This window comes from Mus musculus, chromosome 11, assembly GCF_000001635.26.
Source record: "Mus musculus strain C57BL/6J chromosome 11, GRCm38.p6 C57BL/6J".
NCBI classification, from domain to species: domain Eukaryota; kingdom Metazoa; phylum Chordata; class Mammalia; order Rodentia; family Muridae; genus Mus; species Mus musculus.
Window position 1 is genome coordinate 118,374,248 of NC_000077.6, and position 138,716 is coordinate 118,512,963.

The 138,716-nt window shown below is 51.6% G+C and overlaps 5 protein-coding genes, 2 long non-coding RNA genes and 1 pseudogene across 60 annotated transcripts in view; 2 read left to right on the forward strand and 6 right to left on the reverse strand.

Moving 5' to 3' along the window:
* Positions 1 to 18,499: 18,499 nt before the first annotated feature.
* Positions 18,500 to 27,712, reverse strand: Lgals3bp (lectin, galactoside-binding, soluble, 3 binding protein). Its single transcript, NM_011150.3, has 6 exons — positions 27,539 to 27,712; positions 25,481 to 25,554; positions 24,133 to 24,324; positions 23,874 to 24,005; positions 22,344 to 22,596; positions 18,500 to 19,875 (listed from the first exon to the last, which is right to left on the reverse strand). Exons 2-6 carry the CDS (start codon positions 25,530 to 25,532, stop codon positions 18,771 to 18,773), a joined length of 1,734 nt encoding a protein of 577 aa, NP_035280.1. The 5' UTR covers positions 25,533 to 25,554; positions 27,539 to 27,712; the 3' UTR covers positions 18,500 to 18,770.
* Positions 27,713 to 32,041: 4,329 nt separating this feature from the next.
* On the reverse strand, positions 32,042 to 44,887 carry Cant1 (calcium activated nucleotidase 1). Of its 15 annotated transcripts, none has more exons than XM_006534409.1 (6): positions 44,725 to 44,887; positions 43,327 to 43,407; positions 36,606 to 37,264; positions 35,833 to 35,943; positions 34,434 to 34,637; positions 32,042 to 33,847 (listed from the first exon to the last, which is right to left on the reverse strand). In XM_006534409.1, exons 3-6 carry the CDS (start codon positions 37,240 to 37,242, stop codon positions 33,477 to 33,479), a joined length of 1,323 nt encoding a protein of 440 aa, XP_006534472.1. In that variant the 5' UTR covers positions 37,243 to 37,264; positions 43,327 to 43,407; positions 44,725 to 44,887; the 3' UTR covers positions 32,042 to 33,476. The 15 variants fall into 15 exon arrangements, with proteins under 15 accessions (XP_006534472.1, XP_006534473.1, XP_006534470.1 ...); XM_006534410.4 differs by adding an exon at positions 40,351 to 40,597 and having other exon boundaries at positions 43,327 to 44,878; XM_006534407.3 differs by having other exon boundaries at positions 43,327 to 43,532; positions 44,725 to 44,877.
* A 3,026-nt stretch (positions 44,888 to 47,913) lies between these two features.
* On the reverse strand, positions 47,914 to 54,114 carry Gm35598. Its single transcript, XR_880340.2, has 3 exons — positions 53,887 to 54,114; positions 48,446 to 48,566; positions 47,914 to 48,144 (listed from the first exon to the last, which is right to left on the reverse strand). It is a non-coding gene; the product is annotated as a predicted gene, 35598 (long non-coding RNA).
* A 95-nt stretch (positions 54,115 to 54,209) lies between these two features.
* Positions 54,210 to 77,535, forward strand: C1qtnf1 (C1q and tumor necrosis factor related protein 1). Of its 6 annotated transcripts, none has more exons than NM_001204129.1 (4): positions 54,210 to 54,321; positions 69,445 to 69,603; positions 72,254 to 72,393; positions 73,554 to 77,535. In NM_001204129.1, exons 2-4 carry the CDS (start codon positions 69,449 to 69,451, stop codon positions 74,102 to 74,104), a joined length of 846 nt encoding a protein of 281 aa, NP_001191058.1. In that variant the 5' UTR covers positions 54,210 to 54,321; positions 69,445 to 69,448; the 3' UTR covers positions 74,105 to 77,535. The 6 variants fall into 6 exon arrangements, with proteins under 6 accessions (NP_001191058.1, XP_006533884.1, XP_006533883.1 ...); XM_006533821.3 differs by lacking the exon at positions 54,210 to 54,321 and adding an exon at positions 56,650 to 57,274 and having other exon boundaries at positions 73,554 to 77,533; XM_006533820.4 differs by lacking the exon at positions 54,210 to 54,321 and adding an exon at positions 58,928 to 59,163 and having other exon boundaries at positions 73,554 to 77,533.
* Positions 69,953 to 80,748, reverse strand: Gm11747 (predicted gene 11747). The gene is made up of 3 exons (NR_045902.1): positions 80,620 to 80,748; positions 73,883 to 74,524; positions 69,953 to 70,829 (listed from the first exon to the last, which is right to left on the reverse strand). It is a non-coding gene; the product is annotated as a predicted gene 11747 (long non-coding RNA).
* Gm18156 (predicted gene, 18156) lies at positions 97,359 to 97,868 on the reverse strand (annotated as a pseudogene).
* Engase (endo-beta-N-acetylglucosaminidase) lies at positions 102,555 to 114,962 on the forward strand. 11 transcript variants are annotated; one of them, XM_030245912.1, is made up of 14 exons: positions 102,555 to 102,857; positions 104,636 to 104,706; positions 104,839 to 105,040; positions 107,029 to 107,177; positions 107,627 to 107,784; positions 108,285 to 108,433; positions 108,635 to 108,800; positions 110,171 to 110,274; positions 110,593 to 110,701; positions 110,877 to 111,067; positions 111,510 to 111,658; positions 112,198 to 112,306; positions 112,575 to 112,689; positions 112,844 to 114,962. In XM_030245912.1, the coding sequence occupies exons 1-14, from the start codon at positions 102,739 to 102,741 to the stop codon at positions 113,258 to 113,260; spliced, it is 2,208 nt and encodes a 735-aa protein (XP_030101772.1). In that variant the 5' UTR covers positions 102,555 to 102,738; the 3' UTR covers positions 113,261 to 114,962. The 11 variants fall into 11 exon arrangements, 8 of the variants coding, with proteins under 8 accessions (XP_030101772.1, NP_766161.1, NP_001346297.1 ...); XR_003949406.1 differs by having other exon boundaries at positions 102,562 to 102,857; positions 110,877 to 111,071; XR_003949407.1 differs by having other exon boundaries at positions 102,562 to 102,857; positions 110,877 to 111,071; positions 112,201 to 112,306.
* Positions 114,963 to 115,512: 550 nt separating this feature from the next.
* Rbfox3 (RNA binding protein, fox-1 homolog (C. elegans) 3) overlaps positions 115,513 to 138,716 on the reverse strand; it is a 421,838-nt gene continuing 398,634 nt past the window's right edge. For 6 of the 25 annotated variants that reach the window (XM_017314662.2, NM_001039167.1, XM_006533722.4 and 3 more), the window contains 10 exons: positions 131,376 to 131,513; positions 129,473 to 129,526; positions 128,595 to 128,687; positions 127,322 to 127,382; positions 122,940 to 122,993; positions 122,691 to 122,823; positions 122,104 to 122,284; positions 120,971 to 121,035; positions 119,903 to 119,981; positions 115,513 to 118,391 (listed from right to left, as the gene is read on the reverse strand). In XM_017314662.2, the coding sequence (XP_017170151.1) occupies positions 118,347 to 118,391; positions 119,903 to 119,981; positions 120,971 to 121,035; positions 122,104 to 122,284; positions 122,691 to 122,823; positions 122,940 to 122,993; positions 127,322 to 127,382; positions 128,595 to 128,687; positions 129,473 to 129,526; positions 131,376 to 131,513 (903 nt within the window). In that variant the 3' untranslated portion in view covers positions 115,513 to 118,346. The remainder of the gene's footprint in view (positions 118,392 to 119,902; positions 119,982 to 120,970; positions 121,036 to 122,103; positions 122,285 to 122,690; positions 122,824 to 122,939; positions 122,994 to 127,321; positions 127,383 to 128,594; positions 128,688 to 129,472; positions 129,527 to 131,375; positions 131,514 to 138,716) is intronic. The other 19 variants (XM_030246136.1, XM_006533727.4, XM_030246134.1 and 16 more) reach the window with 10 other exon arrangements.

Consider the following 138,716-nt stretch of genomic DNA (forward strand, 5'->3'; position numbering starts at 1 on the left):
GGAAAAGACAGTACCTGGCTAGTCGTTGGCCTCTCATATGGTGATCTAGGGAGGTTTCCACCCAAGCTAACCACAGCCTCCCCCACCAACCAGCAGGCTCCTGGGTGTTCAGCAAAGCCCTTCCCCATCCACACAGCTCAGATTCTTAAAGGACCAGGCCAGCCTCCTTCTTTGTTGACCTTAGGGGCTTTTCTCTCTGATCTTCCCAGGAAGCCGCAAGCCCTGCTGACTTCAGAAAAACCCATTTCAGGGGAGAGAAGGTGCCAGGGTCTCTACACAGCCAGAGCCAGCAGGCTGGGCATCAACCCTAGTATTCAGTTCTGAAAGCCTTGGGCTGGCAGGAGCCGGGAGAGATATTGAACCACTTCTTTTCTTCCTGGACTGAGAAGGCTTTTACTCCCCTCTCAGGAAGCTCAGGGTCGGTCCCCAGAGACTCATTTCTCAGGAACATGGTTCTGAGATCTGCCCAGTCAGGATTCCTTCCCGGTGCACCAGTCAACAGCCAGCATCCATCGTGCCAAAGACATCTTCACATGGTGCTTCATTCAGGACTCACAGCAACCTAGAGGGAAGTCCTCCATCCATAGCCGAGGCTAAGGCTCAGAAGGGAGCAGTCTCTCCTTTATGTCACATTGCTGAGGGGCAGGACTCTAGAGCTTGGACAGAAGGCACCATTCATGATGACGCATTGGAACTCAGTGGTCCTTTCACTGGCCAGGCAGCAGTTGCAAGGTGATCCACAGGTGTGGTCCATGGGGAAAGGTGGTCCAGGGTCCACTGAGGTTCAATATTGGCTATTGGGTGCAGATGGCCATTAGAATTCCTGAGAATTGCATCCTGTAGGTGGCAGCAAGGGCTGCCTCACTGCAGGCTTAGTATTGCCCCTCTACACACACCAAGAAAGAAGTGGGAATTGATGTAAGTACAGCTGAGGATGGTGGGTCAGGCCAGCTTAGTTACCATTGGCACCCCTCCCCAACTCTGTTGCCATGGCAACACTGCTCCTGTGGTATTCACTCTCAGAGGCATAGAGCTTCCTGTAATGATGCCCATCTGCCTTCAGGGGCTTCTTGCTGAGGAGGGAGTGGCTGCTCTAACAGGGATCCAGCACATTCCTGGCCTACAGGGGACCAAGGAACTAGCTACACCATGCTGGTTCTGGCTCTCCCAGTTTCCAGGTACCATCCTGGCTAGTTGGTGCTTTCTCTTCATGGAGCGGTCTCCACAGGAGATACCATCTCACCTGGGATGTGTTTTGTCTAGCTCACCCTAGTGTCAAGACCAAGGAGTCTCCAGGATAGAGCCAACTCATTTAGAACGGGAGCTGACTCAAAGACAACCTAGAGTTGTTTTCTGAGCTCCCAGACAACTTAGCACCAGGCCACACAGTCAGTCTCCAACATTGACTCTGGAAATCCTCCTGTCAGCCCTGCCTCCCACTCCTCCCAGGGGAGTTCCGCATCACCATCCAAACTCACATCGCCAACTTAGAGCCTGGCTGATGGCCACTGGTGACCAGGACCCTGCTCCCTCAAGACCATCTGCTTTAAGTTAACCCACGCGGTTCCTAATGTCACAGCCCGTTCGAGTTTCTCCCTTTGTATAGAAGCTGAAAGCCATGCTCCATCATAGTCATGGTAGAGATGAAGTCACACAGACTAAATAAATCCCAGGAAAACCCACTTGATCATTTCAACAGATGCAGGGTCCCTGCCGTGGGGCTGGGGAGAGAACCTTTGCTGGCTCAATTCCCAACATAACTGGGGCTGTGGAGGAGTAGATCAACAGCTGGCAAGAAGGCAAGGTCATGGATGAACGAAGAGGAAGCATGAGGGACCAGAGGAACTCTGGCTGAAGGCCACCCAGGGATGGGGGAGGCCAGCAAGCCAGCCAAACATCTAGAACATTGTTTCTTGCTAAGCCGGTGGAGTGGGCTTTCTTCGCTAAGACTGGAGTTTGCAAGGCTCTGTATGGCCTCGGAGAGCTTGAGATGGCTTGAGTTTAATTGATCACCTGCTCTTCCCAGACTGTGTCTGGAGGTGGGATGGCCGGGCAGTTGTCTCACTCAGATCCCAGGAACAGACATACTACAGACAGCTTGGCCTGGAGCCCAGAGTCTCTATGTGGCATCCCCTGTCAGACCTGTTAAACAATTTGCTGACTTTGACCACCTGGACATCTGAGGTAGCAAGGTGACTGTTTATCTCTTGGCCTGTCACTACATCACCACCACCACCACCTGGAGAGGCAGGTGACTTCCTGTCACTACACCTGGAAAGGCAGGTGTCACTACATCACCACCACCACCACCACCTGGAGAGGCAGGTGACTTCCTGTCACTACACCTGGAAAGGCAGGTGTCACTACATCACCACCACCACCACCACCTGGAAAGGCAGGTGTCACTACATCACCACCACCACCTGGAGAGGCAGGTGACTCTGCCTAAAGGGTGGGAACTTAGGAGCTGTCTTGTTTGAGGACCCATCTTGTAGAAGTGGAGCCTGATTGGTGGAGGGGACCTTGAAGCCCAGTCCCAGCCTGGCCATCCTCTAACTAGAGGAAGGTCTCCTCGATAGCCCCAGCAAACAGCACGTTTCTGTCACTGTCCCATGTAAGCTGTTGGGATCTTCTTCCTTCTCTTCATCTTTCTTGTCTTCCTCTTCTTCCTAGTGCCTCTTCAGTCTCCCTGCTTTGGCCCCTTAGACTCTTGGATGATGCTATGATCAAAACCCTCCCCCAGACCCACCCAGATAGCTCTAAATTAATTAAATCTAGGAGACAAGCTGCAAGCGTTGATTCCCTCCTTCAACCACATGCATTCTGAGGCTCCAATTTGGATTGTCAAGCTTGGCAGCAAGTGCCTTTACCTGTTGACCATACCAGGCCTTACTGTCAACTAATTTCTTCCTTTCTCTCTTTCTCTCTTTCTTTCTTTCTTTCTTTCTTTCTTTCTTTCTTTCTTTCTTTCTTTCTTTCTTTCTTTCTTTCTTCCTTCCTTCCTTCCTTCCTTCCTTCTCTCTCTCTCTCTCTCTCTCTCTCTCTCTCTCTCTCTTTCTTTCTTTTCATACATCAGATAGGAACAAAAGGAATAATTCTTTAATGGTTTACACGTTTTATCTTTTTTTCTTTTTTAAAAGATTTACTTATTTATATTACAAATGTGAGTGCACTCTAGCCATTTTCAGACACACAACAGCACAACAGAAGAGGGCACCAAAAACTACTACAGAAAGCTTTGATCCTTAATGCAGCTGCAGGAACTGAACCTGGTACGGGGGTCAGCACTTTTGTTGTTGTTGGTTTTTTTTTTGTTTTGTTTTGTTTTTTGTTTTTCGAGACAGGGTTTCTCTGTATAGCCCTGGCTGTCCTGGAACTCACTCTGTAGACCAGGCTGGCCTCGAACTCAGAAATTCGTTGCCTCTGCCTCCCAAGTGCTGGGATTAAAGGCGTGTGCCACCACCTCCCGGCTAGGGGGAGGGTCAGCACTCTTAACCACTGCTTACTGTCACTTTCTAAGCTGCCCAAGTAGCAGCTACTGGATGCCTCCCACAAAGATTGTCACAGAAGTGGTCAAGCACCTCTGCAAACACAAACTAGGTTCTGTCAAGTCTCCTGGGGCGCCATAGGAGCCCAGGGAAGATGGCAGCCTTCAGAATCCTGTCGTTATTCACAGTTAGCATACGGATGGGGATACAGCCCTGATGGAGAATGTGCTGCAGGTCCATCCTCTCTGATATTATAGCACGTGGGATGGTCCCCTGGAACAGGGCTCTACTCCCTTAGCATCAGCACCTACTGCATCAGGATCCAGGGCGCCAGCATCCAAGGGCTGTCAGCTAGCTTTGATCAGGAATGCCTATGATTTGAACGGTGCCCCCTTCATACACCAATGATACTACTCGGTCCTAACTCCCCGGGGACTTGTGAGTGTGGCTTCTGGACCCAGAGTCTTTACAGTTGTGACAAGATAAGGAAGAGTCTTGAGAGGAGATCACTTGTATTTTGGGAGGCCCCGGGCCTGACTGGTTTCCCTGCAGGAGAAAGGAGCACGGTCAGTGACACAGACAGGCAGAGACACAGCAGGTGCCATCAGAGCATAGCACCAGGGAGAGGCATGTCCACATACCAAGAGTGTCAGGAGACTCTGGAAGCACTTTCCCTCAGAGGCTGTTGATGGAACTGACCCCAGGAAAGTTGGCTCTCAGGCTTCTGGTCTCTGGAGCCATGGGGGGAAAAAGTATCCCTGTCATTTTTATGACCTACTTTATGGTCTTTGTTTTCCTAAGTGTTGGGGTCAAATTCACACCTGAATTCCCATTCCTCCAAGTCAGCTGGAGATACAGGTGGAGTAGGGGTGGCAAGCAGGTTGCCAGCTGTCACTGCACAGATGGAGCAGTGGGCAAGGTCTTCCCTCTTTCCCTCACCTGGACAGCTCGAGGATGCTCTAGGATCTTGGGACTGTGCCCTCTGGACTTTTCCAGCCCCCAGCCTGCACCTTGTCATGTTTGGTTTTACCCAGACCACCTTTGGACACTTCCCTCTTCTTGTCTTGGCGAGCACGCCCTGAGGTAGTCCTTGGCAGAACTGGGGCCATGTTCCTGCAGTTGAAACCAATGCTCTCCCTGTTTCAGGAATATTGTTCTTGGCATGCCAGCTGTGTATGCCACTGTCTGGTCCCTGTCAGGCTCCACGTGACGTCTGTCCACTACCCCACTTCCCAGGCTCCTCCGTGTCAGGTCATTCATCAGGTCCTCCTGACACCAGCTAGCCCCCCTATGATCCAACTACAGAGCCCACATAAAAAGCCTCCATCAGATGCCAGTCTCACATGGCGGGGACTCTGAATACACAGAGCTTCCCAAGGCCCCTTCCTCAAATGTAGGAACTGTCTGTCTACAATGCTTTCTTAGAAGTCAGGAAAGGATGTTAGTTACTATGGCTACTGGCATAAAGGAGACTGTGAAGGGTTACAGATAAACAGCCAGTGGGACAAGGACATGGGGAGAAGTCAGGAAGACTCCAGAGGACAGAGCTTCTGGCCTGTGCAGTTCGGAGTGTGCAGCCCTCGGGCACCAGGATGTGCTCCTGGGCCTGGAGGGCCTGTGAGCACTTTGGGTCTGTCCCGTGGGGACAACTGACTCATCTTGGTCTCTGGCTATACTGACTCATCCTGGAAGTCAGGGTCCAGCGGGGGTTCCCGCTCTCTGCCAGTAACCACAGCCCCATTCCAAAGCTACCTGGGGGCTACTGAGCCCCCCTCATTTGTATAGGCTCAGGAAAAGTCCAAAGGGCCTCAATATGAAAAACTAAATAGGCTCCTCCCATCCCTTCCACGCAGGGCATTCTGAAGGCCTTGAGAGGCTTCATGGAGAAAGATTTAACTGTGCCAGCCTTGTACCAGCTGAACCCCTGTAGACAGGTGTAGCCCTCCCTCAGGACTCCAGCTCTGTCCAGGGCAGCCCTGGGAAGGATTTTCCAGAGTGGCTGGAGGAGGTCGGGTATGATAAGAGAGAGGCTTCAGTGAAGACACAGGGCTTCCCCTGTGGTCAACTTGCTCAGTTCTGCTCTGGCGCCCTCCAGTGGCTTCCTTCCAGACCTGCGGTTGACACAGCAAACCTCCCTCCAGAATTCAGAGTTTGGCCTGTCCCTCCGCTTAGAGGAAGGAGCCAGCCAAAGCTGAGGGCATAGTGGTGTGAAGGACAAAGAGATGCAGGGGACTTTAAAAATGTTTATTTTCTTTCACGTGTAGGTATGCATGACTGTACTGGCTGGTTTTTGTGTGTGGACTTGATACAAGCTGGAGTTATCACAGAGAAAGGAGCCGCCATTGAAGAAATGAGATCCAGCTGTAAGGCATTTTCTCAATTAGTGATCAAGTGGGGAGGGCTTAGCCCATTGTGGGTGGTGCCATCTCTGGGCTGGTAGTCCTGAGTTCTATAAGAAAGCAGGCTGAGCAAGCCAGGGAAAGCAATCCAGAAAGCAGCGTCCCTCCGTGGCCTCTGTATCAGCTCCTGCCTCCAAGTTCCTGCCCTGTGTGAGTTCCAGTCCTGACTTCCTTTGGTGATGAACTGTGATGTGGAAGTGTAAGCTGAATAAACCCTTTTCTCCCCAACTTGCTTGTAGGTCATGGTATTTGTGCAGCAATAGAAACCCTGATTAAGACAATGACTGTTTGAGTTTCTGTGCACCACATGTGTTCAGAAACCTTTAGAGGCCAGAGGTGTTCAATCCTCCTGGAACTGGAGTTACAGAGTGTTGTGAGCCACCATGTAGCTGCTGGGATTTGAACCAGGATTCTTTAAGAGAGTAAAATGCACTCTTGATCACTGAGCTATCTCTTTAGGGCCAACCTAGAAGACAGGGGTGGGGGAGGGAGAGAGAGAGAGAGAGAGAGAGAGAGAGAGAGATTTCATACCAAGAGGTGCAAGTGCATGTTTAAGAAGGTTACCAGTGTGCCGGACATGGTGGCGCATGCCTTTAATCCCAGCACTTGGGAGGCAGAGGAAGGTGGATTTCTGAGTTCGAGGACAGCCTGGTCTACAAAGTGAGTTCCAGGACAGGCAGGGCTGGCTATACAGAGAAACCCTGTCTCGAAAAAACCAAAAAAAAAAAAAAAAAAAAAAAAAAGAAGAAGAAGAAGAAGAAGGTTACCCAGTGAGCCAGGCAGTGGTGGTGCCTTTAATCCCAGTACATGGGAAGCAGAGGCAGGAGGATCTCTGTGAGTATGAGGCCTGCCTAGTCTACAGAGTGAGTTCTGGCTATACAGAGAGACCTAAAGTGGGCATTTCTGGTTACTTTGAAGACTCAAGGTATAATGATGTTTTGGTGAGGCAGACAGGTGAAAGAATGTATGATGTTTAATATATATATATATATATATATACATATATATATATATATATATATATATATATATATATTATGACCCCACAGACAGTGGGACATTGGTTCACTTTGCTCTGCCTTGTTAGTCTTCTCTGATGACACACATGTATTGGCTCGCCTTACATTGCATGGCTGAGCTTCAATTGTAACTTTCATAGAGAGAAATTCACTAAAGAGCTTCTTGTGAGGTTCCTGCAGCTTCTTGCTAATTCCTCAGACTTGGGCTTTCTTTTGGGTGGAACTGCCCTTGCTGATTCGTGTGTGGTGTCTGCTGAGTGGACTGCAGCTGCTGATTCGTGTGAGGTGTTTGCTCATGGGCTGGGCTGGAAACAATTAAAACTGGAATTGCCCCAAAGAACTATTTCTAAACAGGTCCACTTCCACCGTGTCCTAATAAAGTTTTTTCCCACTACCTCTGGTGGGTGGCAGGCTAGAGGAGAGGTTGAACCCTTATTAAAATAGGCATGAAAAATATATGCCTACAGAAACCAAGCCTCAAAAATCTAAAGGACAAGGAGGAAGAGGAGAAGGAAGAGGAGGAGGGAGAAGAAGAGGAGGAAGAGGTCCCATTGAAACCTCTTCCTCAGGGAAGTCAGCACAGGTCCACCCCAGGCCGTCAAATGGCAAAGAAAAGGGATCTTCCATCCCTGTATTGCAGGGGCTCTGCCTGGGGAAGGAAGGGTGACGTGGGAGGGAACTGAGGTCACCTGTGCATGTGCAGGACAGAAGGGTCCCAGAGGTTACTTGTTTCCATTTTTGTCTTTTAAGATTTTTTTTATTACGCATTTTCCTCAATTATATTTCCAATGCTATCCCAAAAGTCCCCCATACCCTCCCTGCCACTTCCCTACCCACCCATTCCCTTTTTTTTTTTTTTTTTTTTTCCCCCTGGTGTTCCCCTGTACTGGGGCATATAAAGTTTGTGTGTCCAATGGGCCTCTCTTTCCAGTGATGGCCGACTAGGCCGTCTTTTGATACATATGCAGCTAGAGTCAAGAGCTCCAGGGTACTGGTTAGTTCATATTGTTGTTCCACCTATAGGGTTTCAGATCCCTTTAGCTCCTTGGGTACTTTCTCTAGCTCCTCGATTGGGGGCCCTGTGATCCATCCATTAGCTGACTGTGAGCATCCACTTCTGTGATTGCTAGGCCCCGGCATAGTCTCACAAGAGACAGGTATATCTGGGTCCTTTCAGCAAAATCTTGCTAGTGCATGCAATGGTGTCAGCGTTTGGAAGCTGATTATGGGGTGGATCCCTGGATATGGCAGTCTCTAGATGGTCCATCCTTTCGTCACAGCTCCAAATTTTGTCTCTGTAACTCCTTCCATGGGTGTTTTGTTCCCAATTCTAAGAAGGGGCACAGTGTCCACACTTTGGTCTTCATTCTTCTTGAGTTTCATGCGTTTAGTAAATTGTATCTTATATCTTGGGTATCCTAGGTTTTGGGCTAATATCCACTTATCAGTGAGTACATATTATGTGAGTTCCTTTGTGATTGTGTTACCTCACTCAGGATGATGCCCTCCAGGTCCATCCATTTGCCTAGGAATTTCATAAATTCATTCTTTTTAATAGCTGAGTAGTACTCCATTGTGTAAATGTACCACATTTTCTGTATCCATTCCTCTGTTGAGGGACATCTGGGTTCTTTCCAGCTTCTGACTATTATAAATAAGGCTGCTATGAACATAGTGGAGCATGTGTCCTTCTTACCGGTTGGGACATCTGGATATATGCCCAGGAGAGGTATTGCGGGATCCTCCGGTAGTACTATGTCCAATTTTCTAAGGAACTGCCAGACTGATTTCCAGAGTGGTTGTACAAGCTTGCAATCCCACCAACAATGGAGGTGTTCCTCTTTCTCCACATCCTCGCCAGCATCTGCTGTCACCTGAATTTTTGATCTTAGCCATTCTGACTGGTGTGAGTTAGAATCTTAGGGTTGTTTTGATTTGCATTTCCCTGATGATTAAGGATGTTGAACATTTTTTCAGGTGCTTCTCTGCCATTCGGTATTCCTCAGGTGAGAATTCTTTGTTCAGTTCTGAGCCCCATTTTTTAATGGGGTTATTTGATTTTCTGGAGTCCACCTTCTTGAGTTCTTTATTGGATATTAGTCCCCTATCTGAATTAGGATAGGTAAAGATCCTTTCCCAATCTGTTGGTGGTCTTTTTGTCTTATTGACAGTGTCTTTTGCCTTGCAGAAACTTTGCAGTTTCATGAGGTCCCATTTGTCAATTCTCGATCTTACAGCGCAAGCCATTGCTGTTCTATTCAGGAAGTTTTTCCCCTGTGCCCATATCTTCAAGGTTTTTCCCCACTTTCTCCTCTATAAGTTTCAGTGTCTCTGGTTTTATGTGAAGTTCCTTGATCCACTTAGATTTGACCTTAGTACAAGGAGATAGGAATGGATCGATTCGCATTCTTCTACATGATAACAACCAGTTGTGCCAGCACCATTTGTTGAAAATGCTGTCTTTCTTCCACTGGATGGTTTTAGCTCCCTTGTCGAAGATCAAGTGACCATAGGTGTTGGGTTCATTTCTGGGTCTTCAATTCTATTCCATTGGTCTACTTGTCTGTCACTATACCAGTACCATGCAGTTTTTATCACAATTGCTCTGTAGTAAAGCTTTAGGTCCGGCATGGTGATTCCACCAGAGGTTCTTTTATCCTTGAGAAGAGTTTTTGCTATCCTAGGTTTTTTGTTATTCCTGATGAATTTGCAGATTGCTCTTTCTAATTCGTTGAAGAATTGAGTTGGAATTTTGATGGGGATTGCATTGAATCTGTAGATTGCTTTTGGCAAGATAGCCATTTTTACAATGTTGATCCTGCCAATCCATGAGCATGGGAGATCTTTCCATCTTCTGAGATCTTCTTTAATTTCTTTCTTCAGAGACTTGAAGTTCATATCATACAGATCTTTTACTTCCTTAGTTAAAGTCATGCCAAGATATTTTATATTATTTGTGACTATCGAGAAGGGTGTTGTTTCCCTAATTTCTTTCTCAGCCTGTTTATTCTTTGTTTAGAGAAAGGCCATTGACTTGTTTGAGTTAATTTTATATCCAGCTACTTCACCGAAGCTGTTTATCAGGTTTAGGAGTTCTCTGGTGGAATTTTTAGGGTCACTTATATATACTATCATATCATCTGCAAAAAGTGATATTTGGACTTCATCTTTTCCAATTTGTATCCCCTTGATCTCCTTTTGTTGTCGAATTGCTCTGGCTAGGACTTCAAGTACTATGTTGAAGAGGTAGGGAGAAAGTGGGCAGCCTTGTCTAGTCCCTGATTTTAGTGGGATTGCTTCCAGCTTCTCACCATTTACTTTGATGTTGACTACTGATTTGATGTAGATTGCTTTTATCATGTTTAGGTATGGGCCTTGAATTCCTGATCTTTCCAAGACTTTTATCATGAATGGGTGTTGGAACTTGTCAAATGCTTTCTCAGCATCTAACGAGATGATCATGTGGTTTTTGTCTTTGAGTTTGTTTATATAATGGATTGCATTGATGGATTTCTGTATATTAAACCATCCCTGCATCTCTGGAATAAAACCTACTTGGTCAGGATGGATGATTGCTTTAATGTGTTCTTGGATTCAGTTATTGAGAATTTTTGCATTGATATTCATAAGGGAAATTGGTCTGAAGTTCTCTATCTTTGTTGGATCTTTCTGTGGTTTAGGTATCAGAGTAATTGTGGCTTCATAGAATGAGTTGGGTAGAGTTTCTTCTACTTCTATTTTGTGGAATAGTTTGTGCAGAACTGGAATTAGATCTTCTTTGAAGGTCTGGTAGAACTCTGCACTAAACCCATCTGGTCCTGGGGTTTTTTTTGGCAGGGAGACTATTAATGACTGCTTCTATTTCTTTAGGGGATATGGGACTGTTTAGATCATTAACTTGATCCTGATTTAACTTTGGTACCTGGTATCTGTCTAGAAATTTGTCCATTTCGTCCAGGTTTTCCAGTTTTGTTGAGTATAGCCTTTTGTAGAAAGATCTGATGGTGTTTGGATTTCTTCAGGATCTGTTGTTATGTCTCCCTTTTCATTTCTGATTTTGTTAATTAGGATGTTGTCCCTGTGCCCTCTAGTGAGTCTAGCTAAGGGTTTATCTATCTTTTTGATTTTCTCAAAGAACCAACTCCGCGTTTGGTTAATTCTTTGAATAGTTCTTCTTGTTTCCACTTGGTTGATTTCACCCCTGAGTTTGATTATTTCCTGCCATCTACTCCTCTTGGGTGAATTTTCTTCCTTTTTTTCTAGAGCTTTTAGATGTGTTGTCAAGCTGCTAGTGTGTGCTCTCTCCAGTTTCTTTTTGGAGGCACTCAGAGCTATGAGTTTCCCTCTTAGAAATGCTTTCATTGTGTCCCATAGGTTTGGGTATGTTGTGGCTTCATTTTCATTAAACTCTAAAAAGTCTTTAATTTCTTTCTTTATTCCTTCCTTGACCAAGGTATCATTGAGAAGAGTGTTGTTCAGTTTCCACATGAATGTTGGCTTTCCATTATTTATGTTGTTATTGAAGATCAGCCTTAGTCCATGGTGGTCTGATAGGATGCATGGGACAATTTCAATATTTTTGTATCTGTTGAGGCCTGTTTTGTGACCAATTATATGGTCAATTTTGGAGAAGGTCCCGTGAGGTGCTGAGAAGAAGGTATATCCTTTTGTTTTAGGATAAAATGTTCTGTAGATATCTGTTAAGTCCATTTGTTTCATCACTTCTGTTAGTTTCACTGTGTCCCTGTTTAGTTTCTGTTTCCATGATCTGTCCATTGATGAAAGTGGTGTGTTGAAGTCTCCCACTATTATTGTGTGAGGTGCAATGTGTGCTTTGAGCTTTAGTAAAGTGTATTTAATGAATGTGGCTGCCCTTGCATTTGGAGCATAGATATTCAGAATTGAGAGTTCCTCTTGGAGGATTTTACCTTTGATGAGTATGAAGTGTCCTTCCTTGTCTTTTTTGATAACTTTGGGTTGGAAGTCGATTTTATTCGATATTAGAATGGCTACTCCAGCTTGTTTCTTCAGACCATTTGCTTGGAAATTTGTTTTCCAGCCTTTCACTCTGAGGTAGTGTCTGTCTTTTTCCCTGAGATGGGTTTCCTGTAAGCAGCAGAATGTTGGGTCCTGTTTGTGTAGCCAGTCTGTTAGTCTATGTTTTTTTATTGGGGGAATTGAGTCCATTGATATTAAGAGATATTAAGGAAAAGTAATTGTTGCTTCCTTTTATTTTTGTTGTTAGAGTTGGCATTCTGTTCTTGTAGCTGTCTTCTTTTTGGTTTGTTGAGGGATTACTTTCTTGCTTTTTCTAGGGCGTGATTTCCGTCCTTGTATTGGTTTTTTTTTTTTTCTGTTATTATCATTTGAAGGGCTGGATTCGTGGAAAGATAATGTGTGAATTTGGTTTTGTCGTGGAATACTTTGGTTTCTCCATCTATGGTAATTGAGAGTTTGGCCGGGTATAGTAGCCTGGGCTGGCATTTGTGTTCTCTTAGTGTCTGTATAACATCTGTCCAGGCTCTTCTGGCTTTCATAGTCTCTGGTGAAAAGTCTGGTGTAATTCTGATAGGCCTGCCTTTATATGTTACTTGACCTTTCTCCCTTACTGCTTTTAATATTCTCTCTTTATTTAGTGCATTTGTTGTTCTGATTATTATGTGTCGGGAGGAATTTCTTTTCTGGTCCAGTCTATTTGGAGTTCTTTAGGCTTCTTGTATGTTCATGGGCATCTCTTTCTTTAGGTTTGGGAAGTTTTCTTCTATAATTTTGTTGAAGATATTTGCTGGCCCTTTAAGTTGAAAATCTTCATTCTCATCAACTCCTATTATCTGTAGGTTTGGTCTTCTCATTGTGTCCTGTATTTCCTGGATGTTTTGAGTTAAGATCCTTTTGTGTTTTGTATTTTCTTTGATTGTTGTGCCGATGTTCTCTATGGAATCTTCTGCACCTGAGATTCTCTCTTCCATCTCTTGTATTCTGTTGCTGATGCTCGCATCTATGGTTCCAGATTTCTTTCTTAGGGTTTCTATCTCCAGCGTTTCCTCACTTTGGGTTTTCTTTATTTTGTCTACTTCTCTTTTTAGGTCTAGTATGGTTTTATTCATTTCCATCACCTGTTTGTATGTGTTTTCCTGTTTTTCTTTAAGGACTTCTACCTGTTTGGTTGTGTTCTCCTGTATTTCTTTAAGTGAGTTATTAAAGTCCTTCTTGATGTCCTCTACCATCATCATGAGATATGCTTTTAAATCCGGGTCTAGCTTTTTGGTTGTGTTGGGGTGCCCAGGACTAGGTGGGGTGGGAGTGCTGCGTTCTGATGATGGTGAATGGTTTTGATTTCTGTTAGTAGGATTCTTACGTTTGCCTTTCCCCATCTGGTATTCTCTGGAGCTAGTTGTTATAGTTGTCTCTGGTTAGAGCTTGCTCCTCAGGTGATTCTGTTAGCTTCTATCAGCAGACCTGGGAGACTAGCTCTCTCCTCTGAGTTTCAGTGGTCAGAGCACTCTCTGCAGGCACGCTCTCCTCTTACAGGAAATGTGCACAGATATCTGGCCTTAGGACCTCCCTCCTGTCCGAAGACGAAGGCCCAAAATAGGACCTGTCCAAGCTGAGTAGCTTTGGCCTGTCCCAGAAGCTGTTAGTTTCTGTTTTCTATACTCTCACCTGTGCAGAATACTCTCGGAGGAGTCCTGGAACCAAGATGTCTGCTGCCGATGCTCAGGCAAAGCGCTCCCGCGCCGGGCGGACCCCCTTCCTCTGGCCGGGAAAGTGGCCGGATGTCTGGGGCCTGTGCAGAATACTCTCAGCTGGGTCCTAGAACCAAGATGTCTGCTGCCAATGCTCAGGCAAAGCACTCCCGCACCGGGCGGACCCCTATCCTCTGACTGGGAAAGTGGCCAGCTGTCTGGGGCCTGAAAAGGGGGCTGCCTTAGAAGCTCTGTGGCTCCCACCTGTCCCAGCAGTTTTTAGCTTCTGTATTCTGTACTCTCACCTGTGCAGAATACACTCAGCGGGGTCCTGGAACCAAGATGTCTGCTGTCTTTTAAGATTTGATTAAGAATTTTTAAAAATTCATTTGAACCAGTGGCTAGACATATCATAGGCTCCAGAGGAGAATCTTTTGCTATTATTCTACTAAACAGACATAAGTATTTTTTAAGAATTTGAGACAGGGTCTCCCTAGGTAGCCCTGGCTGTCCTGGTACTCATCAACTAGACTAGGTTGGCTTTGAACTCACAGAGAACCTCTTGTCTATGCCTTCTGAGTGCTGGGATTACAAGTGTGTGCTTAACTTTATACCCACAGATTAATACCTCTTGCAACCTTATCAGACAAGCTTCCTTTGCAGTACATGGTGTCTAACACAGAGATGCTGCACTCAGAGAGTAACAGCACTCTGGCAACTTATAGAAAAATTTGTTTGGGGCTGGTGAGATGGCTCAGTGGGTAAGAGCACCCGACTGTTCTTCCGAAGGTCCAGAGTTCAAATCCCAGCAACCACATGGTGGCTCACAACCATCTGTAACAAGATCTGACGCCCTCTTCTGGAGTGTCTGAAGACAGCTACAGTGTACTTACATATAATAAATAAATAAATCTTTAAAAAAATTTTGTTTGGAGCTTACAGTTTTAGAGGGCAGGACAGGTGGGCACGGAACTGGAGTGGTGGCTGAGAGCTTACATCTTGAGACACAAGGAGAAGGCAGAGGGAGAACATACTGACTGAGAATGGCATAAGCTTCTAAAACCTCAAAGCCTGCTCCTATGACAGGCCTCCTCCGACAAGACCATGCCTTCTAATCCTTCCCAAACAGTTCCACCAACTGGTGACCAAGTATTCCAATGTGTGTAGGGGGGGGGGGAGGGGGGAAGAGATGTTCTCACTAAAAGCACTGTTGAAGTTAGGTCTGGTTCTTCCTCCCAGACCCATGCTCCCAGAAATAAGATTCAGATTCAAAATATATTTTAAAGTATAGCTAGTTAGGCTTTTCTCTGACTAGCTCATAATTTAAAACAACACATTTATTTTTTTATGCTCTGCCATGTGGCTGGTTACCCATGCTCAGGAACTATGTTTCTGTCTCCTAGCATCTTCCCCTGTTGAACCTCTCATCTCACTATTTCCCAGAGTCCTCTCTCTTCCTGCCAGTGTCCCAACTCCTATTTCCTGCCTCAGTTCATTGGCTGTAAGCTTTTTTATTGACAGGTGTTGCTTATGAGCAGTGCTCTCTACAAACCACCACAGACTCGCTCTGTCCTAAGTGGAACGTCAACATTACATCTCTAGTACTCAGGGATCATGGAGGAAGAGGCAGCAGGAAGAATGTGAAAGACAGAGGCCATGACTACAGGGAACAGTGTTTTCCAGTCTTAGCAGGGTGTCTGCATCACAGTGCACAAGACCTAAGTGAGCTCAAGCCAGACAAAATCCCCGCTTAAGGAGGAGTGCATGATGTCCCACCCGTGGCTAAGGGACTGATGGGATCTGATAGCTGCTGGGACAGCCCATGTCAAGTCAGCTTTCTTTAATGATGTGACTCCTGATAGGCCAATCACAATCCAGGACAGGCTCCACAAGAGTATTTGGGAAACACAAATTGGACTTAATGGGAGAGGGAGGGAACAATGTGTGTGTAGATGGGTAGGAATAGATTTGGGAGGGGTCAGGCAGGGGGAATACATATGATCAATATATACTATATGAAATAATCATACTAAGTGAAAATGTTTTTTGTTAAATTTCATTTGTTTATTTAGTGTATTGCGTGCCTGCCCTCTATCATTTGGGTCCAGGGGAGGGAACTGAACTTAGGTCCGCAGGCTTAGCAGCAAGCCCCATTTACCCACTGAGCCATCTCTCAAGTCTTGCTTGTTTTCTTTTAACTTCTTATTGCCTTTATTTTATGTCATTGTCCTAATCAAGGTTTCTATTGCTGTGATAAAAACCCAAAACAAAGTCACTTGGGAAGGAAAAGCTTTATTTGGCTTATACTTCCACATTGCAGTTCATCACTGAGTGAAGTCAGGCCAGGACCTCAAGCAGGGCAGGGACCCGGAGGCAGGAGCTGATGCAGAGGCCATAGAGGGGCTGCAGTAAGCCTGCTTCCTCTCCGAGGCTTGTTCAATTTGCTTTCTTATTGAACCCTGGACCACCATCCCAGGGTCGGGGGTGGGGTGAATGGCCCCACCCACAATGGGCTAGACCCTCCCACATCAATCTCTAATTAGGAAAATGCTCTACCAGGTTGCTTACAACCCAATCTCATGCAGACATTTTGTCAATTGAGGCTCCCTTCTCTCCAATGAGTCTAGCTTGTGTCAAGCTGACATAAAACTAGCCAGCACACAAAGTCGTGAACACATGTGTTCAAAAAAGGTCTGACAATCACTGTTTGTCCTGGTAACTTCAATAAATGTCCTGGGCAGACCTAAAAACTTGTGATCCTCCTGCCTCAGCCTTCAGAGTGCTAAGATGCCAGGCAAGCACACAGGGATGACAAGACCTTTCTGAGTGGCAGAATAACACTCCACCTTTGCAGCTGCCTGATGAATTTAACTTTTCCTTCCACTCGTGAGCCTCTCCCTGCAGCAGGAGCCTGCCAAGAGCCTGTGAACTGAAAGATTGTCTGCAACATCCCAGGTCAGTGCACCTGTGTGTGGCAGAGAGTAGGTGGGCTCAAGTCTAAACTAACCATCTATAGTGTGTAAAGATCCTCAGCTTTCTGGTGTCAAAGGGAAACATTGTAACAATTTAATAGGCTTTCATTTGGAATCCTGGAACCAGAAATGTTTCATTGTATAAAACCCATGGGATATTAGCATGGGTTGCGTGAGGTGGGTTATAGAGTAGGAAGGATGAGGAAAGGGTGACTGGTCACTACGAAGTTACTGTTAACAGAGAGAATCTAGAACTGCCCCTCCCCCAAAGCCCTGTGTTGAGGCTTGCTCTCCAGCTGCTGAGTTCTCATGAGGTGGTTGCATCCCGAGGGTGCCAATTCTGGGATGAGTTTGTAATGAGGCTTTGAGGTCAAGTGGGGTCAAGTGAGGGTGGACTGAAGCCTCTGAGCGTGTGGGCTCAATCTACCTTCCCTCCTCTCAGTGTTCTGCCCAAGGCGCTCTGTCACAGTGTTGAAGGGATGCCTGAAGTGAACGTCCCCCGCCCCCAAGAATGGCTGAAGTTTAAAAATGCTGACAACATGAAGTGCTGGTGGAGACATGGTTGATGGCTCTCATGGAGGGGAACGTCCATTAGACGATGCTGAGGGAGTACCCTGTGAGCTCTGCAGAAGCTGATCCAGCTCCACTTCTGTTGCTGTGATAAAATACCTTGACAAAAAGACAATTCAGAGGAGAAAGGGCATATTTTAGTTCCTAGTTCTACGTTATAGTTCATCATCATGGGGGCATCCAGGCAGGAGCATGCAGCCGGTCACATCAGAGAGGAGTAGACGTGCAGATGCTCGCTTGCTCACTCTCAGATCCCTTTCTTCATTTCTATTAACTGGCAAGGATTTCTTGCCTAGGGAATGGTGCTGCCCACAGTGGGTGGGGTCTTCCCACAATAATTAACTCATGGATATGCACTTGAGACAACCTAATGCAGGCAGTCCATCATTGAGACTCTTCTTTCCTCATGATTCTAGATTGTGTAAAGCTGACCAATGTGGATAATCTCTTGATCTTGAGAAATTAGTCCTGGGGGTAACCTCTGGCCTTCATGAGTGGGAACACACACACACACACACGCACACACACACACGGGGGGGGGGGGATGGGCCAGGGGAGCAACTTGGTGACTATGGGAGTCATTGGATTGTGCGGCTGCTTAGTTTGCCTGGCATATACATTACCCTTAGGACTCCTTAGCCCAAAGGGTGGGTACTATTGAGCCAGGTAGGGGGAGCATATATAGTTATGTGGTTCTATCCCCTGAAGGCTCTCCTGCACTGGGCAAACTCAGGTATGCGTGCAACACACACACACACACACACACACACACTCCTTATTGGCCATAAGAGAGGTGGAGAGGGACATCCGCTGCTTGGGACTGAAAGGTGACACTCTCACGGGATATCCTCCAGAGCCTTTAAGCCTGCTCCCAGGCCCCAAGGGTCACCCAGCATCCCTCTTCTGCCTAATTCCCATGCTCGCTATCTTCTGCTATGAGTGAATATCTACTGATCTATCTAGAGTCTCTCCGCTATCCATTCTTACAGATGCTGGGCTAGGTCTTTGTCCCTCTGCCCTGGCATGCACTGGTTCAAGGGCTTCTGGAGGAACAGCTGGTCACCATGCCTCCTCCTTCTCCCTACACATGCCCTCCACTCTCTCCTGCTGCTCTTTAGCCTCTGAGCCCAAGCCCAGCAGCCCCTTCTCAGTCAGATCAGCCCTGTGCTCACCAGCTCAATATCCACAGTTGCATCCCACTCTGTTCCCTCCATGGTGGTCCTGGGTCAGGGCTGGGATATTTTCTTATTATTGTCGGTCTCCCCGATGGGCTCACAATCTCACTCCCTGTCCCCTGGAACCCAGATCACCTCTCCTCCAAACACCGGAGGGAGCCAACGACACCCCATGTATGGATGAACAAACTTCGTGAGAAGCACGTGAGACTTTAATGATTTTTGATGAGTGACTGTGACAGATGGGGCTACTGCAGTAGGCACAGGAAATCCCACAGGACCTCATGGAACCTGCTTGTACCTGCAGTGAGGGCCCTGGGACTCTCAGTCCTGGAGTGAGTGCTGGCTGAAACCTTCTAGTAAATTTTCATTTGAATACAATCAGTTTATGCTTACAAAGCAGCTGGAGGCGAAGGAGGGGACACAGGAATGTCTGCGTCCCCACCACTGAGATGTACCATTTACACCATGTCAGTGGAGTTAGTGAGGTAGAAGGGGCGTATGACCACACGGAAGCTGCTAAAGGCCCCTGAGGCACAGGGAAAGAGGGAGGGAGTCTTGGAACTATTGGTGTCCAGGGCAGTGGGAATAGGGGCCTTGGAGCCTTCAAAGCTGGTGACATCCACCACACTGTAGCCTCCGCAGAGGATCAGTACTCTGTTCTCATAGCCAATTGTCGGATTGGAGTAGCTGGATGTGGTGAGGCCCAGTACAGGGAGCTCGTTAGAGGTACACGAGAAGCCATAGTTCCAGCAGCTCTGCATGGTGGGGAGGTAGGTGGCTGACCAGGAGATCTGCTTGTCCTTGAAGAGGAAGCTGGGGTGTTGTGGGGTTTGGAAGGACTGGTAGCTATTGTACCGGGCTACTGAGCCATAGCCATATGTATAGAGCTGATTGTATCGATTGTATTCATATCTTTGTGCCCTCCAGGTGGAGGCCATCACCAAGCTACTCCAGGTGGAAGAGGTGTAAAGGCGGGGCTTGTAGGTGTCCTCCGTGAGGTTCAGGCCTTTGTACTTGGCCAGCACTTCGACAGGCACTGTGTGGAACTCCAAGGCCTGCATGGTCTTCCTCTGGAACAGTGCCTGGTGATCTTGGTACAAGGACAGGTTGAACTGCAGCTCGAACAGCTCCTGGGGCAGCATCATGGGGAAGCGGACCTGTTCCACCAGGCGCTCTATATCCTCGTGTGAGGCAATGGTTTCTGTGCTCCACTGGTCCACTGCCTTCAGCAGATCCAGCTCACTAGACACAGCCAGCTCACTCTTGGGGAGGAGAGCCTGGATCAAGGTGGTGGGAACAGCCGACCAGGACTCAGACTGTGTCAGAGGCTCGAAGTTCCAGGCCAGAAACTGTACACACAGATCTTCCAGCATAGAGTCCCCGGTGGCCCGTGCGTACGCATAAAGGTCCAAGGGAGTATGGAAAGTGGGGTCTTGGGGGAGGAGGGTGGCAAAAAGCCGTCCACAGTAGTCCTGAAGCTCTGTGGCCCCATAGGCAGAGGCTAGCTTGTGCAAGCACTTAACAGAAGACATGCTGACCTCGATTCTTCGGGAGTAAAAGTACCTGAGGGAGGGAGGGAGGGAAGCCAGGTGTCTGGAGTCAGCCCTGCCACACAGCGGGTGTGCCTGGCCTACTGCCACCCTGGGCATTGATCATCTCAGTCTCACACCAACTGGCAAAAACCTAGGGATGTCAAGCAAATAACTGTTGACAAAGACACCCACAGCCACTTTCTTCCTCGTGTGTGAACACCCTCACCTGAGGGGTTCCACCATCTCCTGGTCTCCCTGCTGTCACTGTGAGCCTTGGTCAGCAGAGATCTGGGCATGGCTCCCCTGCTGGGTTCCTGTGGTAACCTCTCTCCCCAAGTATCTACCCCCAGTTAGGTGACAACGGTTCCTCGGTCACCTTATTTCTGCTTCCCTGTGGCTATGAGCCACGTGAGGGTCAGAGGCCACAGTGACATCCTCTCTCTTTGTGCACAAATGTTCAGACCGGTCTGAGGTTCCTGTCACTGACTTCACGGCACTCTGAAGGCTGGGATGGCAACTCTCTCCTCTGACCTGACCCACCCTACACAAGTGGCAATAGATCCTTTGTGAAATCACCTCATAGGGAAGGCACAGGATAATAGGATGCAGCCACCGACCTCCCACTGCTGCTGAAGGAGGAGCACCGGGAAGAAGGATTGGCACTAGCTTCTGATCCTCATCCCACTCTAAAGCGGTCCCTTGGATTCTGCTGGCAGCTCTGAGAGCCAAGGGAGGCTGAAATGAGCCACTCACAGCAAGTGCCTCTCTGTCCCCATGCCTCCCCATGCCTCGCTCATCCAAGTCTTAAGGTTCAGACATCAGGGTGGGTACTCAGTCCTGCTCATCCTCTACAAGTAAAAAACACTTGTCCAGAGTGGGAAAAGGCCCAAAGCTAGCAGCGAGAAGTGGCTTGAGGGACAGCTAGAGGGTGCATGCATTGACTGCAGAGGGAAGCTGAAGGGGTCTGGGGTAGGGGAAAGGGAGAGAGAGAAAGGGAGGGAAGGAGAGAGCACAGAGCCCAGACCTCAGGCCACAGCTAGGGACAGGGCACAGAGGTGTAGGAAGCTGGGGATGGCATCTGCCTCCCTCTCACTGTGTCTTAGACATCACCAGCAGGACACAGGATCCCTGCCTGCTTTGCACACTCGACTGCAAGTGAATGGTTTTAATCTGGGTTTAATTGCCAGTACTGTTCTCATAAATGTCACGTTCCATTATATAAAGCTCCAGGTCATAAGAGTGAAAGAGAATACTTTTAATAAATGTTCTGCTTTTAAATCATTGCTTTCAAAATGCAAGCCTGAGAAGTTCTGGGTTGGGGAATCTAAAACTTCTTACAACAGTGTGCGGTGATTTGGAGAAGATATTTAGAGTTGTATAGTGAAAAATGCATGCATTTGCATGCACTGAATGTGGGTGAGGGTGCGTGTGTGCAGTGATTTGGAGAGGATATTTAGAGTTGTATAGTGAAAAATGCATGCATTTGCATGCACTGAATGTGGGTGAGGGTGCGTGTGTGCACATCACTGTGCATGGGATGTGTGTGTGCACATCACTTCAGTGTGCATGGGATGTATGTGTGCACATCACTTCAGTGTGCATGGGATGCATGTGTGCACATCACTTCAGTGTACATGGGATACGTGTGAGAATAGAGCAGTGGTTTGATTAAGTATGGTCCTTACAGGCTCAAATATCTGAATGCTTAGTTACCAGGGAGTGGAACTGTTTGAGAGGATTAGAAGGATTAGGAGGTGTGGCCTTGTTGGAGGGTGTGTCACTGGGGGGTAGGCTTTGGGGCTTCCAAAGTTCCAGTCTCTCTCTGCCTGTGGATCAGGATGTAAAGCTCTCAGCTACTGCTCCAGGGCCTGCCTGCGTGCTGCATGCTCCCTGCCATGATGATAATGGACTAAACCTCTGAAGCTTAAGCAAACCCTCAACTAAATGCTTTCATTTGAAGAGTTGCCTTGGTCACGGTGTCACTTCATAGCTACAGAACAGTAACTAAGACAAGTAGACCCATAGGCACACGCAAATGTAAGGTTCAGATGGGTGAGCATGTGTTCATACAAGTGCAAGAAGTGTTTGGATGCATGTGTGTGTGTGTGTGTGTGTGTGCACATGAGTGTGCATGTGTGCATGCAAAGGTAGTGAGTGAGTATCCAGATGTCTGAGTGTTCGATGCTTCCATGCAAGTGCAGAGAACATTTAGATGTGAATGTGTGTTCACACCAGTGCAGCAAGCATTCAGATGTGTGTCCATGTGATTCTGTAGATGGATGTGAGCATTTGTGACCATTTGTCTGCAAGGGCAGATGTGTGCCGTGTGAAGAAGCATGCACGTGGCTGTGTGATATGTGAGTGAGTGCATATGTGTGGGTGTTGCACTGCACGTGTGTGTGTGCCTGAGTGTGGGGGACATCCCTGGCATGGTGGATGCTCTGGAAGTAAGGAGGAGTGTGCACCCCAGGCAGACCCAGAGCTGAAGGTTTGGCTTACCTGAGGAAGTCTCTGACGACAGGCATGCACTCAGCATCCACTCTCATGATGACGCTGCTGCCCACCACTTGCCACAGGGCCTGGGCCTCGGGGTTGGTGCGCAGGATCAGCGTGTGGGCACAGAGGCTCAGGTCCTCATACCCCTGCCCTGTCACCTGGATGAATAGGTCGCAGCCCTGCTGGCTGTCAAAGATCTGGCCCAGTGCATCTGAGAGCTCTCCAGAGAGGTCCAGGATGTGAAGCCCCGTGGTATCTGGGATGGACAGAGGCGGTTGCTGTGTGAGGCATGGGCTTTGTGGATCATTTTCTCTGTGAGTTTGAGTCCCATTTGATACCCCCACACACCCCCACCAGGAGTCAGGATCCTCATCTGAACCAGACATCCTGGTACCTGGCTCTGCCCAGAGGCCTTGTGGAAAGATGCAGAATGGGAGAGGCCTGAAGGGAGGCTGCAGCTGCCTTCTGAACCCCACAAGACAGCAGCTGGCTCTCTGTACCCCACACTCAGGCACTTCCTCTAGAGGAGACACCAACCCTAAGGCTGTGCCTACTCTTCACAAACCTCCAGTAACTGCAGAGGCCACCCTCCTATGCCCAATGAACAGCCTTTCAAGTTAGGGTCCCATTGCAACTTTACATTAAAACTTGAGGGTTCCCAGTCCCAAGGGGACAAGTCCTGAAGGGGTATGGCATGTCTCGGTGCATCCCCATCTTTCCCTGCCTCCCAAAGCCTAATCCAAAACCACATACCACACCATGCATTGCTCTGTAAAGGTTTGGCTTGATTTTTACATTTGGAGTGGGTGGACTGGCTCCTGTGTCTTCTCACACCACAGCCCCAGTCCCTCCTAGCTTCCCCTTGGGTCTCGTTTCACACTGTTCCCCAGCCAGTGGGGCCTCCCAGATGCCTGCACAGCTTGGTCATACTCACGAGGCTCCTCCGGTCTGAGACCCTCCAACTCAGATCAACTTATACCCAAGCCTGTCTGACATTGTGGGATTCGACACCCTCAGGCCTCAGTTCTCCAACTCAGGACAGAAGGGCATGTCCCAGGACCACCCCCACCTCCCAGGAGGAAGTCACAGATGGCAGCCAGGAAGGAAAGCTCCCACGGGCCTCAGGCACTGGAGATGAAGAGTTGTGGCAGAGTCGGGGTTTGGCAGGTTAGGGCTTCGGGCACCAGTGTCCTTGAACATAGCCAGCGAGAATCACTACGTCATCACGCACAGCCTGTGGGGGGGCGGTGCTATGCAATATGCCTGAGCATAATAACCATAAGACACCGGTCCTTAGAGAGCCACCCCTCCAGCACACAGTGCTGTTTGTACATGGGATACAGTCCCTTACCCATAACCCACTGCCCTGATCGAGGAGCTTCTCTGACGTGTGTAACACGGGGGCTCTCTTGGAGGATGTGGGCTCCCAGCCACATCCAGGGTGCCACTTTTGACTATTTACACAGGGGTGTTGGTATAGGCAGGGGCACGGCTGCCACTTCCCCTAGGTGCTGGGAGGGCAGGGCAGCTCACCGTTGGAGCAGACCACGCCTGCGTCCTTCTCGTGCCCACAGCGGCTCACCATCCAACCCAGGGATCTGCAACTGGCCAGTGAGGACTCGGTCCCTGTACATTCCACCTCATCCAGCATGATCGGTCCCTTTCCTGTGGGCACAAAAGGAAAGCCAGGGGCCACACTGGAGGAGGAACCGGACCTTCAGCGGGGACCGGGGCTGATCACCAGCTCAGGATGGGATGCTTAAAGAACATTACTCAGGGACCTCAGCCACACCTGGCCCGAAGGCAGCTCTGCCCAGTGCTTGGGTGGCGTTCTCATAGCCCAGGGCCCGGCAGACGACGTGGGCATCCAAAAGGTTCCAGAGGTTGTCACACACTGTCCCCCACCGGCCTCTGTAGAAGATCTCCACGCGGCCCTCATTGGCTGAGGCCCCGTTAACCAAGCGCATGTCTCCATCTTCTGTACCTGTCGGGAGAGGGGAGGTCAGCTGGGAAGAGGGCTAGCCTGGTTTGATGTTCACTCCCCATGAATTCAATGCTCTGTGCTCACTAACATTCTGGAGTTGCTCTTGAACCACTTCAAAACGCCCTCCCCGTGTGCCGTGTGTGTGTGTGTGTGTGTGTGTGTGTGTGTGCCCACTAAGAAGGGGTGAAAGCTCTGATGACCTCACAGAGGCCATCCATGGTCTTTCTATCTCTCAGCTCTGGGTCTTTTGCTCCAAGAGGGCACCCTGGCTCTCAGCCTACAGAGTGAACTCGAAGAGGTTCCTTGCTGGCTCTCTGGAACACTGGCCTGAGGGGGAAGGTGGGTCCTGGGTTCCTAGACACAGGCAGAAAGCAGATTCACCTCGGCTTATGATGGGTGATGTCCTGACAACTCAATGCCAACTGTCTCATCCTTGGAGTCTCTGGACTGTCCCCACTTAGCAACGGGACATTGCAATGTTCCTTGTTCCCTCCAAAGTGTGGGGCCGAGGGAGCTGTGGTGTGGGGTCCCATTGTAAGAGGAGTGGGGTACACAGCGCTGGTCCCAACTCGCACATACAGTTCCCACCTCACCCCTACAGTGGTTGCCTAAAGCGGACAATCCTGGACTGGAGACAGTCTGCACTGTGGCACAGGCAGCCAGGACAGTCCTGCTCTCCTTTCTCTGGAACTCCCGTCTCTGCCCATGCTCACAGGGCCAGCTGGGCGCTTGAATTGGGGTCACCCATACTAGAGAGGGATACTCAGCTGACGGTCCAGGATGGACAAGGCTCTCAGACCCACAGTGCAGTGTGTGAACTGCCCCCCCCCCCCAGGGACTCTCTGCCACCCTAACCTGTGCCCTGAGACACCCCCCCACACACACTCCAGGACAGCACGGGCTGTGCTCTCCCTCCTTGGCCCACTGATGAGATGAGAAAAAATTTCTTGGCCTCTTCTTCAATACCTGCATTTCACTTGGGTGCGGGGGAGCACCAGGGGCCATACGCCACCACCATTTAGAATGACAGAGGAGCCACATGGGAGAGAATCCTGAGACATGGCTCCTTGCAGGTTGCCATGCAGCTTTTCTGCAAGGCAGAGGGGGACAACCCACAGAACAAGGCGTTTGGGACCTTTCGTGGGGCAGGACTCACCTTGAGTCCCTGGAACCAGCAAGAACACAGAGAGGAGCCACAGGAGAGCCATTGCCTGGCCTAGAAGCCCAACCCTGCAGCAGAAAGAACAACAAAGTTAGACTGGCAACAGCTCTCCAAAGGAGACTGGCAGTTCCATGGCTCCCTGTCCTATTTGTAGAGGATGGGATGGTGTTGTGGGTGGTACTCTTGTGTAAGGCCCAGATGGCTATGTGATGGCTCTCATGCAGGCCTCTCTCACATGCTCTGCAGGACAACCTTCAGGTCAGCAAGAGTCCCCAGATGAGGCAAGTGGCTTGAGGGCTCCTGGCAACGAGAACCCAGGAAGCAAACAAGAGCTCTTTATCTTTAGCTGGCCTTATCTGTAAGTAGTAGCTAGCTGCCTTTGGGGTGTGCAGGGGACAAGATTTGCCAGTCTGTGAGGACATTGTAGATGAGGTTGGAACTCTCAAGGGGAAGTGACAGAGGCAGTGTAGAAGGGTCTGGGACTTCATGATGTGACCTGGGGATGTGGGTCAGGGTCAACCACCACGGTGCTGACACACAGGACTCAATACTTAGACTCTTGCCTGTATGTAGGATGTGCCCCACCCAGGCATTGTCCCTCAGGCCCTGCAAGGAGCGGGGCAACCCACAGAACAAAATGCAGCAGCCTCAATGGACTCTGGACTCGTTCTAGGCCCAGCAGGCAGCTTGGGACTGGTAGTGGATGGTGCTACAGAGCTCTGTCTCCTGGGCAGGAACTGGAAGCCACAAATTGTTACTCCGACCAGGGGCCCAGAGACAAGCAGTAGAGATATTTCAGGTCCAGTAGAAGCACCAGGATTGGCCCCTCCCCAGCCCTCTCCCACCGACCAACCCCCACCCCAGACATTCTGCACCAGAGCAGCACGAGCAAGCCCTCAGGGGGCCAGGGCACTTGTAGCCATCTTGGCAGGGGTGAAGAGATCCTAGGATAGGCTTTGGCTATCCGACTGCGGAAGCAACAGCAGAACTGGAACTCCCCGGGAGTCTCACGCTGAAAGGAGAAGGCTGTTGCCTGGTGATAGCCAGAGAGGAAGCCTGTCTCCAGGAAATAACAGCTCACTCTGGGATTTACAGCCCAGGCAAGCCAGTTAGCTATGTATACCTCTATGTAAACCTCATGTTAATATCCCCTAATAGACTCTGGGCCATTAATGGGGGAGGCCACTGGATTCCTCTTAGTGTGGCCACATTAAATAAATCTCCTTTTTCGGCTTTTCACTGTTATGTTTTTAATTGGACCATGGAGGATGGGTGGCTGAGTCTGGCTATCAGGGGAGCTTTCTGGGCATAAGCTCTGACCGTTGAGTCCTATAACACACTGATGGGTGGGACTTGGCCCTTAGTTCTGTGCACCCCACCCCCACCCCCCAACTGGTTCCCACCAGACTTCTGCATCTAGTCAAGCACAGACCCAGAACAATATACAACTCACAAAGTTCCCACATCCCTAATGAGAGCCGAAGCTAGAGAGCCAACTGACTCCAGATGACACAGCCAGTGAGCACAGGTTAGGGTCTGCCCAGGGGTGGCCTCCTTCTACCACAAGGACCCTGGTGGAGGTGGAGGGAGCCAGAGAGTCCCACATCCGTGTGGCAAGGCATTACCCCAGTTTTATCCCAAGAAGGCCTGGGCTCTGGGAAACCTGAGTCCCAGGCAAACTGCACTGGGTGCCCACTCCCTGCATTTACTATAAACTGTGGTCGTAGGTTTGTCCATGCTGGGTCAGGCGCTCTAGGCCTTGGGAACATTGCAGTGTATGTGGATGTTGCTGTCCACTGGATGACAGAGGCTGTTTCTGCCCTACTCCTTTGTGTGGGAAGATGGGACAAGCCTGCCTATGCTGGCTCATTCAGTACCACTGAGTAGGTAGGTTTAGTCCTGGGAGAGAATCTACAGACCCAGGAGGGGGCCGGGGATAAACTCTAACCCACTCACCCCTTCAGCTGTTCATTCAGTGGACATCCTGCCCAACTGTATTGGCTCCTGTGCTCTGGCCTGCCAGAAATCATGCTGTGTAGAGTGGAGACTCACCTGGGAGCAAGAGAGGGACTCAACTGTCCCTCAGGCAGCGAGGCAGTGGCTGAAGGCAGTCCTGGAGCCTCCTTCCTGGCTGCAACTGGAAGCCTTCTGTAGACTGTTCAGCAGAGAAAAGCTCCACCATGTGGCTTTCCTCAGCCTCGTCCCAGGAAATGCTTTGTAAACCTCACCTAGTTTCGATTTTCAGAAAACACATGACAGAGGCTGCTTCTGGGGTTGGCTGTCAGCAAGGCTAATAGCCTTCTGCTTGCTGCTCTGTGGGGCAGAGGGCAGGCACCCAAGCGCCCTGTGCTGAGCTGATATACTGAGCTGATGAAACAAATATAAGTCCAGGCTAGCCAGGCAGGCACCCTGTGGGGCAGCTTGGGGGATGGTTGGAGCAAATACATCTCCAGGCTGGCCAGGCAGGCATCCTGGCGAAGGAGAGTGGAAAGATACAGAAAGAGGGCCTAGGAGCAGCAGCTCGGGTCAGACCGTGTCTGTGAATGTGGATGTGGGCTGGACTATCCTTTCCTGGACCTGGGAATGCTGGCTGCCCTTAGCTTATGCACAAACCTACCATGCGCAGAGCGAAGGTATGTGGGCCACAGAGTGGTCCTGAGAGACAAGAATAGCGATATAAAGGCTAAAAGCAGAAAGCAGGGCTGGGGGCTAGAGTGGCTTGGTGGTTAAGAGCACCACCTGCTCTTATGGGAGGCCTGAGTTCAACTCCCAGCACCCATGTTGGTTGGCTCAGAATAGCCTGTAACTGGCTTCAGGGGCTCAGACTCTGTAGGCACCCACACCCAAGTGTGCTCATGCATGCACACATATAATTTTAAAAATTAAATCTTAAAAGGTTTCTACAATACCTTTTTTTTTAAAGTAGGGCTAATTGGGCATGGTGGAACACACCTTTAGCTGGAAGGCAGAGGCAGGTGGATCTTTGTGAGTTAGAAACTAGTCTGGTTTACATAGTGAGTCCTAGGTTAGTCAGGGCTACACAGAGAAAGCCTGCCTCAAAGGAAAAAAACAAAAACAGAAACAAAACCGAAACAAAATCCTAAAACAACAACAACAACAACAAAACTACCACCACCAAAACTGCTTCAGCGGGTAAAGGGACTTGCAGTAACCAATCCTGATGCTATGAATTTGACCCCTGGGACTCACTGTAAGAGAAAACTGACTCCTGTACGCTGTCTTGATCTACACAAGTGTACCGTGGCATGTATGTACATGCATGTAGACACACACAGTAAATAAATGTAAAAATATATATATATAATTCAAAGAGGCCTAGGGAGATGGCTCAGTAGTTATGAACACGTGCTGCTCTTGCAAAGGACCCAGGTTCCATTTGAAACACCCACATGGCTGTTCACAGTCACCCATAATGCCATTTCTAAAGGATATAATGCCCTCTCCTGATTTCCATGGTCACCAGGCACACACGTGGTACACATACATGCATGCAGACAAAAGTTCCAAACATGTAAGATACACTAAAATTACAAAGGCAAATTTCCCCAGACTTATGATGTTTAGACAGTGGCCTAATTCCCAGCAGCTCCCTGCAGCTCCCCTGGCACCAGCACTGTAAGGTTTCCTACCTCAAGACACCCAACTGTCCTCTTGAACACTATTCAAAAGGTCTGACACAAATGGCCCAGGAGGCAAAGCCAGGTGACTCAGAATTGGTATAAAATCACCCTGTTCCTTTTCAGGTGTATGGTTCAGGAATTCACCGGCTGGGTTTCTGTCCTTGGTGTCTACTTTTTTTTTTTTTTTTTACACCAGTTCTGGTCTGGCAAATCCTTTTATCCTGTGCCTTGAGTTCTTTGTCCTAGGTATGACAACAGAGAGGAAGGCTCCAAGGCCCTGGAGACCAAACCCAGGCAATAGCTGGTAAGCAGATACACTGGCTCCCATACACGCCTGACTTGGTAATGCAATCTCCCAACGGCCACAGTGACCGACTCTCTAGGATTCAGACCAGGCTCTGCCTGGCTTATACCTATTCCCCTTTCTCCACAAGAAACCCAGGTCTTGGTTTCTACTTGGGGAGTCCTCAGTCAGTGCAGCTCAACCTGGGCTGGCCATGAGAATTACCTGTGAAGACACCAATGCCCACATCAGCCTGTGGGAGGAGGGGCACTGGTATTTGAAAGCCCAAGGGAGTTCTGGGGTACAGTTCCTTTGGGATCAGCAAAAAGCTTGGAGCCCCAGAGCTCAGGGTTGGACACTCAAGGACTGCTTCCCTTGGACATGAAGTTTCCATTGGCTAAGGGGTCATGCAGTCCTAGGAAACCCTTGCTGAGAGCTACAGGCAGGGCTAGGACTGACTCTGCAGACATGCCCAAGCTTGTTGAACTGTGGCTTCTGTCACCGTTGGCTGAGAATGTGAAAGGGGGGATGGAGGTGTCCCCTGGAGACAAGAGCTGGGAGAAGAGTCAGTACCTGGACTGGCCGGTGGCTCCAGGAAACAGCAAGTCTCTGGTGCCTCCATCCTGGGTCAGCCCCTTTGTCAACCAGGGCCTGGGATCTGGCTTCCACTGGAGGACAGGAAGCCAGGTCACAGAGACAGGGCTATCACAGGGTGTGTAGTACACAGCAGGCCCATTGTCTATGGTTCTTATCATTCTTAATGCTGAGACCCTTTAATACAATTCTTCATGTGGTGGTGACTCTGGACCATAAAATTATTTCATTGCTACTTTTTAGCTATAATTCTGCTACTGTTATGAAGTACAATGCAAAAGTATCTGATCTGTAACCTCAAAGGATTAGAAACTGAGAACCACTGTTCTATGTCTACTCCAAAGCCAACAGATGGGTGGTTAATGGGCCCAGACATTGTGACACAGGGGGACTTCCCAAGAGGTCAGGCCCAGGGAACATTCAGATCCCTCGAGCTGCTCGGTGATGCATGTGACACATCTGAGACTTCTGAGGGGATGAAGGCGGGTGACCCTGCTTCCACTTCAGTCACACAGGACATGCATGACAGCCTGGCCATCCTGGTCCCCCCCCCCAAACTGCGCTTATCTTTAACCACAGGGGTCTGAGGGTCACAAGACCTCTTCAGGGTAATGTCCTGAAGATGTCAGGGCCACAGTGACCTATAGCAGACGCCAAGTCCCATCCTACCACTGTGTGCTCAGCAAGTCACAGACCCTCAGTGCCAAGGCAGTTGTTAACTGCAAAGACCCCAGTAGAATAGCAGCATTGGAAAGAAGTGTCCAGCTTGGTGGTAGCCACGCCTTTAATCACAGTACTTGGGAACCAAAAGCACACAGATCTCTGTGGTTTTGAGGCCAGCCTGGTCTACAGAGTGAGTCCTAAGACAGCCAGGGCTACACAGGGAAACCTTGTCTCAAAAAACCTAAATGAACGAGTAAGTGTCTAACCCTGGAAGGCATGGGGCTCCCCTCCCGTCACCTCATCTCTTCTGCTCTGCACCTGTGGCTTCCTATGCCCAGCCTTGGAAACCAGGCCCAGTCTCCATTTCTCTGGCCACAGAAGACATCCCCCACTGCAACCCTGAACAGCGGCTTTGGGATGACCTATCTTCTACATAGAAAATGGAGGACAGGGAAGACAGAGAGAGACGCCTGCATTCCTCCCCTTGCCTACAGACAACTAAGGTCTCAAACTGGAATTTTCCCAGGGATTCTCACACCTGAGAAGGGAGCTTGTGCCAGCCAGAGGAGACATTCGTCTCCTGGAAGGATTCCACATGGTCTGACTTGTCAGGCTACCTGCCCAACCCAGGAGTCAGGACCAGGCACAGTGCTGGGTCAGTGATGGGCAGACCCCAAAGGTGGGCGTGGGAGTCACTGTACCTCTATGTGTACACACACACACACGCGCGTGTGTGTGTGTGTGTGTGTGTGTATGTGCGTGCATGTGGTATATGTATGTATGTATGTATGTATGTATGTATGTATGTATGCGTGTGCACGCATGCACGTGTTAAGAGCACAGATGCCACAGGGATCATGTGAAGGTTAAGAGACCAGCTTCTGGGTCATCAGTTCCCTCCTTCACCATGGGTTCTGAGGATCACTCTGTCTGTCAGGCTTGTGTGGCAGGCACTGTTCACACTGAGCCTCCTTGTTAGCCCAGTCTGGACCTTTTCCTTGTCCCACTGCCTGATGTGGCCACAAATCTTTCTCTACTCATCACTATTCCTTGTCGTGGCCTGTGGAGGTTGGGATTCCAAGCCTGGCCTATTGTGTCTGCTGTAGTTCAGGATCCAGCACTTCGGGCTCTGTCCTGACTCTAGTAATTGCCAGAGTGGGAAAATGGAGTAGGACAGAGCCTGAAGGGCTGGAGCCAGTCTCTCCGTACAGCTCTTCCCATCAGACCCAAGCCTGGGAAGCCTAGACGGGGCTTCACTTCCTGGGCCTCATTTGGAGAGGTGAGGGGCCATTTCATGACCCCAAGGCTTGCATCCCACCTCTTTAGACTTCCTGGGGCAGAGCCCTTGGCAACAGCCAACATAGACAAGAGAACCACATTCCCCTGACACTTTATTGTTTATAAAACAATGGAAAGACACAATCATTGCTCAGGGAAAGGAAGGTATGTGGAAGGCTCCTCAGCGAGGGGCCCAGGTCTCTCTCAACCTCTCTCATTTCATCTTTCAGCTCAGAATCACACAACCGAACACAGTTGACACACATCAAGGAGGTTTGGCTGAGCTCCCAGCACAACAGTACACGAAGACCTCAGCACCACAAGTCAGCAGCAGCCTGCTGTACTGAGGGTAGTCAGGCCCCAGTGGCAGTGGCTTCCTGTGGAAGGGGTTTGTGACGGTCATCAGGGCCCTGTGCCTACAGCAGTACCGGTGTCCTGTTCTAAGGGTGCCGGAGGCAGGTGAGGTGCTGCTGCCTGCAGAATGACCTCTGAGCCTGACTCTGCTGCCTTGGCTCTTTTGAACATGGACAGAACAGGACAGCAGAAAACAGTGAGGCCTCCCTAGAGAGAAGGCTGCTAAACACCCACCAGGAGCCAATGAGGGCAGGTCTCCAGTCAGGTGCAGCCCCTCCCTCAACCACTGCTGAGGGGTGAAAGCATGGCAGCCCTTGGAAGTTGCAGAGGCCAGGGATGCTGAGACTCTTTCTGTAAAAGCTCACGTCGCCACTGTGGGTGTGGGGACAAGTCCCTCGCTCCTGGAAGTGCATGTGGGAACTCCACTGTCACTGTGTGATGAAGTCTGGTGACTCTGTTATTCAGGAAAAGAAACTGCTCTAGTAAAAATAAGTTAATAATTTGGACTTTAAAAGGCTGTACAGCACAAAAATCCTCCTGAGGGGAGAAATGAAGTTATCAACAGCTCGCAAGCAATCCTGTGCTAGAGAGGCTCCAGAGTGTGGGCAGGTGCCTCCCAAGGGGTGGCCCTCACCCTGCCATGTAAACATTCACTTTCCAGGGGTCTGCAGCATATGGAATGCCAGAGTCACATGGGAGAAAGAGGGCCCCCCCCCCCCCCCCCCAGTGCCTGGCTGGCAGGCCTACCTCAGACTATTGTGTGCTCCCAGGGTTAAGCTAGGGTTTAACACGGGGCTGCTTCAAAGACACATACTGGACAGAGAAGTGGTGGAAAGGCCAGAGACCAGGGAAAGGCATGGCTGGATTCTGAAGGCCAGAGGCTCAGAAGATAGCTGCAGCAGTGATCAATCCCTACCACCAAGTGGCAGTGCAGAGTGAGCGCGGGTGGGCGGAGCACCTGGGGTTCCTTGTATAGGACCCCTTGCTCCCAGTCTCCGAGCAGTACACCCATATGGGCCGGGGCTCAGCTCCCTATAATGAAATTCTCTAGCCAGGAACACAGCTCTTAGTTAAAAAAAGAAAAAAAGCAAACGAGTGGAGGCGCTCCCGGTTTTTATGAGTCCTGGTGTAACACAGCCGCTGGCCCTCGCCCCTCTGGGCGTGCGAGCTTACTCATCTAGATGAACTCTATTCCTTCGTACTTCACAGTGCCGATCTTGGTCTCTGGAAGCAGGAAGCGGCCGTCCAGCGTGAAGGCCATGACATAGGTGGCGATTCTGCCATTGTCCTCTTCCGACTTGAGAGCCACGATGATCTGGTCATCCGTGTTGGGGATGAATTTGAAGGATGAGAAGCCGTGGGTGGGGATCAGAGTCCCCACTTGCCTCACAGAGATGTCCCTGAAGTCCTGGGCTGCGCTCAGCAGGAGGTTGCTGCCCTTGCGTTCATCGTCCTTCTCGCTGTAGCGTTCGTGGCTAGCCCGACGAGGCAGGAAGAACCAGCGCTGCAGTGTGTCGCTCCAGCAGGCGGACTCGTGAATGAGGTAGCCTGAGGTAGCAGTACAGACCCGCAGTCAGCACACGCCCTGCTGACCGGCACAGCCTTCCTCTCAAGGGCCTTGCCACCCGAGGCTACACTTTGGGGGCTTCACTCCATCTTCCCTCTAACCTCAAGCTCTGCACCTACTCTCCACGACCTGGGACAACCATGCAGCCACTACAGCCCAGCCAGAAAGCTACACTGAGTCTGCAGAGCATCCCTCACTGGCTGCCCTATGTCCCTGCAGGGCCCGCAGCCTTCACCAGCAGTGTTTGAGGCCGAGGGAAGCACCAGCTCACCATTGCAGCATGGGAGAGCTCTCTGGGTCTGGCTCCCTGCTGCCCTTTGTCTCACACCTCAGCTTCATTCAAAGGTCACACTCCTCAGAGCCCAGGGGATGGCAGCTCAGGCCTACTTATCTTGTGTTTATGAGGGCCCCAAGCTAGGCAGGCTTTTTGTGGATGAGGGGTCACCTGTTAGGGCTAGCAAGGGACAGAGACAAATGGCTCACTGGATACGGTGAATCAGCATCTTCAGCAAAGCTGAGCAAGCTGTGAGAGCATGATACTGGGGCACGTAGAGAGAATCGTCTTACCTGGTGGTCGGATCCCGGCGGCTGCTCTCAGGGCGTTGTAGCTGGACACCCAGTTCTCGTGGTCCACACTGCCCCTGTGGCCTACCACCTTCACCCACTCAGGGTTCTCGTTCATCACCTCCCCTGTCGTGGTGGTCCACTCCTTGCCCAGGCCGCCCACATACAGGTGTTCGTCCTTCACAGCAAGCCATTCAGCTTTGAAACCTGGGGCAACAGGAGGCAAGTCTGAGACCCTGGGCCTACTTCCCACACCCTGCCAATCTCCTGCCTGTGTTGCTGTCAGCTGTGTTCAGAAGTTACCACCCTTGAGCTTCACTGGAGGCTGAGACAGGAAGCCCTGTGCTGGGTCCTGGAGTCCATGTCCTCCTTTTCCTTACCCCTTCTCTTCCAAGAGCCCTGTCACGTGTGACCACTGTAGAGCCACACTAGACGGTTCCCAGACCTCCCGTGCTACTTCTCCAGCCAGCCTTCAGCTTCCGAGGACTGGCAGCCCCATCCCACTTCTTGTGACGCCAGCAGCCCCAGGAGCTGCGTGTGCTACAGGTGGTCAAGCAGGCTGTGTGCAGCCATTGTCTGCCACCAAGGGCCACAGCTTACACCTAACCACAGGGCTACCCATTTCCTGCCTCTCACTGGCCAGGGTTTTAGACTATCATCATGTGAGGAAGAAGAATGACAGGGTCTTCAGGACAAGGCAGTGATCATTTCCACCCTTGTCTTTACGTCAGAGCATCTACTCCAAAGCTGCCTTCAACTAATTGACCTTATACAAGCCTCCTGATACAGGCTGGCAATGAAGCCTACATAGTTTCAATACATTCTCCTTCCTAACATTTCCAAACATGCTATCTCCAACGTCCCTGCAAGCTCCTTAGCCCCTAGGAAGCTCTGGCTGCAGGAGGATGGCAGCTTCTGACACCCTAGAGTGGCTCTAAGGGCCTGGTTTGGTTCCTGGTAGCCCCAGAGACCTCTCAAGTCCCCTGAGCTGCCTCCATGAGCAGCTGCCCCATCGGCTAGTCTTTTGACCTTTCTGGATAAACAGCCACAGCTCAGCCTTAGCATCCTTAGCATCCGATTACTTGCATTCTTCCTACTCAAGGGGAAGAACTGCCCCACACAACAGAAGTTTACAATGCTGCCGGTTATGGTTGCGGGCAGGAAATGGGTGAGCAACAGAACCGCTGTACCTAAGTGGAGACTGCCACTCCCCAGAGCCCAACCTTGGACAAACACAAAAGACTTTTATCACCCAGGCAGGGCTGGGCAGACAGTACAGGGGGTGATTGCTGTGGCCCTCCTTCCACTGCAGGAAGTCTGTAGTGGTCTTCAGCTTGCTGTGAGGCACAGATTAGAGCTGCCAAAGGCTCAGATAGCTCTGTCCCCCCATCCTGAGTCCTACCTGCTACACATGAAGCTAATATCAGATTCTGTTCCCAGGAGTCATTGCTGCTCAGCATACAGACCCTTGTACTGGGTGGGCTCAGAGCAAGGCTGAGTAGCAGCAGTTGACCTGTGGTCCCAATAAACTGAGATTAGAGCCTGGGACGGCAGTAAATCACTGGGTATCCAGCCCTGAAGGTGAGCCACCTGCTGGGGATCATACTGTGTGATCCTAAGACACCTCTGAAGACATGACAAGGACCAGGGTCCCAGAAGGGGTGAGGGTGGCAATGGACATAGCCTTGGCTCATTCTGAAAAGGGCTTCCCATTCAGCAGCAGGTTCCCAGTGCTCAGCTCAGAGTTCTAGAAACAGCTTCATGTAAGCCCCCTAAGGCTCTGCTGTGGGCCGAGCTGAATCAAGGGTCACCTGGGTATGCAGGGTCTTTGACAGGCACTTGGGTCACTGTCTGAGCTAGATCTTGAGTGTCACTTTCACTTTGATGGGATTCATTATCGCCATGGAAACAAACTTCTAGGCATGCAGGTGAGGGAGTTTCTGTATTGTGTTAACAAGGGCAGGAAGGCCCGCCCTGACATAGGTGGCCCCACGGCATGGGCTCATCTCTCTTCCTGTGGACGCCTCCCACACCTGCTGCTGTGACTCCCCACCGACCATGATGGGCCACACCCGCAGACTGTGCCAAAGGAAACCCTTGTTCCCTTAGGCCACTTTTGCCAGACGCCAAAGTGGCAGCTGAGAAGAGCTCGGCCCACGGCAGGGGCTCACTTACCCTTCTCCACAGTTCCATCGCCATCAGAAAGGATCACCCAGGGCACTGCTTTGGTGCCTTCGATCTGGTAGATGACCCCTGTGCGGTCATCCACGGAGTAGAGTTTCCCATTGAAGACAATCAGGTCTGAGAGCTCCATGCCCCGCCCCTTTTCTGCCAGGTGGGACTCTAGGACCCCGTGGTCTTTATCCCACTCCACGCTGACCCTGTCCCCGCTGTCCGACAGGGTCAGGTAGCCTTTCTTAAGGTAGCTAAACCAAGTGTTTTCTTCCTGGGCCCTGGACCCCGTGTCCAAGTCAGCAATGACTGCGATTCGGTACCGAATCCCACCTGGAGTCCTCTGTGGGGGGGAGAGGGGGTAGGTGTCGTTGTAATGAGAGATGCGCTGCTGGCTGAGCCTCCAATTGTGCGCATTGTGGGTGGGGGGCCTGCCTGGCACTGGGCCCTGATGGTGGGAGTACAGCAGCCAGAGGAGGGCAGCACCCACAAAGGACGTGAGGATCACCCGCCAGCGGGGGCGGAAGCGAGGGTCCGTGGCCTTGGTCATGGATGCCAGCACAGGAAGGCCCCCTACACTGATCCGGAGGGAGTGCATAGGCTCATTCCATTCCCGCTGGTCAAAGGGCTGGATGGGCATCAGACTGCACTCTGGACAGGACCTAAGTCAGGAAAAGGAGAGCAGTGAGTGGGCTGTGGAAGACATTACTTCTCCAGTCCTGGGTTACACAAGGTCTCTCAAGCAAGACAGCTCCTCCTGGCAGTGCAGTCCTGGCTGAACCTGACCCCAGCAGGTAGTCAGATGAAGCATTAGTGAGGTGGCTGCCCGCTGGGAGACTCACCTCACTTCCCCAGCCACCCCATGCCCAGGTCTCCCAGCACTCACTGCTGCCCAGCCCCAGCACCTCAGTGCCTCTCACGCTGCAGCCTGGGGCCACTGAGTCTTTACTTCCTGGGCAGGCTCTGCACTGTTTCAATACAAAGCAAACTCAAGGTAGTGCGGGCGAATACACTGCTGCTGGTTTTGATGCAGTCCGTGGCACTTTTCTATTAACACAAGCAGGTACAGGAACTGAGTCTTGCATGTTGCTCACTTTACGAACTTGGTGCATGGTTTTGGCTCCAGGCCCAAGCTGGGCTCTACACTATGGCACAGCTACAGGTCCAGAGCACTGGAGGAAGCTGGGAATTCTACCTCCACAACCCTCACTGCATGCCCTGCCTCTCCTACCATACCTCAAAAGCCCAGTGCCACAAAGCCTCCAAGCCAGTGCTGGCTGTAGTGAAGGTGTCTAGCTCCAGCGTGGCCAGGGCTGCTCTCAGCCCCTCCATCCTTTATCTGGATGCAGCACGGCATTTCCCTTATGGGTTGCAAGCATACCAGCCACAGCCACTGTCACTGCCTCAACAGATCCGAGAACAGCACCTCAGGGGACTTGATGGGTACATGCTGCCAGGCAGCACCTGGAAAGGGCTTGGGGTTCCAGTAGCTTTAGATTGTGGGGTGCCCATGAACTCCAACTACAAGGTTCGGGTGTCTGGGAGCTACAGAGGTGCTCTGTGCCCATGCCGTAGGTCACCGGTCCTGGCCGCGCTCAGGTTTTAGTGCCCAGGGTCAGGTCCAAGGAGAACAGTGGGTGCAGAGCCTGCTGCTCACAGCAGAGGCAGGAGGAGAAGGCTCTGAGCACTTTGGGGCTCCTGTGCTAAGACCAGTTGGCAAGGTAGCCATTTTTTAGCAATGGCTGCAGAACTGGTCACCCCAAAGTGTCCCCAGCCCATGCTGGTGGGACCTCCTTGGGAGGAGGCTCTGCCTCACACACTCCTCTCTATGGCTATGGCATCAGAGGCTGGACCCAGGATTGTAGTGCTGTATCCTCATCCCGGACATGGTGCTGAGCCCTGCCAAGAGTCAAATACTGCCACGCTCCAATTCCAACTTGCACCTTAGACACTATTTCAAAATATAAGTCTGAGTTCTCCAACCTCAAGGTGACTATCCCAATCCTCCTCAGGAATAGCTGAGGCTACCACAAACATTGCCAGCAAGTCAGAATCCCCATGGAAACCAGGAACAAAAGTCACAGTTTGGGTGTAAATGTTATACTTCAAACTGTCACACAGTGCCAAGAAGTGGCCTCAATCCTTTCCTTCCTGTAGTGGTCCCTCATCTGCAGGAGCGCCGCTCACCCAAACATGCCAGCAGTCCCCAGTTCCTCTACAGCTATTCTTCCGAGAGCCCTTTGCCGCCACCCCAGCCTGCACTACTTGCTATGTAACCATCCACGGCTCAATGGTCCTCCCTCTTAGTCTTCACTTCCAGAGCAAGCCTCACACCATTCCACTGGCCCAGACACCTGCCCCTCTCTGCATGGCTGCTTCACTCACACCCAAGGAGTCCTGGGAGACTCCCCCATCTGCTCTCCTTCTGTTGGGAGCCTCACCAAGTCAGGGCTTCCTGCTCCAGCTCTGGCACGCAGCTCAGAGCTAGGAGCCAAGAGACAATCAGCATGCACCAGCTGAGGGGCTGACTGATCAACACCATGGTGAGGTTCCTTTAGTCATCTGAAAGGGCACAGCTCTAGATCAAGGCCCTGAGGAACTAGCCACTCAGCTGCCCAACATGAGCCACAGGCCCAAAACACATGACTGTTGTGTAGAGTGGTAAACACCATGACACGCCATTGTCCTTAGTCTCTAGAACCCTCAAACTTGTCCCTGATCAATAACTCTGCATTCCTGTGAGCCACAGCCTATATCCCCACATCTTTGTTCAGGAAGAGCTCTATGGGCTACCCCAATGGGCTGACACTGGTGTCCCAGCCCCTCCCTTGGTTTGCAGGCATCCTGTTCACCTGGCTGGCTCATGTGTGCTCCTGGACTGCCCTCTCAGGGACACTGAGCACTCAGCTTGTTTTGTGAACAGAAGATCTGGGAGTCCATGCAGGAGCAGTCTCCTGCCCCGCTCCAGCGCCCTGCCGACCACCTCAAGAATATCACATTCCCGCCCTTTCCTCCTCCTTCTTACAGCCCTATGCCCAGGTCTGCATACCTGGGCTATCTGTGCCTCTCCAAACACTGTCCTAGAGACAGGGAGATGTCTCTGCTGGCCCAGGGGCTAGCAAGTCCCACGTTCTTTATTCTAGGTATCTCTGTAGCCTAGGCACCTCCCCTAGGCAGGCCAATTGGTATCAAATCAGCTTCTTGGCAGAACTCTCTACACTAAGGGCTGCCCAGCCCCGAGGACCAACCTAGGGGCATCTGCACTCTTCTTTCCCCTTACCTAGGCATCAGTTCAGCTTGGTCCCATTCCCCCAGCCATGTTTCTGTCTCACTTGGACTTCAGACCTCTAGAGTCCAAGCTGTGGTTCTGCCACTTAGCAGTCACGAGCTGTCACACAATGACTTCCCTTACAAGGGTCTCACTCAGCATCCTTCCCAGACCTGCTGACAATAAAGCCAGATGCGGAGGAGGGGTCTGCCTGTCTGCCCTTCTCACCTACAAGCTCTCCTTACCAGTCACAGCCTGCAGAGCACCTCACTTTGTTTTTCAGCCCAGCCTCCCACAAACCATGACTTCAGACGAGAACAGCTCTGCAGTGCAGAGTCCATGTGCCCAGACCCCGGCACGTGTGCTCCCTCCACCTGGATGCACATGTCCTCTGACCACACAGAGCCATCTGGAACCTCCTGAAAGTGCATGACAACTATTGCTTCACTGTGCAGTCTCCCTCTGGCCATGTGTCCTCACCCAGTAAGTCTTCCCTCCTGGGGGAGGCTGCTACTGTCCCCTGTCCAGGAGTCTTCCAGGCCAGCGCAGACTTTGAAGGAGCAATTGAAGGCCTCAGAGAAGAGGCTAACCAGTGCAATGGACGGCTAACCAGTGCAATGGACGGTGTCTGTTTTCATTCTCAAGACAGTCTAGTCTTGAACTCAAGACAATCCTCCTGCTTCAGCCTCCTGAGTGCTGAGCTCTCACATGTGTTTTCTACAAAAGGCTGGGAGGAGCAAGTGAAAGAGAAGGTGAATGACCACACAAGCAGAGGCTGAGTGTTGATATGACCCCAAGCCAAGGAAAGCCGCGTAGCTGGGAGGACAAAGACTGAGTTCTCCCCAGAGCCTTTAGGAACAGCTCTGGGACATCCTAACTTTGGCCCTGTGGCAAGACAATGGAACCAAGAATTCTGAGTCTGTGACTCTCTAGACCTGTGCATGAGGATGTGGGCCACCTCAGGCTACAGTATATGCCATTTTCTATACCCTATCCCTGGCCTTCCTCTTTTCTTTGCTAGGAAAAGAGCACCAAGTCAGCTGCCTTTCCGCTGATGTCCTCAGACCCTGGCTGCTTTGTGGCTAAGACTTACTATGTCTTGTGGCTGTAGATGTTGCCAAGGCCACAAGACAGGAGCCTTGTGGTAGCGAGGGGCAAATGGACAACAGCCCCATAGAAGGACCCTGAGGTCATTCAGGAGTCTGCATGGTTGTGACAGAAGTAGGCCCACCTGGTCTGAGCTGGGTCAGGGTCCTTCCAAGCCGGCTAAGGGTGCTGGTCCCGAGCCCGCAGACAGGCTCTCCCCCACGCCCAAGCTCAGAGGCACCCTGCAGCCGCTTTGTTCCTGAGCCAACCTTGCTCCAGTGTTACATGGCACCAGGTCCCCTTTCTTCCCCGCCCCTCTTACACAGTGGGTGTTGAAAAGCTAACTACCCTCAGGCATAAAACATCAAGGCCATACCTCACTTTCTCATGAGACACACTAATCCATCTGTCCTCACCAAAGGACATTTCTAGATGACCAGAGGAATAAGCAACACAGAGGAAGTGTTTTTCTCTGCCAGAGCTGCCGGCCTAACTGTTAGGAAGAGCATGGGCAGAGGGCACCTACCTCCATGGGCACCCTTGGGTCTGTACAGCACCCTGTGGAACTACAGCCAAGATGACCTGTCTCTCTGCTTCCTTCACGAGTGGCCTGTGTGACAGGTGGAGGCTCAAACAGGTTCAAGGCGGCTGGCTCCTCCCCTCCAGGATCAAGGAAGGGCAGTGCCCAGTGCTACTCTCTTGCCACCACGCCTCACTCCTGCAGAAAGGGCTCCCTACTCCATCCACACCAGCGTGGACAGGCCTCAGATGTCTACTCTGTTCTATTTGAAGCTTGCTTCCTTACCACACGGTACAGCAGAGCCCATGGCCAGCACCGACTGCTGGGGAAGAAGTAGGCAGATGCCCAGGCTTCCCAGCAGCCTCTGATGGCAGGGCCTTAGGGGGCACAGACCCGTGCACAGCCACAGGCTAGGCACTGTGACGTGGAATCTGGCTCCTGGTTTTGTGCTTTTGCCAAGCTCAGCACTGTACCAAAGAATTCCATTCCCCACTTAGACCAAGTGGACGGTCCAGGGAGATGAGGAAGAAAGCCAATGTGTGCTCTAAGGACCACAGAGGCCACTCCTCCTCACACTCAGATCCGACTCACAGCCAAGTGTGGCTCCGGGATCTCCGACATCTGCACCACACCCCAGGGTCACACACACACTGAGTCAACCTTTGTACTACTGGGACAGTTGAATTATTCAGCCCGTGTTTAAGTCAACTGCTCAGGAGGAGTGTGTTAGTGTCATGGGGCTGTAACTAATTACTGTAGACAGGGCAGCTGAAACATCACATACTATTATTTCCCAGCCCTGCAGGAGTTTGGCTTGGCCTCCCTGGGCAACACCCAAAGGCTGGTTCCTTTCTCAGGGTCTTGGGGAAGACCCACTCCATGGCCTCTGCCTCAGTCCCTGCCTGTGGTTCCTTCCTCCCTGCTCAGAACCAGCAGTACTGAGAGCACCAGGAGCTCTTTGCCTGAGCCAGTCACTCCCTCTTGCTCTTCTGCCTCACACTGTGGCTTTAAGGGTCCTGAGATCACATTGCCCCTTGGGAGCCCTCCCTGTTTCCCGGTGAGATATTTCCAGCCTTAACTTCCCTGGGCAATGCAGCACGCTCACAGGCTAGGGGGTGAGGTAGACACGAGCGTCTTGAGGCTCATTACAGTTCACATCAGTCCTTTCCCAGTGTGGGCAGAGAGGCTTCAGAACCCTCCCCGGCTTGCATCTGTGGCATCACAACGCTGCTGCTTCTGCTTAGTCTGCATCCCCAGTGCCCTGGGAGGGACTTAGCAAAGGAGCTGCCCTCCAGGTCAAAGTGATACCCCAAACACAGCATGCCTGAAAACACAGGGGTTTGACAATCCCAGTCCAACCCAGACCAGAACTCAATTCCAGAATACACAGTTGCACCCTTGGACACAGCCCACACTGTCCCAGAGCTCCCCCGCCCCCGCCCTGTGCTGGCTGGGGGACAAGGCAAGACCCTCAGAACCACCCTGATGGCTCTCAGCTCACGCTCACCTGCACTTTACTGCTCACAATTGCTCACTCTCAATGCACGGGAGCTGCCTTGAGTTTCTATTTCATTGCATGTGGACTTCTCTAGGATCAGGGTTATTATTAATTTTTCCTAGACAATCTGTCTTGTGTTGATGAAAAGAAAAGCCAATATAAAGTCTTTAAAGTCAGTATACAAGGTTTTAATTCCTTCAGTGTTGGCATTTAAGACAAGCTTTCCAGAAATTCTCAACACTCACTGGCTTCTAATAGGTATTTTCATGCCTCTTGACAGAGAGGGGAAGGAGTGTGGACTGCCATCCACTGTCCTCAAAGGACAGATACTAACACGCACTGGAACACCTACCTGTATGGCCACGGCGAAGACAGCCACACTGCGAAGGATGTTCCAAGGCTCAGGTGACAGGGTCGCACGTATCTGTGGGAGCTTCATGGGCACACATGCCACAGTCAGGTGGGTGGCAACGGGACACCTGCCTCTTCCACTCTCTAGACCTCTCCTCCTGTCCCCGCTGCTCAGCAGGCAGAGGATGTCATGCATTCCTGGACACACTGGTGCATATTACGTGGTAAAGGGGACTGAGGGACAATATGGTCACAGTACATGGTCCATTCAGTTGCAAGAAGCATTTACTTTTTTATAACAGGTCAAATGGAACAAAGAAAGCAAGAAAGCACACAGAATTCTGTCTCTAGCCAAGCAAAGACGCTCTGGGCTCTATGTGACAGAGATCCCTTGTCTTATCCAGAAGGAAGTAGGCTGTGCTCACGGGTTCCAGCAAGACTGCTAGGCCGAGGTCTAGGGAGCAGCTCAAAGGAGGGCCTGTAGCCCAGTCCAGAAGGATGGTCCTCAGACAAGCCCCAGAGGGGCAGGGAGAAGGAGTTCCCAAGGCAGGGTCTGCAGTACATGCAGGACAGTCTTGGGAGCTTGTAAGATCTAGTCAGTCAGGCCCCACTGACACCGTGAGACCAGGTTCCCAGGTCTAAGCTTTGTCCAGTATATAGACCTGAGATGGAACTGGGAAATGAAGCTGGTTACTGAGGCACTCCCGAGTGACTGCAGAAAGGTGCTTGGGTTTACTGGAGGCGTATGAATGTCACAGGTGCTAGGGGCAGGAAGCTCTGTAAGGATGGACCAGGTGATGCCCGACTTCGAGGCTGGGAGAGTCTAGCCGAGATTAGGGTTGTATGTGCAGAAAGGGACTAGGGGGTGTGCAGAAGAAGCAGGGGGTGTCGGTAGTCGGGTAGTAAAAAAGGATAGTGCACTATGCTGCCTAGGGGGAAGGTCCAATCTTAGATGACAGCAAGAAGAGCCAGGACAGGAGCAAGGAAGTGGGCGGTTACAGGTGAGGATGGGGTGCGTAGGTGGGTCTGTTAGAGAGGTGATCAAGTGCCAAACTGGAGAGCCCGTGCCCAGGCCAGGCAGGGAGGGAGGGAAGGTACTGTCGCTAGGGGCATTTGAAGCATGCTAGTCAGAAGAGGAAGAAGTTTCGCACTACTTCAGCACGGCACCCTCATCAGAAAGGGGAGGTCTCCCACACAAGCCAGAGGGGGAAAGACGTCTGTCTGTCCGGCACCCGTCACAGCCTAGCTGCGGGGGGGAGTTTGAGGTGCCTGGGGCCGGGCCGGACGGATGCGGGTGGCAACAGGCCCCAGAACACAGCGAGGGAGGGCACCCGGCCGCGGGCGCACCGTCACTCACCCACTGAGGGCCTGGCTCCGGAGCCTGCGGGCTGCCGCCTACCTGCGTAGGGCCGGACAGGGCAGGCGGCCACTTCCGCCCCGCCGCGCGCTCCCGGCAGTCTCTGTTCTGCGCCTGCGCCTCACTCTGGCCGCGCGCTCCCGGCAGCCTCTGCTCTAAGTGTCTTCCTGCGCCGCACTCTCGGTTGCCTACAGCCACGTCTTCCCGGCAGCCTTTGCTCTATGTGTCTTCCTCTACTCGCCCACCCAGTCTCTGCTCTGCGCCTGCGCACTGAGCGCCGGGCTGCTGGGAATCGTAGTTTTTCGCTTGAGCTTGTAATTGAGGCGCGGAAATCCAGCAAAGGAGTTGTCTGTCGTTCCCCAGTTAAGCTTCAGGGTTCTTTGCCTGGTCCCCCCGACCTTCGTCTCAGGAAGTTTAGAAGTTAGGACTCCTCTCTGCCGCCCTAGTCCTCAGACCCTCTTCTGAGCAGTTCCAGCTGGTCATAGCCAATGCTGACCAGATTCCACAGCAGGACCAGAGGATGGTGGTGTGTTCCCGCCGCCGACTGTAGTCAATAGCCCTTACAAACGGAGGACCCCGGTTCATCTTTTCCCAGCCTGCCTTGCCCTGAGCTCTGTGCTGTGTGATACCGGCTCAGTCCTAGACAGTGGTGGCATGTAAGGACTTTAAGAGGCCCTCATCAACCATGGAGAGAGTCAGCCCTGCCTCCTGACTTCAGCCTCATCCCTGAGTCTCCCAAAAGCCTTCTGGGAAGTAACCGATGCACAGTTGGGACGAATTCAAAATATGTAACCCAACACGGTGAAAAACAACCCTTTCTTCCACCCCTTTTTGTCCTCTGGGACATACACTAACTAACGTTAGAATATATACTAAATTACATGTGAAAAATAGAAATGTGCTGGGTTCCCTCTTCTGTGCTTGGGTTGGCAGGCCATCTTTCTTGAATTCTCTGATGTTCGTGTCAGACCAAACCAAGTCCCAATCAGCCACCTTCTATTTGTTACAGCTTCTCCACTCGGAATAGCAGATTGCTCGTAGGATTTTTAAAGCACTCTAGGTATTCCTTCCAATTCCCAGCTCCTCTCCTTACACCTGCAACGGGAGGCATGGTCCCGAATACTGTGCTCATCTTTCTCAAGCCTTCCTTTGCAGACAACACATAGCTGTGCAACTCTAAATAATACATTGCTCAGTTCTGCCCAGCTTAACCTTTATGAGAGATGGCAGAGTCGGTGTTCCAGGGGCGCGCGCGCGCGCGCGCGCACACACACACACACACATACACACACACACAGAGAGAGAGAGAGAGAGAGAGAGAGAGAGAGAGAGAGAGAGAGAGAGAGAGAACACGCATCTGTGTGGGTTTATATATTCACAGGTGCACTTGCGTTCCCCTAGAGGCCAGAGGACAACCTCGGTTTCTGGATGGCCTGGAACTGGCTGAGTAGGCTAGCCTGGCTGGCCACTGAGCCCCAGTGAGTCCCAGGAAGCTCTAGTACCCCTTGCACCAGGATTGCAACACCACACCCATCATTTTCGTAACATGATTTCTGGGCAGTGGATTCACCTCTGTGCTTGCAAGTCTATCACTTTGCCAGCTGAGTTTTCTTCTCAGCCCTGTCATATCTTTTAGACGGTGTGCAATTCTTTTGTAGCTATGGTAATATCTCTTTAAGAAGAAATCCATCCCTTCCGTATTGCTATTGTGCAATACTAACCTTATCCGAATGATGTTTCCATAGGCACACAGGTCTGTTTAGGAGATGTTGGGTTGCATTGATACTTTTGTTACCAGCTTCAACACTTCTTTCTCATCATCTCGTTGCAAGCTTCAGAAGTTGAATGACACAGTCCTGCAACTACCCAGCAACTGACCTTTAGGGACCTTGAATAGAATTACTCCTGTAGAGTCAGGAGACCAATGAGGTTTTTTACCATATACAGTCTTCTACCCAAGACCATAGGGAAGCTATTTAATTCCACCCTAAAACATTCTTTTGGAATACCTAAAATCTCACATTTCAACAATACTTCAGGGAATATCCTTGTGTTATTAAAGCACAACTATAAAATGTACCTAGGATAAATTCCTAGAAGAAAACCTACTGGCCCAAAGTACGTGTTCATGCAGGAGTGAGTACATGTCCTCCAGAGCAGCAGTCTGCAGTGGCTCCATGGCTAAGAAAAGCCAGAAGATCTGCATTCTTCTTTGCATTATGGGAGACGCTGTCATAGCTGCCACAGGATCGGAAAAGTACCTGAACTTCCTCACCCTCCATGGAGTAGCCTACACTCTAGTAACAAAATGCAGGCAGCGAGAGAATAGCACATCATATTCACAAAATCTCTGTTTAAGAAATGAGAACCTTCAAAATCCAGAGAATCCCGGGAAACACGTGGCTCAAGCTGTCTTCAAACTAGCTATACATCTGAGGATGACCCCAGAACTGATACTCCAACCTTCCGAGTGTCTGGGATTACAGGTGTGCACCATCACACCTGGTCTGTGTGGTGAATGGCTGGAGGATGGCGCCCAGGGCTTTGGCATGCTCAGCACACATTCTACCAGTTGAACTCCAGCTCTAGCCTGGGAACATTATTTTAATGCTTGGATTTGATGAAGAAGGAACTGCATATATAAACATGATTGGACAAAAGGAATGTGACCTAATGGGATTAGGATGAGTGGGAGGATCTAGTGGGAGGACCTAGTGGGAGGATCTAGTGGGAGGATTTAGTGGGGGACCTAGTGGGAGGATTTAGTGGGGGACCTAGTGGGAGGACCTAATGGGAGGATCTGATGGGAGGACCCACTGGGAGGACTTAGTGGCGGGGGGGGGGTAGGGGGCTGGTGAGAGGATCTAGTGGGAGGAACTGGCAGGAATGTTTGCTTGGTGTCTCCTTGGCCCTTTGCAGCAACATTGGCCAGGTGGGGAACAAGACTCCTTCTGGCTTGAAGTTCATGTGGGATATCACCAAACAAGATGGGTCAGAAGACTTTTCAAAAATATGTAAACTTCCTCTTTTAAGAAAGACTTCTGGGGGCTGGAGAGATGGCTCAGTGGTTAAGAGCACTGACTGTTCTTCCAGAGATCCTGAGTTCAATTCCTAGCAACCACATGGTGGCTCACAACCATCTGTAATGGGATCTAGTGCCTCCTTCTGGTGTGTTTGAAGATAGTTACAGTGTACTCATGTAAATAAAATAAATATATATATATTTTTAAAGAACAACTTCTTCCTTTGGTTTTGTGTCTGATTGTTTTGCCCTTATGCATATTCACCGTGTGCTTGACTGGTGCATGGAGGTCGAAGCGGGAGTAGGATCCCATGGAACTCGAACTACGGATGGCTGTGAGTCTCCATGTGGGCACTGGGAATCCAACCTGGGTCCTCTGCAGGTTTAGCAAGTGCTCGTAACTCCTGGGCTATCTCTTCAGTCCTACAGAAAAAAAAAGCCTTAAAAAAAAAAAGAATGTTTTATGCATTGCTTGACAATGTCATACATGTCTACAATGTATCTTGATCATATTCACTTCCAGCTCCCCCCTCCTCTTAGTGCTACCTGCTGGGAAGTCGACTGACCTTCCCAGATTGATCCTGTGGGTAACCATAACTGTCGTGCCCTATCGAGAAGACAGCAGCTTACAGCGGCACTCCTCCCATTCTCCACCTCCTCTTCCACAATTCCCTGAGCTTTGTGTGGAGTGCGGTTGAAACAGATCGCCCATCTAAGGCTGAGTACCTAACAGCCACTCACTCTCTGTACTTTGTAGGTCGGAGAACTTCTTCGATAGCCAGCTTCTGCACAGAGAGGTGGGAAAGCTTCTATGTTGTTTCTGGATTTCGTGGCAGGATTTCTGGGACAGGGGTTCTACTTTCTATGGGGAAAGAGGAGTAGAGACAGGAGAGCTGAAGAAGGTTGAGAGAGGTTTTGCTTCTAAGGGTCTCTCCGTCGCTCCTCATTCAGCCCGGAGGACTTCACACCATTCCTTGAGGTATCATGGTCTGTGCCCCAGCATCTCTGCCACATTCAGAACACCTTGGACTAGAGGTAGTGAGGACATGAAGAAAGGACAGACACAGACACACATACAGAAAAGCTCGTGTGCTGTGTGCACTCAGATGGAATGGAATCAATAACTACATCAAGCCAGGACCTCAAGTATGTTTGTTAGCTACAGCACAGGGACACGTTACCTAGTCTCTGTGGGAGGAGTCTGTAGGCCAGCCGTCTCTGCAGAAGGAAGCAGCGGCTGCTAGTTTCTGTATGCACTTGTCAAACACTTGCACTTGGACGTCAGGATGGGTCTGGGCCTTGGGGTCCCTGACAGCCATGCCCATGTCAACAGTACACCTCCACTCAGGCCTCCACTCAATCAGGGCTTCCTCTGCCCCTTACACACAGCCTTTCAGCACACTTTGTTCCTGTTGCTCTGTATAATGGTCGGTTGTCACTCTGGCCATCCCTTCTTTCAATCTCTCACAGCTCCTCCTAGTTAAGCGCTTAGGACTGTGCCTTCCACCAGGGGGCGATGTCACTTTATTTATCAGGTTAAGATAATTACATCAGGGTCGTTTCAAGCCTCTGTGTGAACTGACATGTTTTACCAAAACGGAGGGAGCTAGTAGAGACAGAGAAACTGAGGCACGGGGAGGTTAAATGGCTGAATGAACATCAAGAGGCGCGTGAACGGCCACGGCCCGAGTGTGCTGACCTTGCAGAGGGACAGTCCTTACTTACATTTCTTTCCTTCCAGCTGTGAGGTCCTGTACCAGCCCTTAAGCTGCCAATCCTGAGCTCCACCTGCCTAGGCCTCCCAGAAAACAGGCAGCGCCCGACAGGAGCCATGAGCTCGGGCCCGTGGCCAGGACTAGTCTGGATGCCAGGTTTCCTTTCCCGTTTCAGCAACTTCTGTGGATCTCTGAGCGGTTCCCCCATCCCCCTCTTGGCAGTGGAGCACCACCCATGGAAGCCTGCCTGCAGAATGGAATTCAAAAGTTTGCAAAGCCAGCCTTTGCCTGTGGGATAGCCGGGCAGACGAGCCCAGAATAGCCGGCTTGGCAGAATGTTAGGGCCCCAGTGGGAGAAGACATGGGGCTGCTAATGACATGCTGTGCTCACTGGGGACCCAGTGTCTCTCTACAGCAGCCCAGGTCTCACAGCCCTTTCCCCAAACCAGAGAACAGCAGCAGGAATGATGTCACCAGGGAGAAGGAAAGAATTGCCCAGCCGGGACTGGGGAGACGCCTCAGCAGGGTGCAAGAGCACCTGCTGGACAAGCTTGGGGATGGAGATCTCAAAGGTAATCGGGTGAGGAGTGACCAACACGCACACACGCGCACACACACACATGCACACACATGCACACACACACACACACACACACACACACACTCACACACACAGACCAAAAAACATCAAACAGATACACCACATACACACATATATACACAAAAGCAAATAAATATAGCACTACAATATGTCGGGGCAGAGCATGCCCCTGTGGTAGGCTGCAGGGAGGGATGCTCCACCGTCTCTCGTGCTCTTCTCCCAGGAGCTGCCCTGGTCTGAGGAGAGAGAGCCGGTTGGGAATATGGAGGAAGCCTTTGTTGCTTGGCCCAGACACCCTTGTGTAGGTGCAGTAGCTAGGGAATTTGGGGCAGACATAGCTTACTTTGGAACTTGACAGGGAGACCCTGGAGCGGCGCTTGGTCTTGACATCTGTCCCATGTTCTCAGGATGATGACCTCTGACCCAGGCTGTGCTGATCTAGGCTCTGCTGACCCAGGCTCCACTGACCCGGGCTCTGAGTCATCTTGGGCTTCATTTGTTATGTTTTGCTTCGCCATGACCCTTGCCTGAGCCCCAGAGGGACAGCTTGAGCTAAGTGGGAAACATTCAGGTTCTGGCCGCTTGGGGTGCTTGTGGCAGTGATGGAAGGAGACCGGGAGATCTGCAAAGCATTCTCCGCCTTGCTGAATTTCCTGTCTTTCTTACAGTTTCAAAGCAGAAATGAAATTGACGACAAAGGGTTTTAGGGCCTGACAGCTGTCCAGCTCAGTGACACATAAATTCTCTTACTCCTTAGCCTTTTCGACCTGGCCCTTGTGAGTCTCTTTGGCTGTTTGCCTGCTAGATCGGGTTGTGGTTGGTGAGGGATGACACCTCTCAGACACACTCCATTCCTAATCCCATCCTGTAGAATTCTCCATGCCTCCGAGCCTTCTGACTCAGGCACCATGGGTCGTGCCCAAGGCTCCCTTTGCTGTGTTTAGTATCAAGCTGCTCCTCTCCCAGTCTCTACCTCAAAGAAAATAAACATGTCCCAATTAAGTCTCTTGGGAGATGTGGGGGCTCGGCCTAAGAGTCTGGAAGCAGGAAGGTTATACTAGTACTTATTGATATCGTAACATGTCCTATGTACCTAAACCCTTTTATTAACCATGTGAGAAGCTTCGAGTCATGGTTGCTTATCCAAAATTCCCCAAACACACCAGGGATGGTGGTGCACATATCTAACCCCAGCAATTGGGAGGATGGGTCAGAAGGATTGGTATTAGCTGAGAGCCAGCCTGGGTTACTGGGTTACTGAGGCTCTGCCACAGAGGAAAAATCAGAAAGAAGAATGGGGAGATGGCACACACACACACACACACACACACACACACACACGGTAATTCTGTTTGTTTGATTACTTATTGAGACAGTGTCTAACTGTGTATCTCTGGCTGGTCTTGAATTTGCTAAATAAACCAGGTTGGCCTCAAACTCACAGGGTTCCATCTATCTCTGCCTCTTAAGGGCTGGAATTGAATGCATGTACCAGCATACCTGGTTAATACATGCAACTGCAAAAGGAAACCAGAAACTAAAAACAGAAGCGAGCTAACCAAACCCCACCCCAAATCTCCCAAATACAAAACAACCTGAAGTCTTGGTCTCCCCGAGTTTGACATAAACTTAATAGTACAATGTGACTTGAACTGTCCTGAAACCACATGACCTTCATGTATTGCCCTGAAGAATGGTCAGGGCTGCTCCAGGTCCCCTGCATTAGCCGCTTTCTGGGAAATCTCCATCTCACTCTGGTTCATCTGGCCCAGTTGATTCCAGATTAGAGACACCGAGTCCAGCTTGGCTTTGTCCATGAGGCACCAATCCTGTGAGTTTGGAAACCAGTTGGGTGGATGCAGAACTTCCTGTTGGAATGAGCCAGCTGCGGAGTTGACCATCATCTGGTGAATCTCTAAACCTTTCTTCTGCTTTTGACCCCCAGGTTGGCATCTCAGAATTACATTAGAGAGTGCTGCTTTCCCAACCTCCATCCTAAATCCATCTTGGGTGTGTGTGTCCCTCTCCTGAGTCACATGCCCAACTGTATGAATCCTGCTGTACTGCTCTGAGCCAGGTTTTCACTAAGCTGAGTCTTCTGGGTGGGACCATGATAAAAAGCAATGCTGCATTCTCTCCTCACAAGATTTCCAAGACTCTTTGTTGACCCTGCAGCAGCCCTGGACAGGGGGTGTGGGGTTAAGGGTCCCTCTTGCTTCTGCTGCCTGCTCTCCCTGGCATCTCTACTGTGAAAGATGTTGGGGACAGAGAGACAAGGGACAGGCTGGGTCCATGTGCTGGGTGGGAAGCGGCATGTCACTTACAGGAATGAGGGGAATCTTGTCTTTGCCTTTTCCTATATAGATAACCAAGGATGCAATTTGCTCAGTCTTAGATATTTGCCAAGCAACAGGAACTCTCCTCAGGGCTGCTAGGTTGGGGCTGGCCACATCTCTGGTGGAACACATCTATGTATTCTTGAAGGCGTCCTTAAGTGCTCCGCCGGGTACCAGAGGGCCAGCAATGTCTTTCCTTCTCATGAGTTGGCACTTGGATTTGGAATTTCTGGAGAAGCCTGTGGGAATTCACAGACTTCTGCCTGACGTCAAATCCTCCCTCTTCTCCTTCCATCCTGGGCCATTCTGGGATTTGACGTCTGCCTTTCTATGCCCAGCCTTGGGAGGAGATGATGGGGGCACTGGCTTGCACCCCTTCTCTTCCCCTTTCGATTCTGTTGGCCCTTCTTTATGCTGGCACAGCAAAGAGTAGAAAAGTGCAGCCTGTTTGTTTTGCCTGGGCTATCCCAAACCAGCATCTCCTGCCTAGAGAGAGGAGGGAGGAAAGGAGGGGTGGGAGGGGGAGGAAGGGTGGGGAGGGGAGGCAGAGAGGGGAAGGAAAGAGGGAGGGAGAAAAAGAGGAGAGAGGAAGGGGTAAAGGGAGAAAAATGGAGAGAGGGAGAGAAGGGGAAGGGAGAAGGGGGGGAGATGGGGGGAGAGAAAGAGGGAGGAGGGAGAAAGGGGGAGAGGGAGGAGAAAAGAAAGGGGAGAGGAAGAGGGGGAGAAGGGGGGAGAGAGGGGGAGAGGGAGGGGGAGGGAGAAGGCGCTCTCAGAGTCTGATGTCACCAGGGTAGTTTCATATCTCAGTTCAGATCCTCTCTCTTTTAGAGTTGTAATAAGATCCCAGAGCAAGCTTTCTGACTCAGTGTTTGGGGATGGAGGCTAGGAGGGACTGATCTGTAGAAGCCTGGGACATGATCCCCACAGGAGGAGACTCACGAGGGCATGTGTGTAAGATTAAGGAATGTCCAGAGCAGAGTGCTGGCCCAGCACCACACTCCAGGGCTTCACTGGAGGACCTGGACCCTCCAGATGCTGCCTGCCCACCTTTGCCTCATAGGGTTCTCTAGACTCTTAGCAACTGAGTGATCCCCTTCCAATACATACTTGCATGAACACACAACCTGCCATTTTGCTACAAAGGAATCATGGATACCAAATTTACCCTCGGTCCCTGGAGTACAAGTAGCCCTGATGGCAAGGGTCTCAGATGGGACCACTGCTGGGACTCACACACCTAAATCAATGCTCCTACCACCAATTGAGATTCTCTGCCTTTTTGCAGGTCTCTGTCCTGCATGGAATATCCTCGTCCTGGGCTCACAGCCACCTTCACATCTGGAAAGACCTCTAGATAAACAGAAGCGTCCACCTCCATCCCCTTCTAGCCTGTGCCAGCTCCCTGGGGCGTCCAGAAGTAGGGACAGCCAGTCAGCCAGCCAGCCAGCCGGGCACACACACAGTTAATTCTTGGCGGCTGCTGTTTGGATAGAAAGCACTAGGAGCGGTCTAGGCTCCTCCACAACTCACATCTGGCTGGGGTTGGCGCTTTGTATTGGTCCCTCTTTCTTCCTCTCTTCCTCTACTTCTGAGAGAAACCACGTTTCCGTTTCTGGCCAAAGAGACCTTGGAGGCAGCTGAGGAGATAAAGGTGTTGGGACTGCTGTGCCTTGCACCTCCCCCTTTCCTCCTCCTTAAGTGTTTCCCCCTGGGGGACTTTTTTCTCCCTCGGGCTCTCTCTCTCTCTCTCTCTCTCTCTCTCTCTCTCTCTCTCTCTCTCTCTCTCTCTCTCTCTCTCTCTCTCTCCCTCCCTCCCTCTCTCTCTCTCTGCTTTGACACGTCTGTGCTTCCCCTCCTGACCTAGCCTAGAAGGCTCAGCCCCTGGGAGATGCTCTAAGAGACGCCTCCCCGAGAGCCCTGAGAGGCTGGAGGATTTCATTGCACAGCCGGCTCAGCTGGAAGGAGGTAGGTGGCTTGGACAGACCGGGAAGGACTCCCATGCCTCTGAGCTCCGTCTTCGTGGCTTCATCTGGGTGCCCAGGCGTGACTGAGTAGACGCTTTCTCTGGAGTGAGATGTGATGTGGACTTACAGCAAAGGGGCAGACAGAGCAGGGCAGAAGTTTTGGGGACAGCATTGAGTTATTCTTGCTAATTCCCCCTGCACAGATTGGCTGTGCAGAGAGGCAGCTTGTTGGGGCTCCCTGGAGCGTGCAGGGGGCGGGCTCTTTAGCGGGTAGGATGCTGACAGGACCAACTATGCATTCTTCCACTGTTTTGTGGGGTGTCTCTCTTTTACCCGGATGCTCTTTAGAGGGTGTGGAAGGAGAAAGAGCAGCTCTGTTCCCAGCTTGTGCCACCCCATGCCTGTCCGTATCACCTGGGACAGCTAGGATCAGGTCTGTCCCATCTGTCAGTGGTCAGCTGGAACCCCAACACTGAACAGGAAGTGTGGACTCTGGCCCCTTCTTCTAACAGCCTCGCTGTTCCTGGAGGACATCCAGTTTGGGCAGGAAAAAACAAATATCCCTTCTCCTTGGACCTTCCTGGGAAGGAAAAAAGCTGCCTATGGTGCTAAGAGTAGCCCTGAGCTAGGGCTGGCTGCAGACTCTAAGATGCCCCAGGACCTTTGTTCAGCCTGTGTCCACCTAGACTCACAAGTCTGGGCATCTCTGTGGGTGAAGATGTAACTTACAGGTTAACCTGAGTCCCACCCCATCTATTCATGCACCCACCCAGGCTGCTCCCTGCCCTGGAGAGCCTCCTCCCATCCAGCTACTCCTGGCTCCACCCTTGTCTCTGGGAAGGGTGAGAGGGAGCTGCCTCTCCGACTCCTTCTGTTCCTGTGACCTGTTTCTTGGAATGGAGACCACAGAACATGATTCTTCAGCTTTGACAACAGGGTTCGGCATGTGGATCAGACGCAGGGTGTGTAGTGCCTAGCGTGTGAAAGGTCAGGGGTTGCTTCTCCAGTACTGGAAACAGCCACAACCAAATACCAACTTTAATTTTCACGGAATATGTTGGCTCAAGACTGTGAGGCAGAAAGGCTGCGGCTAGCCTGAGCCTAGCCTGAGCCATCCTGAGCCAGACAGCATGGTCTGACAGAGACCATGAGTGAGATGCAGTTTCAAAGTAACCAAAGGAAAATAGAGTGAGATGCAGTTTCAAAGTAACCAAAGGAAAATAGAGTGAGATGCAGTTTCAAAGTAACCAAATGAAAAGGAAAACAACAATGAAAAAAAAAAAAAAAGGAAAAACTGAGAAATGTCATTGGGATCCCCCTGGGAGTGAGTGACGTCCTTAGAAACTGCCGACTCTGCTTTTTATAGTGCAACAACTGTGTGCTGCCTGCACAGGAGTGTGAGAGGAGTTGTGTATTCTCTACCAGGCCCCTCCAGTGCTCACTGGAGAGGAGGGAAACCTGCAGAGGGAACCAGAGGGCTGAGAACAAGGGAACCTCGGTGCCCCCTGTGTCTCACAGCTCTGCCTAAGGACCTACCTGGCCCAGGCCCTGCAGCCTACCAGGAAGCATCCCAGCTAAATAGTGTCTTCCCTCCCCGGGGCTCAACTTGGATTCTCTGCCCAGGCAGGAGACACCAAGCTTTTGAACTGTCCCATCTTATTTCCTAGAAACTCACACTCCCTGCTTGCCCCCCACTGCGGAGAACTCAAAATAGATGTTCTGAGGTTCATGGATAGCCAGGAGCCCCTCCCCCTGGGAGGAGGCAGGCCCTACCGGCTGTCCTGTCCTGGAGGGTGAAGGCAGTGACTGCTCATTCCTGGCTGTAACCTCCCTATTCAGAGCAACCAGCACAGCATTAATTTTTTTCTGAACACACTCCTTTCTGTTATTCTTCCCGGTGCCCGGCCCTCCACCCCCCCCCCTCTTCATAATTAGCATGACTCATAAACCAAGTATTCTGGCATTGAACTTCATCCATCAAAACAAAGATGAAAAGAATTTCGTAGAAACTATGGGTTCACTTGGGACACCCTCACTCACTGTTTCTTACTCACAGGGGGTCAGGCCCTTTGGTGGGTCACAGTTACTAGGGCTGAGGGTGGCTGAGGCTCTAGGGTTTAGGTGAGGTTGAGGTCACAATCTGAAGCCAGAAGGGCAGGTTAATGTCCACTGGAGGATGCAGCCTCTAACTGACCACCACCTTCTCTGGAGAGAAAGGACTTGGGAGCAGCCTGGGCCCTGGCCTTGAAGGTCCCAGGGATATTGGACCAGTGGTGGCTCCTAGGGACTGTTATTTTGTCCAGTTGTAGTCACTGAAAATTTGTCTTCCACTAATGTCAAGTGATCTACATACAGTGCCTGTCTGGATAGGACCCCACCACCTCCCTGACTCATTCATGAGGTACAAGAAACATTCTGGCTTCTCCAGAGAGCAGTTTGCTTAAAGCTAGAGAGTCCCACAGGTGCTAGCGCTGGCTCTGAGGGCCCTGCCCTGGGTCCTTGCCCTGGCAGGACCTCTGATGGGTGACTGCAGTCTTGGAGGCCTTCAGAAGTGGTTCCTCTTTCCCTCCTTCCCAGACAGGAAGGGACATGCTGGATCCCTGCAGGCGAGGTTGGTTTGTGGAGGAACTGGCCTGTGTTCAAGGTGAGACCTCTGAACCTGGAAGGGCACTGTGTCTCAGAGCCCTGGTTAAACAGCAATGGTGTAATACCGGTGCGGCCAGCGGTAGCTCTTCCTGTACTAGCCGGTACCCATTGTGAGACACACACCCTGACCTCACTGGGTAGTGGCAGGGGTTTTGATGCCCCCTCGTCACCACTGACCACTGGGATTCCCAGCCTGCTTCGGAGGACTTTGGGTATCTACAGTCACCTCCTTGGACACCTGCCCAGGCACACCACTGGTACTCCATTCACTGACTGGGCCTCTGTGTCTCACCGTCTTCCTGGCTGAGGTAGGAATTTCCCTTGAAATGAGACAGTTGACCAGGAGACAGCCTGCAGGCCATGAGCCGAAGCCCAGGCATCGGGGATGAGGGAGGAGCCAGGATAGGAGAGTCGTGCAGAGAAGCCAAGCTCCTGGTGCCCAGAGCTAGGCCAGACGTGCTCTGGCTGCTGTGGCTACATGTGGTAGAGAGGCTCGCATCCTACGGCTGCAGCTCCCCCCACCATGGGGCATCTGGTTACCAGCTGTCCGTTGTCCTGGGTACCAGGGAAGGAGAAGATCCCTCTGGGGGAACTGCCAGCCATGGGTGGGCCTGAGGCAGATGCAGGCCAGAAGCTAGGCTGGGTGTGTAACTTCCTCCCTTACATGGCTGGGGCTGGCTTTTCCTACATAGGGTTGTTAGCGCCAGAGCCTGAGCTCCTGGAGGGAGCTTCAACAAGCTAGGTTCAGCCACTGTCCTCAATAGACCAATTACAGAAACAGGCACATTTATTTAGTGTGGCCACATTGGGAAGAACAAATAAGAGGCCCAGTGACCTCCGAGTCTGTCTCTGAGGCCCTAACGTGAGGTTCTGATGTAAATAGAGGCAAAGTATGCAGGGCTAAGCTGTCCTGGCCAAGGCATGGCAGGCAAGGTGCTGTCCGGTCCACCGCTGACCCATCATTGCTTCCTTCTCCAAGTAGGAGGTACCTGGGGTGGGGATGGGAATCCCAATTCCATGGGGTCCACTGTCTCAACAGTCTAACAGTTAAAGGGAGGGGCCCATGTGTCTGTTTGGAATATCTTCATTTTTATCAGGATACTGAGCTAGGTTCTGATAGCTGTGGAAGGGGATTTGGAAGGGGATTTGGAAGGTTTCCAGTATCATGGAGCTCCTGAGTCTTTTGATATACAAAGCCTCTCCCTCCCTGGGTCTGGGGCCCCCTGAAGATCCACCTATGAGAAGGAGGTGTAGGGTCTGAAGCGTCTATGCTTACGTGACAGATGACCAGCCACAGCTGCTGGGCAAGTAGAGCCTGCTGGAGAGGTGACTAGGCTCAAGTGCTAGAGGCTAGTGTGTGTGCGCGTGTGCGTGTGCGTGTGTGTGTGTGTGAGAGAGAGAGAGAGAGAGAGAGAAACACAGACAGAGACACAGACAGTGACAGATAGACACAGACGAGACAGACACTAGGCTAGAGCCCTGGAGGCTGTTGGGGGCTGACTAGGTTAGAGCCCCAGTCTCCTCTACCCCAAGGTCTCCTTCAGTCTTCACGTTTTCAGAGTGGATCCTCTGGTGTTGTCCATTCATAACTAACTCTTGACATCCCAAGGAATGGGAAGAGGGCATTCAGCCCTTCCCTCAGTAAGGATTCTCCTTCCGGCTGACCACTGGGAGGTGGCTTCGGGGCCTTGTAATTCATCATGCACATTGGTTTTTCTTTCTCCCTCTTTCTTTTCTTCCTTCCTTTCTCTCTCTCTCTCTCTCTCTCTCTCTCTCTCTCTCTCTCTCTCTCTCTCTCTCTCTTTCTTCCTTTTTGTTTTTTTCGAGACAGGTTTTCTCTGTGTAGCCCTGACTGTCCTAGAACTCACTCTGCAGACCAGGCTGGCCTCGAACTCAGAAATCTGCCTGCCTCTGCCTCCCAAGTGCTGGGATTGCCCGGCGGCTTTTCTTGTTATTGTTATTGACAGGATCTCCCTACGTTTGTGGGTCTGGCCTGGAACCCAATATGTGTCTCCCCCCTCCACCCCCCAGACTGGCCTTGAACACCACACAGTCTTCCCTGATGACTCTAGGGGCCGACATTTGGTGTCATCTTGCCGGTACAGCAGAAATTTCTGAACATTGAACCAGGGAAGCCAGGGATGGATCCTTCCTGGTGCCCATACTGTGCCTGGCACCCTGTGCTGTCCTCTGATGAGTAAGTGATGACCAACTGTCTTCTCACGGGTGGCTGCGGGTGTTCCAGCTGTCACTGAGCAAGCATCTCAGGTGGGCGCCTCAAACCAGAGCCCAATGTGTGGGAACGGCCAATGCCCAAGGGAAGGTCGGCACCTTCCTGCCCCAGATGCTGCTAACATTGGCCCACTGCCTGGCGCAGGATGTGTTGCAGGCATTCATAAACAAATGTTCATTAAGGAGTAAAAGGATGTGGGATGTAAGGCTTCAACAGGAGGATGACGTGTTTCTCAGCGGCTCCATGTGAACCACAAATGCTTTACAAACCCTCCCTCCCCACTGCCTGTCAGCTTTCCTATGCATAGCCAACTTTCCTGGAATAAACAAAAGGCTCTCTTGGTCCCCAGGGCGGGGCTTATTTTTGTCCTCTCTAAGTGGAAAATAATGTGTACTTACTGCGAGGGAAGAGATGGGATTGTTATAGGCGGAAAGAGAGAAACCCAGAGAAGTCCAGGTAGGAGCAGATCTGCAGTGTTGTTTCCAGCCCCGCCCCCCCGCAGTGGCTGTTGGGAGCGGCTGGGTGGGTGGGCTTTAGGGTCGCTACTGTGGACGGAGACGCCACACTAACCTGTATTTTCCCTCTTTATGGTTCTAGAAACTTCTAAACCAATCAATAATGTACCCTTTTGCACTAAGAGCCGCTGCTGGTGGATCTGTGCTCCCCGACCCCCAGCCTGTTCCCTCGTCTCTCTCTCCTTCATCTCTCCCTCCTCCTTTAGACAGAACCAGGCTTTTCTGGTCAGCACAGTCCCATACTTCCCGAGGGCTGAGTTTGCCTCTAATCAACAAGCGTGTTCTTCGTTTTCCACCCAACTGATTACTGTCATTTATCTGATCTGTCTTCCCGGTGGCCTCTGGGGTTCGTAACCGTGGTGCAGAACTGGAGTCTTAGAGGCAGGAGGCTTTCTGAGTGCGGAGAGAAAGGGTGGCTCCAGACTCCAGCGAGATTCAGAATTCAGGCCACCTTTGATGGCACTTGGGTCTCGCTCATGGCCCTCGCCTCATCTGAACAAGTAAAAGATACTCGATGGCTTTGCACTTGGGATTGGCTGCAGTAAAAGTGACACACTGTAGGGGGTGGGGGCGGGTGTGGAGATGCTGCAGTGGCTGAACGGTGGCTGATCTTCAGGATCCAAGCTCTGCTCCCAGCACCCACACTGGGTGGCTCACAACCAGCTGTAACTAGCCCAAGGGTGCCCTCTACATATGTAGCACACACACACACACACACACACACACACACACCAAATACTTTTTAAAAGTGACACCAGATGCCAGAGAGCATAGCAATGAAATAGCTCCCATCTTCTAGGAGTTCCTAGTTCCTGGGCAGGAGGTCAGGATGCTGAGAGAGAGGCAGTAATGTCAGGTAGGGGTCCAGGAAGCTTGCTAGGTGAGTGAGGCTGGTTCTAAAGACATGGCTGTGTGTGTGTGTGTGTGTGTGTGTGTGTGTGTGTGTGTTGGTGGTGGTGGGGGTGGCAGTTAAGAGGGCTATCCATCTAAAGACCCAGAATGGCTGCAGGTAGCTGAGAGATGGGGGAGGGGAGGTCCATGTTGCCGCTCAGGACTTAAACACTTCCTTTCTTGTCACCAGATACCCTTGAAGTCAAGAGCCATGCTCCCATTTTAAAGCTGCCTCTGGGAGACCAGCTGTGGTAGGCAGGCAGGGAGTCCTTGGACCAGCTGGGAAAGACTTGGTGCAAAACACAAGAGGCACAGACCTTTGGGAGCTTGGCTTTGATGTGGAAGATGTATGAAAAGCATGGGTTTTAGCAGCTTCCACAGTGATGTCTTTCACCCAGCTGCTAGCCCTAGGGGAAGAAAAAAATGTGGGTTGTGGGAGTAGGAGGAGAGGATGAGTTAATTGGGGGGTATGAGGGTCTCATGGCAGGACAGGCCAGGGTCATCACGAAGACATCTGGGGACACAGGTACGGAGCCTCTCTGGCTAAAGGCATAGCCAAGAGAAGCCCAGGCAGCAGGGCTGCCCAGTCTGGTGGCCACTTTGTCTGCTGAGAAGCGTGAAGGTATCCGACCTGAAGTTGTATTGTGTTTAGTCTTAGCTAATTGAAACAGGCCTGTGTGGCTGGTGTGTTGCAGAGCACAGACTTGGACCTCAGCACCACTACTGGGTGAGGGTGGGGTTGGAGTAGTGTCAGTTGAAGGCATGACAGTTAGGAAGGGTTTGGAGCTAAGAGCTGAGGAGGCAGCCCTAGAAAGCAACTGTTTTGTGGGGAGACCACGAAGGGTCCATCCATGGGAGGAGTGACATAAGCCTATAAGCTCAGCACAGGAAGGGAGTCAAAACAGGCCAATGGCGAATTCAAGGTCAGCCTGGGCTACATAACAATTCAAGGCTAACCTGGGCAATATCATAAGAGCCTATCTTTCTCCCTCCCTCTCTCCCCTTTCTTCCCTTCCTTCCTCCCCTCCCTCCCTCCCTCCCTCCCTCCCTCCCTCCCTCCCTCCCTCATTCCTTCCTTTTTTTCTTTATTTCTTTCTTCCTTCTGTAAGGAAGGGTGGATCCAATAGACAGAGTAGACCAGAGCCTGGAGTAGAAGGAGTGGCCCAACCTGGTAGGTCTTTGGAAGACTTATTTTTATTTTTACACATGTGTATGCTACATGTGTGTGGGTGCCCTGGGGCCAAAAGAAAGATCCAGATCCTATGAAACTGAAGTTATAGGGGTTGTACTGGAAACTGAACTTGGATCTCTGGAGGAGCAGGGAGTAACCCCTTAACTGCTAGCCAATCTCTCCAGCCCCAATTAGTAGAGCGTTTAAAGGACTCACACCGAGCATGGTCTCTTATGCCTGCAATCCCAGCACTGAGGAGGGCTGAAGCAGGAGGGCCACGGTGAGGCTGAGTCTACACAGTCAGTGGGTTACAGAACGAAAGCATTTCTCAAAACAATAACAACACGATAAATAACTAAAGCACTCCGGACGTTGCAAAGAACTTGGTTCTGCTTGGTGGTGAGTGTGGCGTGAGCAGCCTGGGTGGGAATAGACAGTAGCAGCAAGATTGACAGATGCTGAGCCAACCAATGAGACAAATGGCATGGCTGACCCAGTAGCCGCCTGGTAGAGGGCAGTGTTCCCTCTTGGAGAGCATCCTCAGGCGGTTCCTGTGAAGTGCTGCGGGGATATCCAGGCTTGGGCTAACCAGACAAAGGCCAGTTTGTGCTGCTTGCAGAGGGCTGGGCATGTTGGAGCCCCAGGCGTAGAATCCCCATGTTCTTTCCTTCCTGGGTCTCGGGAGTAGTCAGCTCACAGGGCACCGTCATTCCTGGTGCCAAAGAAATGGGCACTGGGCCAGGCCACCTGCAGAGTGAGGCTCTGGCACAAGGCCCCTGGAGCCTCTTCTCTCAGATGGTCTTAAAGCTTCCAGCCAGAAGGAGCTCAGCTGGGAGGTGACCTAAGGACACCTGCTCTACTGGAGGAGATCTTTGTTCCCTGGAGGATGCAGAGTCCTGCAGGCTGGAGGTCTTTCAACCACATGGCAGGGTCTGGGCAGACGCAAGCCTGCTCTCTGCTGGGTCTCCTTGGAAGGGTGTAGACTGGGGGGGTGGGGGGGTGCTTCAGGATAGAGGAGCTCCTGGTCTTTCTTCTCATGATTTTGCCCCAAACAAGACCTCACATCTTTCCAGAGCCAGAGTCCTTTGCTCATAAGCTGGCTGTCCTGGAGGAAGCCACCTTCTCCATTGGCAGGTTTTAAAGCAAACTCCAAACCTTAAAAAGCAAACCCCACTTCTCCAAGACAGGAACAGGAAAAGATATCCAGGCCCCTGGAACACATGTGAGCCCATTCCCCACACAGAGTCCTGGCTCCCTAGCTGTCTCCCTTAGCAGTTGGAGGAAGAGACAGTCTCAGACCATCATGGCCCACAGGGTCACAGAAAGGAAATCACGTATTGAAGAGGCTTCTGCAACCAGGCATAAACACAGGCTCATGGACTAACTGCAAGTCCCTCTACCACCCTCTTGCTCATCTCAAGTTCCGGTGTTTGAGGGATAATGGTATCATGGAGAAGCAAGGACCTGGGAGCTAATGCATGTCAAGAGTTAAGAAAGCACTCAGGACTTTGCACCTCAGTGCGGCATGCTCTCTTCCTTGGTTGAGTCCTGTGCTCTTCAGTGGTTGAAATCAATTCTACCCACTGAGCAAATCCCTGGGTTCCCAGAGCTTGAGCAGACTTTGGAGGCAAAGATGGACGGACGCATGCCTGGAACAAGCAGCAATGGTGGGTGGTGGCCATGCTGTGCTCAAAGAGAGTTCTGATGCTTCTCTCAATGTGGCCGGTAGCTTGGAGTCATAGGAGCAATGTAGTGGGATCCAGGCCTCAGGTGCAGAGCAATGGGACTCAGTGCTCTTCTGCTAGGCTTCCTGAGACCTGCGTGTGAAACTAGGGTAGTGTCCAAGCCCCAGCAAAGCCGGATAAAGATGCTTGCTTGCCTTGTCTGGGAGGCAGCCAGAGCCCCTGGAAAGCATCTGGTGGGGCCAGTGGCAGGAAGGACAAACGACCTTCAAGGCTCCAAAGGAGGGCTGCTGCTGGTTTAGATGTGCCGGATACAAAGGAGGAAGGAGTCTAAATGACTCCCAGATTTCAGGTTGTTTGTTCATGACTCCTGCCTCCTCCCCCGCTGGCCTCATTTTAATCTAGAACAGAGTTCTCCCCTTGGAACTGCCAGCCATGCCAGCCATGTTCTGTAATGCACTTTCCAATATGGCAGCAATAACGCCATGCACGCGAGTATCCAGAGCTTGGGAGGTGACTGGCACTTTGGCACGCCTGGGGAGCAGAACTTTGAATTTCATTTTATTATCTTTTATCTATTTATTTTTGCGAATAGAACCCAGTACCTTGTACATGTTAGCCAAGCGCTCTACCACGGATCTAAATCCCAAGCCACCTTGAAATAGTCTCACCAAGGAAACCAGACTAGTCTTAGATTTGAGATGTTCGGGCAGGGGAGTTGCCTAGTTGGTAAATGATTTCATTCAAAGCATAAAGACAAGAGTTTGGTCTGCAGAACCTGTTGTAAATGGCTTCGTGGCGGTCTGCTGGAGTCATCTCAGTGATGGGAGGCAGAGGGAGTCAAAGTCCTGACTCCCTGCCTCCTCCTAGTGCATCCTGGGATAACAGGTATGTGCCTCATGCTTTGTGCTTGGCTTGCATCTTGTTTTACTTGATTTCGATTTCACAGCGGCCACAGTTTGGGAGAGCAAAGGTCTGGCTTGATCCCTGCTCACCACTCTTCATTCAGCCTGGGGCATTGGTTTGTTTCTCTCCCTGGACTGCATGCAGTGCTCCTGAGATGGGGACTACTGTTAATTTATGGTTGAATCACCCCCACCCCACCCCACCCCCCAGCTCTTGCACAATGCCAGGCCAATCTCGGAGCATTCCATAAACCCTGCCTGTGTTAGAGTGCCAGCTGAGAGGGCGGCTCCAACTCGCCTTCCAAGGCTCCTGGCTATTCGAGGAGATTACAGGCTTCTTGCCTCTCTGAACAGCTGCGTACCCTGTGAGGATTACGGGAGAAAACAGTGTTTACAAAATGCTTTTGTCAATGGCACTGAGCTTGGGGGATAGCCAAGGCCAAACCCAGGCAGCCTCACACACCAGGAGGCCTCGGTCCAACACAGGCACAGCCAGCCAGAGACAAGAGGGCAGACTTTAAAGGAACATAAGGAAACTGGGCTTGTGGATGAATACTGTTTTCCAGTAAAGGACCCACCACATGAGGTCTGGGAAAGGACAAAAAGTCCCAGCCAGGAAGTGCCCTCATGTGCCCCCGCCCTCCTCCAGACCCTGTGAGTTACTCCTCTGCCTTCTTCTGCTGCAAAGAGGGATTCCTGCTTTCTGGGGTGAAGGTTGGGTGGAAGCGGGTGGGGTGGGCCGAGGAAGGATGCTGGGCTCTGTCTGTGGGACGTGGAGGAAGAAATAAGATAACAGTTTCCCATGGAAGTCAGCTCTCCTTAACAGAGAACAGGGATGGCTCAGGCTGGGGTTGTCCTCAGTGACTACTACTGCAACAACCCAGAGACAGGACATGCCAAATGAAAGAGAAATAAAAAGGAGAAAGACATGGCTGCCCTTAAGTGTGGTGGAGGAGAAAGTTTATTGTAGATAAAAGGGAGACCGTAGCCAGAGGCAGGGACATCTGGGGGAGTCCAGAGTGGACATGACCCTGAGCCATGTGAGCAGATGGGGGAGAGGGCAGAGAGCAGCTACCGACCAAGAGGGGTAGCCTGGGCCAAGAGACTGTCTGAGAAGGAGAGAGAGAGAGAGAGAGAGAGAGAGAGAGAGAGAGGACACAAAGACCAGGCAACCACAATGGTTGGATTATATAGGGAAGGAGGTTGGGGGAGGGGGGAGGGGTAGCCCAGCCCCTGGGCTATAAGTAGGGATTGAGGGATGCTGGGAGAACCTGCAGCCAGGTCTGCTTTAAAATGTTAGATAGGCACTTTGGCTGTCCAAAAGGCACTTTTGCTTGTCCTGGGTTTGAGATCTAACGAAGACCAGTATGGACTGGGGATGGTGGTGTCACCCTTGATCAGGACCTGGCTTTCTCTGGATCTATCTTCCTGTGTGGAGCCTCACAGCAAGAAAACTTCTTCCTTTACAGGGAGACCCCTCTGTGCTAGGAGCAGAGAGATGATCTGTGGCCACCTTTGGTTAGATGTTGGGCAATACTGGTTTTTCCAAAAGTGACTATAAGAATACTGAAGCTGACTTTGCCATAGGGTTTCGTTAAATGATTATTAAGACGGTATGGGGGAGGGGAGTATTTCAGCCTTGACTTGATAGGAATTTGCAAAAGAGGCTGAGTGTACGTGTACGTGTGCGTGTGTGTGTGTGTGTGTGTGTGTGTGTGCGCGCGCACTCACCACACTACCATCAGCAAAAGCTGTCTACCTTGAGGGGAGGGCTGTTACCCCATCATGTCCTAGCCCAGATCTGGGCACCCTATTTTCTGACAAACATGTTTAAAATCTCCTTTTCTGGATTGGAAAAAGACACTTCAACCCTTCATGGCAGCCCTAGCACTGGTTCCTGGCTGGGAGTAATTTTGCCCCTGAGTGGACAGACATAGGGCAGTTTCTGGAGTCATTGGTTGTTACTAACTGAGGAGGATGTTAACAAGATTTGTGGGTAGAGGCTGGGACCCCACAAAGCACCTTCAGATGTACAGGACAGAGTCCAACATGAGGGGACTGTCAGCTTCAGATGTCAGCAAAGTCAAGACCAAGAACCTATGGGGTAGGACAACCAAAGGTAGCTTTATGTTTGCTTCCATTCATATGGCTCCAAAACATACTGCCAGCACTTAGGAACCTGAGGCAGGAGGATCAAGAGTTTGAAGCCAACCTGTGAGGCAGAAAAATGGAAAAACCAAACCCAAACAGACCCAAGTTTAAAAAAAGAAAAACTTCCTCTCGCCTGATGCAAGCTTAACACTTACAGGGAGCGGGAGGATAATTGTGAAGGTACCAGGGGAAAACAGGAAATACAGAAACAGAGAAATAAATAGATGGAGGGAACTTAGCTGGATAAATATTTGTTGAGTATTAGTGAAGTCCAGGGTACTTCAGGACACTTGGCTGGGCCAGGGACATCCATGTCTGACAGGAAAAGTCTGGAGGGCCAAGCAAAAGTCTCCATGGCTGGAGACAACCTGATACATAAAATTACCGTGGAGGAGGGTTTTCCCAGGTCGGGGTTGAGGAGGCGTCTGGGAGACCAAGACAGAGCACAGCATAAAGTGGGTCTTGTTTGGATAATTTGGGCTGGTTCATCTGAGTTTAGCTTGTTCTTGTTTGTGCTCCAGTGTAGCCAGACACCTAGGAGTAGGGTCAAAGCCAGCAGTTCCCTCCCTTTGTCTTCTCACTGTGCATGCTATGTGTGTGCATGTGCATGCATGTGTGTGCTGTGCATGTGTGTGCTGCATATACATGCTGTGTATGTGCATTATGTGCATGTGTGTAATGTGCATGTGTGGGTTGTGCATGTGCGTGCATGTGCATGCATGTGGGTGCTGTGCATGTGCACATGTGTGCCATTCATGTGCATGTGTGTACTATGCATGTGTGTGGTACATATGCATGCTGTGATTGCGTGCTGTGCATGTGTATGTCATGCATATGCATGTATGTGCTATGCACATGTATGTGCATGCTGTGCATGCTGTGCATGTGTGTAATATGCATATGTGTCATGCATATGCATGCATGTGCTGTGCACATGTGTGTGCATGTGCATATGTGTGCTGTTTGTATGCATGATGTGCATGTGCATGTGGGTGCTGTGCATGTGCACATGTGTGCCATACATGTGCACATGTGTACTATGCATGTGTGTTTGGTGCATATGCATGCTGTGTATGTGTGTGTCATGCATATGCATGTATGTGCTGTGCACGTGCATATGTGCTGTTTGTGTGCATGATGTGCATGTGTGTGCATGTGCATGTGGGTGCTGTGCATGTGCACATGTGTGCCATACATGTGCACGTGTGTACTATGCATGTGTTTGGTGCATATGCATGCTGTGTATGTGTGTGTCATGCATATGCATGTATGTGCTGTGCACGTGCATATGTGCTGTTTGTGTGCATGATGTGCATGTGCGTGTGGGTGCTGTGCATGTGCACATGTGTGCCATACATGTGCACGTGTGTACTATGCATGTGTGTTTGGTGCATATGCATGCTGTGTATGTGTGTGTCATGCATATGCATGTATGTGCTGTGCACGTGCATATGTGTGCTGTTTGTGTGCATGATGTGCATGTGCGTGTGTGCATGTTCAGATGTGTATAGGAACACTTCTGTGACTGGGCATGGGAATGTGTAGAGGCCAAAGGACAAACTCAGTTGTTCCTCAGGTGCCATCTGCCTTGCTTTTTGAGACAGGGTCTCCCATTGGCTTGGGGCTCACGACTTAAGCAAGGCTGGCTGGCCAGTGAGCCCCAGGCATCTCTCTGCTTGTCTATGCTTTCATGATCCTGGGATTGTAAGCACAGGCCACCATACCTGGCTTTTACTTCTTTTTATTTAGTGTGTGCATTCTAGGAGTGGAACTCGTGTCTCTGTGCCTGCGAGGCTAGTGCTCAACCACAGAGAGCTCATCCCAATCCCCTCTGTTCTCATTTACAAACGGCATACTAATGAATGAATATTGTCTCCCAGAAAGATTGGCCCTGGGATCACACGAGGCCTGGGTGGGATAGAAGTGATTAATGAGGACATATTCTCATATCTACCCCTACCTCATGGGCCCGGAAAATTAATTGGAAGGATGTACGGAATCTCAGCCGGGCGCCTGGTGCCGCCGCAGGGCCTGTTAACTGCTTATCAGTCCAAACAGGACGAAGGTGCTCCGGGCTGTGGGGCAGGAATGCAGCGCTGCTGACAGGTGCCAAAGTTTGGGGGTGTGGCCAGGAGGTGGCACGCAAAGCACTGTCAGCAGACCCTTGGCAGCACCGGGGTGTGTTGAAAACACAGACCCCAGAGGCCCTGCCCTGGTCAGCTGAACGAGAAGCTGAAGTTTAAGACGAGTCCTAGGTTTGAGAAGCCAAGGGCTGGACCATAGACTGAGGTGTGTAGTCATAGGGAAAGAAGGACAGGCTCTGCTTGCCCTAGGCCAGGAGCTTAGAGATGACAGGTAGATGGAGCAAAGAATTTAAACAAGTACTTAACAGCGTGCATGCGCGCGCGTGCTCGAGCACACACACATATATACACACACACCTACACTTTCTTTGGCTAGCGGTGGGATCAAGGAGGGGCTTGAAGGACAGGCTCCATATTGGAAGAGAAGGGGTCCGTCCTAAACTTTTGCCTGAAAGCTGAGGGCTGTGAAACAGGATTGAGTTGGATGGATGGATGGTGCCTAAGTGCAAACGGACACTCACTGAGCGCCCCCTGGTGGCTGAAAACTGCTGCTGCCAGTTTCTGCCCACCGGCCCGTCTAGGGAGGGTTAGTTGCCCAACTCTACTGGGATTGGTTTTGCTCATTGACAGGTGTCAGCAGGTGATAGGCTCTCCTTCCTGAGAGACTGATGCAGATGACCCTTTGCTCAGTGATTCAACAGCTCTGGTCGAGGTGTGTGTGTGTGTGTGTGTGTGTGTGTGTGTGTGTGTGTGTGATGTGGGGCCGGGCAGGCAGACAGCTCTCACTGTTGGCTGTTCTCTGTAGAATCCCTTCCTAACCCATGCCCTCTCCTTGTGTTTTGGCAGGAAGATGGGCTCCTGTGCACAGGGATTCATGCTGGGATGCTGCCTGCTGCTGGCCATCACCTGGGGCCCCATCCTGAGCCTTGTGCCACGAGTTCAGGAGGAACAACAGGAGTGGGAAGAGACAGAGGAGCTGCCATCTCCTCTGGATCCTGTGACAAGGTAAGGGCCTGAGATAGTATGCTGGCGGGGGTTCTCCATCTGACCGGGTCAAGTGTTTGAGGTTTGGGGTGATCCAGATGTGATTGCTTTGAGCTGCAAAAGGCAAAGTGGGAGCTGAGAGGTAGCGCTAGGGAGGCTGACCCTGGAGGTCCGTGACTTGAGCATCTTGTCTGATTATGAGGATGGCCGTTCCGTCTCATCCTGACACCAGGGCAGCTGGGTCTATGAGAACTTTACATTTCTGTCCTGAGAGGGCACTTGCTCTGTCTTCACCTGTAGCTTGGCCTCCCAAGAATAAGTGCCAGGGTTCTGGGAATGCACGTAGGCAGGAGGCAGAGACAAGAGGTCTCAAGCAACTTACTCATTTATAAAGCAGTGATACAGTCTAGAAGGCTCACTCAGGCTCATTTTCTCTGCCAGTTAACGAACTAAAAAACAAAACAAAACAAAAAAAAAACAAAAAACAAAAAAACCAGGAAGAATCTCAAGCACAAGCGACCTCAGAAAAGAAGTCTCAAACGCCACAGACAGCGGCAACAGCTGAAGAAAGGCGTTTGTTGGCGAGCGAGGAAACACACGCAGCTGACACACAAAGAAAAGACCCTATGCAAAGCAGAGAGGGAACCCAGAAAGCCAAAAAGTCCAGTCTCTTCTCAAGGGCTGGGGCGGTAGACTGGCCTGTGACTGTAAGGTAGCATATCCTGATCTGGCCTTGAGCTTGTTGAGCGAGTTCAACAACAGAAGTCTGCTGGTTTGGATACCAAGACAACAAAACCTTTGTTTTAAGCTGCCACGCTTTTGTCTCAAGTCAGGAGGGCGAGGAAAAAGCCATCTTGGAAAATTCCACACCTTTACTGTGACCCCTCTCCCTCTCTGTCTGCGTACCAGGCTAGGAATGAGCCGGTAAGGATGGACCGGCAGACCAGGCATCAGCTTCTCTTGAGAAGTTATAAAGGACTTGAGGATGGCAGTCCCTTGTCTTCATGCATGTGACCCTCAGCAGACCTAAGACTGTGGGGAAATATTTTGTAGGGTCTTCAAATGAGAGGCATGCACAAGGCTCCATGCTGACTTGGGCTTTCCTGCCCATTGGCTCAACTTAACACCCAAGTTTCCGGGCAGAATTTGGTGCCAAAAACCCAAAACCCTTTGTTTCTTCTTCCTCTTCTCTGTTTTCATTCAGCAAACATTAAGTAGCTGCTGTCAATCAGGCCGTCTCCCGGGTCCTAGAAAAACATATGGAGGACATTCCTTGGTTACTAGACACTCCAAGGCCACAGGGGGACAGTACACACGATACAGTACTGGCTTTGGAGTACGGCTGCATCCACAGTGCCGTACCAGGGTCCTCCTGGGTGTGGGAGAAAAAGGCAGAATGCTATAGGCTGAGGTAGGTGGGTAGTGCAGGAGGGAGGGTGGTTTGGGATGGTGGGAGCTGGGGCCCAGGGCTTGCCTTCATGTCTGTGACCCTCAGTGGTTTACAGACCCAAGGCTATGGAAGATATTTTGTAGGGAGAGGTATGTACAAGGCTCCGGGTATTGGAAGTTTTAAAGCCTGAACCTGAGGCAGCTGAGTGTGAGGGAAACCCTCTCATGCAGCCTTCATTCTGGAGGGGATAGTGAGTCCTACAGGAGAGGTTTGTATTCAAGAGGTTTCTGGAAGGAACTGTGGAGGGAAGCATCAGAGAATGCATTGCTGGTGGAGAGACAAGCTCTAGGACCGCTGTTCACATGGTGCATTAGAGATGGTAAGGTCCCAGGATGGTCCTGGGGTGCTTTGGATAGGGGTTCACTCCCCAGGACTTGCTGGATATGGAGGGAGAGATCAGGGGGCCAGAAGGCTCCATTCTGACCACTAGAATGTATTGGAAAAAGTATTTGGAGACAATAGGTTTCAGAGTCCAAGGGTCATTATGAGGCCTTCAATTCTGGACACAAGACACCTGTGGGACCTGTTGAATGGGGTGGGGTAATGGAGATGTCTCACAAGAGGTCTGAAGCTTAGGAGACAGGCATGAGTGAGTGTCTTTCTCCAGGAACTGGGTTTTCATATGATTGGACTCAGGGCATATGTGGATCCGTGTTCCAGATGGTCTGGGGGTAGACTGGATCGGGGTTAGAGAAGGAATGGCTGGCTTAGATTCCTCTGTGTGCCATGGAGCCTCTGGGAGGAGAGCAAAGTGCAATGTTGCACATGGCCATCAGGTGGCAGTGTAGAGCCATTATGGCCCAGCAGCAGCTGTAGCCCAGAGGCACCCAATGAGGAATTGAATGGAGACTTTAAAATGAGTTGCTGGTAGATGTGTTTCAGATCCATAGCCCAGTCCTTCACCACTGAAAGACCTGGTATTGAGGGAGTGGCTTCGTCATCTAAGCCCTCAGGTCATTGGCATTTGTGTTATCTTTGCTTTGGATATATTACAACCGATAGTTGTGTGTGTGTGTGTGTGTGTGTGTGTGTGTGTAGGGGTGTGTGGGGGTAGCTGTCTGCAGTTTGAGTTGGGACCTCAGAATCCTCCCCCATGCCTATGTTAAACAGAGCTTGCAATTCTAGGGGAAGGAGAGCAAGGTGAGGCAGGCCATGTGTCCACAGCAGCAGGAGAGAGTTCCCAACACAACACAAATCAGGACTCTTGGCTTATTCCCCTAGGCCTGAAGAAACACGAGAGAAGTATAGCCCTCGCCAGGGTGAGGACCTCCCCACTTCTCGGTGCTACCGATGCTGTGACCCCAGCACACCTGTATACCAGACAATTCCTCCACCCCAGATCAACATCACCATCCTGAAAGGTGAGAGGCTTTGGACATGGTTTGGGGTCTGGTTCCCCGAGGCTGCTTTATAGACATGGAAAGGGAGATGTTGCTGGGCAGGGCTGAGCAGGAATGGAGGGTCACTACCATAGAGCAGAGGTGGGTGTCTTCTGGAGGGAAGACATTTTGATTTTTGAGCTGTGACCCTGTTTCATGAGCAGAAGAAGAACCTTAGAGGTGGTTCAGTGGGTTAGAACAAAGCAGGAGGCCCTGAGTTCAAATCCCTAGCACCCACAGAAAAGCGAGGTATGTGTGCCTGTAACCCCTGTAACCATCATGGGGAGGGGCGGGGGCAGGCGGACTCTAGAGTTAGGCTTTCTTCTCTCCCTCTACCTCTCCCTCCCCCCACCCTCTCAGATTTATTTATTATGTATATAGCATTCTGCCAGAAGAGGTCACCAAATTTCATTACAGATGGCTATGAGCCACCCGTGGTTGCTGGGAATTGAACTCAGGACCTTCAGAAGAGCAGTCAGTGCCCTTACCCACTGAACCATCTCGCCAGCCCGAGTCAGGCTTTCTGAAGCAATAAGATTTACTGGGAGAGCTTATGTTAGCCAAAAGGTGAGGGGAGAGAAAAGAGGACACACACATCCTCTCTGGTCTCTCCAAGTGGCCTTAGGGCGTGTTTACATACATGTCACATGTGTGACACACACACACCACCACACATACATGAAGAGAGACCTCAGGGATTCTGCCCAACCCTATTTGCACAGGACGTGCAGACCTGTAAGGTCTTTGTTTTGAAGCAACACTCAAGCCATTTCTCTGAAATGCTGTGCTGTCTAGATAACTTCACATAACCCCGGAGAATGCTTACAACCTAGATCCCCCCCGCCCCCACTGAGTCCTGACATCTGCAGTCCATTTACTCAGAGTGAGCCCAGGCCTGGCCACAGAGCCTGCTGCTTGCAGACAAACCCATATGCTCCTTTATCTCTGCCAGGACTTTCCAGAAAGAAACTGAGAAAGTGTGCCCTTTGGATGCACACAGGCCAACTGTTGTTGACAGTGGAAAAGTTATTACCACTAATGACGTGAGCCTCCTGCTAAGGGGCACCAGAGAGGATGCAGGGATGTGGAGTTAGATGGCAGGCTGGCCTCCCTTGAAACCTCGTATCTTTTTTGTCTCTTAGGCGAGAAAGGTGACCGAGGGGATCGAGGCCTCCAGGGGAAGTACGGCAAAATAGGTTCTACAGGTCCCAGGGGCCATGTTGGCCCCAAAGGGCAGAAGGGATCCATTGGAGCCCCTGGGAACCACTGCAAGAGCCAGTACGCAGCCTTCTCCGTGGGCCGGAAGAAGGCTTTGCACAGCAACGACTACTTCCAGCCCGTGGTCTTCGACACGGAGTTTGTGAACCTCTACAAACACTTCAATATGTTCACTGGGAAGTTCTACTGCTATGTGCCGGGCATCTACTTCTTCAGCCTCAACGTGCACACTTGGAACCAGAAGGAGACGTACCTGCACATCATGAAGAACGAGGAGGAGGTGGTGATCCTGTATGCGCAGGTGAGCGACCGCAGCATCATGCAGAGTCAGAGCCTGATGATGGAGCTGCGGGAGGAGGATGAGGTCTGGGTGCGTCTCTTCAAGGGCGAGCGTGAGAACGCCATTTTCAGTGACGAGTTCGACACCTACATCACCTTCAGTGGCTACCTGGTCAAGCCAGCCTCTGAGCCCTAGTGGACACTCCTGTGGAGCTTTTGTGGACTGCTGACCTCCTTGCCTGGCACCCTGACCTATCCCTGCATTCTACAGACACTGGAGTCCTGCCCCGGGCTGACCCCATTTTCTCTCTGCTCCATCCTGGCTTCCTTGGCCTTGGCTTCCAAAGTTTTGGCTTTTGACAAGATGCCCTTGGCCACTGGGAATCCCAAAGGACGGTGCGATCCCAGATCTGGCTGCTACTCTAAGCAGAGAGCTGCCGGCAGATGAAATCATTGGGCGGGGAGCCTGTGAGGATATTGGGGGGCCTCCAGCTCCTTCTGTGTACACAGCCTTAGACGACCCTGTGCTGTGTTGTCCCGTGGCCACAGGGTGTTCCAGAGCACAGCCCCTGTGTGTTCCCATTCCTGGACACAAGTAAGCAAATATCATGGGTTTCTTAGGAACGAAGTCAAGCAGAAAAGAGAAAGAAAGGTGGTGTTAGTTTTGGCTTTCCAGCCAGCTGGAGGGAGGGATGGGGAGAGAGAGAGAGCGAGAGCTATTTGTATTGGGGAAACTGAGGCATAGGAAAAACATGAATGGCAACAGAGTAGCTGCAGTTTGTGGGTTTGGAAACCACATCTGACTTAACTCTAGATCACATATGAGCTTTCCTGGGGACAGCAGGACTGACCTCCGAGCTCTGTTGACATGCTATAGCCTTGCCCAGGGGCTGGTCAATCTTTCTGAGCCACACTAGTAAAAGGGTTGGGGGAGAACAGCAAGTGCCCCCTGTGGTTGGCTCTGGGCTGGTGGCAGCATCCTGCTTGCCCCAACTCACAGGATCCTGACAGCAGCTGGGAACCTCAGGGACTCCTGCAGCTTTCTCTGTAAGAAATAAAGCTCCTACTATGTCCCAGTACCTCTCTGCTCTGCTCCACTTCCCCAGTCACTCTGGACCCCAGGGTGGGAGGGCTCTCTTGCCTGTTGGGACATCAGTTCCCCTTCCTCCTTCTTGGTGAATTAACCATGGAAGGACCAGGGCTCGGATTTGGGTTCCCAAACTGCCCTTCACCATCCCTAGTGCCCTGCTTCCTTCCCAGTTCAGCATCCTGTCTGGGAACTTGATACTTTAACCTGCTAGAGCGGATGAGTCTGATAGACCTGCCCAGCCCTGACACAGCCCTAGTCAGCTTATGGACACGTGAGAGGGACTTCCTTTGAGACCCAGAGCTGGGGTAGAGCTATAAAAATCTACCTATTCCCGGGTCAACCCCAAGTGGTAGAAGAGGACACAGGCTATCCCGCCCCTAGCTCAGACTCAGGGAAGGCCTCAGGCCTGATTCTCTGATTGCAGAGAGCCTGTGTTCTTTCCCCATCTCACCCCGTGTTGATCCCCAGGGCCTGGGCCACTGGATATCTGCTTTGTGCCAACTAGGCCTTGCTTGCTGCTTCCTGGTGGCCCTTGGTTAGGATCCCTCTCTTTTCCTTCTGGAGCTCAATGTACGTATATGCCACCTCCGAAGGGGCTTCTGCTGGTCAGACTCTCCAAGCCACTTCCATGGGTGTGCCTACAGCAGAGGCTGCTGCCTCCTGTGCTCTACCCTGCTCTTTCCAGAAAACATTAAACTTGCCATGGCGATTCACAGCAAGCTGGCGTTTTTTGGTCTGCTCATTGGATAGAGTGCTCCTTCTTCCCTCCTCCCCATCTAGAGTGCTCCTTCTTCCCTTTTCCCCATCTAAAGTGCTCCTTCTTCTGTCCTTCCCATCTAGAGTGCTCCTTCCCATCTAGAGTGCTCCTTCCTTCTCCAAACCTAGAGTGCTCCTTCTTCCCTCCTCCCCATCTAGAGTGCTCCTTCTTCCCTTTTCCCCATCTAGAGTGCTCCTTCTTCTGTCCTCCCCATCTAGAGTGCTCCTACCTCCTCCCCATCTAGAGTGCTCCTTCTTCCCTTTTCTCCAACTAGAGTGCTCCTTCTTCCCTCCTCCACATCTAGATGCTCCTTCTTCCCTTTTCCCCATCTAGAGTGTTCCTTCTTCTGTCCTCCCCATCTAAAGTGCTCCTTCCTTCTCCAAACTTAGAGTGCTCCTTCTTCCCTCCTCCCCATCTAGAATGCTCCTTCTTCTCTTTTCCCCATCTAGAGTGCTCCTTCTTCTGTCCTCCCCATCTAGAGTGCTCCTTTCCATCTAGAGTGTTCCTTCCTCCTCCCCATCTAGAGTGCTCCTTCTTCCCTCCTCCCCGTCTAGCACCCACCCTTCTGCTTATTAATCCAATGGAGTCCTCAACTTTATACTCAGGGACCTGCCGGGGCTCTAATTGTCGCATTTCTACCAAGGACACGAGGAACTCCTGATATGGAGTATCTAGAGCTGCCCAGTGTGTGTGGTCAGGCCTGGAGACTCCCAGGAGGTAGAGGCTTGTTCTTCTGCACTGGAGTGTGACCAACAGAGCAGGTATCCCCTGGCCTGGCCTGAAGCCTGAGCTGAATGACCATCCTGGGGCTGTGTGTGTCAAAAAGGCCCAGAAACCAGGTAGCGGCACACAGACAAATCTCTTCTCATAGTTCTGGGAGTCAGAGTTCAAAATCCAGCTGTGAGCAAGGCAGTGCTCATAGCACTGGCTGGGAGACGCTGCTTCCTGCTGCCTGCATCTCCAGACATGCCTTGCCTGGAGGGAGGGATCATATCTCTTCAGCCTTCCTGTCCTGACTCCACATGACCTCCTTTCAAGGACACTTGGAACTGCATTCAGGGTCTCCTTAAATCCAGGACTCACTCTTTCCAGATTCAACACAAGCACATCGGCTAGAGATCTGTGAATGGACACACTGACAGGTGCCAGAGGCCAAGGTGTGTGTGTCTCTACTGGGGATCGCAATGAAGCTTGCTGTGACAACTCATGGGTTTGGACACCTAACAGTCTCTCTTTGTCTCTGTGGTGAAGAGACATTACTTCTTTTCATTACTGGCCAAGAGGTCGGTAGCCACACGTTCCTTTCCACCTACCAGCAGTTGGCTTGGAAGCTGGAACCAGCAGCTTGGCAAACAGCTGGCCTTGTGCCTTTGCCTCAGCCTTGGGATGGGACCAAAATGCAGCAGGTGGACACAGGGCCCAGAGGCCTTGCAGTTGCCTGGATGTGGCCCAGGGCTTTTCCCAAACGGACCTAAAATGAATGCACCAGCCTCACTCAAGGGCCACTGGCTGCCTGCCCTCCTGTCCTGTGGCACGTGTACACTCGACCCACAGCTGGCCCGGTCACCATGGAGAAAAAGGTGCCCAAGTGATCCCCATGACAGATCTCATGTAGGCCAGGCTGATCTTAAACTCACTCTATGGTAAACCTGACCTTGAACTCCTGATCCTCCTGACTCCACGTCCTGAATGCTGGGATTACAGGTGTGCCCCAATATGCCTGACCTTTTTAAATGTTAGCATAGATTAATTATAGATAATAAAGAGTTTCCTTATGACATTTGTGTCCATGTGCACACTGTATTTCAATCATAGCCAGTCCATAGAATTCGTACCTTTCCCCCTTTACTCCAGCTAGTTCCCCTTGTATGTGTGCGTGTGCCTGTGTATGTGTGTAAGTGTGTGTGTGTGTACACATGTGTGTGTGTCTCCCAGTGAGTTTCATCAGGGTTTATTGCAGGAGCACAGACAGCTTATCAGTGAAGAACATATGCCTTTCCCTCAGGCAATTGTGTGTAAGCCCTCAGGGTGTGGGTGTGAGAGTCCATCCCAGTTCCAGGGCTGAGTGTGCAAGAGCCCAGTTGTATACAGGTAGTCACAACTGCTGAATCCGAGTGTGTGCAGCCATGACATGACCACAAGTCAGTGGTTTTTGCTTTTGCCATTTTATTTACTTGTTTGTCTGTCTATCTATCTATCTATCTATCTATCTATCTATCTATCTATCTATCATCTATCTATCTATCTATCTATCTATCTATCTATCTATCTATCTATCTATCTGTCTATCTATCTATCATCTATTGGCTGTATCATACTGTGCTGAGATTACAGGCATGTGCCTCAGTGCCTTCTCTGGTGTCCCTTATAAGATTTAATTTTACGTATATGGGTGTTTTGCCCACATGCACGTAAGTTTAGCATATGTGTGAGTATCTTTGAAGCCAGGAGAAGGTGTCAGAGCCCCTGGAACTGAGCTGCCAGCATGTGGGTTCTGGGAACTGAACCCAGCTCCTCTGCAAAAGCTGTAAATGCTCCTAACACCCTCCACCCCCACCCCCACCCTGTGCTGACAGCTTTTTCTCTATGTAGGACCGTGAAAGGCAGCCTGGTTTCTGGTTGAGCTAGGTTGGCAACCCCAGTGACCCCACAGAGGATAACCCTGCAGGGAACAGTAGGCATTTTGCCCATGCTCCTAGACACCAGGCTCCTGACATGAGGCCACAGCTCTCCATAATTCTGTGGTCATCAGTCACATAGGGCAACACCCCAAGCCCCTCCACAGATAGACCACGTGACCACAGTTCATGTAGCCTCAAGACAGATCTCCATTTTAATGGGGTACCTAAAGGTCTGTAGGGCTTAGCCAGTAAACTTCTCATCCCAGACACTCCTCCTTGCAAAAGGTATTTAACCTCAGGCCTGCCACTGCCCTGAGAAAGTAAGGTATAATACTACTCATTGCCACTCTCCACCATGACAATAAATGCTTTAAAACCATGGACTGCCTCTTTTCATTGGGATCCACCATGGGGAACAATGGAACAGGCCTTTGTCTAAAGAGCCACGTCTAATATCCTGCAGAAGGCCTCTCAGCACTCCCAGCCATGGCTTCCACCAAGCCAAGCTGCCCTGCCAACAAGCCAGGAACTCTCCTCCCCTGGGGACCCAGCTGGAGCACTCCCCTCTTTTCACCCTCAGCCCAGGCTAGATCCAGCCCCTGGGTCCCCACTCCGTTCTCATCTCTTCCTTAGCATTCAGTAGCACCTGGGGTGCCCCAGAGCCTGAGAACCAGATGGTCCTGGCCTCCATGAAGGCCTGGGGACCCTCTAGTCAGCTCTGGCAGTCCCTGGGACCTCAGATTGCGCTCCCCCACCCCCCCAGATCAGGGGTCCCGTGGCTTCCCGTGGCCTAACACCCACCTGGCACTGGCGTGGGGTAAGCGCAGTCAAAACTTCCAGCCTCTATGAGCAGCCTGATCCCTGAACACACACATGCGGGACACCACATCCCTAGTCTCAGAATAGGTAAATCTTTTGTTTGTTTTTGTTTGTTTGTTGTTTTTTCAAGACAGTGTTTCTCTGTGAAACTTTGACTATCCTAGAACTCACTCTGTGGACCAGGCTGGCCTCGAACTCAGAGATCCTCTGCCTCCGGATTACTGGGATTAAAGGTGTGTGCTATCAGAATAGGTAAATCTATCAGAATAGGTAAATCTTATAAAGTTGACCCACGGCTGGAGAGATGGCTCGGTAGTCAAGAACCTTTCAGAGGTTCTGAGTTCAACTCCCAGCACCCACATGGTGACTCACAACCATCTATAGAGGGATCTGATGCCCCCTTCTGGCATGCAGGTGTACATGCAGCAGAGCACTCAGAGAGTAAATAAATAAAATAAATTAAAAAGAAAGATGCTCCAACATCCCCAGAAGCTGGGTAGAAACAGGCAATATGGGCTAACGCATTTATGGTTTTTTTTTTTTTCAATGACGAAAACATTCTATAATTGCCAATCATGGTTACATAACACTGTGATTACACGGAACCTTGGAACTGCACACTTTGCATTGCTGAGTTGTGTAACAGAGTGGTCACATTCACACTCATACAGGACCACACACGCATACACATTAATTTCCTCTCATACACAGCCAGGTTGCCCACTCCTCTCAGTTGAGGGCTGGAGAGGCCTGGTTCTTCTGATTTACGGTACTCAGCAACCATGCATCAACCCAGACGTGGCTAAGGCAGCATCAGAGTCAGAGCAAGTAAGGTAGGACATGGGTGTGAGAGTTAGCCCTTCCAAGAACATTACTGAACAAGCGGTTTTCAACCTCAAGTATGTGAGATCATTCAAGTTTGAGAGACTGACACAGAGGCCAGGGGGACATTCCAGAGGAACAAGTAATGGAGGACCATGCCTTTCTCCCTCAAATCCCTGCTTTGCTGCGTTGGGATCAGATAGGCAGGGTGACCTCAAGTGCCCTACCTCAGGAGGCCTCAGAGTCCAGCCCCTCCCAGCACAGGATGGAGTCCGGCCCATTTTTTCCTGGACCAGCTAGCCGGTGCAGACGAGAGGCTGTACTCAGAGAATCCTACAAATGGGACTGGAAACTGTGCTCTAGGGAACCTGGACCTGCTCCCTGCCTTGCCAGAGAAGATGTCCTTTCGACTGCTCTGTAAAATGGTTTTTAATAAGCTCTATTAATTATTAATATGACCCAGCTAGCCCCCCGATAATATAGTCAGAATCCTGTGGATTTATTTAATCAGTTCTTGCACAATTACTAGGGAAATTACCCCAAATCTATCTTTCTATATGTTAGACTGTCCACATCTCCAGCTGTGCTCCCCAAATACTTACTGTTTGTGTCTTCCTGGGATATTTCTACTCCATCAGCCTGTCCTCAGGGTCCATTTGGCTCGGGCCTGGGCTCCTGGTCCATCATATCTAATGGAGACTCCCTGATCCCTCCATCTTCCTCCTTCACTCTTCTTCCTCAAGGTCCTTACCTGAGACCCCCCCAGACTGGTTGCCAAAACCCCGCCTCTTCTATTGTCTTCAGTAATTGTAGCCACCTTTATTTAACCAATAGTGTTAAATTGGGAATAAAGTTTACTTAGCATCACTCAGTGTATAGGGGCAACTTGATCTTAGGGGCCAGGATTTAGCATTTGAATACATAGTAGCAGGATCTTAGGAGTCAGGAGTTAGCATTTAAATACATAATAGCACCAGACCAACCTCCAACAAAGCTCTAGGGAGTTGCTGCCAAGTTAATATCCACACAGCTAGACAGGCACAAGGCAAGGGAGAGGACAGAGCTATCACCAGCAACGTTTAAAACATCACACTAGCTACCATCAGAGAGATGGAAGGAGACGGAGGATGGTGGCAAAGAGCTGGTGATGGCAAGGAACCAGACGGAAAAATGCTAGAAGTGGAAAACCAAATGAAACCAAGAAGTCTGTGGACGAATTTAATCACATGCTGAACAAAGCAGATTAGAGAGGCTGAAACAGAGACAGTGAGTCAGTGGACAGTGCCCAGGAACAAGCATGGGAAAAATGGAGGTAGGAACAGAAGAAAGAAGAGACCTCAGGAAAACCAAGTCAGTGCCTGAGGACCAGGTGGAAAGGACTGAGGGAAAAGTCGCCATGAACTTAAAGAGACAGAGTCAGGACCCCCGAGCAGACAGAGGCCATGTGCCCGAGGCAGGCCCTCACATGGGCTGGCTGGTATTGACTGTGGGCTTGACTGGGTCGAGACCCTCCCAGAAGATCCTCAAAGCTCTTGTGTGTGTCTGGAGGGACTGGTCACTCGTTGGGGCTCTGCCAGTGCGATCTGTCATTGGAATCACCATTCAAGTAGACTGTAGCAGGTGTGGGGAGTGTCCAAGGGGAGACCTGGTTAGAGGAAGTGGGTCACAGGGCTTGCATCCTTGGGGATTTATCTTGTCAAGGTCCCTTCCGGTTATCACTTATCTACACATTCTGTCAGGCAGGATGTCAACCGTTCTGCTTTGACACCAGGAACACGGATTAATCTTTCCCCATTTACATCTTTCAGCCAGGTTGTTGCAGCAACTTTCTAATACAAGTGTTAAGCTAGATATAGGTGAGGTGTGACCATAATGCATGCCTGTCTCAAGACTTAACTTGTCCGATATCCATCAAACAATAGACTTGGACATCACTGGCTGGCACACTACCCTCCACTGACTATCTCAGGATTCGGTTTGTCCAACAGGGTAGCCATGACTCCAGGGCTATCTGGGCAGCAAACATCAGTTATGATGAAGATAGAGGGAGTTGTGTGGTATCGAGCAATGGAAACATCACTCTGATGGGGCTGGCTAAAGTAAATGGGTCACAAAACAAAGGCAAGAGACAGGAAGGAATCTGGGGAAGCTCTCTCTCTCTCTCTCTCTCTGTGTGTGTGTGTGTGTGTGTGTGAGTGTTGGGGGTAGGGTTGGATATTGGTAGAAGTTGAATAAGAGAGGGTGGGTGAAGAGGGTAACCAGAATGCATTCCATACTTGTATAAAATTGTCAAAGAACAATCTCTTTTAAAAAGTGGAGAGAGACTTGGAAAGATACTTGGTGGTGTCCTCTGCTCTCCACAAGCACATAAACAGATGTGCACTTGAGGGGGCATGGATTGAAAGTGGGGGAGGGAGAGAGGGAGGGAAAGGGAGGAAGGATGGAGGGCTAGAGAGTTAGCCAGAGGGGTAGGGGGATGGATGGAGGGAGGGAGGGAGAGAGAGAGAGAGAGAGAGAGAGAGAGAGAGAGAGAGAGATCTGCAAATGCAAAAGGCTTTTGAGCATCCCCCAACCCCCCGTGAACAGTCGTAGGAAAGGGGAGAGATGCAGGAACAGTAGTGAGAGCATGAGTGAGGGTGGTGATGATGTTCGGGGCTGATGTTAAGTGAATATCACTTGCCAAAAAATAAAAAATAAGATAATAACAACTACTATCTTAGAGAACAGCGTAGAAGTTCCTCAAAATGTTAAATATAGATTTGACGTGACTCAGAAATCCCACTTGTGAGCACATGCTCAAAAGAAACAAACAAAATGCTCCCACATAGAGCCTTGCTCACATGTTCAGGGAGGCGCCACCCTGGAGCCAAACAGAAGCCGCATGCGCGCATGCAAGCATGCACGTGGGGTAAGCATGGGAGAGGGTGAATACTTAGCAACAGAGGGCGTGAGTTGCCAGTGTGTGCTACAGCACTGGATGAGCCTCAAATATGCTGAGTGGACAAAGCCATTGCAGAGGGTCACAATAGCGTGCCACGTGTCGGGAGTGCACAGAAGAGGGAGTCCACAGTGGGGATTATGGGCTACCTGGGCCTGTGTATACCAGAGAGCAGTGGCCAGAGAACACTAGTGGGAATCTGCAGTGAACTGTTCTAAAGTAAATCGTGGTCACAGCTGCACATGCTATCAATATACTAAACGCCACTGAATTGGGTGCTTTCCTGGTTGTTTGAGACAGAGTTAAACTGGCCTTGAACTTGCAATGTAGCCAAAGCTGATGCTGAATTCTCATCCTCCTGCCTCTACCTCTCAAGGGCTGGGATTACAGGTGTGTGCTCCCACGCCCAGCTGAATTGTTCATATGTTCATTAACATATGTTTCGATGATGTCAGAACGAGGCCTCTGGGGCTGGAGAGACAGGTGAGTCTGTAAAACATCTGCAGAGCAAGCGTGAGGACCCGAGATCAAGCCAAGAACCCACACGCAAAAGCTGGGTGCCGCAGCGTGGGTTTGTGATAACAGTGCCAGGAGGCAGACAAGAGGCTCCCTGCACTTGCTGGTCAGCTGCAAAACCTACAGCAGAGACAGACAAGCAGTAGGAAGTACAGTAAGTTAGAGTCAGTGAAGCTTTGGAAACACCAACAAAAAGAGCAAGCATCAGGCAAGGTGCTCTAAGGACAAGAGGGAGGATTTGGCTTCTGATGCCAGCTGTGGGGGGATGCCATCACCTCCCAGTGTGAGGCAGAACAACTGAGTCTGAGGAGGTGGCTCAGTGGATGAGCGTTCTTGCTGCCTGTGAATGCCCACGGGAGGACCGTGTCAGGATTCCCAGCACCTGTGCATACAGCTGGGCGTGCCCATGTACTCCTGTGATGCAAGTGCTGGGACTGATGGGGGTTCAGAGGGTAAAGAGGTCTGCAGCCAAGTCTGACAACCCGATCCAGTCCTTAGGATCCACTTAATGGAAGGAAAGAATGGACTCCTGCCCTCTGACCTTTGCCCGTGTGCTGCACTCATGCCCAAACACCACACACACAAACACACAAACACACACACACACACACACACACTATCTATCTATCTATCTATCTATCTATCTATCTATCTATCTGTCATCTATCATCTATCTATCTATGTATCTATTTGTCATCTACCTATGTATCTATGTATCTATCTATCCATCTGTTATCTATCATGTATATCTATCTATCTATCTATCTATCTATCTATCTATCTATCTATCTATCTTTCTTTCTTTCTATCTATCTATCTATCTATCTATCTATCTATCTATCTATCATCTATCTAACTATCTTTTTTTTTAAAGAAAGAAAGGTATTTTTCCTTGGTTCTTGCTGGCTTCCAGCCTGCCTGAACTACAGAGAACTCCAGTTTCAATGAAAGACTCTGAGTAATGTAAAAGCTCCATAAGAGAGGATTCCTCTTCCCCCTCCTGACAGATGATGGACACTTTTGTAGACTTGCATATTACACATATATACACACACACATACACACACAAACACATGCAAACACACCACACACAAATACACACATCACACACACACATGCTACACACACACCACACCACACACACACACACACACACACACACATGCCACATACACATGCCCCCCCCACACACACACAGGATTTTCTTTTCTTTTGAGAAGACATCATTTTAGGGCTAACAAGATGTCTCAAAGCCCTGAAACTTACTGGGTGGGAGGTTCAAACAGACTCTTGCAAACTGTCCTCTGATGTCCACTTCTGAGCTGCGGTGCCCTCCCCAGAAACACACATGTCCCGTCCCCTTCCCCCACATTCACCACACACTCATACAGTAAAAGAAAAACCACAGAGGCAGACATGGACCGCTGGTGGTGCGGCACATGAAGTTACTGTTCTGTGGGTGGGACTTTGGCTGTACAGGGTGGAAAGAGCTGTGGAGGCCAAGGGTGTTGAGAGCTGCCGCTGTCCTGGTGTGTTTATTGCATTTTCTGCTTCCACAACCATCTGGGGTTCAGAGCTAAGTTATTTGCAGCCCTGTCACGCCCCGTCACCTCTGGCCTAGTTCAGACTTCCCTTCCTTCCCGAGAGGTTGACCGTGAGGTCTGGTCTTTCTCATTGTGCTCACTCTGAACTCCACTGCTGCTGACCACTGGAAACCAGAGGGCAGAGGGCAGCACCGGGGGACATCACCAAGTCTCTCTCTCTCTCTCTCTCTCTCTCTCTCTCTCTCTCTCTGTGTGTGTGTGTGTGTGTGTGTGTGTGCTGTAAGCCAGCTCTGGAGAAGGCATTGAGGACACCATAGGGACAGAGTGACATCACAGCCTGCAGACCCCCTCCCCTCCTGTCTCATCTTTTCTCCCCTCTCTGCCTCTTCTCCCCTCTCCTCTCCCTTCTATGCCCATCTCCTCTGCACCGCCCCCCGCTTCTTCCCTACTTCCCCCACTTACACTGACTTCCTGTCTCCTCTCTTGCTCTCTCTTCCTTCCCTTATCCTCCCTGCCCCCTCCCATCTGCTAGTGGGACAGCAATGTCTACGGTCATCCCTCTAACCCCATTCTCATCCTTCTCTCAGGGACCCATAAGTGGTGTGTGTGTTGTCCTGTTATTCCTTGCTTCTTGTGTGGTCTCTGGATCTCGCCTGGCCACACAGCTGAATCACCTGTCCACCCCGTCAAGGCTGCCTGCAAGAGTGGCCATCTTGGTAATGATAAACTGAATGTAGAATTAATCACATAATCTATAAAACAGCAACTTTTTAAAAAAAATTGAATACACAGACTCCCTGGGTTTGGAGCTTGGAAAGGACAGAAATAATGCAGCAGAAAAACTATCAAAAGAGTATAATTCAGGCCCAATCAATATGGAATATAAATAAATAATAGCGACTCTTCACACTTGTGAGCTTGAGAAGCTGACGGTGGCCCCTAAAAAACCCACATCTCCCAATATTAGATAAAGAAGTAAGTAAAGAAACATCTGGGATCTCCCAATATTAGCGTAAGTAAAGAAACATCTGGGTAGTTTTAGAAATATCAAATGCAAACTGCAATTTAAAAGCTTCCACAAAAGAAATCTTTCAGCATAGTCTGTCTTTTAAAAAATATTTATTTTATCTTATGTGTAAGAGAGTTTTGCCTTCAAGTAGGTGCATTACGTTCCTTGCAGTACCTGCAAAAGCCAGAAGAGGGCGCCAGATTCCCCTAGCACTGAAGCTACAGTGGTTGTGGCGGACATGTGCATGCTGGGAACGGAACCAGGTCCTCGGTGCTTTTAAACGCCAAGCCTCTTCTCTGGCTCCAGTGCAGACTGTTATGTGAACTTACCAAGAGGTTACAGAAAAATGGTGATAATCTTGAACAAGCTATTCTAGAAAAGGGAACAGGGGGTCTCCCCATGTTTTACTGAAGCAATCCTAAGTCTGATGAGTTTTCAAGAAAGGAAAACTGCAGAGCAGTCTCTGAGTGACCTCAGAGCACTCCTGAACAGCACAGTCACTCTGAGGAAAAAGCACACATCTATGAGATTTCAAACCCGGACCCCTAACCTTAACCCAGTAAATAAATATACAGGCAATTCCACTGGCCTGCTCTCAGAGACCTAGCAACTGTTTATGTCATCGCTTGCGGTTGCCAGGTGTACCAGGTGAGTGCTGAAGATAAAAGGACCCACCAGTCACCCCAGGGCGCTCTCTCTCTCTCTCTCTCTCTCTCTCTCCATTCCTCCTCTCTACAGGTGTGCTCTTTCTCTGTCTCCCTGTCTATAGTGATCTCCCTGACCTCGTTCTCTGAGACCAGTGAACCCACCTGAGAACTGCTCCCAATAAGCCTTCTTTTATATTCTCAATTCGACTCGAATTGGCTTATTCCATCGGAGAAGAAAACCTACTAATACTCTCAGTAAACTGAGCTTATTCTATGCAGGAAGAACCTTCCTAAAGGCTCAGCTGATTAGAACTTCAGCGATTGCTGCGCAGGGGTTGGAATGTTGCAGCTCCCGGGTCTAATTGCTATTTGACTTAATAGCACTTCTTGACCATCTTTGTGTCTGACCTAACAGCCCGTTACTGTCAGCTACAGGAGGGGTCCACCTCTGAGCTACAGCCCAGTCACACCTGCCCGCTTCTGTTTGAAGCTGGTTTGGAGGATGGTCAGAGATCATTAAGAAGAGTCAGTGATGAGGGAAGGATTGAAAAGGTAGAGATGAAGCAGCCATTTATAGGTAGCTACCAATGGGGAAGCATGCAAGATTTAGGTAAAGTATAGGAGCTGATAGTTAGTGAATGCAGGGAGTAAAAAAATCACTATGTCAGGGCTGGCAAGACACCTCAGCGGGTAAAGGTGCTTGTAGCAAGCCTGGGGACCTGAGTTCAGTCCCTGGGTCCCCTGTTGTGGAAGGAGATTGATGCCTGCTAGTTGTTCTCTGACTTTCACAAAAGCAGTGTGGCACTTAAGGGCTCACACAGATACAAATATACTATAAACAGAAACATGACCCTTGAAATTAAACAAAACAAAACAAAACAAACAAACCACTATTGTTGGCATCAAAAGACCAGTTTTGCCAATGGGCTCCAAACTCAGAATGTCACACATAGGTGACACTGGTTGCTATGGCAACTACATACCTTCCCAGAGCCCACTTCCCACACTTAGCTGCAAACAGGTGATATCACAGCCCATATAAAAGATAGACTTTTCCCCTCCCCCATCCTTTGTTTTCTCTCTTTTCCCCTCTTTGTCCCCAGTAAAACCTCTTACACGCCTGGGCCTGGTGTGCTATGTCCAGGCACAAGCTGCTATTCACACATCAACTATACCAGTAGCAGGCAGGAAGTGACATTTATAAATAGATGCTGTGTTGGTTATAATTGATAGGAAACAACCAACCTCTAAAACCCAGTAGCTTGAAGGAGAAACAGTGACAGACTGCTCCTATTCACCACCCTCAGGTTGCTGGGCATTCACTGGCCCGGCTCCTCACAGCTTCCATTAGCTGGCAGGTCTGCTTCTGGGCGTCCATGATGACCCTAGGCTGGGACATCAGCTGCAAGGGAAGCTGCTGTCCCAGGGTGTCTGTGTCTGTGCCTCTCTGTCCACCTTGTCTTTTGTCCCTGAAGTCATTTCTCCATAGAGAGACCTCAGCACGGTGCTGAAGCAGGAGGAGCACAGGCTTCAAGGTTTCCCAAATATCATACGGTGGCTACCTCAGTCACATTCTTCTGACCAAAGTAAGTCACAGGGCCAGCCCAGAGGAGGGCTGGTGGGGGAAGATGCAGAGAACTTAGAGCCACGGCTCATCCCTCACAGGTCCAGTTTAGAATGTCATGGAGGCAATCTGGCCTGTGGGACCTCTATGCTCTAAACCAGGGTTTCTATGGCTTATGCCCTTTGAGGAGCAGACATCAAGACAGGAGGGGGTTGCATGAAGTGAATATGATTGGGATGAGGGGATGAAGGGTTTATGGATGAAAGGAGGTTGGCAGAGGACATTCAGAGGATGCGGGTTTGACACTTGAGAGATGGGGAGGAAGGAGACAGGCTAGCATGGCTCCCAGAGAGTCAGCCAGGCTAATGGAGGTCCTTGAGTTCAATGTGGACTCCCCATGGTCTCAGCTTGGCACCAAGGTGGATCTCAAAAGGCAGCCACCAGTGCCCTTAGTCAACTATTTCCTAGATGCAAGGGATTCAAGCGGTGGCATGCCCCCACCCTTCTGTGGAATGTAGCACACTTACTGTCTGTGAAACCCAATTGTGCAAAAATGGCACACCTTTCCAACCTGGGGTTTCACTAACATAAGCACATTTGTAACATAATCCCAGTAGAAGCCAGCTGCTCATTCTAACCCTTACACAAATCCCGGAGAGTCTAAGTAGCAGGCCTTTCTAAGTACCACTTCCTAAATCAACAGTTTAAAGCTGTAACACAAACACCTCCCGGTTTACTCAGGGACAAAGGAGCAGAGGGGACAGAAAAGAGTACCAGAGATTGGGCACTATGGATGTTTGTCTCAACAAAGGAAGAAATGAACCTCACCCCTCCCTCTCTCATTGTGCTGGGCTGGGCTGCGGCTCAGTGGTAAAGCTTTAGTTCAGGCACTGAGTTCTTTCTTCATCTCTAGTACACTGGGGGGTGGGGGATGGAGGGGAAGAGGAGTTAGGTACGCATAAAGCAGTGATAACCATAGCAAACGGAGAGAAACCCTAACTCCCGAGGAGGCGAAAGGCCCAAATGGAACCTTCGGGGCTGACAAGATGGCTCAGTGGGTAAAGGTGTTTGTTTGCCACTGAGAGAGACAACCTGAGCTGAAGCTCTGAGATCTACACAGTGGAAGGAAAGAATTGACTGCTGTAAGTTGGTTTTTGATCTCCACACATACATCTTAGCATGCATACCTGAACACACACACACACACACACACACACACACCACAAATAAACAAATGTGATGATAAAAAGAGCGGCGGTCCACAGTCAGGACTGTGGAATGGGAAGTACAAGAAGAAAAAACCGTGTAAGTATGACCTATACCTGAAATGGAGGATATGTCCTATTGTAGTAAAATTAAGGACCTGTTTGTCTGTCTGTCTGTCTCTATCTATCTATATCTATCTATCTATCTGTTTCTATCTATACTATACTATCTATCTATCTATCTATCTATCTATCTATCTATCTATCTACCTATCATCCATCCATCATCTATCTATCTATCTATCTATCTATCTATCTATCTATCTATCATCCATCCATCATCTATCTATCATCCATCCATCATCTATATCTATCATCTATCTATCTATCTATCTATCTATCATCCATCCATCATCTATATCTATCATCTATCTATCTATCTATCTATCTATCTATCATCAATCCATCCATCCATCCGTCTATTATCTATCTATCTATCTATCTATCCATCTATCTATCTGGTATGTGCAAGTGTGCAAGCATGCCACAATATTTATTAGAGGAGAACTTGGGGAGTTGGTTTTTGTCTTCCACCATGCGGTTTTGGGGATCAAACGTGGGTTGTCAGGCTTGGCAGTAGTGAGCCAGGTTACTGCTGAGCCATCTCACCAGCCCTAGCTAAGAAACTGAACAAAGTTGCCTTGTGCTTATGTGTCTGAGTGTATGTGTACACACCATATGCATTTGGGAGCCCATGAGAGGGGTTGAATCCCCTCAAAGAGTCAATGGAGTTCAGAGAATGTGGGGTCACTGGAGCTACACATGGTTGTGAGCCACCATGTGGCTGCTGGGAACAGAACCTATGTCCTCTGGAGGTGCTCCTACGTGCTGAGTCATCGCTCCAGCCCTGACACTCAGAGACTTTTGGATAGGCTATGTAGTGAGAAGGCTAGGCTAATTCATGACAGGCTTCAAATCCACCGAAATCTCTCTTTCCAAGAACTGGGCAATTCCAGCAATTCCAGGCCTCAGAAGCTGCCCTGCCACCTGGCCTGAGGCAAGGACAATGGGTCAGCAGCAGTTTCCAGACTTCCTTAGCTAGTCCTCAGTATCAGTTTCCAGACCCCCCCCCCAGCAAGTTTCCAGCCCCCGCACCCCGGTAATTGGTGGTCTCTCTGTCCTGGTAATGGGAGACCCCAGCATGCTGGACTTCTGCAGAAGAAAACACTCTTTGTATGTACATACTATTTGAGTCCAGGGTGCCATTCTTCTGTGAATCATGGACCCTTACAGTGAGAACCAGAAGAAGAAATTATGCAGCCTTTAGAACTTAATGAGAATGCCCGTGGCTAGTGTGAGGGCAGGGCTGGTGGCCTGTAATCCTAGCTGTGAGGATTCCGAGATAGGAGGGTTTACTCCCATTGCAGGGCCAGTTTGTGTTACATGGTGAGTTCCAGGCCAGTCCGGGCTACAGAGGATCCTTGTCTTTAAATCAAATCAAACCAAACCAAACCCAGCCTTCTCTGCCTAGTTCACCTTAAGACAGAGCCGATTAGAAACAGACCAAACAAACTTCCCTTTAACAGGCCAAACAAACTTCCTTTTTGAAACCAGAGGGAAGAACAACAAAACAAATCCAAAGAAAACTGCAGGCAAGACAACAAAGGCAGAAATTAAAGAAACAGAAAACAAACAAAAAGAGTTTTTCTTTCTTCTTCTTCTTCTTCTTTTTTTTTTTAAGACCCAACACAGATGGAGTCTGCCAACAAAAAAGCATCAGGAAAGAAAGAGAGAAAAAAAAAGACAGAGACACAGACACGGGAACGGCAAGTGCATAGGGGCCAGGTGCCTTTTTTCTTTTTAAATCAAAGGGTCAAGAGTATGACCAGGATCAATTTAATACTCTACATTTGAGACCCTTGATGAAATGGACACTTTTCGAGGAAAACATCTAGTAAAAAAATTGGCTCAGTAAGAAAGAGTGAGATCTGAAGTCCTTAACCAAAGGGAAGCTGGAAGTTAGAGACCCCTCACCTCCCAGAGGCATCTGAGGAGGCAGAGCCTGACAGTGATGACCCTGCGGAAGGGACAGTTGAGCTGAACAGGAGAGAGCAGGGCCACACACATCTGCCCACGTGGAAACCTCGAACCCTGCTCTGTGAGCTATGAAAAGAGCTAAGATGAGTGGCACACACGTGTGCTCCTTCATGGATGCAGGAGGCATCAGTAGCTACAGTGTGTAGCAGGTGCTTCCCACCAGAAGAGGGGAAGAAAACTTCCTGGGAAAGCCATGTGGGGGCTGCTATAAGACTATGCAATGTGCTGTCAAAGCAACGGCTGTTTCAATGTTGTGTCCACCACGGGAGCAGAAAGAAAGCCCAGCACAGTGTCTAGAAGGCTGCAGGGAAGTTCCTACTGATCTGAAGCTGAGGGGGACAGCCTTGGCGGAGCCCCTTTGATAGTGAATATTAAAACAGGAAATGAGAGATGGGTGTAACGATTCGTACCTTTGATTCCAGCTCTCAGTGGTAGAAGAAAACATATTGATATGAGGTAAGGGTAGTCTGGTCAACATAACAAGTTCCTGGACAGCCAGAGCTAGGTAGTGAGACACTGTCTAAAAAACAAACAAAAACAAAACAAAACAAAAAACCCACACAAACAACAACAAAGTGGAAATGTGGGGCTCAAAAGATGTCTGGATGGGTTAAAAAAATGTTTGCTGAGTTTTCTGGTTTTATTTCTGCTGCTAGGATAAAATATCCTGACACAAAGCAATTTGGGGAGAAGGGGCCTACAGGTCCAGGCTATAGTCCATCCCTGTGGGGAAGTCAAGATAGGATCTTGTCACTTCACATCCACAGCCAGGAGCAGAGAAAATGAATTCACGCATTCTCACTTATTCCCTTGGGCTCAGGTCCATTTCTCCGAGTGTAGTGTGGGACCCTTGACTAGGGAATGGTGCTGCCTACAATGGATTGATAACTTAACCATGTCAATTAACTTAAGACACTGCCCTCCAGACAAGCCCATCCACAAACCTAGTGTAGACAAACCCTCAATAAGACTGTCTTCCCAGGTGATTGTTGGTTGTATCAAGTTGGCAATTAGAGTAGATCACTGAACTGTAGAAGCTTGACAATGATTTTGGATCCCTGGGACCCACAGATGCTGCGGCATGTTTCTACGATCTCAGCCTTCCTATAGTAAGATGGGAGGCAGAGATAGAATAGGCTGGGAGCTCCTGAGTCATCTAGGCCAGTGTAAGAAGCACAGCCACAGGCAACAATGTCAACACTGCTGCAACACTGTGGACGGAAAGCCCTGACTCCAACAGTCATCCTCTGCGTTGCTACAGTGTGCCATGATGGCCTGTGTCTGTGCATATTTCAAGTATTTTAAAACATCTACCAGCAGCAACTGTTCTGTTTTCACCATAAAAGGGCAGCTTTTTTTGGTAAAGGTATTCATTTTAACATTTTAAAAGTTACAGTGCTTATAGAGGGTGGTCCTGATGTTAAAGTCTTGCTCCCCAATTGGTTCTTGATTTGTTAGTAAATAAGGCCGGGGGCCCTGAGCTGGGCAGTGGTGGGGCATACACTTGGGAGCAGAGGCAGGCGGATTTCTAGGTTCAAGGCCAGCCCTGTCTACAGAGTGAGTTCCAGGACAGCCAGGGCTATACAGAAAAACCATGTCTCAAAAAACCAAAAAAAAAAAAAAAAAAAAAAAAAAAAGGCTGGGGCCCCAGTTGCTGGGCAGACGGTACAGGTGGGAATTCTGGGGCCCAGGAGATCACGGCAGATGCAAGGAAGAGTAGGATTTTCTGCCTTGCTTTGGAGGACGAAGAACATGGCAACCCTGTGAGGTTTGGGGGGGGGGTGCGGGGAACTGGGGCCCGGAGCTTCTGTTACAGGCAGGTGGCCAAGGATGTTTGGCAGGGGCTAGGTGGAACTAGCCATTGAAGTTTACGGCAAATGGAGAGACAGAGATAACGAATTGATAAGGGCAAGCTTTTCTAGGTGGGTGATAGTAATACCCAGCAATTGTGCCAAGAAGTCAAGCTGTGTGTGCAGTCTTTTATCCTCAGACTCAGGGAAGCCAAGTGTGGACTGGTAACTCCGCCCACTTCCCGGAGCAAAGGTGGGCAGAACAAAAGGGAAGCCAGATCAGGGCTCCAGAGCATGGCCAGTCCTGGAGCAAAAGGCGGTAACCTAAAACTACACGCTACAAGTGCTGGCTCAGGGACACACCTCTGTATCTTCAGCTCCTCCAGAGTCTCAGTAAGTGAGGCCCATAGCTCACATCTACAGAACTCACATACATATTGAGTGGGAATAGCTGTCTGCCTGTAATTCTAGTCTTGGAAAACAGAGACAGAGCATGCTGGATGGCAAGACTGGACATATCGATGAGCTCTGGGTTTGACTGAGAAGCCCTGCCTCAGTGAATAAGTTGCAAAGCAACTGAGGATGATTCTTGACATCAATCTCAGGGTCTCCACATGCTCTCCCACACCCACACTCACACTCATATATGTCCACACACGTAAATACGGACACCAGACACACACATGCAAATATGCACACACATGCACCATATACACATGCACACTGTACACATGCACATCTACTCAACACACATGTGTGCACATACACACACCACATAAGTTGCACATCACACACACTCACATGTAAATATGTCCACACACATGCAGATATGTCCACACACATGCATACCATACATATACACAACACACACTTTTACATGCACACACACTTGAAAATGGAAAAGGAGTTAATGGCTTGTTATTTATACCAATATACAAATTTATCAATAGATTTCTAAGTAGATTATGAGCTTTTAAAATTATAGCAAAGCTGATAGTGGTGGCCCACATCTTTAATCCCAGAACTTAGGAAGCAGAGGCAGGTAGATCTCTGTGAGTTCAAGGCCAGCCTGGTCTGCAGAGTGAGTTCTAGGCCAGGTCAGGTTTACAGTGAGACCCTGTCTCAAAACAAAATAAAACAAAGAACAAAAAATAACAGAGAAGAGAGATAAACTAGAGCCACATAAACCAACAGGCTCGATTTAGATCTCTCTTATTTTGTGTGTGTGAGTATGTTGCCTGTGTGTATGTGTGTGCACGGTGTGCATGTCCCATACCCCTGGAGGCCAGAGCTGGAGTTACAGGTGGTTGTGAGCTACCATGTAGGTGCTGGGACTCAAACCCAAGACCTCCACAAGAGCAGCGAATGCTCTTAATTGTTCAGCTCTTCATCTCTCCAGCCTCCACAAAGCTCAAGTAAAAGAGCATTGCTCACTTAAACCACTAAAACACAGAAGAATATTTACAACGTGACACCATTTTTATAAAACACAGTATCACACAAGCACACACGCATGTTTTAAGTATGTGTCTTAGTCAGGGCTTCTATTCCTGCACAAACATCATAATCAAGAAGCAAGTTGGGGAGGAAAGGGTTTATTCAGCTTGCACTTCCATACTGCTGTTCATCACCAAAGGAAGTCAGGACTGGAACTCAAGCAGGTCAGGAAGCAGGAGCTGATGCAGAGGCCATGGAGGGATGTTCTTTACTGGCTTGCTTCCCCTGGCTTGCTCAGCCTGCTCTCTTATAGAACCAAGACTACCAGCCCAGAGATGGCACCACCCACAAGGGGACCTCCCCACTTGATCACTAATTGAGAAAATGCCTTACAGTTGGATCTCATGGAAGCATTTCCCCAACTGGAGCTCCTTTCTCTGTGATAGCTCCAGCCTGTGTCAAGTTGACACAAAACTAACCAGTACAAATACGTATGCATGTCTTGAAGCGTATTCTAGGATGTCTGCAGGATGCAGGTTAGCCTGGCAGTATGGGTGGAGTGTTGAGGGGTCTGTAGAGGAGAGGCAGAGTAAGGAGACCTAGCAGGGTGGGGAGAGGACTTCCTTCTTGGCTGCAGTAGCATAGAAGAACACACCTCGCTAAAGGACTAGAGTCTAACACATGGGTCTGTAGATGTGATATGGTTCTTTTGCTATGCTGGGGATAAACCCAAGGCCCTGCCCCTGGGCTGACGTTTCTTCCTAATCATGAACAGACCAGCCTCTATTCTATGCAATAGATGTTAGCTCTGTGGGACACTGGCAGAGCAGGGGTCAGTAAGGTGGGACCAAGGTGACGGAAGCGTGCGTGCATACGTGTGTGTGTGTGTGTGTGTGTGTGTGTGTGTGTATAAGGCTGGTGCAAATGTGGGATGTGTGTGCATTTTCTGTGGGGGTCAAGGCAGAGGGACTTCCTTATTACATTGGCACAGGAGGCCCAGCACAAGGGTTGTGGAACTCTGCTCCTTTGAGATGTAGCTGTTTCCTTAAAGCTACAGAGCGATGATGTGGGGTTTAGCCCGAGGGATTCCATTCTTCACTGGTCAGGCCTTCCATAATGTTCATTTTATAACTGTTTGTGCGGTTACAAGAAAACAAGGGGCATGAGACACAAAGACAGGCATCCCAGGTGGCGTTCCTTCACTGTGGAAGATGGAGCAGGTGGGTTACTTGAAGGCATGTTGGCTGGAGCGTGCCAGGAGCCGTCAACCCCTGGCTGGGCAGGCTGCCGAGCAGGTGCGTAGACACAGCCTCCAGTGGGCAGGAAGCTGGGCCAGGCAGCAGGAGCCCGAGGTCAGCCCTGGCTTTTCTCATGAAGTAAGACAAGCTGAGTGCCTGGGAAACCGCAGACAGACGTAACAGATGGGAGGGTTTGCTTGTGCCTCAGCTGTTCTGGGGCAGACGCCTGAAAGGAGGGACAATGGGATTTATTGCTGACAGAACACAATGAGAAAGAACGAGATAAAACATTTTGCATAAGCAAATAAACAACACACACACACACACACACACCAGTTCAAACCAGGGAAAAAACAGACAGCCTTGCAAGGCAGACTGATATCCCAAGGTTTCTCAAATCTCTTACAGAAAGTCCCCAACTAATCCACTTAGTGGCTTTCTGACCCTAGGACGGGGCAAAGCACACACACACACACACCCTTTTCTCTTTCCACTCCCTGAATGCTGTTCAGCAGGTTTAAGGAGGTGCTCGACGGTTATCAGATAGGCTTTGTGCTAGATCCTGTAGCTCAGCTGCAGGTGTTCAGAGCAGATCTGTGGGCTAAGTTCCTGAACAGCAATAAAGGCAATTTTAAAAAAAGTATTGTGTGTGTGATGTGTATGTGTGTTGTGTGTATGTGTTGTGTGTAAGTGTGTGTGTAGTATGTGCATGTGTGTGTGTTGTATGTAAGTGTTGTGTGTATGTGGTGTGTTTTGTGTGTGTGTTGTGTGTGTTGTATGTGTTGTGTATAAGTGTGCGTGTATTGTGTGTATGTGTTGTGTGTTTTTTGTGTGTTGTATGTTTTGTGTGTGTGTTGTGTGTATGTGTTGTGGGTGTGTTGTATGTAAGTGTTGTATTTGGTGTGTGTTTTGTGTGTGTGTTGTGTATAAGTGTTGTGTTTTGTGTGTGTGCTGTGTGTGTTGTATGTGTTGTGTGTAAGTGTTGTGTATATATGGTGTATGTTTTGTGTATAAGTGTTGTATGTGTTTTGTGTGTATGTTGTGTATAAGTGTTGTGTGTAAGTGTGTGTGTGTTGTGTGTATGTGTGTGGTGTAAGTGTTGTGTATGGTGTGTGAGTGTGTTGTGTGTGGGTGCCATGTATAAGTGTGTATGTTGTATATGTTGTGTATGTGTGTATTGTGTGTGTGTGTGTGGTGTGTGTGTGGTATGTGTAAGGGTGTGGTATGTGTTGTGTGTGTGTTGGAGGCTAGAAGTTGACACTCGGTGTCATCTATTATGTTCCACTTTATCTTGTTTTGTTTTTCAACATCCAAAGCATTTTTTTTTAATTTTAATAAGAGTAAGATTCAGGGTTAGTTTTTATAGCCACAGCCAGCCCTTCGAGAGGCCCCTTGCATGCTTGAACATCTGGCCCTTAGAGCCGACAGAGTTTGGTGAAGCCGTGTGGGGTTTCTGGGGCCTTGGCCAAAATGCCCGTAGACCTTTCGGTCCTTCTGAGGCCCAGACAGGAGCATAGTGCCACTGGTCTTGGGAGCCTCCAGGGCCAGCTGGTTGAAGGCGAGGATCTTGAGGATGTGACTTTGGCCCAGACAACTGTTACACGGTCACCTGCAGTGCACACACAGGCAGCTTGGACGCATCATCCGTGACCGTTCCCAAACAACAGCTGTTTTGTTCTCTCAGCCGGCGGGAAGCTTTGTCTTTTAGACCATGCAGGACAGGAACGGAGATGGTCAGCTAGTGCCACTTACAAATAACCTTTCCAACAAAACCTGATTGTGTGGCTTGGCTCGAAGCTGCAGGTGCACGGCCCAGCTCTGGGACTCCTCGGGCTGAACATTTCTGTTCTTGTTGGGGCAAATGTTAGCAACCCTGATGGTGCATCTGCTCGGCTAGGTTCACAACATTTACCTTGTTTTTAAATGTGTGCCTCATATGTGTAGGTTCCTGTGGAGACCAGAGGAGAGCATTGGATGTCCTGGAGCTAGAGTTACAAGCAATTGTGAGCTGCCCCAATGTGGGTGCTGGGAATTGAACTCAGGTCCTCTGGAGGAGCAGCAAGCACTTTTTAAAAAAGATTTATTGATTTTTTTTTTTTTTTTTTTTTTGGTAGTGAGTACACCATCACTGTCTTCAGACAGATCAGAAGAGAACATTGGGTCCTATTACAGATGGTTGAGAGCCACTATGTGGTTGCTGGGAACTGAACTCAGGGCCTCCAGAAGAGCAATCAGTGCTCTTAACCTCGGAGCCATCTCTCCAGCCCTCCCCACCACCCCGCAAGCACTCTTAACAGTTGAACCATCCTTCCAACCCCTCCACTTATACTTTGAGACAAGGTTGCTCACTGTCTGGCTATGAGAACGAGTGAGCCCAGGATGCCCTGCCTCTGCCTCCTGGCACTGTGATCATAGCCACTAGCCAGCACACTCATCCTCTCTACATGGCGTTGGGGATCCAAACCTAGATCTTTCTACTTTCCCAGCAAGCACTGGACCCACCCATGCCCATCCTTCAGCCCCCTAAATGTATTCCTGACTTACAATATTTCCATTGGCTGTGTTTGTCAGGATGAGTCAAGAAACAGATACAGTTGTTAGCCCCAACAGATACAGTTAGCCCTAACGGATACAGTTAAACTTGATGGGAGCAATTCCTCAAGGACAGTGTCACTCTCCAGGATTCCTCCCATCTCCTCCGGGACCTGCCTGTGCTTCCTAGATTTCCCACTGTAGTTGAGATTCTTTCTCAAGCCCCACCTGAAGCTGGTTATAACACCTCTGTGAGATATTCACACCACTCAAGTGGCTGTAGAGGACTCCCTTTGGAAACTTTGTACATATTTTGTAAACTTTGTAAACTCTCAAGGCAGGAAAGTGGCCAGCCCACTCCCTACACCCCAGTACCAGCAGCCAGGCCCCCATCAAGACCTCCCTAACTGTCATAACTGTCAGAAAGGTCATCTCTAACCCTTCAACAGGACCCTCCCCAGATTATGCTAATTTTAGGTGAAAAGTCTGAACAAAAGCCACCAATCCCTGAATAGGAAAACCCACCAATCCCTGAGCTCCCCCAAGCTCAGGACTTGAAATTCCACCAATACACACCCTGGAAATCTCCATCCTAGAAAGCTCCACCTTTCCAAAACCTCTATCTAAGCACTGTGCTTTGTCCAATTCTCTGCTGCTTCTGTTCCCTCCTGGGAGCATAGGCAGCCACAGCTGGATTTGTCCCTCCACACCCTGGATGGACTCTCCAATAAATCTCTTTTATGAGATTTGCTTCCTGATATAATTTCCATCCGAAGAAGACAATAAGCAACGAAGGGAAGAAGGGAGAAAGGGAACAGAAGGAGCGGGGCTGAGGCTCTGAGCTCCTGAGCTCAGCAGTGGAGACCCTCTCCTAGGAGCTGCACCACCTTTGCTAAAGAGGCCTCCTCTCAGCCGTCTGTGGTTCCTGAGCGCCTGTGACTCAAGAATGCCCCTCCACTGGGACACCGCCCCACCTCAGAGCTGGGTGGTTTCTGGGCTTCTGAGTCCTAGGACATCTTCCCATCTAAGCAGAGAGGCCAACAACCTCTTTCCTTCTTTTGATGATTAATGAGAAAAGGCAGTCGCTGGCCCTTGTTGATCTATGAAGGTTGTTGCGGTAAATCTCCAACCCAAGAAAGTCCAGGCAATAAAGACACAACTCAATTAATAGGAATCCAAGCTGTGCGCCTCGACTGGGCAGATCTACCACTACATTACCATCTTCCCCATCTATTAAGGGGGCCCCCTTAGAACTTGCGGTTTCTCCAGGCCATGTGCTTCTGCTCCACTTTTCTACTTCCTTCTCCTCTGTGTCCTCTTCCTCTTCCATTTTATCCTCTTCTCTCTCCCCCACTTCTACTTCACCTTCCCTTTATCTGCCCAATCATCAGCTCTCCTTTATTTTACAAATTAAGGTGGGAAGCAGGTTTACTAGAAATCACCCGAGTGCTGACTCACTCCTTGTTGGCAGCCCCTCAGAGGAGAATGGAATTAACATCAAATGTAATTAGTCCTGGGGCTATCTGCAACTCCAGTGTTATCTGTTTTTAACAACAGCCCTCACCTCACTGGGGGATGCAAAATGCTATTTCTGGAGCCAGATAAGAATGATCATGGGCTGGGAACAAATTTAGGTCACCCCAAATTCCATGTCTCAGTGTGGTAGCAGTTTCATGGAGTTTTTGTAGTAAGAGAACAAAGGAAGTCATAGATCAAGACACCTTCCAAACACTGTTGGAAACATCAGGGAAGTGCGTTCAGCACAATAAGAACATCTGTGCTATAGGTCTCCCATGCTATATGGTGACATTCTTAGCTCTGGGGTTGGTGGAACCCAGAGGGCCTGTTTGTACATTCTAAAGGATTTAGCTAATAGTCACAGGACATTAGGTCCCAGAGAGAAGGACAGAGGCTATTCCAGGGGCCAAGATAGGTCAGATAATCTGTGATTAGACCCTAGGTCTGCAACATTCCAAACTCTCAATAATCAAGGAAGTTCTAACCGGTTAACCAGCTTATAAAATGCAGCTTCTTTCCAGAAACTGTTGTTCATACATCATCTTAGATCCAGTCACTATCACAGACAGGATGTGCTGGGCTCAGTTAAGCACCTTTGCTCCCGGGAGAGCCTGCGTGAAGTGGTCCAGGTTGAAGCTGTGTCTACTCTATGGAAGATCCAGGAGGCTGCTTCTGTCCTACCATCCTGTACACTCTCACAGGCTCAGGTGGCAGCCACAATTCCAAGCATCAGAGCCTCTCCCGCGCCCGGCAGCCAGCAGGAAGCAAGGCAAGAGAAGTGCAGTGCTCGCTCAGAGCAACAGACTCTTGGCCTTCCACACTGGCCCTCAGTTTCCATGCTTCTCCTTCTTCTGGTCTTTGGAGCATTATGGGGACTGAGAGGGAAAGGGCGAGACAGTGTTAGGCTGTGTTATGGGATGCTGTCCTCTGGGCATGACACAACTATCGTCATCTAAATTGATCCCCCGCTCACGATACTTTCACAAGACTGGCCTATCATCATGCCCTTGTAGAAGGAGTGGGGAGTTGGGGGTCAGGTCATCAGACCCTAAACTGAGAATTCAACCAGTTCTTCTTTTCCACTCATGACCCTGTCCTAGATGCACAGGTCTTGGAGGGGGGGCACCTAGAGTACAGAGGCAGGGAGTTGGGAGGTGGAGGGACGATCTACACAGCTTTCAAGATAGTTGTGTTTGCTCCACAAGGCGTTATAGTAGATGACTGTGTTTGGGCTTGTGACCTGCTACCTTCTCTCTGTCGCAGCCCCACACAGAGCTTCCCTCCCCACCCTGGGTCAGTGGGAAGAGGTGTCCTGCCAACTGTGTCCCACAGATCAGAGTGTCCTGCTCCCCAGCGTCCCTTCCCTGGCCGACTGGCCAACAGGCAATGTAACCAGGGCCTATATTCAACCACCTTAGTCACCATCCCCACCCTTGGCGTTTATGGATGCTTGGGGCCTCATAAAGCTCAAAGCCTGTAAACAGTAATAAAGAGGCCCAGAGAACTTGGCTTGGGCAAGCTGCTGTGGGGCCAGAAGCTGCAAGCTGCAGAGGGGTATTGGGCTCAGGGAGGAGAAGCCATTTCCTCGTCTTCTGGCATTTCTGCTCACCGCTCTGAACACAGGACCATCAAGGTTACTGTGAATCTCTTCTGTGCCCAGGTACTGTGGGAGGTGCCCTCTGGCAGATGCAGCTTCCTGGACCCTGAATACTTGAGAGGATTTATTTCCTGCAGAACACAGGCTTAAGAGTAAGAAGAATGCATTCAGGGGAAAACTATCCATGCTCACCATGCTGACCACCCTACAGGACAGATGGAAACAGTCCCTCCAGGTCAGCAGCACTGCCCCCATCTCTCCACCTGCCTTTACTCCTAGGTTTCCCATCGTACCTGGCTATAGCATCCCATGGAGCCCTGCCTCAAGCTGGTTATAACACCTCTTTCTTTTGTTCATTAGTAAGAAAAGACAATCGTCAGCCTGTGTTGGTTATCCAATTCCAAACGGTCAGCCCTGAAAACATTTGCATACAAGTAACATTAAAGGGACCGAACAGGTTGTGTTTATATATACACACACGTAGATGACAAACATTAAAGAAGTAAAAATCATGAATTTGAGAGAGATTGGATGAGGTACACAGGAACTATTGGAGGGAGGAAAGGGAAGGGAAACATGTAATTATATTTTAATTTCTTAAAAAAAGCAGAATATTACAGGTGCCTGTAATATTAGATCCCATCCAGGAATCCAGGGATCCAAGGAGCCAGGGACCCAGGGAAGCTAGGCCACCAGTCTCTGTGGCCCAGTTCCAGGGCTCATTGCTAACGTGTACCGACTTGGTTGTCGCTGGCAGATTGTTTCATTCGTCTGGAAAGAAAACTTCGTGGCTAACTCTAAATAACACTTTTTTGGGTCTCAGAACCTTGGGCTCAGGATCCACGCAGCCCCGCCTTTCTCCTAGACCCCGCCCATCAGGTCCCGCCCCGTCTCTCCGGTTATTTAACTCAGGCTCTACACCCGCCGCTTGCAGAACGTGGACAGATCCTAGCCGGAACTCGGTGCGAGCCAACCGCGGCGCTGCACACTCACCATTGGCTGAGAGCTGCGGCAGGGGCAGGCCCAGGCTTGCGATTGGCTGTTGGAGCAGTGTCTGGAGGGCTTAGCGGTCGGCAGTCGCTGACAGTCATGGAGACCTCGTCGGTGCTGACCCGGGGAGCTGCAAGGCAGCGGAGCCCCGCGGCCCCGGAGAAGCAGGCGCGGGACCAGACGGAGCGGAGGCCGGGGCGGCGGAGGCAGGGGCGGAGGTGCGCACGGCTGGGCTGAGCTCCAGGTCTGGGCTTGGGGTGGCCATGCTGCCTGTCGTGCAGCGCGACACTGTCTGTCGCTTGCGGACAAACCTACGTCCCTCCATCCTTCTATCCCCGGTCGCAGACGGGCCACCCGAGCAAGTTAGCAGCTCCCTTGTTCCTAACCTATGACGGACCCTGTCCCAGCCCATCGGGATCTCGTTCTGGCAGTCTGGCGCCAAGGCTACTGCACCTTCCTTTGGCCCTATAGATTAGGCAATCCCGAACATGGATGGCTTTCTGTTCGTGTAATATTTGAACTGAATCTTTAGGGACGAGGACTGTACTAGGTGGATCAGAATGAGCAAAGGCACAAAGGCAAAGAAGTGGACAGACATACCCCCCTGGTCCAGGGTTGTAACCCCGTGGTCGGTGGGACACTGGGAAAGGTATCAGCACAAACTTGATGTGTCCTGCTTCGTTTTTAAACCCACAGCAGTGAGACAGATGGGCTATTCAGACTTTAGGATGGTTGCTGACCGACGGGAAAGGTATTTGTGGGTAGAAGCCATCCTAAGAGGTCCTTTTCCTTCTTACTGGAGGGACATTCAGGTGACAGGTGGGCATGGGCAGACGGGATGACTTTGAGTTCCTTTGGGTGCAGCTGAAGGATAAAGGAGTCAGCCAGGGGGGCGCCATCTGGAAGAGGAGTATTTGGTGGTGAGATTTCAAAGGCGGGTGTTTTGCATGGCCTGATGACACAGGCCTTTAATTCCAACTCCTTGATGGGGTGAGGCAAGAGGATCACAAGTTTGAGGCCCCAACCTGGTGTAGTGAGGCCACATCGCAAAAATTAAAATGGAAGGTCTTGAGAGAGATTCATGGCAGAGCACTTGCCTAGGATGTAGGAAGTTCTGGGTTTGAGCCCCTAGCACCACAAGAAAAAGATGACGTCTCCATTTTAGCCTGCTACTGTCTGGCCATCCCCGCAGTTCCAAAGGCTCCTCAGTTTACTTACAGAGGGACAGTGTGATTGATGGCAGAACCTGAGGAGGGAGCTCAAGTCATTCCTGATGGCCTCAGGCCCTGGGGGCTTTTAAGGATGCCAGCTTGGATAACTGTGTACCTAAATGGCTACTATAGTGTCACCTCACTACTCTTTAAAGGATACTTTGAAACATATTAACAAATGAACAGTTTCTGATTTTGCTGTACTCAGACTTTGCAACTTCATGAAGCCAATGTAGTTATTCCTTGTATTATTCAGTTGCTGAAGATGGGGGGGGGGAAGGGGGCGGTGATTTTGCTGGTACTCGAAGACCATATCCCTTGGCCAGAGAAGGCCTGTGGTTCTAGGAAGTGTTTAACTTGGGGGTTTCACCTGTTGGGTGGGGCTGTCATTGGCGTCTGTCCAAGCACGAGCAGGCCTTAGTTGCTAATAAAGAAGATGAACCCCAGATCCCCTTTTTCTGGTGCCGTGCATGCCTCTGGTGTGTATTTTATAAGCCATGTCCTGTGTTATTTAGCCATTTGCTTCCAGCAGTTATTTACCCTGTGGGTGCCTGCGAGTGTAGCTCACCTACCATGTGCAGAGCAGAGCCCTAGTTCAATCACCAGTATAAATGGGGGACTGTGGCAGAGCACCCCTCTAGTCCCAGCTCTTAGAAGGTGGTAGGACAGAGATCAGAAGTCAGTGTCACCCTTGACTACACAGTTCCAGATTGACCTGGGCTACATAAGACTTTGTGTCAAAAAACAAGAGCAAATCAATCTTTTAAAACCCACCCTTTGCCTAGGATCAACGAGGATCAAGAGGAGGAAGCAGTCTTTAGAGAGGTGGTCAGTTTCACCCCGGATCCTTTACCAGGTGAGGTGACCAAAGTCCCCACTCATGTCCCTTCCTGGCCATCGCAGTCCCCACTCCCCTCTCTGTCAGAGAGGAAGAGTATGTTCGAGTCCCCTGATTTCCATATTCCTAACGGTTCTCTCCGTGGACCAGCTAGATATTATGACAAGGATACTACCAGACCTATCAGCTTTTACCTGTCGACGCTGGAGGAGCTCCTGGCCTGGACCCCGCTCATGGAGGATGGCTTCAATGTAGCCCTGGAACCCCTGGTGTGTCGCCGGCCTCCACTCAGCAGCCCCAGGCCCCGGACCCTGCTGTGCCACGACATGATGGGTGGTTACCTGGAGGACAGGTGAGGCTCTGGTGCAGTGCTGGTCTTATTACTGGCCATCCCGGGATGGAAGAAGGTAGAGAGCAGTCCTAGAGCCCTGGACGGAGTTATGGAAGCAGGTCCCAGATGGGCCTCTGACAGCTCAGGGAGAGAAACTCAGTCCCAGGTTAACCTTCCTGTGGCAGAAGCAATATGGAATTGGGCGAGCTCTCGTCTGCTTTAGCCGCAGACAGCTAGTCCCTCAGGCTGCCCCGGAAGAGAATCACCTTCTGGCCCAGCAGCCTCATTCTCATCTCATTTGTCTGTTGTGCTTCCCCTAGGCTCTGTCCTGGTTTGGGCCTCTTGCCCTGGCTTCCTGTGCTCTCTCCCGCCTCACTCTCCTAGCTATGCACGAGCTAGCTAGAGAGACATTTTTTTTTTTTTTTGGTTTTTCGAGACAGGGTTTCTCTGTATAGCCCTGGCTGTCCTGGAGCTCACTCTGTAGACCAGGCTGGCCTCGAACTCAGAAATCCGCCTGCCTCTGCCTCCCCAGTGCTGGGATTAAAGGCGTGCGCCACCACGTCCGGCTTAGAGAGACATTTTTAACATCTATTGAACACTCTCGGACAGGATGATTGATGGGAAGCTGAGTCAGACCCAGCTACCCAGCCAGGGGGTGTGGCCAACCTGTAGATCCAGGGACATGGCCCTGAGGGCAGTGCTGACCCTGTGCAGGGACCGGAAGCCTGAGACAGGGCCTGTGTGTGCACAGCCTTCCTGCTTCCTGCGCCTTCATCTGCTCACAGAGGCCAAATGCTGTCTGTGCATTTCCGTGGCCGGTGCTAACTCCCTGGTCTGTGAATGAGCTTTCCTCCCCAAACACGCCACGATTTATTTTAGAGACTGGGTTTTGCTGTGTAGTTTGGTCTGGTATAGAACTCACTATGTAGCTCAGATAGCTCCTAACTCCTGTCACCCTGCCTCAGGTGCCATCACGACCAGTGTGCTCCTGACTACCTTGAGTGAGTGAGTGTGGGGCCAGAGGTCAGCCTTGGCTATTGCACCTCTGATGCTGTCTACCTTATCCTTGAGACATACTTCCTCACAAGGCTGGAACTCACCAAGTATTCGAGACTAGCCCGTCAGTGATGGAAGCAAGCTCCACCATAAAAGGATATATTTATTTTATATATTTGAGTATGCTGTCGCTGTCTTCAGACACATCAGAAGAGGGCATCAGATCCCATTACAGATGGTTGTGAGCCACTATGTGGTTGCTGGGACTTGAACTCAGGACCTCTAGGAAGAGCAGTCAGTGTTCTTAACCGCTGAGCCATCTCTCCAGCCCTGATTTTTTTAGTTTTAAATCCGTTCTGGGGATAGAAGTCATCCAAAGCAAGCACTTTAGTGACTGACCCTCACCCCGTGTACTGGCTGGTTTTGTGTCAACTTGACACAGGCTGGAGTTATCACAGAGAAAGGAGCTTCAGTTGGGGAAATGCCTCCATGAGATCCAGCTGTGGGGCATTTTCTCAATTAGTGATCAAGTGGGGAGGGCCCCTGGTGGGTGGGACCATCCCTGGGCTGGTAGTTTTGGTTTCTATAAGAGAGCAGGCTGAGCAAGCCAGGGGAAGCAAGCCAGTAAGAAACATCCCTCCATGGCCTCTGCATCAGCTCCTGCTTCCTGACCTGCTTGAGTTCCAGCTCTGACCTCCTTTGACGATGAACAGCAATGTGGAAATGTAAACTGAATAAACCCTTTCCTCCCCAACTTGCTTCTTGGTCATGGTGTTTGTGCAGGAATAGAAACCCTGACTAAGACACCCCAGTTCCCACTCCTGACTGCTCTTGACAGAAGAGCCTCAGCTTGTGCCTGCCTTCACCCTTCCCCACAAGGTCTCACACAGCAGGCTTCAGTCAGAGCCAATGACCATAGCTGAAGAACAGCCCTTGAGACAAGTCTAATCCACGAGCAATCACTGTGTCCTGATACTGTGTCTTGGGGCCCGACTATTCCGTGTCTTCACCAGGTTCATTCAGGGCTCAGAGGTGCAGAACCCCTATTCCTTCTACCACTGGCAGTATATCGACATCTTTGTGTACTTCAGCCACCACACGGTCACCATCCCCCCAGTGTGCTGGACCAATGCCGCACACAGGCACGGGGTCTGCGTGCTGGGTAAGAGCCAGGTGGTTAGCGTACGCATTGGGTGGTCCTGTAATTGAGCGGTAGCAGTGTCCATGGGTTCGTATGGGTGTCTGCACACTTTCCCAGAGAGGACCAGATGGTATCTATGTTTTGAGCATGTGGGCCATTGGTCAGGGTGGTGGTGATCAGCCTGGGAGCATCTGTAGATGATGGGCAGCCAGAGGGGCCTGCTGTGTCCCAGGAAAGCAGTGCTCACCTTAGCGGTGGCTGGGTTTGGTCTGAGGCCAGAGTTTGCCAACCACTGGGTCAGTCAAGTGCATCTCCGGCTTTGTTCTGAACCCTCTGTGACCACATCCCAAAGGACCACTCACTGAATGTCTACTTTTCCCTATAGTCCTGGTGTCCCGGAAGCACACTTGTCCGAGCCCTGGGTCGGAAGAGAGCCATCTGTGCAGCCGTTTCTACCTCTTGTCTCACAGGGACCTTCATCACAGAGTGGCAAGAGGGAGGCAGGCTCTGCGAAGCCTTCCTGGCCGGGGATGAGCCCTCCTTCCAGGCCGTGGCCGATCGGCTGGTCCAGATTGCTCAGTTCTTTCGTTTTGACGGCTGGCTCATCAACATCGAGAACTCCCTGACTGTGAGCGTTTGTTTCAGTGGGGTCCTGGTGCCAGTCCCCCTCACCCCTCGCTTTGCAAATTCCTCTTTGCTTGTTTCTCCTGCCCCTTTGCTTGGCCCCTCTTGCCCTGCACCCAGCCCCCAGGCCGTAGCAGCGAGATCCATTTCTCACATCCCAGTGAGGACTGGCTGCTGGGAAAGAGGAGCCCACCTAGTTCTTGAGCTCCTCTGGTGTGCCCTCTTCAGCTTCTTCCTCAGTGTGCCCACACCCTTTTCCCCTATCCCTGCTTTGGGCTTGTGTGGCTTTGCCCCCCCCCCCCTTTTTTTTATCTTTTCCTGAGTTCTGGGCTATGGTTTTTCCTGTCCAGCAAGGATGGCTAGGTCCTCCCTGATGGCCATGAGACATGGGACGTTTTTGGTGTGGTTGGCTCTTGTGGCCTCCCCTGTCTGTTATACTGAGTCATTTCTCATGACAGTAGTGCCCAGCCTCGCAACGGTCTCATCTCCCCTCCTCTCTTGCAGCCAGCTGCCGTGAGGAACACACCTTTATTTCTCCAGTACCTTACCGCACAGCTCCATCAGCAGGTCCCCGGAGGTCTGGTGCTGTGGTACGACAGTGTGGTACAGAGCGGGCAGCTCAAGTGGCAGGATGAACTGAATGATCAGAACCGGTGAGCATAGGGTGGCTGTGCAGGAAGATGAGCTGGCCAGGCCATGGGCATCCCATGTGGGCCTCTCGGGTGGGACCATTCCCCACTGGGCAGACCCGGTCCCTGGGCGATGTGTGCCTGTGAGCATCAGGGAGGCTGCTGCAGCAGCTAGGTGCCCCATCCAGCTGGGCCTGGCCTCAGCCGGTCCTTGCCACCTCTCAGGGTCTTCTTTGACTCCTGCGATGGCTTCTTTACCAACTATAACTGGCGGGAGGATCACCTGCAGCGGATGGTGGCACAGGCCGGGGAGCGCCTGGCTGACGTGTACGTGGGAGTGGATGTGTTTGCTCGGAGCAATGTGGTCGGAGGCCGTTTTGATACTGACAAGGTAAGCGGTGGCCTTCGCATCAGGGCTGCTGGTCTGGTCTGCATGCCCTCTGTGACCTCTGTCTTGGGGTTCTTCCATTCTCACTAGTACCTCAAAGGAAACCAGGGTACCCTGGTGTTCCCAGGACCCGTCCTACGTCTCTCCCAGCCACCCCTCCAGTCACAGGCAAGGATCCTGTCCCCACCCATGTATCATTTCCCATAGGCACAGACTTCCTCCTGGGCTACATGCACAAGCCTCGGAACACATTGAGTGACCTTTTGTGTCACTCGGCAGACATAGGGGGCATGTCAGGGTGGGGGAGGCTGTAGTGGGCAGAGGTGAAGCAAGTGGTTTTGGGAAAGGGAGGGGGAGGAGGGAAGGAGAGATGAGAGCAGACTCCGCTCCTGTCTGTCAGTCCTGCCTTTCTTTCCCCTAGGTGCAGGGCTCTTAGTCATGAGGAAGCTATAGATGAATCATTTAATCCAGTGCCCAGGTTTCACTTCTGTTGTGATAAAATACCCTGACACAATGCAGCAGGAGACACAGGGTTTAATCTCAGGTTACAGTGCGTCGGTGTGTAGGGAAGGGAAGGCATCTATCACAGCAATCAGGACCCGTGGGAAAAGACACGGGTGCCTGCTTGTTCTCAGCTAGCTTTCTTTGCCTTTATCCCATCAATCTTTATTTTTGAGACAGGGTCTCTCTCTTTGTAGACATGGCTGCCCTGGAACTTGTTGTGTAGACCAGGCTGGCCTTGACCTCCCTGTCTCTGCCTCTTGGGGTTAAAGATCACCATGCCCAGCTTTTCCTCTTTTATACTGTTCAGGACCACCCAGTCTAGGGAATGGTACCGCCTACAAAGGGCTAGGTCTTCCCTACATCAAATAACAAGGCTAGTATCACACCCAGGCCTCCCTGCAGGCAGACCCAATGCAGACCACCTCTCAGTGAGACTCCCCTTCCTAGGTGAGTCCCTGTGTGCCAAGCTGACAGTTCAAACTAAGCAACACACTCTCCAAGAACCAGGAGCCGAATATTCTCTACCCTCTGTGATTCTAGTAAGGCGACAAGAGGTGTCTGCGAAGAGGAGGCAGGACATAGAGAGTCACAGCGAACTCACACCTCCCTGCTCTGTCCACCAAGACAGGCTCCTTCATGGTTGAGCCCACCCTGCTTTCCTTCAGCTGCCTCTCCAGTACTCCCCACCCCCTCTAGCTGGCTCGTGAGACACCAGGGATGAAGCCCAAGACCCTCTGCCTGGAGCTGTGAAGGAGAACTTCTCCTCGCTGGCCCTGCCCGGGAGAGCCTTGCCTGTGGGCTGGCATCCAGGAAGCCCATCTGGACTCTGGTCCCAATGTTCAGCACCTCCCTGGTTTCTGTCTCCCCAGTCCCTGGAGCTGATCCGCAAACATGGCTTCTCGGCGGCGCTGTTTGCTCCTGGGTGGGTGTATGAGTGTCTGGAGAAGAGCGACTTCTTTCAGAACCAGGACAAGTGAGTCCCCAAGGGCTTTGGCTTGGGCTGGCAGGAGAGAGGCTGTCTCTGCTCTCCAGTGGGGTGGTGACTGGGGACAAGGGGGATCAAATGAGAACAAAGTGGCCACCCTCGGAGCTCCCTGGGATGATTCTGGAGACCAGGCAGGGAGGAGGGAACAGAAGGTGAGAGCAGCTTCCTGCAGATGGCCCCTGACCTGTCCCTAGCTGAGTGCCACGGGCTGCCTGGATGGCCTCTCTCAGAGATTCCCCCAGTTCCACACCCGGCTGCAGGGGTATGGGCTGGTCCTTCATCCCGACTCCCTCTTGCCCCCTTTAGGTTCTGGAGCCTGCTGGAGCGCTTCCTTCCCACACACAGTATCTGCTCCCTGCCCTTCGTCACCTCTTTCTGCCTGGGCCTGGGTACTCGAAGAGTCTGCTACGGCAAGGTATGCAGGTCATGGTCTCTGTGTCTGGTGTCTGCCTAGGATGGGTGAGAGGGGCTGAAGGGTGTGTGTGGGAGAGCCATGTATGGCTGTCCCTACCCCCTCCATGCACTCTTGCTGTCTGCCTCTGCAGAGGCCACTGCCCCTGTCCCATTTGCCACTTTCCCTCTTTCTTCAGGAGCAAGCAGTGGGGCCCTGGTACCACCCTAGCGCCCAGGAGACACAGCCCCTCTTTGGTGAACATAAGCTGGCTGGTGACAGTCGGGGCTGGGTGAAGACGCACTGCTGCCTGACTGATGCCTGGCACGGGGGCAGCTCTCTGCTGCTCCGGGGCCTGATCCCGCCTGAGGTTGACAGTGTAGCTGTGAGGTGGGTGAGTGACAGACGAGTGTGTGGGTCTCTGTCTTCTGCCCTCTGCGTCTGCAGCTAATTAGGCAGAGAGGGTAGGGTCCGCAGGAGCTGAGTGAGGACAGGCGTTAGATCTCAGATGGCTTCTTTTACGTTGTGGCAAAACACACTGCACAGTGCCCCTGTAGCTTTCTGAAGTGTTACCCAGCTGTGACAGCTGAGTGTAGTGCCAGGCAGGAGTCTGAGGCCGCCCACTGAGTAGTACTTCCTGGCATACGGCTGCCTTAGATGGTGCCCGGGAAGAAATTAGAACCAGGACCTTCCAGTCTACAGCAGTCTAGCCATAGAAACGGCCAAGCCCCAGCAGGGCCAAGTATGCGGTTTTCATCACCCCACTCGGAGCCAGGCAGGGAAGGGCTCAGCGAGGACCTCTTCCACCTCTCATCAAGTTCCCCTCCCCCAGGCTGTTCTCTCTGCACATCCCAGTGCCACCCAAGGTTTTCCTGTCCATGGTGTACAAGTTTGAAGGCTCAACAGATGTCCAGGTGGCTTTGGAGCTCACAACAGGGGATGCCAGCAGCTGTCATGTGGGTGGCATGTTGGTGTTAAATGGTGAGAGGCTGGGCGACTTCATGGAAGAGAGGTGGCTGGCTCTGGGTGGAGCTGCTGTGGGCAGGGCTGCTATGGGCAGGTCTGGGCAGGTCCCACCTTGGGTGCAATCTGTAGTTTGTGGTTATTACCTGCATATAGAGACTTGCTAAGCCTAAGCTGTCCTCTGTGACCCTGCTAAGCGGCGTGGTCTTCTGGGCAGGTTGGGTGCAGGTCTCCTCCTCTCTGGGACACTGAGGTGTTCACATTAAAAGGTTATGGAGATGGCAAGTTGGGAGAAGCCAAGATGAGTGAATCTAGCCAGTAAAATACATGCACCCCCACTAGTCCTCCAAAGCTTTTTCTCCGTGGTGCCCAAGAGTCTGTTCCACCAGGGATCTTACCTAGACACCCACCCCATCACTGCCCAGCCAAGAGTCTTACCTAGACACCCCGCCTCCCACTGCCCCATAGGTGTCTTACGTAGACATCCTTCCCTGCCACATCCTGCCCCTCTTGGGTTTTCCTGTGGGATTCTCCTTTCTGAAGCCCATGTCTTCCAGCAGAAACTGGCTCACGGCACAGCCCCAGACCCCTCCGGGTACCCCCCACCAGGCTGGCCAGATGGGCCAGCAGTTGTGGCCAGCAGCTCAGTGGGGGCTGGATTCAACGGTGAGTCCCTCTCCTGGCAAGTCCCATAAGGCATTGAGCACATATCGGGGAACTTAGAGTCTGCACTGAGAAATCCTAGAAGAGAGAGCAGGGGAGGCCTGGGTTTGACCCTCCAGGGTTTGGTAAGAGTGAGACAAGGACACTCCTTGCAGGCACCTGCTGTAATCCTGGGCCCTGTGACCTGGGGTACCCCTGGGATGCTTCCCCTTCATGCTGTGGCTAGGGCCCTCGCCCAGCCAGCTTGTGAGCAGCCTGGGTGCTCTTTCAGCTGCTATGAGGTAAACCTTCGTGGGTGCCTGCTCCAGGACCTCTTGGTGAGCTTCTCACGGCCGCCAGGCAGCCGGGAGGAGGAGAGCTTCATTTGTCGCCTTGGAGAGATCCAGGTATGTATGTGGGAGAAAGGATGGATGGGAGGGTGTCTGGGCCCCTAGGGAGGACTGGGTGGAAGAGGGATAGATGGAGCACTGAGGAGTAGGTGTGAGGGGATGTCCTTTATCCCTGGGCACCCAGCCAGGTGAACCTTCTCTCTCTTACCAGGTGGTTGATGCCAGCAGCCTTCTGGCCCCTCTGCCCCGGGTGCAGAATGTCACCATTTCTCAGATACGATGGCTTCCTCTGATCACCGGGTCTGAGGGCCTCCCTACCCGGCTCCTCCTCAGCTGCACCCTGCACTGGTCCTACCTGCTGCTCCGAGCCCGCTGCTTCCGCATTCACTGCTGGAAACGGACAGGAAGCAGCAGCTCTGTGGCAGAGTCCCCAGAGACAGAGAAGCCCACGTTCCTGGGCCTGGCTTTCGCCAACCAGTACCGTGTGGTGGACTTGGCTGTGGAGGCTGCTGGATTTGGGCAGGATGGTCGTGTGGAGTTCCTGGTGGAGCCTGTCCCCAGGGAGGGTTTCCTGGTGCCCCAGGCTGAGTGGGGAAAGGCGGTCCTGCTCTTCTCGGTCCCTCAGTGAGCCCGCTCCAGAGCACAGCGTCTCCTCGCCCACCTCAAGACTCGAGGTTTCCTCTTGGCCAGCCGCCCAAGGCTGCGTGGACTGCCGAGGACAGCCGGATCCCCAGGAGATGAGGTCTCCAGGTTCTGGCTGTGACTCAGGAAGCTGTGCCCCACGGGTGCTAGGCGAGTTCCCCTTCCACAGTGCTCTCCGTGGGATGTGGTTCTCAAGGAAGGAGGAGAAAGTTTGAGGTTTCTTCCGGAAAATTCCATAAAGGCTGTTTCTCCGAGGCTGAAAAGGTGCTTCTTTTGAGAATGGCGGCCATTTATCCTGTAGCTTTGACAATCAGAGGCAAACGGCACGGGTGGCAGGCAGTAAGGATCCCTGAAGACTGAGAGGATAGTCAGGGGAGGAGTGGGAGTCAGGGTTGCTCACGGAGTAGCTGGAGTGGTGCTCCCCAGGACCAGGAGCACCATCAGGTGGCTCCTGGCACCACACCCCCACCTGTATAAGGTGGGCCAGTCACATGTCACACTTCAGACTAACTGTATGGATGGTGGCTCTGGCAGCTGAATGTCCCAGAGAAGCCCAAATTCCTCACCTGTGTGATATGAGGGTGCTAACCACCATCTCATGTCCCTCAAGAGGCAGGTGAGCCCCGCCTGCTTCCAGGTACAGTGGCATCCTTAGCTGTACCGAAGCCCTGTTGACACTAGGCTGCGTGGGAACTTCCTGCTGTGTGACTGCAACCTGGGTGATGACCCCACCACTTTCCCCCCGCCTCTCCCAGTGCTTCGTGCTCAGGGCACAGTGGAACTCTCATCCTTTCTGTGTTCCAAATGTGACCCTCTTTGACACAGCTCTGTGGTCTGACCTGTGGCCCTCATGCTGTAGTATGGGGAGAGGCCGCAAGATGGCAGAGCAGCCTGTTGCCATCTTCCATGGTGTAGGGACTGAATGGATGGGGTTTCCTCAGATTCCTGAGTGTGGGGCAAGGAGAGAGGCTCCTGCCTGCATGGGCTGAGCGCTGCCCTGTCACCCCCATCTTCCTTAATTTCCTGGGCACCCTGTTCCTCTTGAGTGAAGTATAAGGGTGAGGACCTAGAACCTGAGATTGGGAAATTCTGCACTGTTCCATGTGGTTCTACCAGCTCTCACATAGACAGGGTGCAGGGCAGGGCCTCTGGTAAAGCCCAGGCTACTACTGTACTCTGGCATGGCTCTGCCAACCTTGTACGGGATTGGGGTAGGGAGAGTACCTGGAGCTGTGCTGGCCTCCCTCTGGTTTGTCGTCCAGAATCTGCCCCGGGAGCCTTGGCTCACCCATGCCCAGCCAGGGTTCTGTGTGACTGGAGTGGAATCTGTGGGGAGCAGAGTGGCTGGCTGGCTCTGGGCAGGGCAGCAATTTCTGAATGCCCTGCTTCCCCGTGGTACAGAGTATGCTTTTAAAAGTGCTGGTTCCTTCAAATATTTTATGCAGAGAAGGAGAGAAAATTTATAGTGGCAATTATTCCCTCACAGTCTGGTGAGCAAGCAATTAGAAGGAAGGGGGCTTAGCGGAGCCACGGCGTGAGGTAGAGCAGCGCAACCTCACTTCCCAGGAGCACGGCCCCCAGTCCCGGCAACGCTGGCTCCTGCGCAGGAAAATTAATCTGCCGGCATTTAAGCCTAGGCCCCTCTGGTGGATATAATCGCTCAGAAATAAATTATCCAATGTGAAAAATGAGATGTTGAGTCTTGTGTGATCCAGCTCTGAAGCCTTGGGGTTGGACTCTGCGTCTGGACCCCGTGCAGACCTCAGCCCTTTCCTCCCAGTTCCTCTCCCTCCCTCCCTCTTTCCTGATTCCATCAGAAGGAGTGTCCTTGTCTGTCTCACTGTCCCGGGACGCAAGAAGCTGGTGTTGCAGTGGTCACCTTGAAATGAGTGTAGGGTCACACAGCTCAAGGCATCCACACCACAGTGGCCTCCCTCCCTGAACACCATGGCTATGGAATGTCCAGCATGCCTCTGCTTCTTTAGGTGTGACTTGTCGCAGAAGCCACAGGGACATTCTGTTCCACTAGCCTGTCTTAGGCTGGGGTGCACCAGGCCAACTTGAATAAGGGGCTCAGAATTCCCTCATTTATTTGCCCTATTTATTTGGTGTACAGTCTCCCCATTACCTCCTGAGAGGAAAAAAACCTGCCTATCTAAGGGCTGGGCCCTGAATCCCATTCCTTGGGTGCCCCATCACCCCTCTGTGTCGGGAGCCGCTAAATCGGAAAGAGCTTTCCTGGTTTGAAGAAAGAAATCTTTATTAATCTTAATAATAATACTGTTAATTTGAATGGTCACACCGTGGAAGCATACAGAATGGTAAGAAAGGAAGCCTGGGGCTCGGCTGCAGTCCTGGGAGGGGCTGCGGGAAAAGGGTCCGAAACAGCAGAAGGCAAGGGGCTCCGTACAGAGGACAGAGCCAGAGGCAGGCGCGGGGCTATGTACATCAGGAATAGAAAAGGAGGGTTCCGTTTCCATAGCTTCTGTGGCTGATGCTGGATAGAAAGTGAGGTGATTTATTTTGAGGTGTCATGAGACAGTGGTGCCGCGTCGGGAGCCTTGGTTTCTGTTAATTTTTTTTTTTTTTTCTTTTTTGCTGTTAACCCTACTCCACCTATCCCTGCCTTGCCCAGGGGCTTCTTGATACCTCTTCCCTGTTCCATCCACTGGGCCTGCTGCTTTCCCGTGACTCCCACACTTTACCTGCCCAGGGAGCAAACGGGCTGCAGCCCAGCCGGCCTTCCCCGTGGCAGGGCCAGCCCAGACCTTCCCCATCCCTTGCCTTTCCCATGGGTCCTGTTCTGACTGCGGCCCTCCAGACCCACAGCACCTTGACTCCCAACATCTAGGTGCAGCCCAGGGCTGGCCCGTCTCAATCCCCACTCCCCAGCAGAACGGAGCCTACAGAAGGGAGTGGAAAGGAGGGCTGGGTCCTAGAAGACAGCTGAGGCTGGCCTTCAAGCCCACGGAGCCTCCTTCAGGGAGGCTGCCACGACAAACAACCCTGTGCCCGAGGGCCCACCTGTCCACGTTCACAGCGTGAGGACTGGGTCCTCGCTGGCTGGGCTTTCTTTGTTCTTTGTAGCCGGAAGCTTTCTCACATAGGGGAGCGGAGCATGGGGTGCCCCAGAGTTCTGGAGCCGTGTCAGCCCTTTGCATTGGGAGTTGGAACCCAGGGCGGCTGGTTGGATAGCTGACGGCACTGGCAGCAACATTCAATGAGGCCAGGCTGCAGACCTGGGATGAGTGATAAGCCGCTGGCCCCTAACTGCTCCAGCCCCTTCAGGGCTCAGCAGGCAATAGCCCAAGTCAGCTGGCCGCTCCTTCTCAGGGGCCTGGTCCACCCTAGGAACCCCCTGTCTGGGGAGCAGGGTGGGAAAGGAAGACTGGATAGATACCGGAGCCCCCCGCCCCACACCCACTGGCCACGTTCCCCCTCCAGGTCTTCCCCAGTGTCTGGCCGCGTCCCCACTACACCGCCAGCCAGGCAAAGCCACTCTCCGGCGCCCCCTGGGGGACGAGCTCCCTCGATGCGGGTGTACGCCAGACGTGGACTTGGACTTGGTTGGATGCCTCTTGGTTTGGTTGGTATTTGTTGTTGTTGCTGTTGTTGCTTGGATCTTAACATCTTTTTTTGTTTTGTTTTTTGTTTTGTGATTTTTTTTGTTTTTTTGTTTTTGCCCTTCATGGTCCGAGAAGGAGACGGTGGAAGGTTTCACTACAACAGAAACAGAAATGAGGGCTTGCGGTTTCCGAGCGTCGGCTGCAGCATGCAGGGCCACCGTGCTTGTGGTCTGGGGTCCGACCTGAAGCCACACTTCCCCTAAACCTGCCCTGAGGCCACACACCCCCCCAATCCTACCCATACCCCCACCACAGCTTCTGGGACCACACCACAAGCTAGACCTAGAGTAGACCATCTCATAGCAATGGGCAGGGCTCAGAGTGGGTAGCGGGCATGGTGTATGGTGGAGGAGATGGGGTTTGATGGGACTTACAGCTTTGGTCACTTTGTGGCCCTGAACCCCCAGAGTGGAGGGATTAACATCTGCTAGTTCTCTAGGCTTTCAGCCTGACTTCAGGGACTCTAGGCAGTGGAGCTAGGTGGGTCCCCACAGGCCACAGAGGCACACACATGCTAACTGAGGCTTGGGTGGCTGCAGGGAGACCAGAGGAAGGAAGGTGATACTGTGTCCCAGGCCTGACTACTGGAACCCTGGCCTTTCCTGGTATGGACCGCTACAAAAGGGGATGGGTGGGGTGGCTCTGTAGGTCAAGAACAAATGGTCCCAGAGCCATCAGCTCCAGGAGCCTGAGGGTGGTCAGGCTCAGGGAGGGTCTCTAGGTCCACAGGCAATACAGGGTAACCTTGGGGCAGGGACATTTCCGTGTCTGTAAGGAATCCCAGAGCCAGGGTGGCCACGGCAGTATTGCACACAGAACAGTGTGCTGTGACTACTTGGACAGGAAGATGGTTAGTAAACTTTAATAGAAACGATAACTTCGGCTGAGTGGAAGTCCAGAGAGGGCATGCAGTTACTCTTGACAGTCTCTGTGAAAGGTGGGTGGAAGTCCCTCCCACTGGGAGGACCCCACTGACTAGGCCTGGAACTCCTCTGTCAGCCAGCAAACCCGGGATGGCCAGACCTGCCGGAGCTGACTGAGGTGGCTCTGAGGGAGGCTTGGCCTGGCACTTCTGGAGCCCTGAGGGGCCGTGGTGCCCTGAGGCATGGGCATGGCCCTGGCAGGGCACCTTGCCGTCCCCCTGGCCTGGCTCCCGCTGTATGCATACCGTACCTGGAGTGGCTCGTACAACAACGTCAAGATAGGAAACCAAGGTTCAGACATACAGGAAAACCAGGGTCAGAGACACACACACCAGCATGGGTGGGGTGGGGAGACCAGCTGGCTGGAGGTAAAAATCTATGGACTTTAGAGTCGCAGAGAGTCAGCTCGCTGGTCGCTGACTGGGAGGGGCGCACTGTCCTCCGGGCGGTTGTGCCTGGTGTTGGGACTGTAGGGTTTGGTTTGGAATAAGCTGTAGTGTGAATGCTGTGAGGGGGTCTCTTGCTAGTAGGGGGTGAAGCGGCTGTACCCTCCTCGGCAGAGGCTAGCCTGCAACATCAAAGATGAAAAACAGCCAATCAGTACCAGCTTTTGGCATCGGGAGGAAAAAATCAAAAAGAAAAAAAAATAAGGAAAAAAGAAAGAAAAAGAAAGAAAGAAAGAAAAAGAAATAGCTAAATCCCGATTTCTTTCCCCCAACGGTAGGTATTTCTTTGGGAAGAGTGGGCTTCAGGTTGTCATGGCAACCCAAGGGCCTAGTCCCTCTGTGGTGGTGGTCTGGGGGCTGGGAGGGATACTCCTTTCTTGCAGACTTTTATACTGTCTCTGTGCCACTTCTTGGGACTTCTGTTGAGCCCACCGTGCCCTCTGGTGGAGGGCATCTAAATGTGTGATCTCTTCACGCCTGCGGGGTAAGTCAGGACCATCCTGACAGGGTTCCTAGACCGAAGCTCTGGAGTCACTAAAGCCTGAGAGGCACAGCTGCTCGGCACAGCTCCTGCCCTGCATCTGAGCCTCCCAGGGCTTCCTAGGTTCGCTCTGTGTTCTGCCAGAGAGGTTTCTGTGGAGTCTCCCATCCACCCACAGCCCCAGGTTTTGCAGGAAATGGGGGAAAAATAGCAAATACAGGAGGGAAAAGTTGGAGAAAGCCCCCAAAGCATTAAAAATGAAATAAATGGGAAACAAGAGGGCCTGGGAGCCAGCGGCAGCGTTCAGCTAGCAGCTGTCTGGAGGCTGAGCTCTGCAGGCCATCTGGGTCTTCAGGGCCCGGTCCCTGGTCTCTTCCTGTATGGCTGTATCCTGTATCGCTAGAGACCCTATAGGCCTGCTCAGGACGACTGGGCCTTTTTAAAAATCAACAAAGACAAAAATTCCAAGGGAGGTAGAAAAAAAAAATCCATGCTGCCTCTCCATCCACCCTCTCTCTCTTTATGTCCCCCCTCCCCCAATGTTTTCATCTTTGATGCTGGATGCCAAGCTAAAAACACACAACATCCCTGGGAATGTAGGCGGCACAGGAAGTAGGTGTTCACTGGACACAGACTGGGGCACAGAGGGGCTGGGCTGTGTTTACGTCTGGGCACACACACATATACACACACACACACACACACAGACACACCAACCCACCAACTCCCCACCCTGCTGGGGGCCATATCCTCAGTGTCCCAGGGCAGGCTGGGAAGAGAGTTTGGTGAGAGAGAGAGTTCCTGTATTTTAGTCCCCTGCCAAGTGAGAATGGAACCTTGAGGGGTTAACCTCAGGCACTTCACCAGGAGGAATGGGTTACATCTGCCCAAACTGCCAGGCCCTGCCGGGAGGAAAGGCTATGACTGATTTCCTTTGCTTTCCTGATACTGGGAATGGAGGAGCCTTGACAGGACCGTGGTCATTATGCTTTGTAGAGGTGTGGTCATTGTGGAGGGTTGGTCCCTCCCTCTCAATAGTTCTTTCCAAGTCTCTAGAACTAGGCACTGGCTAGAGGTCTCAGCCTCTCCCTGCAGCCTCACCCCGCCCATTACAGGATGGATCTTCTCCTCATTCCTGGCAGCTCTTCTTACCATGGTTCCGATGCTGTAGGTTGCTGTGGGGCCGATGGTGTGATGGTAAGGATCAGCAGCGGCATAGACTCTACCATAACTAGGGAAGAGCGGGGAGGGGGTTCGGGAGAGGAGCCGCTGAGGCAGGAACCAGCTGACCAGCCTTCCCAGACCAGCCTCCTCCCCCATGAGATCCTCTCAGTTGCCTGACCTTCCTTCCTGTTTAGAAGGAAGACTTAGCAGACTACCCCTTCGTTAGGAGGGCAATGTGTTCTGCTTGGTGACACGGGGAGGGACTGGCGTTCTTAGCAAGTTTGTTTGACTCTGCCCCCAGCAAGACCTTGGGCTAAGAGCTGGGGAAAATGTTTGAAAGGAGAGAGAGATGGAGGTGGGGACCAGGAACATTATGACCCAAGAGTTGGCACTCTGTTCCAGGTGACCTTCTCTGCTCACTTAATCTGTGCTGTGACAAGTTCTTAGAGGACAGGCCTGGGTCGTGCATGCCTTGTACATTTTATGAGGTGGCGTAACAAACTGTAGGAGGGCATGGTTTGGAAGGTCCCACCAACTACTGGAGGGCTCTAACAGCTCCCAGGCTACCAGGGCACTTGGACAAGTGTGACAGCTTCCGTAGGCAGATATGGCCCAAACAGGAACTCTGAAGCTAAAGGCACTAGGCTCAGCCTCCATCGAGGACTGGCTCCTGAACAAAGCAAGCCGGCACAGATCTAGTTCTGGGCACGTTCACAGCTGGGTGGAGGAACGGCTGGGTGCTCCCAGATACATAAACTGGACCTTCTCCAGAGGCCAAATGGAGGTGCCCAATTGCTTTCCTTGTAAGGGGACCTGAGAATTGTTAAACCTCTCTTGAGAATCAGGTGTTAGCTGCTCCCTGAGCTAGAAGGAAGTGACCAATCAGGGGCTCACGGGCTCGTGGCTCTTTGAGCTCAGTCTGGATTAGTTTCCCTTCCAGACCCTGCTCTCGCCAGACACAGGCATCCACAGGTCCTGTGTGGGCTTCCTGTCTGCCTGGACTCACCCTCCAAAGCCCACCACAACCCCCGTGTAGCCTGCTGCTCTTAGCCTTACCTGTCACTGTAGGCTGCTGCGGTGGCGGCTGCTGGCTGAGCATATCTGTAAGCTGCATAGCCTCCCTGCAGGGGAGGTGGGAAGGAGAGATGGCAGATGGATTTAGTGAGGCTCGCTGTTGCTGAAGCAGAGGCAGAGAAACTGGAGAACATAGACCCAGCAGGGCCAGGCTCTCAGGAGGGGCTGCAGACCTCTTCAGGCCTCCTGGGCCTGACCTTGCACTCCCACCTTGGCATGGGGTGGCTTAGGTGATTCTGGCCTGAGAACCTGGACTGTGGATCTGATTGGGAGGTCTGAGGACTTCACTATTTAAGATGAGGTAGGGTTGTCCCTTCCTTCCTTCCTTCCTTCCTTCCTTCCTTCCTTCCTTCCTTCCTTCCTTCTTTCCTTCCTTCCTCCCTCACCATTTGTAATTTCAGTGCATACCAATGGGCAGTGATTGTATCTCTGGCTGCATCCTGGTCCTGGCACACGCTGAGTGGGCCCCGCCGACCCACCCACACAGACCAGCTACAGCTTGAATGCTGATAGTTATAGGAAACCCTCTGGTGACTCTGGACAGTCTGGAATACCAGGAAGGATGAAGGGGGCCTGGAAGGGATTGGTTCAGATAATGCCTTAGCCTTGGACAGAGGGTCCTTAGCTACAGAGAGATGCCCAGGGCCCAGACACAGCCAGGGTCGTTCTGTGGGAGTTCAGAGCCACAGAAAGTGATGAGCACAATTTTAAAGGGAGAGCGAGGCACAGAGCCTCACCCAGAGAGAATGGGCAGCCGCCTGCCTCTGGTCTCTCAGGTCCTCCACATCAGGCAAGAGTGTTCTCGGATGCTGCTATTAGTACTATTGGGAATGGGAGAGGGCCACTCGATGTCCCTCATATAACCCCCTGCCACATGGAACAGGATGCTGTACGCTCGCTTACAGGGCTCCTGGAACAGCCATTAGCAATGGCCGAGGTAAGGGCAGATTACCCAGACCGAGGTGTGCTGGCGTCTCTAGAGATGCCATGGGTCTATGTGCATGGGTGCACAAGCACCGAGTCCAAAGGGCAGGAGGACGGAAGGGCAGACGGACTTCTCATGGACACAGACAGAAGGCTGGATTTGCCCTTCCCCTCCCCAGGGCTACACTTACATAAATCTCAGCACCATAAAATCCATCCTGATACACGACCCTGGAAGCAAACGGACAAGAGAGTGGTGGGAACGCTGGAGAGGTGGGGTAGGCCGGCTCCGGTGTCTGCTGAGGAGGGAGGGGGCACGGTGCCAGCCCCGCCCACGGGACTGGCATTTTAACAAGCGTTTGCTCCAGTGCCCTGTTTGGTATAACAATAGAGTAACACCCTTGCTGGTCAGCTCCTTTCTCTCAGAACCCAGGGGCCCATCAGCCCGCTCCTGCTATCCCCCGCCCCCAGGCAGCTGTCCTCTTCAGCAGTAGAGGGCAGGACCCCAGGGAAGGGACCAAAGAGGGCTCCCAGAAAGCACTTGCTGGACCCATGGGGCTGACACATGCCCCATTTAACATTCAGATGCCATGCTGATGGTCCCTCAGAGGCCAGCCAGCCCTGGAGGTGTCCCCCATGCTGGGGTATTGATGGTGCAGGCAGATGCAGCCCTGGGTTCTGAGATCCCCACCGGTCCTGCCCCATGGTTCTGGAAGGGCTGCTGAGCCCCCTAAACTGCCTCCCATGCCCCCTTCAGCCTCCCCTTCCAGGTACTCACGCTCCATAAGTTGGAATGGGGGGTGGAGGTGGTGCAGCTCGAAATGTATTATACACAGCACGGCCCCGGCCCCGCAGGTGTGCACCCCGGTAGGCAACGGCGGTGCCCGTGGTGGGGTAGGGGAAACTGGTCACTGTAGAAAGGGGCACAAGAGAGTGGGAGAGGGAAAGCGAAGAGAGGGCCAAGGCTTACAGCCCCGCTTGCGCCACCTACCCCCATCCCACCTGCTCCCGTCTTCCCTGCCATTACCTGCATAGAATTCAGGCCCATAGACTGTTCCTACCACAGGGTTTAGCTTCCAGCCTAGAACACAAAAGAACATAACCACTGTCTTCCCATGTGTACTGTCACCTCTCCTTATGCCTGGGACCTCCAAAGGCAGTGGGTGGGTAGGCCTACAGAGATGCTTTAATGTTTGGTCTCCACAAAGGGTAGGACCCCATCCAGGGATGGGCAGAGAAGGTGGCTGTTGACCTGGGTCCCTCTCCCAGGTCACCTGCTACTGAAAGACTAGCCGGCCGGCAACCCCCTCTGGCCCATCACCTCCCCGTTCTCCTTGCACTGTGACTTCCCCCACCTTCCTCCTGAGCACGCTTGTTTTCTGGGGAATCAGAAACTTGGGGTACACTGGAAAGGGGAGATACAACTTGAAATATCTGTATCCAAAGCTGGGACAAAGGATCCACTGATAGGGGTCCTTCTTCACCTCCTGCCCGAAAGTCTCCCTGCTGCCCTGACATTCCTGGGGCTCTCCCACCCTCTGTGCTCTCATCCCAAGTCTTTCTGTAGGGTTGCTGGGGAAGAAGGGAGGAAGGGCATTGGACTGAAGAGAAGAATAGTGACAGGGACAGCAAGATGGCTCAGTGGGACCTACATGGTGGAAGTTGTTCTCTGATCGCCACACATACTATGATACACACACACACACACACACACACACACACACCACTAAATAAAATGTTAAAATAATAATGGTGGTCGGTAGGTCTTGTGTACCATAAATACTGTAGCCACCCCTGAGGGTCTGTCTCATCATGTACTAGGGCAGGTGTTACAACCTTCCCGTTTTATACTCAGAGACAGACTGGTAATGTGTGTGTGTGTGTGTATGTGTGTGTGTGTGTGTGTGTGTGTGATTGGCTTCTCCCCGAGACTCCAGCTGGACTCTGCAACCCCTCCCTGCTCCACTGGGATTCGGGAGCAAAGCCCTGGTTCCCTGGGTCCTCCAGAGGTAGAAGCCAGCTGGATTCCAGTGGGCGTCATACAGGTCAGATGGTAGCTGGGGAAGGATTACCTCACCCTCCTCATTTACTTAGGTCTCCTCATTTGCATGTGCATGAGGCGGGGCAGAGGGGACTTAAGCCACTGACCAGTCAGCAAGAGGGTGGCAATGGACTGTAGCAGATTGTACATGGAAGCCACACAGGAGGGCAGGTAACAGGTGACATCTACCTTCTACTACCCTTAGTTCACTAGTGTCCCGCCTTATGTCTAAACTGGGATCTCCCACATAGCTAAGGTTAGTTGTCAGGGAAGAATCTGGGGACATCTACTCTGGGGACATCTGCTCTGGGGACATCTGCTCTAAGATCTCATCTTCCAGGTTGGATCATAACAGAGCAGAACCTTGGTGCTGGTCTGAGTCCCACCTTCCCTATGAAAGAGGAGAGTCCGGGGCTGCATCTGGTTTCAGTGACCCTGGGCACCTTGACTTGTCAGTTCTGGCTGTCTGAGAATGTCTCCTTGCCTGCCGGCTCTGCTTCCGTTGACCCCACAGGTTACCAGAGACAGCCTGAGGAATCACCTGGAAAGCTATTTGTGTCTACTGTCAGTAGGGCACCTGGTAAAACCGGGTGAGCTTGCTTCCTGCAGTGGGGACCCAAGCCCCCAAGGATGAACTTCAGAGTACTTAGCATTAAAGCTCTCAGGAGCCAATGCCCCTCCTGGTCACGTCACAGTGAGCCCAAGGCTGTCCCTCTGAAGCCCCGGGATTCTTGCTTGGCAAACAGAGGTAGTGAGGCACAAGTCTCCTACAGCAGGATGAGCGAGCAGAGCTTCCTGCCTCTCTCACTTCCTGAGACCAGTCCACATTAGTACCCCGAGGAGCCAGCCAGGAGCAAGGCTGACTGAGGCTGGGTTTATTCTGTCCAAGAACACTCTGCAGTCTGCAGTTCTTCTCAGACAGTGGTGTGACCCAAGTATCTTAGGGAAGAGTGGGGAGGGAGGAGGGAGGGGAGGAGTGGGATCTAGCCGTGGTGCAGTGCTATGGATCCACAGAAGCCAAAAGGTCTCTTCCCTGCCACAGCAGGTCTCCTCAGGGTGGTTGACCTTGGAGAGAGACTTTCTAGTGGATATCATGACTGCCTCTCTGACCTTGTCTAGGGCCCAGAGAGTTGTTTGAGATGCCTGTGGCTCTCATGTAGCCGATGGCCACATTGGCTAGACTGTTGCATCCATTCACCCCAGGCTACAGAATCAGGAGCCTATGACTGAGGCACACTGTACAGGATGAGGTTCAAGTTCACAGGCCACTAGAACATCCATCTCTTAAAGAAGGGGCCTTTATCAGTTTAATGGTGGTGACGATGTAGTGGCTGATGGGTGCTGCGGGGTCAGGCGTGTCCTCCACTCTCACGAGGCCTCGCCCTATAGTGACCACTTCTCGGTCACACCACCCACACATCCTGTCCACCTCAAGCCTACATACCCTTTTACCTCTTGTGCTAGTCACCAGCTAGCAGAAGTTAGCCGTGACACACTAGGGACTTAGGTAAATCCAGAGCACCTTCAAGTTCTCAGAATTTTGAGAACCAAGTCCTTGCAAAAGCGGGGAGAGGAAGCCGTTGGCCCTCAGATCTAAGCTGGAAGTGGCAAGAGTCCCCATTTGTGCTAGTTAGGAGGTTTTCCCCTCTAACTTGACACAATCTGGAGACATCTGGAAAGAGGGAGCCTCAAGTGAGAAAATGACCTCATCACAGTAGCCTGTAGGAAAGTCTGTGGGCAAGCCTGTGGGCAAGCCTGTGGGGCAAGACTCTGGGCAAGGCTCTGGGGCACTTTCTTGATTAATGATTGACATGGAAGGGCCCCGCCCACTGTGAGTGGTCCTACCCCAGGCAGGAGGTAGTCCTGCATGGTATGAGAAGCAGGCTGAGTAAGCCAGGTTGAGCTGGCCAGTAAGCAGTCTTACTTACTTCAGTTCCTGCCTCCAGGTTCCTGCTTGGGTTTCTGCCTTGACCTCCCACAGTGACAGATTGTGATCAGCCAGATAAACCCTTTCATCCTCAAGTTGCTCTTGGTCATAGGTACTTATCACAGCAACGGAAAACCCAACTAATACACCCTATCACCTGATCCCTGTCTGACCGTGCACGGGTTCTCTGCACTGTCCTGCCTCACAGACTCTCAGCACTAGAGACTCACCCAGCTCTGCATACAGCCCATCTCGGAGGATAAGGGCAGCTGGGATGTGGTTCATCCTCCCTCCGTGCAGTGGTGGGTCATTGTGTTGTTTACGGATGGCACAACTCTCCCACTACAGAAATTGCTTCCCAGTAGGCTCTAAGAGCTAGACATAGTCCCCGTACACAGCCACTACCCTTAGGGAAGACTTGCTCTTCCTTGGCAGAGCAGACCCTCACTAGAGTCTCTCTAGAAGTCACCATGGAGATAGCCATCAGCATTGGCAGACTCAGGCTGCCTGCAGCCTGTACTCACAACCATATAGTTCACTCACAGTGATCCCATCCCCGAGTGACCCCATCCCCGAGTGCCCTTACAGACAGCACTTGTTATTACCCAGCCCTCAGCAGTGCTGGGTTGGATCCAGGGTCTCAAGTAGCCAAGGCTAGCTTTTTTTTTTTTTTTTTTTTTTTTTTTTTTTGGTTTTTCGAGACAGGGTTTCTCTGTGTAGTCCTGGCTGTTCTGGAACTCACTCTGTAGACCAGGCTGGCCTCGAACTCAGAAATCCACCTGCCTCTGCCTCCCAAGCACTGGGATTAAAGGCATGCGCCACCACTGCCCGGCTCAAGGCTAGCCTTAAACCATGATCTTCTCTTTCTATTTTGCAAGTGCTGGGTTTATAGGTGTGTAGCCCTCTACACCACCAGTTTATGTGATGCTGGGGGCTGGAGCTCAGGGCTCTGTGTGTGCCAGGCAAATACTCTACCAACTGAGCCTAATCCCCTGATATTTCTGTTCTTGGATGAGAACACTGGGGTTCAGAGGGATCTGGAAGTTTGACTGAGGTCCCTGACCCCTCGTTGCCTGTCCTGTGTATGTATTGTGGAATGAGGACAGCACACCAGACCACAGAGCCCTCTCCCTGCGACTCTAGTCTCCCAGGAACCCACCACCACACCTGTTGCCTGTCTTTATGGCCGCTGAGAGCTGTGGACATTTGGAAAAGCTCAGGGGCTCTGACTGGAGACACCAGATATTATGTGGGTGGTGAGGGTGACCCCAGGTGCCCGTCTCAGCTGGCCACTCCTCTCTGACAGGACAGAACTGGGAAAGCTGGGATACCAGGCAGGGACAACGGCTGAGCACACAGAAAGGCTGGCCTTTTGCTGCCTCAGCTTCCACAGGCTTCTGCCCCAGCCCCTAAAGCATGCTGGGAAAGCTTGGGTTCTCACCATTGGCATATGGGTTCCCAGGCTTCTTATTGGTCATGACCCGGGCTGTGGCATTATTGACCTGTCCAGAGATAGAGAGGAAAGGTGAGCACATTGGCCTCATAGTAGGCCCTCAGCCACCCTGGCTTTACCCTTGGGGTGTGGCCTCTGGGAAGGAAGGCCACTGAGGCTCTTAAGCTGCTCCTAGCTGGGTCCAGGACCCTTGCCCACACTGGTGCTTTTCAGGAAGCAGTTCCATTTAGGAGAGCCCAACACTGAAGGGAAGCTGAGGCCCTCTTAGATAGCCCCAGGCTGGCTAGCAGGCTGGATTCCAGGATATTCTCTTCTAGGCTAAGGCCCTTCTATGTGTGTGCCAGATAGCTACTCCCACCACCATGAACAAACATCCCTTTTCCCAGGGCAGGGACTCTGACCTCTCTCTGTAGCATGGAATTTAAGGTTGGGGGTCATTGGGAACAAGGCGCATGAGGAAAGCATGAGAAAGACAGACCCAGGGATGGGTCCTGTTTTCCAGACACGTGAGGCCTGTTCAGATTGCCTGGGGGGGGTGGGGTGGGGGGACAATGACACAGAGGACAGAGGTGGCCCATATGGAAGTGAGGGAGGTGGGAGTGGACCAGGCAGTGCCTGAGGAAGAGGTCTGGGCCACATGCCTCTTCTACACTGTGTGAGCAGAGGCCTGGGCAGTGGGCGGGGTCAGGGAGTCTCAGAACCCCTCAGCTCCTGAGGTTCTAGGCCCCTCTCTAGTTGCTATCCCTTCTGCTTCAGGCATGCCTGGGGAGCCCAGTTCTGGACCCCAAAGCCACACTGAGGCATCAACAAGGAGGAAATGGGCAGAAGTGGGGTGTCTGGGTGACCCTCTCAGCTCTCTGCTCATTGCTAGCTTCACTTCTGCTTTGAGATTCCTCAAGGCTGCAGCTGAGGCCGCCTGAGGGGAGGACCCTCTTTGTCAGGGACAGGTAGGGCTGCCTATAGCCCTGGAGACCACTTGGCCTCACATGTTTTCCGGGGCCCCTTGTGTGTGTGGATAGGGACGGGGGTCGGGGGGAGGAGGAGGTCAGAGGTGGAGACCTCGGAGGGAGCCTCAAGCCACCACGGGCCAGGGTGACAGGTGCTAGTCTCAGCCAAAAGATGAAGGTGTGAGGCTGTCCTCAGGGGCAGCCCCTGTTGGGCTCTTTGTAGGGTGGGTAGCAGCCACAGGCTGGTGGGGGGCCCAGGGGCGGGGCATGCTGTCCAGGGCCTCCCCTGCTACGCCGCACACTTATCTTAGCACCTCAATTTTCCGTCCCTCTACGATCGTCCCATTCAGCTTCTCCCGGGCTCGGTCAGCATCTGAGCTAGTTTCAAAAGTTACAAACCCAAAACCCTGCGAGCAGAGGAGGACAGACAGACAGAAGACAGGATGAGAAGAGGGTAGGAGAGGCGGGGGAGGGGCGGAGGGCGGGAGAGAGAGGGTGCAAGTCAGGTGAGTGGAGGACAGCCCCCAGTGTCAGAAGTCTGTCTTGGTGCCAGCACTAGGAGATTGTACTGGGGGGCAGGGGTGGCCCCAGGCAAGGGCAGCTGGTAGCCCAGCCTGAGACCAGCCAGCACTCACCATGTGGGACACCAGGAAGACAGGCCAAAGAGATGCTAACCTGGCCAGGGGCCATGCCTGCTACTGTAACCCCACCTTGGGGTGAGAGACTGAGGCTGGGCTCCATGGGGGAACAGTCCTCCCACCTTGGCTCCGGGAGCCCAGGGTGTGTGTGTGTGTGTCTTCCTGGAGAGGGGAGCAGAGCTTATCTTTGCTGGGTGCCCTCCCGCTCTACAGATTCGGCAGCTCCTCCCACAAGCCTCCTAGCTCTAAGGGTGAGTGGTTGGGTGGGCTTGGGGACCCAGGCCCGGGGCTGGGGCTGGGGGGCTCTGGGATGCAAGCAGGAGGTCCTGGCAGCTCAAAAGAGGAGAAGCAGCCTGGCAGCAACAACAGACAGCTGGGGGCGGGGGCAGAAGAGCAGGGAGTACAAGCACCCGTGTGGCTCAGGGGTCCTCGGGCGGGCGGGCGAGCGAGCGGGCGCGAAGCTCTCCAGGAAGGAAACGCACATTTCACACGTTAGCCTGGCGGGACCTACAGCCGGCGCGCTGTAATGGTGGCGGCCTCTGTGCGGCACCCACCTTGGAGCCCCGCTCGTTAAAAATGATCTCCACGTCTAAAATTTTCCCGAATTGCTGCAGAGACAGAGAGAGGATGGGGTGGAAGACAGGAGAAAGGGGTTATGACAGCGTAGCCTTACCCATTCACTCCCTAGACGCCACCAGGCTCAGGTAAAGAGGACCCAAGGGACGCCCTCCCCGTCTTCCTCTGGAGGCTTTTGTCTTTCTTACGGAGCATGCGTCATAGCACCGGGATCCCCTTGGGCCTTGGCTTTGGCCTTGGGATGGAATGCCCAAGGTATTGATGCTATCCTCAATCTGCCCTCTGCCAGGCCTTTTCCAGAATAGGCGTGTGGAGAGGGGAGGTTCATGAGCTGGGGCCGGGAAATGGCAGTAGAGATGACAGATCTGGAGCCTCGATTGAGAGGGACCTTCAGGCCCTTCAGAGATGGGGAGGAGGATGGAAGCTGGCAAGCGGAAGATGTTCCAGTGAAGGACCCGAGACCAGGGATAGGACTAGGTGGGCGGAGCTGGGGGTGGAAAAGGCTTGTGTGTTGGCTCCCCGGCTTCCTGCTAGCACAGGATGCTCTGCCAGTCAGAACACATTGTTCTGGCTCTGGCCAGTCCCTTCCAGCCCTCCCGCTAGCCTATAGTCTCCATGATTATTCTTGTCTCCCTCAGTGGTCTGTGAGACCATGAACCTATGACCCATATCTCCAAACAATACCAGCAAGGTCCTTAGTCCGCAGCCTCCTGGGCCAGCAACTGATGAGGGCTCCCCTTACTTTATACATTCCTGAGACAGGGCTGGCTATAGGACCCTTGTCTGCAGGTTCTGAGAGGAGGGGAACCCTTTACCTCGTTCTAGAACCCAGAAACTTGACACTTGGGCTCTGTTAGGACTCCGTGAGTTGAGAGCAGGGTGAGATCTAAGCCAGTGATTACCTATAGTGTCAGCCACAAGGTGAGCACCCAGGCCAGTGGTTACCATAGTATCAGCCGCTTAACTTAAGGCACCCAGGCTCAGAGAGGCTCAGAGTCCTCCAAATCAAGAGGGCGTGATAACCTCATCACCTGAGGGCTCACTGACCCAGTGAAACCCACCCCAAGATTGGGAGCACAATTAATTCTAGGGTCCCACAGGGCTACTCAGAGGCACCCTGCATATCCCAGCAGTGTGAGAAGACTGAGCAGAGGGTGGAAACTTCCTCAGGATCTGGGTTGCCTGTTGTATGGTAGAGAGGGAGCCAGCCAGTGCTAGGCAGAGCGTGGGGAGTTGAGGCAAGGATAGAGACAGAGCAGAGCAGAGGCAGGCTACGTGGTTCTCTGTAGCCAGAGCAGGGGCGTAGGGAGCTGTACTATATTTCCCGACCCCCAGCCTTCTTCTCCGTGGCAGCCCCACCTCCCATGGACACCAGAACTTGAACTTGACTTGGTGCTCAGGTCTGAAGCAAGACTCCAGGGTAGCCTGTAGTGGGGTTGCCCTGACTGGGACCCAGTCGTGCAAAATCTAGGGCAGCACCCAGAGCACTTGGGAAGGGGACCACTGACTGCTTGGTTCCAGTCAATTGTATTTGCAAGGTACCTCTCCCCAGGGGAGCCAGGACATCAGCCTGGAAGAGGGGAGTCTTGTCAGACACACAGGTGAGGCTGAGGCTGGGCTGTTCCTCTTTCTGCTGGGAAGCAAAGATCTGCCTCTAGGACTGTGGGAGCCCAGGGGGACTCTGTGGCTTCCTGGGAACAGGCACCAGGGGACTAGTATGCAGATTTCTGTCAGAGGACCAGGTGATCACTTGAATCTTAAGAGGCAGACTTCACCAAACCCCTACTCTCAGCTTGGGTACCCACTTTGTGCTAAGGAATCTCGGCTGGAGGTTCCCTGGGGAGACTCTCTGCAATGCTGAGGTGGGGTGCGCACACTCACCCCGAACATTTGCCGCAGGTCGGGGTCCCTGAACCGGAAGGGGATGTTGGAGACATGTAGTCGTTTGGGCTGCTGCTTCTCCGTGGGGTCGGAAGGGTGGAGTTGCTGGTTGTCTGTCTGTGCTGCTTCATCTGCCTGCTGTGGAAAGAAGACTAGTTGAGACTAGTTGTAAGGTAGTCCTGCAGACTATGGGCTCACCCACTCCCTGCACATGGTGTGTGTGGGCTCGCCCACTCCCTATAGACTGTGTGGGCCCACTCATCCCCTCTACCCTAGCTTTTCTCACTGTGGGCCAGCGACCCCCAGTGAAAGCTGGGTACACAATTCTCAAGGTTCCTATGGTAACCCAAGGCTCTACCTTCAAGTCTTTACTGTCCTGATGAACCCCTCTCTCCCACCAGACCAGGTCAAGTCGTCCTTGGCCAGGTCTGCTATGAGCTCCCTCAGCATAAATCTCTCTACTGAGTTCTACCCTCGGTGGCCTCTTAGCCCCAAACCACTTTTGCTCTCCAAGAAGTTCTGGGGTTAAGTGCCTTCTGGCGTCAGAATGGGGTTGGTTTCACGACTGGCTCCCTGGTTATAGCTGTCTGTGAGGTGCTGCTACCTCAGGCCATAGCCTCCCAAGTCTCCTTCTTACTCTGGCCAGTCTGTGTCACTCAGGACCCCCAGGGGGGTTGCTCTAATTATTAGGGTGAGTCTCACCTAGACTGTCCTCGTTGAGACTTGCTAATTGTCCTCACTGGCTGGCAGGCAGCTTGAAAGGACTCAGTTCAAGCCTACCTCCATGTAGGTCCTGTACAAGGCCTGGGGACCCAGAGGCAGCATGTGTAAACACTCAGCCTGTGTAAATGTCCTCAGTGAGGTTTGCCTTCAGCATGGCTCACCCTCAGCTGCATCCCCAGCAGCAAAGGCAGATGGAGCAGCATGTCCTCTGCACTGGCCGGTCCTGCCCAGACCAGTCTATCTCTCCTCCACTCATCCCTAAAGCCTTAGCTTCCAGGACAGGCGCTCTGAGGTGGCACACACAGGGGTTGGATGCTCCACCTCCCACCCTGGGGTTTCTTCTCTCTCTGTTGCTCCAGAGGCAACACCAGGCCACGAATGCACCCTCTAGTGGCTGTCTTCTGATCCCAATGCCCCACAGCCCCTCAGGTATTGGGGAGCAGCTCCCAGATACATCCATGAGTATCTGAGTCTTCCTGGGGGTCGAGGCAGAGGCATCACTGAGAGGCACAGAGGTCAGTGTTGGTGGTTGTGGCCTAAGGCGCAGAGGGAGCTGCTGGGCGCTTGATGGGAGAGACACAGAGGTCCCTTCCCATGGGCTTCCAGGAAACACCGGTGTTCTCGGGCTATTTCAGTAGATGATATTCCAGGAGTGATGATGGGTATGGGTGCCCTGGAGGCAGAATAGTCAGGAAGGCTGTGCCCAAGGCTAATGTGCCTGGGTCTGTGCAGTGGCTGAAAAAGATGGAGCCCAAATGGACAGTCTCTGCCAGAGCACACTGTGGCTGAGTAGCAAGGGGTGAGCCTTTGGGTTTCAGTTGGAGCGGTTTGCTGGCCCTCCCTGTCTCTTGTGAGTCCCTTACATTCTAGTGTTCAGCCATGAGGCCTCTGATCTGGCTTCTGGCAGAAAGTACCGTAGTGACCAGAACAGAAGGCTCGGATGACGGTTCCCTGAGACCAGGTGGCAGCAGCAGTGGGGTTGGGAGACATGTAGAGCTGCAGAGTTCACGTCCAAATGTCCTCTAGAGGCAACTCAGCTGAGAGGTTAATACATGGCACAGCTGTGGACATGGGACTCCTTTTCTCTCTCCCACTCATGTGGACAGCCCCATGATCTGTGTCAGCAGATCAGCTACCTGTGTCTGAACGGTTTTGGTAAATACGTGTCGTCTGAGCCCCCTGTGTAGAGCTGTAGGTATGACCTGGCCTCCCTAAGTGCTCCTGAGAGGCAGTGGATGGCCAGAAGCCTCAGGCTTGCTAAGCCATTATTTAATAACACCACCCAGACGCCCTATGAGGATAGCTGGGCTTGGGCGGGAAGACATAGGAAGTAGAAACACCCACAGTGGGCAGGAGTGGTCGGTTTTGTACCAGGCTCACCCCTGTGGGGGAACACAGGGCAGCGGGCTGTCTTTGCAGGAGCTGACTGGCTCTCTAAGGGTGCACCGGGGCACCTGGAGGAGCTCTGTTTTACAGCGCCACGGCTTTGCTCTATTGCAGAAAGCGAATGTCAGCTAGACTCCGGAAGGGATGGCTGTGCCCCTGGACAAAGGCAGAACATCCCAAGTGGCCTGTGATTATTGAGGCCCACAGCAGGTGTAGGTCCCCCCTTCCTTGTGGGAATCCACATAGCAGGCAGCTGCAGGTGTCTCTCTACTAATTAAGTCATCTTCATCTTGGATTGGAGGAATGCAGCCTGGCTGGTGGCCTGCAATGTTGACTTCTGACCAGCAGAGGGAACCAATGAGCACTGCCAGGTGGCCACTCTAGCTCAGGGATTTAGAAAGCTGGCCAGAGAGGGCCGCAAGACCATACTACTGAAGCTGAGGTGTCCGGAGGAGCTTCTTCGTTTCCCCCGCACTGCTCAGCAGTGTACGGAAGCATAAATGGGCTCAGAACCTATAAAATTGTAAGATGTGCTGAGAAACCCCTTAGTGTAATTGCATACCTCTGGCCCCCAGCAGGGCAGCTTCTTTCTACCATTTACCACAGTGGTGCTGGTGGCCTGGCTGACCCTTCCATCTGGGAAGAGGATCTGTGCCCGGCCCTGCCCAGGTCTTTGCTTTCGGTCCTCAGATGTAGAGAAGAAACAGCCACCAGGACCCCTGACATCTCCCAGGATGCTTGTGGTTTTTAGTGTCTCGCCTGTATCATGGTCTGATCATCACAGACCCTTCCCTCCCCCACCTTTACACATTCAGGGCTGGGTGCCAGCACCTGGGGGCTAAGGCAGCGTTCAGAAGTCTGACTCCCTTTGCCTGGGCCTGCCAAGCTCCACACAGAGGAGGGTAAGTCACCCGGGTAGGATAGGCAGAGGCGTTCTAGGTGGACCGTGGGCAGCAGAAAACCCTGGCTACCCCATTACCAGTCCAGAGGCAAGCTTGGCTGGTGTGGCATCTAAACTGGATGTTGGATTTTACTCTCTCTGTTCCTCTGCTCCCTCGAGTACAGAGTGAAGCCACTCTGATGGACAGCCAGTGGGTTTGTGGAAAGGGGCTGTCTGTTTGTGGCCCTGAGGGGTCTTTTTTCTTTGAGTGTCTTTCAGAGCCCCAGGCTCTGTGCTTCCACTGGATGTTGTTGACACACCACGCCTCTGCCAGCTGGTCACACAGCAGCTGACTAACTGCATTGTCCTATCCCCCATAAGCTGGTGAGCCATTGCACTGAGGACTGACCGTGGCTGGGTTCATCTTCTCTTTCCTTTTCATGCCTACTTAGGAGCAAGGAACCCAAGGCTTTAGTTAGTGATGGAAGAAAGAACTCACTTTACGCCTCTCTGCGTGACTACACCTCCTGCCTGCCCCTCACACCTCCTCCGTGGCACTTTCTGTGTGTGTAGATGTTGGAGGATATTTGAACACGTTGTGGACCCCATGACTATGAAATGGAAAAACCTTGTCGTGGTGTGGCTCAGCCCTCCCAATACAATTTTAATCCAAGAACTAAATAAAGTCAACCCTAGGTCAAGAGGGGGAACAAGCAGCGAGCGGACAGGGTGGGATATTGCGTTGAAGGTATTTAAGACGGCGTGGAGAAGGAGGAGGACTTTTTCCTTCTGGGACATCGGTGAAGTAGGAAGGTTGGCTGGTTGCTTGCTCTGCTTCTCTACCTAGGGTTGATTTTATTGAGCTCTTGGTGTATGCTAGGACAGAGCCACACCATGACAAGGTTTTTCCAGTTCACAGTCTTGGGGTTCACAATAGGTTTAGCTATCCTGCAAAGCATTCGTCTCTCCAAGAGCTTCCTTCTGTGTAAGGACTGGGTGTGAGCCCGCTGGGCTTTCAGTGTTGGCACCCACGTGACCTTGAGTGAAGGAATGAATGCTTGAGGGTGTGTCTCCTCTCTGTATGCTGCAGCGCTTTCTAGCCCTATTGGTGATGGCACGCAACACCCTGTATTGCCTTCAGCAGGTGGCCCTGGACGGTAAGAGATGCGAGACTCTGAACCCATGCAGGGAAGCTGCTGGCTCTCCAGACTTCCTTCCAGGATCACAGATGGGGGTGGCTCTTTCAGAAGGGACCTCCAGAATGTGGGATACAGAGGAGGTCCCTTGTGTGACAACGAGGAGTGGTCCCAGGAATGACCATGGCTGAAAGTCACTGGGGTTGGCTAAGGAACAAACTGCTGAAATCAGCCTAAGGACCATTCCAAGGACCCTGGTGGTCAAGACTTCTGGAAGTAACAGATGGTTGGTGGACTGTGTCCCTCAGGGTTGGACATCTCTCTATTGCTCAATCTTTAGGCATTGTGTCTGGGCAGTGGGCTGTCAGAAGAGTCCTGAGCTGTCAGGAACAGGGATCCCTCAATTCTGAGCTGGGGATGTTTCTACATGGGGAAGCCTGCTGGATGTTGCAGGTCACATAGAGACCCTGTCCCAAAATAAATAAAACCCTCCTGAGCTAAGGCCCGGGAATATGTCTCTAAAGGAATAGGGGACAAGAGGATGCCAGGCTGGTATGACAACTCCTGGGCCACCTGTTCCCTCCTGTGCATCAACCTCAGGCCAAGGATAACACAGACCTCCTGTCTTGGGCAGGACCAGCCTCTTAGAGCTGACTTGGTGGCTGCTATCAGTGAGGTATGAGCATGGGCTGCACATCAGCAGGAGGAAATTTCTCAGGGGAGAGTGGCCCTTGTGGTGTCTGTGTACATGGGAGGGTGGGGAGGAGAGCAGGACGATACCACGGCACTTGGTGGCCATTTCCTGGGAAATCAAGGAAGGTTCTGAGCCAGGTGGGAGAAGCTGGTCTAGACTCTCTAGACTCAGTTACCCGTTATCCTGGGACCCCTCAATCCTAGTCTCAGGCTGCTTAGGGAAAGGCCCAGAGAAGGCCAGAGTGAGTGGAAAGAGTTCTCTGAATATCTACAACGATAGGCTGGGGACATCTGACCTGACTGGCAGGTGCTGGCTTTGCTGCCGTTAGGCAGTTCCTCTGAGAGGCAGCTTCTCTGGGGGCCAAACAGCTTCTGGAGTCTCAGACCCGGGCACACCTCCCCTCCACCGAACTTCGTCCAAGGGGGAAAGGGAAAGCTCTACTTGCACAGGTGCTCCCACATCAGAGGTCAAGGCTGGTGTTTTGGGGGAGGGGCAGCCCTCGGTGTCCCTAATGTTCTCTCTCCTGCTGTCTAGCACCTTCTACCTCCCCGGGTTAGACTACCACATCTGCCCTCATGGTGGGATAGATATGGCTAGAAAATCTGATACTGAGACCCAAACTCTCCAGTCAGACAGCAGGACGGTCTGGGCTTGTGTGCTCCTCAGAGCTCTGACATTCTCTGACATAGCCATACCCCTCGGGAGGCATTTGGATACCAAACCTCAAAACAGCTTGCTCCAGGGTGCTCCAGTCCTCTCCTCTGCTCTCAGCTTCCTGACATCTCTGCCTTAGGCAATTGGAACCCAAAGGACAGGGCTGGTCACACCCTCTCGGCACCGCAGAACCGCCTCGGTACCTGGCACTCAGCCTGTGTTATGCAGGGCCGAGAAGTTGACTCGGAGACTGGTAGTTGTGTCTGTCTGGTAGCCCCACGGTGGCCAGAGGCTTCAGTGCTGGTTTCTGCTGTTCAGTTATAAAGCTACCTGTCCCCTCTGTATGTCATCTGCGATAGTGATTTGCTCTTGAGCAGGTGAAGAAGTCCCATGGCTCATGAGAGAACTCCCCGACACCATTTGTTCACAGAGGTTTGGTCCCATGAGTCTTGTCTGCTAAAGTCTATCAGAGAAGCCCTGGGCACATAGCTATAGCTTATATAGGGTCCATCTGGGGTCACCTCTGGGATCACCTCTGTCTATCCTGAGCATGTAGAGGCTGTGGCCTTGGTGATTTAGAGCCAGACCTCCAATCGTGTAGTCCAGAGGTTGGCCATTTCAGTCTGTGTCACACAACTGAAAGAACCCTGGTGACTGGGTGATGGGGGTCAGATGTCCTGCACTGGAGTTGGGATTCTGCTGGCTTCTCGGCACATAGTGTTTGTGTAGGAAGGGCCAACATCGGTTGGACACAGGGTAATGTCAGATGTAGGCCAGGTACAAGTGGGCAGACTCTCTGCAAACAGTTCAGGGGATGATGGGTGATGCCCTGTCCATGCAGAGGACAGCATTCAGGTCTACACCGCATCTGTGAAGCCAGGCTTGAGGTGGAGGCAAAGCTGAGGGAGCACAGCTGGAGGGCCCCTGGGGAGACGCCAGGGTGGTGCCACTCTGCCTGGGGAGAGCAGAGCGAGCTGGCCTCCTGCCCAGGCCCTGCCAGCCAGCAGCCGGCTGTTGGGATGGAGCCAGCAGGGATGGGTGGATGAACCCAAAGCCCCAGAGTAATGGAGGGAAAAGAAAGGCGCACAGGGAATGTGATGAGAGCCAGAGGAGTGGTCCCAGCAGCTGTGGCCTTGGAGGGGGCTGCAGGACGGAGCCTTGGAGGGGGGCTGCAGGACAGAGCCCTGGAGGGGGGCTGCAGGACAGAGCCCTGGAGGGGGGGCTGCAGGACGGATCCCTGGAGGGGGATGTGCAGGACGGAGCCCTGGAGGGGGGTATGTAGGACAGAGCCCTGGAGGGGAGCTGCAGGAGGGGGGCTGCAGGACGGAGCCTTGGAGGGGGATGTGCAGGACAGAGCCCTGGAGGGGGTGTGTGTAGGACAGAGCCCTGGAGGGGTGTGTGCAGGATGGAGCTCTGGAGGGGGGTGTGCAGGACAGAGCCCTGTGTGTGTGGGGGGGTGCAGGACGTAGCCCACCCAGGCGGCTGGCCCTGTTTCCCACTCCTTTCTCCATGAAGAAATCTGAGAAGTGCTGTGCTCAGCACTTTCACCCCAAGCTGCATTACAACCACGTAATTGAAGCTATCTGATTGGAGGGCAGCCAAGCAGGTAGATTACAAGTGATTAGAAATGATAGGACGGCTCGCAACCCTAGACAGCTCCACAGCCACCCACCGCCCACCCACGGCCCACCCTCGCTGTCTCCCGAGACCCTAGGCAGCCCGAGCTGCTGGCTCTTACGTCCCCTTAGCAGGACACCAGCAGCCACTGCTACACTTCCTACCTCCCAGATGGAGTGAGTGAGGTCACTACCCGAGTCTGTGGTCCCTTCATGGCACCTGCTCACAGAAGGGAGCCTTGGTGTCAGCTG

Excerpts from the sequence above, each read along its gene's own strand:
- C1qtnf1 (XM_006533820.4), top strand. The coding sequence starts at position 59,108 with ATGGATCCTTCCTGGTGCCCATACTGTGCCTGGCACCCTGTGCTGTCC. Across the intron at positions 69,604-72,253 it reads CCTCTGGATCCTGTGACAAG|GCCTGAAGAAACACGAGAGA; the intron begins GTAAGGGCCTGA and ends TTATTCCCCTAG. Across the intron at positions 72,394-73,553 it reads CAACATCACCATCCTGAAAG|GCGAGAAAGGTGACCGAGGG; the intron begins GTGAGAGGCTTT and ends TTTGTCTCTTAG.
- Cant1 (XM_006534409.1), bottom strand. The coding sequence starts at position 37,242 with ATGCCCATCCAGCCCTTTGACCAGCGGGAATGGAATGAGCCTATGCAC. Across the intron at positions 34,638-35,832 it reads ATTAGCTTCATGTGTAGCAG|GTTTCAAAGCTGAATGGCTT; the intron begins GTAGGACTCAGG and ends CTGTTGCCCCAG. Across the intron at positions 33,848-34,433 it reads CGCCGGGATCCGACCACCAG|GCTACCTCATTCACGAGTCC; the intron begins GTAAGACGATTC and ends CTGCTACCTCAG.
- Lgals3bp (NM_011150.3), bottom strand. The coding sequence starts at position 25,532 with ATGGCTCTCCTGTGGCTCCTCTCTGTGTTCTTGCTGGTTCCAGGGACT. Across the intron at positions 22,597-23,873 it reads AGGCGTGGTCTGCTCCAACG|ATACCACGGGGCTTCACATC; the intron begins GTGAGCTGCCCT and ends TGTCCATCCCAG. Across the intron at positions 19,876-22,343 it reads GTCGTCAGAGACTTCCTCAG|GTACTTTTACTCCCGAAGAA; the intron begins GTAAGCCAAACC and ends TCCCTCCCTCAG.
- Engase (XM_030245912.1), top strand. The coding sequence starts at position 102,739 with ATGGAGACCTCGTCGGTGCTGACCCGGGGAGCTGCAAGGCAGCGGAGC. Across the intron at positions 104,707-104,838 it reads CACCCCGGATCCTTTACCAG|CTAGATATTATGACAAGGAT; the intron begins GTGAGGTGACCA and ends TCCGTGGACCAG. Across the intron at positions 108,434-108,634 it reads GAACTGAATGATCAGAACCG|GGTCTTCTTTGACTCCTGCG; the intron begins GTGAGCATAGGG and ends GCCACCTCTCAG.